Consider the following 144,179-nt stretch of genomic DNA (forward strand, 5'->3'; position numbering starts at 1 on the left):
CTGGTTGTTACAGCTGTATTAGTACAGCTGTATAGGGCCAGCGCTGCAGAGTGGCCACACTTACAGCAACCAGCGCTGCAAGTGGTGTTAGATGTGGCCACACTGCAGCGCTGTTGGGCGGCTTCAAGGGAGGTTCGGGGAACGCGAGAGCAAACCGCGGCGAAGCTGGTCTCCTTTCCCGGTTTGCTATCGCGTTCCCCGAACCACCCTGCAAACCGCAGGGAAGGAGACCTGCTTGCTCGGGGTTCGGGGAACGCGAGAGCAAACCGGGGAAGGAGACCAGCTTCACCGCGGTTTGCTCTCGCGTTCCCGGAACCACCCAGCAAACTGCGGGGAAGGAGACCTGCTTGCTCGGGGGTTCGGGGAACGCGAGAGCAAACCGGGAAAGGAGACCAGCTTCGCCGCGGTTTGCTCTCGCGTTCCCCGAACCCCCGAGCAAGCAGGTCTTCTTCCCTGCGGTTTGCAGGGTGGTTCGGAGAACGCGAGAGCAAACCGCGGCGAAGCTGGTCTCCTTTGCCGGTTTGCTCTCGCGTTCCGGAACCACCCTGCAAACCGCAGGGAAGGAGACCTGCTTGCTCGGGGGTTCGGGGAACGAGAGAGCAAACCGGGGAAGGAGACCAGCTTCGCTGCGGTTTGCTCTCGCGTTTCCCGGAACCACCCTGCAAACGGCAGGGAAGGAGACCTGCTTGTTCGGGGAACGCGAGAGCAAACCGCGGCGAAGCTGGTCTCCTTTCCCGGTTTGCTCTCGCGTTCCCGGAACCACCCAGCAAACCGCAGGGAAGGAGACCTGCTTGCTCGGGGTTCGGGGAACGCGAGAGCAAACCGGGGAAGGAGACCAGCTTGATTACCAGAGGCTTCCTCAGGTATGCTGGGATACCTGCTTATTCCACGGAGGTCAAGAAAAGCGCTGGTAAGTGTCTATATTTGATTACCAGCGCTGGATCACCAGCGCTGGATCCTCTACACCCGAGACAAAACGGGAGTACGGCCAGCGCTGCAAACAGGGAGTTGCAGCGCTGGTGGTGCCCTGCAGATGTGTACACCTCCTAAGTTGCAGCGCTGTAACTCCCTCACCAGCGCTGCAACTTTCTGATGTAGACAAGCCCAAAGTGTCCCATGTATGCAAGGCATGAAATGCAGCCACATAAAGGAGAAAAATGACACTGGCGAGACACCACTAAGACTTAGATGTGGTGATGCCTGTTCATTATTTTTCTATTGAATCACGATATATCTTGCCAATGATTTCTCAAAATTACCATAATGTACCTGTCTCTTAGGGCATGGCTACACTTGCAGATGTAGAGCGCTGTGAGTTAAACCCGCCTTCAGAGAGCACAGTAGGGAAAGCGCTGCAGTCTGTCCACACTGACAGCTGCTTGCGCACTGGCGTGACCACATTTGCAGCACTTGCAGCGGCATTGGGAGCAGTGCATTATGGGCAGCTATCCCAGCATGCAAGTGACTTTCAAATGGGGGGGGGTGGGGTGGAGTGTGACAGGGAGTGTGTTGTGTGTATCTGGGGGGAGAGTGAGTGGGTTTTGGGGGGCCTGAGAACATGTCAGCATGCTGTCTTGTAAGTTCAGACAGCAAAAGACTTCCCACTACCCTCCGCCTCTCTCTCACACACACAGCATTCCCAGCTGTCAGAAACAGAGCTTTCAAACTGCATATCCGCATTCCTACAGTGACTCAAAACAATGACAAGAGTGGCAGCTTAAGGGGACTATGGGATGTTTCTGGAGGCTGATCAGAGCGCAGTATGTAACACCTCATCCACACTGGCACCATGGAGCTCCAGCAGGGACGCAGCAAACATTATTCCACTCACTGAGGTGGAGTACCAGCAGTGCTGGAGCCGCGGAGTCAGAGCGCTCTACGTGCCTTGCCAGTGTGGACGAGTAGTGAGCTAGGACGCCTGGGGCTCCTTTATTGCGCTGTAAGTCACAAGTTCACCCTGACCCCGATATAACGCTGTCCTTGGGAGCCAGAAAATCTTACCACATTATAGGTGACACTGTGTTATATCGAACTTGCTTTGATCTACCAGAGCATGCAGCCTCATCCCCCCCGGAGCACTGCTTTACGGCGTTATATCTGAATTTGTGTTATATCAGTTCGCGTTATATCAGGGTAGAGGTGTGTAGCCAAACCCTTAGCCTATCACTTTCTCCATGTCTAAAGTACAAAGATAAAGTATTTCACTCTATTTCCAGCCCAGCCCAACACTTATAATTTATTTGCCAAGCAGCAATACCTTGATACAACAAATACTTGCACACATGCTTATCTTTGCTACCACAAATAGTTCCATTGATATTCACAGCAGTAAAGTGAAGCGTACATAAAAGTGTTTGCAGGATCTGCCACACAACAGTGTGCTCGCTGCTTGAATTGTATTGCTATCGTATAATAAATACTAAACCTTTTTGGGGGGGTGAATGTATAGGTAGCAATGTAGCATGTATGTTGTGCGGAGAGCTGCATATACAGCCCACAATGATAAGGTTGAGAACTACTGGTCTAAATCAATTTGGTCATCACTGTTATATTCTTTCTTTCTTGGTCTAAATCAGTTTGGTCATCACTGCCACATTCTTTCTTTCTTGCTAGCAATCTAGCCTGGCACCCTCTCTCCTTCCCTGCTGCTCCATTCTTGCTCAACTACCTGCTTCTAGTTCTTTCACCACTTCCCCTTCCACTCAGGCAGAGGGTGTGGCTAGGATGAGAATGCTCCACACAATGTCTTCTACTCTCTTCTGTTTGCTCCCTTAGACTCCACTTGCTGGTCAAAACTGGAATCTGAACGATTTTCCACACACAGCTAAATGTCAGTATGAACATATTTTTCCCCCAGTTTGAAAGAATTTAACAGCATGCATGTTTATACCCTCCCAATTATATTTTCTTTCCCTGCTCATTTGTAAGAGGTCAGTACTGACAACATTCAGCTGCTTTATGGGGAGATTCAGGTCAAACTATATAAACTTTTTTTAAAATGTTGCAGTTTGGCACTTTAATAAATCAGTGTGCTTATGTGATGAGTGATTGTTTACTGTTTATGCCTATCAGCATGGAAACCGGCAGGTTTTGCTCACAGTCTCTGAAGTAGTGGAGGACACAGTTTATCCTCATTTAGACTTTCAGTTAAACTGTGGTCAGTGCCCGCTTAGCTGATATACCGAAATAATTTTGCTTGGCACAGACAAGGCCTAAGTGAGTCAGCTGCCATTCACAACATGGCTGTATATGGAGAGTAATTCTGCAACCCAGCTATAACTTGAACTTTGGCCTTTAATATTTACGAGCAAGCTGCCTCTGTATTCTGGGAATCTCCTTCAAAAACTGTAGTTGTGATCTGAATGAGAAATCATTCTTTTAAAAATATCAATAATTTCTTTGCCCCATTTTAAGTGTTAACTTAGTACAACTTCCTGCATTCTAAAGAAATTTGCCGGATGGTGGTGAATAAAGATAAGGTTAATCCTATATAGTTAAACTTATTCAAGGAGACAACCTGGAGATTGCCATGGAAACAGATCATGCAGCCTTAATGCTACTTTTAAATATTATACATCCCTGAACTGCAATGTAGTTTGTAAAGTTATTCCATGCATACAAGCATAGTGCTGTAGACAGATTTACAGGGTACATAGAGATCAACATACATGGCAATCTGCCCATCCCAAGGAAATAACAGCTCAGGGGAAAAACTACTTAGGAAGCTCAGCTTTTAGTAAACCTCCTTAGGGGAAGGGTTTACAGCCATACAGATGGGGGAGGGGATTTCCCCCTCTGATTGTGGAGATGCCTTGAGATCCACTAGGAAATCCAGTTCCACCAATATAGATTCCTTGAGGAGATAACTAGATTTGCTTCCCAGTCCATGATTACACGCTACACCTTTTGGGTTGGTTGGATGGTGAAGGGAGCAGGAATAGATAGCAGCTGTGGATAGAGAGCTAACAGCATTATTTTCCCATGGAAAATCTGCTTCAAATGATGTGTATTTTCCAGGGGATAATACTGCAGTGAACAGCTCCTTCATAGCTCTGCTTCTTCTCCACAGCAATCTGTCTTCTGAGGTATAACTCACTGGTTTTTTTCTGAGGTATAGCTCAGTGGTTTGAGCATTGGCCTGCTAAACCCAGGGTTGTGAGTTCAATCCTTAAGGGGGGGGCACTTAGAGATCTGGGGCAAAAATCAGTATTTGGTCCTCCTAGTGAAGGCAGGGCGCTGGACTCAATAACCTTTGGTGCCTTCCAGTTCTAGAAGATAGATATATCTCCAATTATTATAACCCTGGGAAGCTGCTGTATGAACATACTCAGTGTTAGCTTTCCATTTAAGTCAGATCTTGTTTAATGCATAGTCTAATATTGTCCCTTGGGATAAGCATGTGCTGTGCTTTCAACTGTCCCATGCACATGTCCACTCAGAATTGCCAACATCAAGAGATCAAAAATCATGAGTCAGAATCTCCCTCTTCCCCCCCCCCCCAAAAAAAAAAAAACCTCATGATTTTTAGGCCAATGACTATATTGTGTGGTTTTTTTGGTCTGTCCTTTGATTTGTGAACTCCCCCATATGTGCAAGTGTGAGAGAATTAGTGTTGCCCACTCTCTCAAATGTACTGAGGAAAGTGATGATGGTCCCTGTTGCATGAACTCTCGCATCCTGCCCAGCATTTAATCCTGTCCCACAGACTCCACACATCTGTCCCCACCATAAGTTCAGTTCCTGTCAGTTCATACCCCCACCCCATTGCCCCCCCACACCCTTAGTTCAGCCCCCATCCCACTTAGTTTAGTCCCCACCAACCCTGCTCAGTTTAATCCCCTCCATCAACCCTCACCCCCCTTAATTCAGACCCACCCAGCTCCATCAGTCCACTCCCAGTTCAGCCTTCCTACCCCACCTGATTTCTGCTCCTTGGGTTTTTCACCTCCTATCCCAAGGCTGGGGGGAGGGGCAGCTGCAGCTGAGTCCCCTCTCCCCTTTTCCAAGCTTGGGGGAGCAGCTCCAGGGGCTCTTCACCCCCTCTCTGTCCCTTTCCAGGCTGGGTGATGCAGGGGGAGGAGCAGAGGCATCATCCTACAAGTGTTTCTCACAGGTGGAGAGTGGGGAGCAGAGTTGTGCTGAACTCTTTGCTTCCTCCTGCCCTTTCTCCTCTTGTGAGAAAAACAAACAGAGAGGAGAGACTCTGACGGCTTCTGGCTGGGATGAACTTCAAAAGGGGGCTGAAGCTTCTCATGTCATTGTGAGATGAGCTCCCGCACACTCCAAAATCCCATCACTTGTGGGGGAAAAATCACAAGAGTTGGCAATACCCCCCACTAGAGATAAGAGTGAGAATTTACTGTTTAGTTGTTGCATCGCTGGGCTCTGTTCATGCATCAGTTTAGATTCCCATTAGGTCATTTCAAGCACCATAGTTTGTTTGCTTTGTTTTGTTTTTTGTTTTTGGACAATTCCTAGTTTGCTTTAACAGAAGTCAGAAGGTAACATGATCTAATATGAACAGACGTTTTGTTTAAATATTGTATTCATTTTTATTATTTTTAAACCATTATTAAATCAGGTTGGAAAGAACTGCTTACGGTTCTTTTTTACCAGGCTCTCATAGTGCTAGTGTCACAAATGACATTTTTCAACAAGATGGCTGACCAATAACCCTTTCCATCAAGATGGAAAAATTAGGTTCCAAAATGCCTATTGCTGAGTTTTCATTTGTTTGTTTGTTTTAAACCCATGCATTTAATAGGTTATTCTTATGGACAAATGCTTCTTATCTGTGAACTCTCATACTCCTGGTCTCCACAGATGGAAGACTGTTTTTCTTTAAAGGAAGAATGAACCTGAATTTATGCCCCATATGTGGCCAACAGTCACTGGGCATTTTTATAAGGGGAAAACACTATTACTTTTGAAGCCAATATTACCCCGGGGGACTTCGCAAATGTATAAAATGAATTATTGCTATTTTGAAACACACTCTCTCTCTCTCTCTCCTCAGTTAATTTTTACAATAAGCAGAGTTACTTCCTATATATACAGTAATAGGCTATATTTCACAGTAATAAACCAGCAGATATTTAGAGAGACTGCTGTACACAAATTATTGGCTCGATTCTGCAAGCATTTATGCATGAGAATACCTTTACTCACACTAGGATTACCAGATAGCAACTGAAAAAAAGGACAGGGGGTGGGAGGCAATAGGCACCTGTATAAGAAAAAGTCACCAAAAAAACTGGAGTGTCCCTTTAAAAACGGGACATCTGGTCACCCCAATTCACACTGAGAAATCTTACTGAAGTTAATAAAACAACTCCATGTTAGTAAGGCTACTCACATGAATAAGTATTTGCAGATTTGGGGCCTAAGTAATCAGCGGTGCACTGTTTGGTATTAGTTGTCAATAGCTGGCTGCCTGCACAGCATACTATTCTTCAAATGCTTATTTCCTTTTGTCAGGACTTCCCATAATCTATTATAAACAACTTCGTAAAAGGAGGCATTATAAGCTGTCACATTTCATTTGTTTTTTTAAGTTGTTAGCCAAGAAACAGGATAACAGAAACAGGGGAATCAGAAGAACATCACATATCCTGATTAGTGAGGGAATGTGCGGGTTCAGAAGGAAGGAGCAGAAATGATTTTTTTTAAGATAGTGTTTTATCATTAAAGCGTAATTATAAATGTTAACAGTTTAACTATTAGAACAATTTATGTAGGGTGTGATAAATTCTCCATTGCTTGTAGTCTTTAAATCAAGACAGTTGTCTTTCTAAAATACATCCTATAATTCAAACAGAAGTAATGGGTTTGATGTAGAAGCTATCAGCTGAGATTCATAGGCCCAGTGGCAGATTAACACACGAACACATGGGGCCCATGCTCAGGGCCCCCCACTGGAGCACTGGAAACCATGTAGAAGTGAGAGGGCTATGGTGCCAGAATTGGGGCCCTTCCCTCTGCTTCTCCTCCTCCCCAGAAGCTGGAGCCAGGCTATGGTAAAAGCCGCCCAGGGCTGCTGTGGGGAGCACCATGGCAGCTCTTACTATGGCCCACCTCCAGCTTGGCCAGGGGCAGGCCTCAGGGAAGAAGAGGACAGGGATCATGACACCATGGTGATGGTGGGCTAAGTCCCTCATTAGTCCCCTACCTGGAAGCGGCTGGTGCCATTAGCAAAAGCTGTATTTCATGGCAGGGGAGCTGATAAGGCGATCAGCTCCTCCACCATGAAGTGCAGACTCTGACACCGTCACTCTACACCTGCCTGAGGCTACTACGTTTATGTTAAAAAGTGGGAGGGCCGTGACCCCCTGATTTCCCACTCCCTCCAGTTCCAGAGGTTCAAATATTCTTTGTACCCAGGGCCCCAATAAATCTTAATCCTCTCTGCATAGGTCTCTGTTATGCAGCCAGATGACAACAATGGACCCTTCTGACCTTAAAATCTATTAATCAGAAAGTTCCAGAGAATGTAATAGAGACTAAAACTTTCTATAGGTTTTGTTTTAAACTATCCAATAAATGTAATGGAAAACTGTATTACAGACTGTAGATTTTAGAGTACTGTCTACAGTACTTCATTATGTTTCTATGTAGCCCACTTTAATTTATTTGTCTCATTAGAGTTGGTAAGGCAACCCCCATCTTTTCATGTTCTCTGTGTGTGTGTGTATATATATCTTCCTACTATATGTTCCACTCCATGCATCTGATGAAGTGGGTTTTAGCCCACGAAAGCTTATGCCCAGATAAATTTGTTAGTGTCTAAGGTGCCACAAGTACTCCTCGTTCTTTTTGCTGATAAAGACTAACATGGCTACCACTCTGAAACCTACTACAAGAAGTGTACCCACCTCCAGTCTGATCCCTTTGCTTATGTGCTCCTTTCTCTGATCCTCTGTCTTTGTCTATTTAGTTTGCAGCAGGGCAGGGACCATATTTTCACATGTCTGTAAAACATCCATCACACTAATAAACAGCTGGTAAAAAAAAATCAATTTTTTTCTCACAACAAATTTTGGAATTTTTCAACCAGCTCTAAAAACAAATAATAATTAATAATACAATTTCAACTGGGGAAAACAGCATGTTACCTTAGAAACAGTTAAATTTGAAAATAATTTGTTTTAGAACTTGCTGAATCCAAATACTGCTTCCTTATATATTCTTTGGAGTGGAAAAATAAAGTTGCAGGAAAAATGTATGAGGATTAATTTTAGAGAGACACATATTCAATAATTTTTAAATATTAGCCATTCATTTACTACACTTGCAAAGTCTCTAATGTTAAAGGTGAATTAAAAAAGATTAGTATTTTCCTCTCTTGTATATATTCAGGGACTGTGCTAATATTGTCAATCGAATTTTGGGTCAAAATGCAGATGCTGACTTCCATTAAACTTAAGGAAAAACAGCCCCTCTCTTGTTCAGGACAACAGCAGTAACTATATTCACAGATGAAAAAGCATTTATCATTGTGAATAACCTGTGAAATACAAGGCTTTGAAAAACAGTATGTTATTACCATTTCTGAGTCTGGTTCTGAGGCAGCCATCTTGCTGGAAAGGGATGTCAGACATCTTGTTGAAAAAATACAACAGTTTTGTTTTTCCATGCTATATAGAATGAATAAGGTAGTCAGTGTCACTCAGACCTAAAATAAATAGTGTTTCATATTTAACTAGTCTCAGATTCAACTGTACATTTTACAGCTTGATTTCTGCTATTCCCTGTTTCTGTCTGCATGATATACAAAATGAAGTGTGGCAGCTAATACTGTCTTTATAGAGTTATTCACGGTATGGTAAAAGATAATTGGAATGCAAGGAGCAAACTGATATTTTAATAATTATATGATAGCAGGTGTTAAACTTTAACAATACTACTACAGAGTACATTGCTGATAACATAATTTGTACATTTTCTCTAAATGTCTGTATAGTATTATGAGAAATATGCCCTACTGTATGCAGTATAGTAGCAGGTAACTACATTTGCTTAGGGAAAAATGATAAAACTCTCAGTTGTGGTTACTGGAAGCAGCCACCTACTGCTGATAATATATAGGACTAGCATCAATACTGAACATTTTTTTCTCTAAAAGGTACTTGTAACCAGCAGTCACACAGATCTGTAGTATATCACTGTGTGCATGCCATAGAATATGATTTCCATTAGAGGATATTTCTTATGTTGAATGTAGTGTTTGTTCTTCAGCAGTATTTTATTAACACTCTGCTTGAAGTCAATATCTATGGCCTAGTTTACACTTAAAACTCAATTTAATGTTATACTAACTAGAGTCCATCCTGCTCTGACTGAACTCTGTGGGAGTTTTGACATTGACTTCAGTCATAGAAGGATCAGGCCTAGTGTCTACTTATAGAGCTGCTGCATCCATGGAAAAACTGCTGCTTCTTTAAAAACAGGTTTTCATATACAAAAGTAAAAATCATCTCCTTCTCAATTGTGTCTAAACTATCTGATCCTCATAAGGGTGATTAGAGCCCTGTGACATTGCACTCCATATGTTATATGGAAATAAGCTTATGAGTGTGACTGATGTAACTGGAATATGCTTTATGCAAAAGGTCTCTTGTAAGGTATCATAACAAAGGTTATAAACTACTGAATATATTCTTCCTGTTTGTATGCATGTATCATTCTTGTATCTGAAGCTAGAAATATGAAGTATAACTCTGAGATCCTATTGTAATTATGTAAAGTATAGACCATTAATGGTGGTTTAGCATCTTGATGGCTCCCATTGACTAGGACAATTGGTTGTAAATAGTTTATTTACTTTCAAATCTTCCTGTATACCTGTGGGCCAACCCAGGAAGAATGGAGACTATGGGTCTTACATAACATGTGACTATGTGACATGATACTGGAATCCATCTTAATCCTTGTACTTTTCCATTGATGAGGCAGGGGTAGGGAGAACCACAGACAAAAGAGTCCCACCTTGTGCCAAAGCTATAAAAGGGGGTGGAGCAGGACAAAAGAGGCTGCCAGTCCTGAGGAAACCCGTGCTTACCACCAGAGATGTCTGCTGGCTCTAACAAAGACCGTACCAGGCGAAAGGATTGGACCCAGACTAGGAAGGCATCTAGCCTGTGAAAGGTTTCAGCATGGTAGCCATGTTAGTCTGTATCAGCAAAAAAGTTAGTATCAGACAGCACATCCCTTGGCCCGCGCTGCTTCCTGCAGCCCCCATTGGCCTGGAGCGGCGAACCGCGGCCAGTGGGAGCTGTGATTGGTCAAACCTGCAGACGCGGCAGGTAAATAAACCATCCTGGCGCACCAGGGGCTTTCCCTGAACAAGCGGCGGTCCTAGTTTGAGAACCACTGATATAGAGGGCGAACAATTTACAAATTTACCCTGTATAAGCATTATACAAAGTAAAACAGATTTATTTGGGGTTTGGATCCTATTGGTGTCTGGGTGCTGGAGACAGGTAATTTGCAGAGCTGTTTTTAGTTAAAGTCTGCAGCTTTGGGGGCGTGGTTCAGACCTGGGTCTATGTTGCAGCAGGCTAGTGTGTCTGGCTCAACAAGGCAGGGTTCTGGAGTCCCAAACGGGCAGGGAAAGCGGGCTCAGAGATAATTTCACCACATCAGGTGAGAGTCCCAAGGGGATCTTTGTGACCAAATCCATCACAAGCCCCTAAAAGGGGCTCGACTCAGCACACAGAAAGTGACAATCCCCTCAACCAAAGAGAGGGGCCACAACAAACAAAACCCCCACAACAACCACCAGGATCAGTTAAACAAGGGTGTGTGGGAGGAAGGGATGACAATAATAGTAAAAGAATGGGAGTGTGGTTACAGGGTCAAAATTCACATGTCCATAAGGTTCTATGGTTGCTGAGCACTACTGCATTGACCTGCCACATGCAACAGTGCCAGGGCCAGCTCTAGCCATTTTGCCGCCCCAAGCACAGTGGCATGCTGCGGGGGGCGCTCTGCTGCTCGCCAGTCCTGTGGCTCTGGTGGATCTCCCACAGACGTGGCTGTGGAGGGTCCGCTGGTCCCGCGGCTCCGGTGGACCTCCTGCAGGCGTGCCTGCGGATGCTCCACCAGAGCCACGGGACCAGCGGACCCTCCACAGGCACGCCTCCGGGAGGTCCATTGGAGCTGCCTGCTGCCCTCCCAGCAACCGGCAGAGCGCCCCCCGCGGCATGCCGCCTCAAGCCCGCACTTGGCGTGCTAGGGCCTGGAGCCGGCCCTGAACAGTGCAGATTTTATACTCCAATTGTTCCTCAATAGCAGGAAAAAATTGGAAATATTACAACTACCACCTTGAATTCTCTACCAGGTTTCCTTCCAGACTGAGGGATCTAAGCTGCTTACTTTGCCTCCTTTTTGCCAAAGAATACATTTCCTTCTAACACCACACAATAACACTAATCATATGGAGTCATTAGAGATGGATTAGATTACAAACAGGTAGCAGCCCATTCCCATGGCAGGCATCCATATCCACTTACTCTAAGGTTACTGTTATTATGCTATCACCTGCCTGAATCGCCTCCTAACCTGCATCCTTGTTTCTTTCCCTCTTCCCTCCACAAACGCACAACTAAAACTACAGCTCCCAGCTTGCAGCGCTCGCCTTTCATTTCCGAGCTGCCCTTGAGTTCCCGACTTGCAATGCGACACTGGGATCCCTAGTCCAATGGCAGCAGCAGGGGGCGGGACTATGCAAATATTGCCGGCGGTCGGTCACCCCACAGGCGGCGCTTCTGTTTCCGTGTTGAGGCGCAGCAGGATTCAGGGACATGGCCAGGCCGGGAACCTGCCGTTACCCTTAGCGTCACCTCAGCCGCCGGCGAGAGAGAGAAGATGGCGTCCATGTTACTGAGGAGCTGCAGCCGGCGGGTCTCCTGCCTGCCCAGGCCGCTGCGCAGGGAGCCCAAGTGGGGTAAGGCTCGGCTCGGGGCCGGGCAGGCGCAGCAGCGCTGGGCGCCGGATCTGGGGGACCCGAGCCGCCGGCTCCCGAGTCCCCGGCCTAGGCCCTGGCGGCCTCCCTACAGTGCGCCCGCACTTCCAGCGCAGAGGGACGGGGTGAGGGGGGCGCGGGGCCTGGGGGAGCCGGCTACGGGCCTGACGGTTCAGGGGGCAGTGACTGGGAGGCGGGCGGGGGAGCGTGCGCGGTGCGAGGCCGCCTCCTTGCCCGGCTTCCAGAGATCACCGGGTGTCAGAGCAACCTTGAGCTCACGTGGGCGAGGCGTGTTGGGGGCCCGCGCTTGGTGATCTCATCCTGCCGCCTTCATCTCTAGCGCCGGAGAGCCCATGTCAGTGGCCCGGGGAGGCGTCTTCCCTCCACGCGTCTCCTGTGCCCGTGGCTCCTTTATTTCTGTTAGCTCAAGCCTTGGGCTATGATGTAGAAGTAATTTGTTGGCGGTGCTCCTGGGCTGGCAAGTCATCGGTGCTTTGCTTTATCTTGTGGCTGGAACCTCCCAGAAGTTTTTTCCTGTGTATAAACTATGTAGTTCATGCTCTACATTGTCATCAGCTTTATTTGGCCTTTGAGTTAAGGTGTCATTGGCTTTAGTTTTCCAAGTGTTCTTTTTTCAAATAAAGTGGGTTATCTATCTAAGCTACACATCCCAAGAGTAAATAAAAACCTAACTGACTTCTTGCAAGTGGCTAATCAATCTTGAAATTGAGTGCAATGAAATCTGATGTGCTTAATTTGTTCTAAGAATTTGGCAACAGACTGAGGTTTCCCAAATGAGGAATCCACATTTTTGTAAAATAGTAAATAACTTGTGACAGGTTAGTTTAGGAGTGGGCAAACTTTTTGGCCTGAGGGCTACATATGGATGTAAAAATTGTACGGCAGGCTATGAATGCTCACAGAATTGGTGGTTGGGTGCAGGAGGGGGTGAGGGCTCTGGCTGGGTGTGCGGGCTCTGGGGTGGGGCTAGAAATGAGAAGTTCAGGGTGTGGGAGGGAGCTCCAGGCTGGGGTGTTGGGGTGTGGTGAAGGCTCCAGCTGGGTGTATGGACTCTGGAGATGAGCGCTTTGGGGTGCAGAAGGGTGGTCCGGGCTGGGTGGGGGCTCTGGGCTGAGGCAGGGAGTTGGGGCAGGGGACTCGGGTGCAGGCTCCAGGCGACACTTACTTCAAGCAGCTGCTGGAAGCAGCAGCATGTCCCCCCTATGCGGAGACAAGGCCCCAGGCACCACCCCCGCAGCTCCCAGAAACAATGGCATGCCTACCCTGTGGCTCCTACGTGGAGGCGCAGCACCGGTCCCTGCAGCACCCATTGGCTGTGGGTCCCAGCCAATGGGAGCTGCGAGGAATGGCACTTGGGGTGGGGGTAGCATGTAGAGTAGAGCTCCCTGGTTGCCCCTACATGTAGGAGCTGGAGGTCGGACATGCCACTGCTTCCGGGAGCAATGTGGCAAGCCTCTGACCCCACTCCCCAGCTGCAGCGCCAGAGTGGGGCAAGCCTCTGATTCTGCTCCCCGGTGGGAGCTCGAGGGCCGGACTAAAATGCTTGACGGGTCAGATGCGGCCCATAGTTTGCCCACCCGTGGGTTAGTTGCTTTTAACTTCAAAAAAAAGATTTGGTTTTAGTATTTATGAAAGGGGTTAGGTTGATCGCTGTGGAAGCTTCAGTATTCTAGCCACAGGACATATAACAGCAGTTCAAACTTTCTTGCAGTGCTTTACCAATTACCTTCAACCTTGAGTTGGAGGAATCAGTCACTGTGAATGAAGGTTAAATGGCTTTGCCAGTTCAATTCATGATCATTGCTGAAGTTGCCAGTAAAGTTTCCACTTGTGATGGATGCTTTCTGTAATGTGGCATACTGGCCAACAACAGCCATGTAATATATTGATCTCGTATAGTTACTGGTCTTTGCTCAGATATTGAAGTAAAGGACGTGATATAAAAACTAAGATAGATTTGGGCTGAATTTGAATTTGTTGACGTGGACCAAAGGTTGAATTTTATTACCATTACTTTGTGCCATCCAGTCCTTCTGCCAACAGCATTCTAAATCTTCAGAATATAGGGAATATGTTTAATCTATACCCTAAATTACAAAAGGGTAAATGGGCATACTGCTAGCATTTATGGCATAACAATATTTTCTCACAGTGGTAACTGGTTAGAATATTTCATGGTGGATGAGTTTTGATGTAAAAATTGCTTTAATAACACAGTTTGGCATAATTAAAAACTCTTCAAGTTTTCTATAGGTACCATGTACACTGATAGATTAAGGCCAAGAAGAGGCCATTGTGATCATCTAGTCTGACCTCCTATATAATAACACAGTCCATAGAAGTTCCTCAAAATAAATCCTAGAGCAGATCTTTTAGAGAAACATCCAGTCTTGGTTTAAAATTCATAGTAGATTCTCCATCACTAACAGCCTTGTTAAATTGTTCCAATGGTTAATTACTCTCACTGTTAAAAAAAAAATAAAAAAAAATTACATCTTACTTCCAGTATGACTGTCTCGCTTCAGCTTCCAGCCTTTGGGTCTTGTTATACCTTACTCTGCTTGTTTGAAGAACCCATTAGTAAATATTTATCCCCCATGTAGATTATTATAGGCTGTAATCAAGTCACTCCTTTATCTTCTCTTTGTTAAGCTTGAGCTGCCTGAGTTTATCACTGTAAAACAGGTGTGCTAATCCTTAATCATTTTCATGGCTCTTCTCTGAACACTCTCTAATATATCAACCTCTTTCTTGAGTTGTAGGCACCAGCCTTGGACATACTATTATGACATCAGTGCCAATCAGAGGTAAAATAACCTGCCTACTCCTACTCAATATTCCCCTGTTTATGCATGGAAGGATCTCATTGGCCACAGCATCACATTGTGAGCTCCTGGTCAGCTAATTATCCACCAGGCTCCCCAAATCTTTTTCAGAGTCACTGCTTTCCAGTGTAGAGTCCCTCATCTGCATTCGTTGTTCCTAGATGTATACATTTCCATTTAGCTGTATTGAAATGCATTTTGTTTGTTTATACCTAGTTTACGAAGTGATCCACATCACTCTGAATCAATGACCTGTCCTCTTTATTTACCATTCGCTCATTTTTTGTGCCATCTGCAAGCTTTCAGTGGTGATTTTATATTCTAGGTCATGTTGTTAAATAGCATGTGGCCACAAACTGATCCCTGCCGGTTTTCACTGGAAACACACTCACTTGATGATGATTCCATGTTCACAGTTACATTTTGAGGCCTGTTAGTTAGCCAGTTTTTAATCCATCTAATGTATGCCATGTTAATTTTATATTCTAGTTTTTTAATCAAAATGTGTGATGCCAAGTCAAATGCCTTAGAGAAGCCTATAAGTATATTTATATCAGCACTGTTCCCTTTGTCAACCAAAATTGTAAACTCATTTAAAAAAATTAGTTTGACAGGGTCTGTTTTCCATAAACGCATGTTGAATTGCACTAATTACATTACCCTCCTTTAGTTCTTTATTAATCAAGTCCTGTATCAGCATCCTGGGATTGATGTCAGGCTGACAAGCCTATAATTACCCAGGTCATCCTGTTTATCCTTTTTCAAAACTGGCAGAGCATTCATTTTCTTCTAGTCTTCCCAAGTGCTCCAAGACTTATTCAGAATCCATGTTAATGGTTCAGCAAGCTCCTCTGCCAGGTCTTTTAAAACTCTTAGCTGAAAGTTATCTGGACCAGCTGATTTAAAAGGGGAACAGAGACGCAGGCAGGCTTTGCGGCGTCAGAGCTGGGAAGAGGGATACGGGGTAAACGCTCTACAGCGTCAGAGCTGGGAACGGAACACTGGGGAACAGGCTTTTTCGGCATATAGAGATAAGCCTGACTGGTGCGAAGGGCTTCAGAATATGCTTGCTTGGAAACTAACCCCGATAAACATTGCATTGTCTGCACTTCGGACTTCTGGTCTTTTGCTGCTTACTTTCTGCGTGACAAGAACCAGGGAAGTGGGAAGGTGGAGGGAAAGCCCTCTAACACTGAGCTACTGGAGTTGATCAGTGTTTGGGGAGAGGAGGCTGTGCAGGGACCCAGGATGCTCCACAAAAAGTAATTGGCAAGTGTAGATAGTTTTTGCACAAAAAAGGGACTTTCCCTCTTTAAATGGCAAGTGTAGACATTGCCTAAGCCTTATTAAAGTCAAGATATTACCACATCTACCCCCTGCCACCATCCACAAGGCTGTTACCCTGTCAAAGAAAGCTATTAGGTTGGTTTGACATGATTTGTTCTTGACAAATCCATGCTGTTACTTATCACCTTATCTTTTAGGTGTTTGCAAATTGATTGCTTAATTGTTTGTTCCATTATGTCTCTGGGTACTGATGTTAAGCTGTCTAGTTTATAATTCCTCGATTTGCCCTTATTTTCCTTTTTATATATTGGCACTATATTTGCCCTTTTGCAGTCCTCTGGAATCTCTCCTGTCATCCATGACTTTTCTAAGATAATTGCTAATGGCTCAGTTATCTTCTCAGTCAGCTTCTTGAGTGTTCTAGGATGTATTTCGTCAGACCCTGGTAACTTGAAGACCTCTAAGTTGTCTAAGTAATTTTTAACTACTACTTTCCCTATTTTAGCCTCTCTTTCTTTTATTTGGTTATATATTCATTTTTTACAGCTGCCTTCACTTGCTCTTTAAACCAGCACACCCTTCTTCCTCGATTGTGGGGTTATAGCTTCTTGGGTATCTAGTAAGTTATTAAATGATTCTCAATTATCAGTCTCGGTTTTCTGACCAAGTTCTTCCTCCCTGCTGATTTGTCTTATTATTGTTTCATGTGCTCTTTCAGCTGGAACGTACCTCTGTTGTTAACCCATTGTTTCATGACAGAAATCCAATTTAATCTTAGTTCATCTTGTTCATTCAGCAAGTAAGTAATTTAAAGAACAGGAGTACTTGTGGCACCTTAGAGACTAACAGACTAACACGGCTGCTGCTCTGAAACCTGTCATTAAGTAGTTTAAGTACTTCTTAGAATCTCAAGTATTCTTCTAGTAAAGATCAAGCCTTTAAGCACCACAGGCTTACACTTTTGGAGTTACTTTTTTCATGAGAGACATCTTTCACTTGAATTTTAAAAACAAAGACATAGTATGTAAGTTTTTCTGTATCTGAAGCCTTTTTTAGGGTGTATAAATTTTTAAAAGTAATCCTATCATTCTTGTTACTGGTTTTACAGTAGGGGAAATTTGTTTGTCTACAGCTCTTATCCAAGTGGATGCTTTTCTTGCTTCCTAAACAGGTAATCCTGGTTAAGGTTTCCTAAGGGGGCAGTGCCAAGTACTTTAAGATGCAGATATTCTCTTTGCAAATATCCCCATTAAAAATCATTCATATAAGTATAATGCCCTGGCAACAAAGATCACGAACCTTCTTTTTCCCTTTCTGTTGGCCTAGAGCTGGCTAGTTCTCATGCATTGCACATTGCTTCAGGGCTAAAGTTGCACATCAGAAGGGACTCTTCAGATCTAGACATACTTCTAAAAGTTAAAATGAAGAAAAATTAATAGTTTTGTAAAACCTTTAAACCTACATTTTTGGCCTAAAGTGCTGTACCTGACAACGTTCATTTCTAAAGTAACAATTGGCCTTTTAAAATAATTTAGTTCATTATTAACGTTATGGGTGAATTGTCTTCTTAAATTTCAATCTGTTTGTGAATTATTTGTATTTTTTTTTCTTTTTCAGGTAACTTGGGAGACCGTACTTGTCTCACTTGTGTGTCTCTAAGGTTGATAAGCCATACGTAAGTAAGCGTAAACATGACACAATTATTTTTCTAGTCTTTTAAAACTCTGCCAAACTATCCTAAAAGCTTTAATACATCATAACGGAACATAGTTACCAGTCTTCTGGAAAAGACACAAAATTACTAGCCACAACCCATATTATAGAGCCACAAACCAAGGCCCAAGAGTAGTACCTTAGTCATATGCCTATTATGTCCCTTTTGGGAGTAGGAATATGTGACGCGTTTTGTTTTTCACCCAATCTATCCTCCTAGTCTTATGCCAATGCAGTAAACAAACACTGCTTTTGTGAAAGCAGTAAAAAGTGAATGCATTTCTGATGATCAAATGCAAGTGATGCCACTGGAAGTGGAAACTCTCCTTCATAACACTGCTGGTCCAAACTCTACTATCGCATACACATATGTAAATGTTGGTCTCAATCCTTTTTGAGCAGTAGTTGATAGGGCCCTACCAAATTCACAGCCCTGAAAAATGCGTCACGGACCATGAAATCTGGTCTTTTGTGTGCTGTTACCCTATACTATGCAGATTTAATGGGGGAGACCAGCATTTTTCAAATTGGTGGCCCTGATCCAAAAGGGAGTTGCGGGGGGTGTTACAAGGTTATTTTAGGGAGCTTGTGATAGTGCAGAAGTAAGGGTGGCAATATCTTCAGAGCTGGGTGGCCGGACAGTGGCAGGTGCTGACTGATGGCCAAGTTCTGCAGGCAGCAGCACAGAAGAAAGGGTGGCAATGCCATACCATGCCATCCTTACTTCTGCGCTGCTTCTGGTGACAGTTCTGCCTTCAGAGCTGGGTTCCTGGTCAGCAGCTGCCAATCTCCAACTGCGCTGCCTCCAGAGCTGGGCTGCCACCAGCAGCAGCAGCATAGAAGTAAAGGTAGCAGTACTGCAACCCCCTTCTCTCCCCCCCCCCCCCCCAAACTCCTTTTTGGGTCAGAATCCCTACTCCTACAACACTGTGAAATTTCAGATTTAAATAGCTGAAACCATGATTTTTAAAATTCTGTGACCTTGAAATTGACCAAAATGGACTGTGAATTTGGTAGGGCCCTATTGATAGGGGGCAGGCACAGTTCACTTTAGCTCCACATTCAATAGGCCAAGGCTGTATGTACCCTGTGTTATGGTCCTGGCTGAATCCTTCAAGCGAGTGGTTGTTATTGCAGTCAACCTTTGGGTCCTGTGCACTTCCCAGGCCTCCTGGGTCTGGGCAGAATCCAGTCACTGTTCATAACTTGGGGCTTCTAAGGCACACTCCTTGGTGAAGACCTCCGTCTTGCACCCTTCTGATGTGGGACTCCATGAGCCAACTGCCTTAGGCTCAGAAACCAATGCTGAGTCCTCCCAAATCTCCCCAGTCACTTAGAGGCTCCCCAAAGTTCCACCTCTCTGATTTATAGTTTAACCCCTCAGGGACCATGTGATATGTAATGCAAGGAACACAGGCTTTGCACAGGAGTTTCTTGGCCACAATAACTTTTGCTCTTAGTGCATATAAGAGTTACATATCATTAGGAAAAACAACAAAGCCTATACAGTGTGTCCCCTAAGTCTGTGCACACCCCTTCCTGTGAGTCCTAAGCCTCTGAAAATGTTGGATGGGTGGGCCCTCTCCTGTAGTCCTTTTGTTGTCCGGGAATTGTCAGCTAGTGAGAGTGAAGGAGGCTAGAGCCATCCTTTCCCTTAGATAAGATATCTGCCCCTTCTGTCAAGTAACCAACCAGTCAGCTGCAGAACTCCAAACAGGTGGTTGGCTTGGAAATTCCAGGCCCCTGGATCCAAACTGGGAAAATCCAGTTCACTCCAGCCCACTCCTTTCTGTAGTAAAGCCATTGTCCTGGGGTAGACCCCTTTAATTGGAACACAGTCACAGTGGATGTATCTTGTGTTCTGGGAGGTATAAAGCATTAAAATAAGCTGCCCTGGGTCGTCCTTGACACCTTTAGGAAGTTATAGTTACCTGCTCAAAATGTAGGTCATATTCTTCAGGAAGGTGGCTATCAGTGGAAGGTCACACATTTTATATTTACACACACACACACCCACCCTTCAGTTCCTCTCTATCCAGCTGCTCAAGCTGTCATAAAGCCAGGGTCTTCCTGTCTCTAGCATTTAGGTAAATAATTGTAACCAGCTCATAAGTAATTTTATTAGGTGTATTATACTCAAGTTTTACTTTTATATGGGGTTTTTTGGGTGTTGCCCAAGATGGTAGATTTGTATAGGAAAAGATTTGAAGGATTCCGAAAAAAATACTTTGCCAAAGGCTGTGATACCTACAACACCTCTCCCCAAAAGGACCAGAAGGATGAAAAGACTTGACTCTTGTAATGCACAAGTTTAGGAGAGCTTCTCCTGTTTAAAAATAAAATTACTCTTCCCAATCATGAGTAAGGCTGCGAGTCTGTCACGGAGGTTGCAGAAGTCATGGATTCTGTGACTTTCTGTGACCTCCATGATTTCGGCAGCAGCCAGTGTGGCTGATTCCTGGGCAGCTAGCCTTGGGGACCACTGGAGCACCAGCGGCCCCAGAGGCAGTCAGCCACTGCCACCAGAGCAGGGGCCAGTTGTCAGCCCCGGCAGCCCCCCAGAGCGGAACCATAGGATCAGCTAAGGTTTAGTCAGGGGTATTAGAGTAAAAGTCATGGACAGGTCACTGGCCATGAATTTTTGTTTAGCGTCTGTGATCTGTCTATCACTTCTAATAAAAGTACTCTTGACTAAATCTTAACCTTAATCATGAGTAGCGTTGGCACAAAGTCTTCCTCAATGCTGAAATCAGATGGCAAATACCAGACTGAAGGGGGTTATCTTGTAAATGGTGGCCCTTAAGGAAGTATTCAACTGCATTCCACCAATTCACAAAATCAGTCTTTTGGATGATGCCAGTGCTTGATATCACAGAGAGAAAGTGGTATTCTGTCAAGGATTGCATCAACAAACCTAGACAGGACGCTAACTTTAGGGTGGCGACTTGATTGGTTGACCAACATTTCCACAAATCTCACCCTTTGAAGGGTTTTGTGGAGTGTCTGTTGGGGGGTCTTAGAAGAGTCACTGGTGTGAACTCTGACCATCTGCATGATCAGTTGGACACGGTCAGGTGAAATTTTCTGCATTGTAGTTGCTCCGAAGCTCTGGCACAATATGGATGCATCCTATATATTATAGAAGCTAGAGTTCTGAATAAACCTATATCATAGACTCTAGGACTGGAAGGGACCTCGAGAGGTCATCGAGTCCAGTCCCCTGCCCTCATGGCAGGACCAAATACTGTCTAGACCATCCCTAAAAGACATTTATCTAACCTACTCTTAAATATCTCCAGAGATGGAGATTCCACAGCTTCCCTAGGCAATCTATTCCAGTGTTTAACTACCCTGACAGTTAGGAACTTTTTCCTAATGTCCAACCTAAATCTCCCTTGCTGCAGTTTAAGCCCATTGCTGCTGCTTCTATCATTGGAGGCTAAGGTGAACAAGTTTTCTCCCTCCTCCTGATGACACCCTTTTAGATACCTGAAAACTGCTATCATGTCCCCTCTCAGTCTTCTCTTTTCCAAACTAAACAAACCCAATTGTTTCAGCCTTCCTTCATAGGTCATGTTCTCAAGACCTTTAATCATTCTTGTTGCTCTTCTCTGGACCCTCTCCAATTTCTACACATCTTTCTTGAAATGCGGTGCCCAGAACTGGTCACAATACTCCAGTTGAGGCCTAACCAGCGCAGAGTAAAGCGGAAGAATGACTTCTCGTGTCTTGTTTACAACACACCTGTTAATACATCCCAGAATCACGTTTGCTTTTTTTGCAACAGTATCACACTGTTGACTCATATTAAGCTTGTGGTCCACTATGACCCCTAGATCTTTCTGCCATACTCCTTCCTAGACATCACTGAATCTGTGGGGTTCATAGTTCCTGCTGGTCAGTGGGAGGTGGTCATGAGAAACTTGCTAGCCGTGGGGCTGTGAAACCATGTCCTGAAAGAGAAAAAGGAGTTTATTTACAAACAGTAGTTCTTGGGGGGTAGGGGGGGTATTTTTATTTTTTTTTTTTTTTTAAATTGTATTGTCTCTGCAGTGCCTCTCTGATCCTTTCTTCTCCCAACTAAATAGAGTTTCCACAAAGAGAGGCGAGTCGGGTATTATAAGTTTGGCTTTTTGGATGTAGGGCTTGAAGGAAACACATGCACCTCCTAACTTCCAAGTGTTCTACAAATGTAGTCCTAACATTTAATTTCCCATTGTATGGGAGTCTTTTCCATACCTCTATTTTCTTTGTCCTTTTCTGGACCACATGTATTTCTGCTATACTTTTTTGAGATATGGTACCCAAAATTTAACACTGTAACCCTCACCTTAAATACTATCTAGATAATGGTGTTTTAATTTGCTCATTTTTTGACCACTCCTGGGCACTGATAAGATATCTCCATTAACTGTCCAAAATAATACTGATGTCTGAGTGCTTAATTTAGAATCTGTCAAATGTCGATTAATAGAGCAAATGTTCCTTTAAATGTGTATTATCTTGCACTTTTCTACTTCAAATGTCATCTTCTATCATGTTGCCCAGTTTTTTTAGGTCCTTTCTTAACGTGATTAAATTTAGTCATCAGCATATTTTACTTGCTTGGCTTTTTTCTCTTCCTATACTAGACCATAAATACATACATTAACATCAGACATAGTACAGATCCTTTGGACAACTCACTATAAGCCAGCTTCCACGTAGAAATTAGACCACTTCGTTTTACTCTTTTCCTATATCAACAAATGTATAATCTGTGTTAGAACTACTCCTGGGGGAATTCTGCACCCAAAAATTAAAAATTCTGAGCATAATATTTGAAACTCATATGCAGAATTTTAAATAATTTTGGTAATATATTTCAAAATACCTGTCAACAAGTATGTCTGTAACAATACACACACATAAAAAAATTCCCACAGGAGTAGAGAGTTAAAGAAACCCCTATGACAACCCAGTTCCTGTTTCTCTGTTATGCTTTTGTTGGGTGCCCCAGTCTGGGTGTGTCACACATGCCAGCTGGGCACACTTTGGAGGAAGACTCTGCCCCTCCAGTCTCAGACACCTGGGGGGTAGGGGGTACAGGTGTCTGGGCTGGGGGTGGGGAAGTGTCCTGCACCTGGGCTCTGGTGGGGTGAGGGTGCCAGCAGCAGCCCCTAGTGATGGCAGGCATCTTCGCAGCACCAGTTCTGCAGCGAAAAATGAAATTTTGCACAGAACATTAATTCTGCACAAATTCTGCATTGTGCAGCGGCACAGAATTCCCCCGGGAGTGTAGACCATATCATTTTATTGCTGTTTAGTTTCTATCCCTCATTAGACCCAAATTTATCTTTTCTGTACAGGAACTTTCAGTTACAAAGAATAGTACCAAAAGGTTACCATTAAACTCTTCTTCCCACCTCCCACTTCAAAACAAATCTGCAAATGTAGCCTGTGCATTATAATTAAAAGTAACTGAAATCTATGGAAAGTTTGAAGGGTTTGTTTTGTTACTGAGATCGTTAAGGACAAAAGTATGGTTTGACACAAGTCTTAAAGGACCCATTTTAAAAACTAACTGATGAACTAATAGATTTAATTGTAAATTTTCGAGAAAGCTCGTTCTATATTCGGAGTAAGTGGTGTTATCTTTGGGAGGATATTATTCTTCATGAGTAACGAAGTGGCTGAATCGCTGCTTTAAGTGCAAAACTCAGCTCAGCCTTAACTGTAGAAAACTGCAAATAACACTTCCATAATATAATATTAATTAAATCGTAGTGTAGGACCGTGGCTATACTAAGCAATTTTGAAAACATTTTCATATGTTAATAATGGGCAGGGGTAGGCTTGAATAAGTTTTTTGGAGAATACCATATCCTAGGCACCTTCACAGCATATTTTTGTTATGACCTGCTATCTTGAGCTATGATGGTTATCAACCAGGGCTTCCCAGAGGATTCAGGGGGTCTGGGGCAAAGCGGGGGAGCTGCTGCGCTTGTACTCACCCAGCGGTGGTCCGGGTCTTCGGCAGCAGGGAGCCCTTTAGTCGCTCTACGTCTTCGGCAGCACTGAAGGCCCTCTCTCCCCCCTTCCCTCCCCCCCGCCACTGAAATGCTGCTGAAGACCCGGACTGCTGCTGGGCCAGGGCTTGCAGGGCCTGGGGCAAATTGCCCCACTTCCCTCCCGCCCCCGAGTGGCCCTGTTTTCAGCTGCCTTTTGGGGATTCCATCATCAACTATAGTTCATAACATATCAAGTTAAAGTACAGTTCTACACTTAACAAAAAACACGGCTGGGATCCCAGTTCATGTCTCATTGATTAATATCAAATTTGCTTGCTTTATAAGTAGAAAGAAAAGTTCTTTCTAGCTGCCAGCCCTGAAAATTTAAGCTGGGAAAAATAAAAGCTATTTCAGTCCTATAATTTAGCAGGAGTGACTTCATGCTTGAATTTCAGTTAATACAGAATTAACGCAGTTAAATTAATTGTTACATTTAATACTTCAGTTCTAGATGGTAAGAAAAATGCTAAAGTACAAACCTGATTGCATTTAGGGAGTGGTTCTAATTTTGTACATGTAATGAGCACTTTTGGAGCAATGCCTTTATGTTCATTTTCAGAATACATTTAATTCCCCTTTTAGAAAGGGATCAAAAGGGGTTAATGAAATAGGAGTCTGTTGTCCTATACAGACCATTGATAAGATTGAGTTTGCAGTTTCAGCAGACCAAGTATCTGCTGGAGAAAGAAGGTTAGAGGTAAAGAGATGATAAAGGGGTAAACTTTTTAAGTAGGTTTGTCTGATACTGATTTCCATTCTCCCCCTTAATCCTAGCTGCTTGTACTTTGTGTTCCTTCCACATAGTATAGGCGATCTGAAATGCTTTAGATAAGTTACTTCTCACTGATTTCTAGTTTTACTTCTGCACTTAGCTTTCTAAATGGAGAGCACTTCTGGTCACTATTTTTCTCTTTTTTTTGAAATTTTGAAACAACAGTTTTTTTTCCTCCCTTGAAAGCAGTTTACAGGAAAAGAACTTGTTTGTAAGTTATGACGTTGTGTATATAATCACTGTTTTCAAGTGATAGTGACTTATACCTTTTGATCTTCATAATTGTGATTTTTAAACATATAGTAGAACTTTCTCCTTTGGCACATATTGTTGGATCTCTTAAATGCCTTTTTTCTTTCTTTCTTAAAGGAATGTACGCTTCAAATATTGCACTATTGTCCACTCAGTTTACATTTACTCCAAGAAAGAGCAGTACAGTTGTTGGACTAAAGGATCTGAACAAATGTACTTCAAAGTTGTGAGCTCCCCTGGCTCATGGACTCAGCTTGCAAGTTTGGGCATTTTGGGGCCCCAATACCTTCCAGTACGATGGTGGCATTCTTCACATCCACGTAATGATGACTCCGTGGTGGAAAAGTCACTGAAGTCTTTAAAGGATAAAAACAAGAAGATGGAAGAAGGAGGCCCTGTATATAGTCCAACAGTAGAGGTTGTTAAAAAATCTCTTGGACAGAAGATTGTGGATGAGGTGAAGCACTATTATCATGGCTTTCGATTGTTATGGATTGACACAAAAATTGCTGCAAGAATGCTCTGGCGAATACTTCATGGCAACGTTTTGTCTCGCCGGGAAAGGAGACAGGTAATGAGTGCATGTAGTCTGTTCTATATACTATTGAGTGATTAGACTCCTTGCCTTGGTTCCCTGTCTTTTTTTTTTTTTGTATTTAGAATCAATAAGGTTACCTCTAGCATCCCTAGTTAAGGGAACTTTTACCCAGTATCTGATGCAGCCAATTGAAAAAAAAAAAGACTTTATGTGATATGAATAACGCTCACAGTATCTATATTTATGTGTCTATTACTTTACTTTATTTTAGTGACTCTCCCAAACATAGGACTGGCCTTCACTATGGAGCTAACTCAGCACAGCTGCAGTTGATGCAGTGGCATTGATTTAGTGGGTCTAGTGAAGACACGCCCAACTGATGGGAAAATGCTCTCCCATCAATTTCTGTACTCCGCCTCTCACTGAGGCAGAGTAGCAGTGTGGGTGGGAGAGTGTCTCCCGTTGACATAACATAATGTGGACCCCATGGTAAGTAGATCTAAGTTGCGTCTAATTGTTATGCTGTTCACGTAACTCAGATTGCGTAGTTTAAATCAACTAGCAGCTGTAGTGTAGACAAGCCCTTACTTTTGATCATAGTTTTGTGACTTAGGATCAGAGACCAAGCTATAGACACTTCAGAGTTATGACTGTTAATTAGGCAAAATAATTGTATTTGTGCTTTCTTATTGTTCCATTAAATAATTGGACAGTCACCCACATTTAATGCATTGTTTTGAGATTAAAACTAAATGATAATTTTACATTTTTTCCACAGCAGCATGTCTGCTGTTTATCAATTTGCCACAACATGAACACTATCAACATTTAGTGATTTATTTTTCTATTGAATATCCCTTTTTGCGAAACCTATTTATTGAAGATTATAACGAAATAGTGACAAGATCACCTATACAAAGGAACAATGTAGGGGAAAAGTACTGTATCGTATACAAAAAATGAACATGCATACAGATGCTGCAGCTGTTCTATTCAATAGATGGTTGTTTGTTTGTTTGTTTTTTTTTTTTACACCAATTTTTTTAATGCACTTATGCAACATGCAGTAAACATTTCTTCTGACAAATGGGACATCTTTTACTAGTCAACTGTCAAAATATAATTTTTCAGGTTTTTTATGTACAAAAAATAATTATGCAATACTGTGGACCAATTGCTTACCAGAAATCATGTTTGAAAGTTTTATTTGAGCTATTATAGTAGATGCTCTGAGTGTAAAATGGAAAAATGAATATTTTATTTGTGTACAAACAAATTAGACTAATTTTGAAAACACTTGGAACCACTTGTGTGAGCTATGATTCAAACCAGAATAAATCTTAACTCAATTTAGAGGTTGATGTTAAGAATGTTTCCCATTGTGCTTGGATTTGAAGGCATGTTCTCAACTCTGAATTTAAACCAGGCTTGTAGCTTTGATTTATTTTCTTAAAACTATTTTTAGTACAAGGACTGAAAATGGACAGGTTCTTCTAAAAGGAGATGATTTAACTAAATTGTAGTTGTTATATTGTGTGACCGAGGACATAAAGTAGTACATTCTCAGACACACAGAATGTAGAAAAATTTTGTCAAATAATGCATTGAATGTCCTTAGATGATCTTGTTTTGGTTTTCTTCAAAGTAAAAAGTGCATTAAGTTTAAAAAAAAATCGAAGCTGTCTCTTTATAACAATAGAGCGTCTACAAGAGGGCAGTGTTTATACTGTATCGGACACGGGAGGCAGGTAGACTGAGAGCGTATTTGGTACATTGTCCTTTTAAATATTTTGTCAGCTCAATGAAGCAGCTAAGTAGTCTTGACATCGTGTGTTTCAACTCAAGAAATATCTGAAATTTATTTTTTAGGCTGTTGGCACATATAGGTAAGTCATGTATTGGATATGTGTTAGAAATCCAAGAGGAATTATTTCTTTTCAGTTTTTGGCTTTACATGTACAAATCTATGAAGGTTTATAGGTGTTAAATTGGAATATCTTTATGTGAGATGTTTTCAAGAACTTGTGAAAGTTTCTCAAAGGAAAACTGATCCTATTTGTAAGGATCATGTGTTCAGTGAGAGGCAGTAGTGGTTTTGTGAATTACTGGTTGACAATGAGGTATTTCTTTAGTTTTAAAAAGTTTCCCATAAAACCCTGAACTAAAGATTTATGTATTACATTGACCAAGGGTCTTCAACTTGTACTAAAAGAATATTTAAAAAGTCTTTAAGCTGCTGAACTCATCCCTTTAAGTTTTGCCTGCTTTAGGCACAAAAAACTGGTAAGATTACTACAACCAGAAAAGATTAGAAAAGAAAAATCTTTCAGTTCATTTAATTCCAGTATAATAATACCTATCTCTTATACAGTGCTTTTCATCCATAGATCTGAAAGCACTTTCCAAAGGAATTCAGTATAATTATCCCCACTTTACAGATGGGGAAACTCAAAAGGGGAGGTGACTTGCCCAAGGTCACCCAGAAACCTGGGTCAGAAACAGAGATGGAACCCGAGTCTCCTGAGTCCTAGTCTACTGCCCTGTCCGCTAGGCCACATTGTGAACGTTCTGTCATTATCTCCTTTCCATAGTCTAGTTAGTCAGTTTTGTCGATTTGTATGTGAGCCTTTCCTACAACAAGAGTGAAAAGCTTTTTTTAAAATAGGAAAGTGTAAATAATAAAAATTGGTAGGCAGAAAGGGGCTGCAGCTCTGGGTACCTCTGATATCTACTACTTTAACTCATTTTTTGAAATCAACTAGATTGAGGAGATGATGCCTCTGAAGTTTTGTAATTTAAACGGTTACCTAGTTTGCATGATTTACCACACTGTTGAATTGCATACAAATTTTTCTTAGAGAATTAAGGGCACAACTCTGAAGCTTCTCGGTACTTCTTAAGGTTAGGCCCTTAAATGCCTACTAGAGTGAAATTCACTTTAGTGCAGAGTGCCTGCACAAATGGTGGGTCCAAGCTCCAATTATGCAGCACCTTTTAAGGGACCTTCTGCAAGGTTGTAAGTTTCATCCAGTAATGAATTACACAACTTGCTTTGAAGCAGAAATTTATTTTATACTTTAACTGTAATTTTCTATTAGTATTTCAGAAATGTTTAAATGAGGGGATGGATGGTCTACAGAGAAAAGCATTAATCACTTGTGATGCTAAATCTTCAAAGAAAATAAATCATACATTTTAATTGAAAGCGCGTTTTGAAAACTTCCAGGCTATCATTTTAATTTGAACACTGCTTTTATTTTCATATAAATAAATTGGATTTCAATTTATGTTGGTGCTTCTGAATCTTTAGAGAGATGTTTTCCCCCAAAACAAGTAGGAGAATATATGAGGAGGGCTTGCATGGAGGTAAAAATAGAGAATTATCTTGGTAGCTGGAGTTATGTTTGAGAAAGAGATGCCACAAAAAACAACATTGAAGAACAAAGGTATTAAAAATATACAAATTGCTGAATTTGGTACCATAATTACATGAAATTATGGACCTGCACATTGTATATTGATTGTCTAGGTTATAGAATCCGTCTTTTCAGACCTCAGGCTGACCCCAAAACATCTGTTATAACACTTTGTTGCCCAGTAATGGTCCAAGTAGGTGTTAAGCAAAAATAATTGCACATTCTGGTTGGTGGGTTATAGTGTTTTGTATGTAATTAGTCATTATGTACCATCTTCCTCGTGATTTCCCCCCGCTCCCCCGTGGAACTAAATTTTTTTTTTTTTAAAGAAATTTATTTTATGTCACTTGGCTGCCACAGAGATAGGCTGGGGTGTCCTTTTTTCTTTTTAGCAGTTGGCAAACAATTGCAATCTGCTTTCATTGTCTTTTTCCTCTTTCCCTTTCCCTTTGCAAGTGTGCGCATGCCATTACTTCCTACAGCTCTCATTTTCTTATCTCACCAAGAGTAGCAAAGGTGAAGCGCCTCTAGAAAAGTTGTTCACACAAGTTCTTCTTCGAGTGATTGCTCATATCCATTCCAGTTAGGTGTGCGCGCCGCGCGTGCACATTCGTCGGAAAACTTTTACCCTAGCAACTTGGTGGGCCGGCAGGTCGCCCCCTGGAGTGGCGCCATCATGGCGCTTGATATATACCCCTGCCGGCCCACCCGCTCCTCAGTTCCTTCTTACCGCCCGTGTCGGTCGTTGGAACAGTGGAGCGCGGCTTAGCTGACCTCCACTTCCCTAGCTACTCGTAGTTCTCGTATATAGTTATGCAGTTATAATCCTTTTATATATATATATTTGTATAGTTATACGTTTTTTCTCTGCTAACATAGTTAGTTTAGTAATTGTTAGCAGGGTTCAGGAAGTAGCCCCTTCCATGAACCCGGTGCCGGAGCTCATGCACGGCTCACCGGGTTTTAAAATGGGCTCGGCCTGCCAGAAGCCGATGCCGAAGGGAGATCCACACGACTCCTGTTTGAAGTGCCTCAGGGAATTGCACTTGACAGCTAAGTGCCCCATTTGCAAGGCTTTTAAGCCGAGAACAAAAAGGAGCGGGACTTTCACTTACCCCTCCACCTTCGGCGCCAAGCGATGATCAAGCGGCTGGCAGAAGCGCCTCCTCGGCACCGGACCCCGCCGGTACTACCAAGGCCTTTCGGCACCGGCCGTCGCCGGCACCGAAGTCGACTCGGCACCGCTCCCTTCCTCCGAGGTCGAGAGAGCCTACAATTCCTGCTGGTGCCTGACGGCTCCCCGGCACGCGCCGTGGTTGAGCCCCCTGCTCCTGCTGCTTCCGTGCCACCTGCATCGCAGCCAGAGAGCTCGCCTAAGTCGGATTGCCCGGCACCGACACCTGCAGAGGCACCGATGACATCGGCACCGTCGATTCCAGTCCCCCAGGGCAATTGAATCCGGTGCCTGACAGCTCCCCGGCACGCGCCGTGGTAGAGCTTCTGCTCCTGCTGCTTCCGTGCCAACTGCACCGCAGCCAGAGAGCTCGTCTAAGTCGGATCGCCCGGCACCGACACCTGCTGAGGCACCGACGACGTCGGCACCGTCGATCCCGGTCCCACAAGGGCCGTAGAATCCGGTGCCTGACGGCTCCCCGGCACGCGCCGTGGTTGAGCCACTGCTCCTGCTGCTTCCGTGCCAACAGCACCGCAGCCAGAGAGCTCGTCTAGGTCGGATCGCCTGGCACCAACACCTGCTGCAGCACCGACGACGTCGGCACCGTCAATCCCGGTCCCACAAGGGCCGTAGAATCCGGTGCCTGACGGCTCCCCGGCACGCGCCGTGGTTGAGCTTATTGCTCCTGCTGCTTCCGTGCCGACGGCACCGCAGCCGGACAGCTCATCTAACTCTGATCGCCCGGCACCGACGCCTACCGAAGCTCTGACGACCTCGGTACCGTCGATCCCGGTCCCACGAGGGCCATCGAATCCGGTGCCTGACAGCTACCCAGTATGCACTGTGGTTGAGCCTGCTGTTCCCTCCACGCTGGAGACGTTACCAACGGCGAGGGATCTCATTGCCATGACAGAGTCGATGCTGCCTGACCCCGGCACCGCCGGTGCGGGTGATACAGTCTCTTCATGTGACCGTCCTCTGTCAACACAGCAGAGCGGCACCATTCATGATCACGGTCCCGCAGACACTCCAGATCCTGTCGGCACGCCCGACACCACTTGCAGTCCCGGTGCTGTTTTCCTCATCGGTACTGGTCGCACTCGCTGCACCGGTCGGTATCCCGTTCGCCGACCTGCTATCGGCACCGTTCCGACTCCTGGGTCCGCGACAGGTACCTTGACTCCTGTAGCCTTTCCCCGAGCCTCGAGATCTCGGTCGACCTCCAGGCACCATTCTGGTTGTGGGTCTGGATCTCGTTCCAGGTACCGTTACGCCTCCCGGTGCCGGTTCCCGGTGCCGAGTTGGGCAAGGTCCGATAGAGTCAGAGACTCTGCCTGTGCCTTCTTTTAGTACCTCCATGGCCATCCGGACACGCATCTGTGTCATCCCACATGCGCAGATCTTATGCTCAGGACCACGATTCTGATATGATGGCCAGCGGGCGCCAGCCCCGAAACCGAAAGAGGCTTGGCAAATGAACCTGTTTGGCCGCCAGGTGTACTCTGCAGAGGCCCTGCAGCTCTGGGTAGCAAAGCAACAAGGCTTGCTTAGCTGCGATAATTATAGCACCTGGGTGGAGGTAGTTTAGTTTATGGAGTTTCTCCCTCAAAACTCCCGCCAAGAGTTCGCTGCCGTCTTGGAGGACGGGGGAAAAAAGGTACCCAGAGCGTCCCTCCAGGCCTCGTTGGACGCAGCAGACTCTGCAGCCAGGACTCTGGCCTTTGGTGTCGCCATGAGGTGCATCTCATGGCTTAAGGTTTCAAACCTCCGGCCGGAGCTGCAGTAGGCCATTCAGGATTTACCCTTTGTTGGCAAGCGGCAAGGACAGCCCCAGGCTGCCAAGCCTGATGGTCAATAGGGTCCTAATGCGCTCTCTCAGCATGCATATGCCAGCGACCAAACGCAGGCCTTTCTGTCCCCAGCCGCCATACTCTGTGCCTAGCCAGAGACAGGACTTTGGCAAACGGCGAGGCCAAGGTGGTCGCAGACGAACGTCAGGACCCCTAAAGAGCCAAGGTCAAGGTCCCTCGCAATTACCACTGGGACCAAAGACAAACCTTCCAGGGTGCGCCTGAGGGCGGTGTACCAGTCACAGGCTGGGATCCCAATCCCGCTTTCTCCTGGCGTGGCCCCAGTTAATTTCAGATCGCTGGATCCTGCGCACAGTGGAGCATAGGTACCACCTCTAATTTGTTCCAGCCCGGTCCCCCTTCAGGGACCCCGCTCACGAGCAATTCCTCGTACAAGAGGTGCAGACGCCGATGGACGAAAGGGGCAAGGGGCTTTACTCCCGTTATGCCCTAGTCCCCCACTCGAACGCAGGTCTCAGACCTTCCTAGTTCTGCACGGACTCAACCGGTTTAGGATAAGGTTGAAGTTCCGCACGGTATCCCTGGGAACCATTATTCCATCCTTGCCTCCTGGGGGCTACTATGCCGCCCTGGATATGAAGGACGCGTACTTTCGCAACGCCATCTTCCCTCCGCGCAGGAGATACCTCCGCTTTCTAGCCAACTGTCAGTACTTCTGGTTTACGGCCATAGTCGCCGCCTACCTTCGCTGTTGTCGGATATGCGTTTTTCCGTATCTGGACGATTCGCTTATCCGAGGAGACTCTGAGACACAAACCACTCAGCGCGTGGGCATCGTCACGGTCTTATTCACAGGTCAAGGCCTGATGATTACTATAGAGCAATCCACTCTGGTTCCCACGCAGAGGTTGGACTTCCTAGGAGCGATCCTGGTCTCCTACCTAGCCGGAGCCTGCTTATCGCAACTGCGGTTTTAGGTGATGGCAACAATCATCTCAGGTCTGCAGGCTTTCCCAACGACCTCGGCTCATACTTGTCTCAGTCTCCTGGGTCCATGGTTGCCCGCAAGTTTGTAACCAAACACGCCAAGCTCCGCCTCCGTCCTCTCCAAGTCCGGCTCACCTCGGCGTACCACCCGGACAGGGAGCCAATGGTCATGGTAGTCACCGTTCCCTCGAGCACCTTAGGCTCCCTAGAGTGGTGACTAACCCACTCCCTGGTGTGGGCAGGGATGCGGTTTCATCCGCCCCAGCCCTCACTGCCCCTGACGACGGACGCGTCATCTCTCTGCTCAAGTGCTCATGGTCACTCTGAGCTTAAGGCCTTTGGCCTTCTCGGGAACTGGCATTCCACATCAATGCCCCAAAAATGAGAGTAGTCCGCCTGGCGTGCCAGGGGTTCCAGCGGCAGCTGCGAGGCCGTTGTATCTCGGTGTTTACAGCCAACACAGCGGCCATGTGCTTCATAAATATCCAGGGAGGGACATGGTCCCCCCCCCCTTTTTTTTTGTCAGGAGGCCATCCATTTCCGGAACTTTTGCATGGCCCACTCGATGGAGCTGGTGACGTCCTTTCTCCCAGGCGTTTGGAACGTCTTGGCGCTTTCACTCAGCAGGTCTTTCCTGTCTTACGAGTGATCACTCTGCCCCATGTGAGGCGCTCTGCTCTCCAGAAGCGGAGATGTTTCCTCACATAGACCTGTTCGCTCACCGCGAGAGCAGAAAATGCCAGATGTTCTGCTCCTTCCAAGGTCTCTCTTCGGGATCGATCTTGGACGCATTCCTGATGCCGTGGAAAGGCCAACTCCATTATGCCTTCCCACTGTTCCCACTGGTTCATTAGGTCCTGCTCAAACTCCGCAGGGGCAGAGCGCGCATCATCATGATCACTCCAGAGTGGTCCAGGCAGCACTGATATACCACGTTGCTCGGCCTGTCAATAACAGACCCAATTACCCTGCCACCCCGCCCAGACCTCATCACTCAGGGCAACGACAGGCTTCGTCACTCGGACCTGCAGCCTCTCCGCCTCACGGTGTGGCTGCTGCGTAACTGAGCCGGGGTGACAGGAAGCCTTCCACCTGGTCAACGTACCGGGCCAGGTGGAAGCGTTTCTTCTACAGCTGCAATACGCTCGATCTTGCTCCTGCTGAGGTCTCGATCCCCTCTGTTTGGCCTGCCTCCGGCCTTCAGCGGCAGGACCTGGCGGTATCATCGCTGAGGATACACTCAGCAGCCATCTCTACCTTCCAGCCAGGCTAAGGTGGACGTTCCGTGTTCTCACGCTCTAAGGGTTCGAGATCCCTCAAGGGCTTGGAGAGCTTGCACCTTCGGGTGCGCCGCCCAGCCCCGACCTATGACCTCAACCTAGTTTTAACCAGACTTATGTCTCCCCCAGTCGAGCCGTTCACGACTGGCCCTCTGATATGCCTGTCTTGGACGACAACTTTCCTCGTAGCTGTTACATCAGCCAGACGAGTTTCCGAGCTCAGAGCTCTTACGGGGGTTCCACCGTACACTAGATTTCACAAAGACAAGGTGCAGTTATGACCGCACCCGGCTTTCCTCCCTAAGGTGGCTTCGGCCTTTCATGTTACCCACAGCTCAACGCAATGGGCACAACCATTGCACTCCTTGGACATCTGTGGAGTGCTCGCATTTATATTGCGCTGCCAGAACCATTTCGTAAGGTGGCCCAGCTCTGTCTCGGTAGCGGGCCAAAGGGAGGGCTTGCTTGTTTTCCTCTCAGAGGATCTCATCTCGGGTGATGGCAGACTTCCACACTTGTTATGATTTGGCTCATATTTCCCCAAGCCACATCATCGTGCAGTTTACCAGGGCTCAGGCTTCATCTGCCGCCTTGCTGGCTCGTGTTCCTACACATGAGATCTGTCGCGCAGCTCCATTGGTCCTCGATCCATACCTTTGCTTCGCAGTATGCCCTGGTTCCACAGACAAGAGATGCTGTAGCCCCTGGCTCAGCAGTTTTCATTCTGCCACATTTCACTCCGACCCCACCGCCTACGTAAGGCTTGGGATTCACCTAACTGGAATGGATATGAGCAATCACTCGAAGAAGAAAAGACGGTTACTCACCTTTGTAACTGTTGTTCTTCGAGATGTGTTGCTCATATCCATTCCACACCCGCCCTCCTTCCCCACTGTCGGAGTAGCCGGCAAGAAGGAACTGAGGAGCGGGTGGGCCGGCAGGGGTATATATCAAGCGCCATGATGGCGCCACTCCAGGGGGCGACCTGCCGGCCCACCGAGTTGCTAGGGTAAAAGTTTTCCGACGAATGTGCACGCGCGGCGCGCACACCTAACTGGAATGGATATGAGCAACACATCTCGAAGAACAACAGTTACAAAGGTGAGTAACCGTCTTTTTTTTTTTTTTGTATTTATTGCTATACAAAGAAAAAGCAGATTAAAATGTTGGTACTGATTTTGATTAATGTGATACATTGATGTTTTAACTAAGATTGCAAAATAGAGGTATTACATTTATTAAAAACCATGACACTCTAGCACTTAGTCCAAAAAGTGGAAGAACTCTAGAAATAGGTCTTCCTAACTTTATACTGGTTCTCACATTGGTGGCTTATGGCTAGCATTGTATAAAAATAATGAACAGCGGAGGAGTGTATTACTCCTGAAGGAGAACTTGGAATGCTCTGCTATCAGGATAGCAGTATATTTTAGTCTTTTTTTAAAAAAAAAAAAAAATCAAATGAAATAAAACTGTCTTGATAGTGGCTTTCAATTCCTGGAAAAAGGAAACCCTTCAGTAAGAAAATTAAAAGCCTTTTTAAAAATTCAATATAGTAAGACTGTTGGGGAAGAAAGTAGGGCTTCAGTTACTTTCACATGCAAAGGTTGAAAAGCTGTAAAAACAAAATTAACTGTTTGAAAACTGGCATAATTAAAAGACCCCAGTTGAGTGATACAGACATATTCTTTAGCATGCCCAGAGTAAGCTGCCTAAAGTTACTGATTAACTTCTACTAATTTTCCCTTTATCAGCCTGCATTGACAGAGTTAGTGAGTGGAACACTTCTTATAGCAGTTTAGTTGACAGCAAATAGTTGAGGGGTTTTTGGGCAAAGGAGGGAGGCAGAGGGGGGCTTGAGAAAATACTAATAAGGAGTCTTGGGGGGGGAAAAATTAGTTTATTCTTAAAGCAAGAATAAAACACAGCTGGCGATATTCAGAGTCTTCTTTGTCTAAACTGCACACACTATCATGACCACATTGCACGTTTGGTAATCTTGTGCAAAATATGAAAATATGCTCATTTTCACATGTAGCTGCTGTAATTAAATGCTTTTTTGTAGCTAGTTTTTAAAAAAATCAGTAGAGCCCTGCAAATCTGCAGATATCCACTTAATATCTGCGGACCATGTTTGGATCATAGATCAGATGCGGGGATACACATTTTGTATCCACTCAGAGCTCTAAAAATCAGGCTCTTGATGAGTATACTAAGATGTTTTAAATCCATGGTATAATCCATCTTTGCTAGATTAATAAAAATAAATTCTATATTGTGATAGTTTGCATATGCATAATGTTGCTTCACACACACTGTTTCTATCTGTATATCTAAAACTTCACAAAGTTGGGTATTGTCATTACCTCTGTTTCACAGATACTGAGTGACAAAAGTTGTAACTTCAGTTAACATGGCAGAGCTAGAACTCAGCGGTCTTAAATTCTGTATCCTATTCACAGGATCACACTGCTTCTAACATGTTAAAATGTGCAAACCGGGACAGAAAGCTGGAAGCACTGCTGTTGAAAGACTGGTCTTGTCTTTAGGTAGCTTGTACAGGATCTGACTGAGGATATGTTGTTCCTAAGTGCTGTTGTCTAGCAGTGATTGAACTGTGCAGCTTGCCATGGGTTGGTGATCTGCTGCATTGCCAGGTTTTTTCCTTGTCTAAGCTTTCATTTAAAGCAGGGGTCGGCAGCCTTTCAGAAGTGGTGTGCCAAGTCTTCATTTATTCACTGTATTTTAAGGTTTTGCGTGTCAGTAATACATTTTAACATTTTTAGAAGGTCTCGTTCTGTAAGTCTGTAATATGTAACTAAACAATTGTATGTAAAATAACTAAGTTTTTAAAAATGTTTAAGAAGCTTCATTTTAAAATTAAATTAAAATGCAGAGCCCCCCAACTGGTGACCAGGACCCGGGCAGTGTGAGCGCCATTAGGCGGCACGCGTGCCATAGGTTACCTACTCCTGATCTAAAGTGTGCTTCTCTAACTTAAAAGGCCTTGTTTCACACAGTTTTTTTTTTGTACTGTTGTAAGTTTGTAGTTTATTCCTGGGGGAACTGTACCAAAAAAAAAATGCTGTGCACAGTATTTTAAAATTCTGCATATTTTCTGTCAAAATAAGGCAAGATAATCCAGCTGGTTTAAATAAATTACCAAAATAATTAAAACTACGATACAATGGATGGAGAATGGGAGCGGGGAGCATTGGAGGAAATCACCAATCCCCCTCCAATAGTAATGTAGCTAGTATTGACCCTTTACTTCTAGTTATTAGTCAACAAGTATATGCAGCCATATGGTCAGTGTTACATCATAGGCAATTGAAGAGCAAGTGAGGGCTGGGGACTCACTCGTAACTTATACTGAATACTGGCCATCTCCAAAAAGGTCAGTAGCAAACAGTTCATGGAGCACATCTTGATAGGAAATTTTTTTTCATTCCAAAAATTTAGACCAGTTCTAATCACTAAAATACCATAAGCATTTATAAGGTTATACTGTCCTTTACAAGAAGACTCCTTTACACCACTCTGACAATGTAAAGGAGCCTTAAAATGTTTACACCTGTTTTATACTCGTTGGGGAATTCATGAAGAACAGTGGAACAATTCACCAAGCAGGCAGGCTGCTACATTCTGCTCTGCCTAAGGGAACAGAGCCTGTCCCACACTACCTCTTCAGAAACACCCCAAAGCCCTTCCCCTCCACACTGAGTGTGCTGCAATAGCAAGCGAGAGGCTCTGTGTGTGTGTGTGTGTGTGTGTGTCTGTCTGTCTGTCTCTCTCTCTCACACATGACTCCCCAACCCCCCCCTCCCCTCCCCAGTACTGATTTACGTTTCTACCAGCTGCTCTGGCTGCCCAAACTGACCAGGGAGGGAGGTGCATGACCGTTCTTGTGGCTTCCCTTTGCTTCCCCTTCGGAAGTCCTTTTTCTGCAGGGAAGCAAAGAAATCTGCGGGGGGCCACAAATTCTGTGCATGTGCAGTGACGCAGAATTCCCCCAGGAGGAGTTGGATAGCAACACTGGTGTAAAAACCTTCAGTGTAGAAAAGGCTTGATTTACAAAAAGGCACTTATTGCAGTTTTAAAATACAACTTTGTTTTTTCATTATATGGAGCTAGAGACAATGAAGGAATGTCAACTAGAAATAGGCTTTTTGTTACATTAGATGGTTAGATTACCGCATTTCAGCAAAATAGTTAATTTCTGGATGACCAGTTATCATAAGATTAGAACCAAAGGACAATCAACTCTTTTCACATCCTTTCTTTAAAACTTATTCAACCCCTTTAATGCATTTATCTTAATCTAGTGTGATTGTGAATAATATAAAATTTCAGTATCAGAGGGTAGCCGTGTTAGTCTGGATCTGTTCAGGTTGGTCAAACAGGTTTCAAAATCCTCGCTGCTAGATCATACAAAACTCACTGTTGGATTTATTTTTTTTTTTTTTAAAGTAAACATTTTTTGAAACCTTAAATCTCTTGATAGTCTCTGGTGAAATCTTATCTTCACACCAACTGACAAATGAGTTATATTTCTGCCTCCCCTTTCCTTCCTCTCTGGAAGCAATTATGAACAGATATCCAAGTAACCTGACCACATTAAGAGCAATAGTAACACGGCTTGGGAAATCAAACTATTGCTTGTGTAAAACCAAAAAAATCACTGTCAAAATCCTGCTTTTGTAGAGGCTAGTGAACTTAATCGTGTGGAGATCAGTTGGGCCAAACCACAGTATAACTGGCACAAGTTCTGCTGTGTGGGAGAAGCAGAGAAGCTGTACAGCGATTGTAGTGCTGGGTGTCATGAAACCAAGCTCTCTGGTGCTGCTCTTTGCAGAGAGTGTAGATTGGGGGCAGAGCCATTGAGTCTCCAGCCATGTATGTATTAGTGGCATGAATCTGCTGGCCAGAAACATTGTTGGGTTGGAGAGAGAGTAAATGGTGGTGGCTATAGCTGTGTGTAGGTTACAGGAGGGGCTACAGAGTGGCTGTAAGGGGTTCTTGTGTTCTGATGCCACATACACTTCTACCTCGATATAACACTGTCCTTGGGAGCCAAAAAATCTTATGTTATAGGTGAAACCGTGTTATATCTAACTTGATTTGATCTGCCAGAGCACGCAGCCCCGCTTCCCCGAAGCGCTGATTTACCGTGTTATATCGGGTGACGTTATATTGGGGTAGAGGTGTAGTTAGAAAGGTTGTAATTCTCCATCATTATACTTGGACTTATGATAGGAAATTTTGGATTTCACCTTAAACAAACATAGATTCATCCGACGAAGAGGATATTTGCCCACGAAAGCTCATGCTCCAATACGTCTGTTAGTCTATATGGTGCCACAGGACTCTTTGCGGCTTTTACAGATCCAGACTAACACAGCTATCCCTCTGATACTGTATTTGTATATGTACATAGAGATTTTAATGATTTATAAGCATAAATTTTGAGTTTTGCGTTCTTTTTAAGAGAATGAAGGAAATAATTCCATATGTACCTTATCTGAATTTCAGTTCTCTCTAATGTTTTCATTTACTTACACGGAACTTTTAAATCTCTGCAGTGTTCATTAACTTTCCATTTTTGGAATGAATAAGTCTCTTTTGAGCCTGCAAACAGTGGATCAAAACTTTCAAATTTGGATGTTTAAAATTTTTTGGCTCCTGAATAAAAATAGCCTAACTTGTAAGTGTTGCTGAGCACATGCTGCTTCCAAAAGGATCTTACAGTTGAAATTTCAGTCAGGTCTAGGAGAACTTTTGCAAGTATAGTATAATGGTATACTACACCAGCAAAGCACTCCTAGTGTGGATGCAGATTATACCAGCAAAACTGCACTGTAGCTCTTTAGCTTGTTCCAAGACACCCTACTCCTCCATCCCCAGCGAAACAGCTGGTGTAGGTTTTCCTAGTATCTGCATTGGGGACTTTTGCTAGCACAGCTATTCTGGTCAGAGATCATACCTTGTCACGCTGACCAGCATAGCTGTAGTTATCAGTGAAGTCCGTGGTGTAGAGCTGGCCTTTGATCTTTAATTGTAGATTTAGAAACTGACCTACATTGCCAAGTACCTGGATTGCTTGCATCGGCGGTAGTCCGTTATTTGTCACCAAGGTATATATTTCTTGTTCAAGGTCTAGTTAAATTCCAGAGTCCAGAGAAACATTTTTCACACTGCAGTAACAATAATAAGTAAATACAAAGATTTTGCAGATCCTGGTGGTCCAGATTTGGCCTGCGGTCCACCTACTGACTACCCTTGGCTTACGTGATAAAACAGGTACAAGCCTATCAACATAAGGGCCAAAGCAAAAGCTTTCACTCGCTAATGTAATTTAAATTAACAAGTATGCAACTAGTGCTCAAAGGACTTGTATGTGTGTATGTACATATACTATGTAATGCTCTGAAAGTAATAAGTTGGGGGGTCATACTCTTTTCGGGTAGTTCAAGATTCGGGCATGAAGGCATCTGCCTGATCTGGAGGATTACACTTCATTTCCTTCCGCTCCAGAAAAGCTGTGATTTTGTTTAGAACAGTTGTGCACATTACAATTAAATTAAATATATATCAAAATTATTACGAGATGAGGAAAAACAACTTCATTTGCTCTTGGTTATTTAGTCTCCAGTACATCATACGTCTAAGCAGAGGAGCAGGAACAGAAATAGAAATGAATAAAAAGGGAAGTTTAAGCTGCTTTGAGGACCAACAATCACCATCTCCTATGTTTAGGTGCTTTCTAGGGTTTAAGTGAGAGATTTAACAATCCTGTTGAGACACAGTGAGACTCATTATGTGCTTTGGAAATACTTTCACCCATTTTCAGTCTTGTGGAAACACTGGCACTGAACTCAAGTGTGTGGTAACTTTCAGAAAAAAAAGAAACCTTTTATTATGATTGCATTTATATAGATATTTAAGTCAAGCACGTTAGTCTAAATGTCTTAACCATTCAGCAGCTGACAGAAGGGCATTGAGCATGTCCATTGATCAAAGAGTGTCACTTATTTGCAACACATCTGATGCCACTGTGTTGAAGCATTTGAGCTTTGCCCACAGGTGCCATACTGTTGGATCTATCCAAAGATAGGCATTGGCTATGCTGGGAGCGTGTTCTTGGATCTAGTATGCAATCTGGAGGTGACACTGAGGTTGTTTTTAAAGGAATTGTTCAAACAGGGTGCCTTGAAATAAGACAATATACAGAAATAAGACAATAAACAGATCTTTAAACTGGAGTAGCTGTAGCTTGTCTTGCACCTTAAGGCTTGTTGTCTGATGTCAGGGCAATGTTGGACAGGACTGGCAGCTAGGTCAAGTTGGTTGCTCTCATGGTACCAGTTATTTCACATAGTTAGAGCCCTGCGCAATTAAAATATTTGTATCCGTTCCACGATCCGCAAAATGGTCTGCAAATATCTGCATCTGCTGATATAAAGTGGATATTGGTGGATTTGCAGGGCTCAACACTAGCTCCACAGGTCACCGTGCATCGCACACAAAAATCTCCGCCCCACACCCCGCCCACGTGCTACAGAGACCTCCTGCTCTGCCATATCTCCATTCTCGCTCCGGGGAAGGAGGCTACAATCCTGGGCCCTTGTGTGCAGCACCGCCCTCCAAGTGGGGAACTCAAACACACCTGCACAGCCGCCACAGCTCTAATGCAGACAGCAGCAACAGCTAGGCTCCTCTCAGTGCTCGTTGTTGCCGCCCACTAGTTAAAGTACAACGCCACTTGGTACAAAGGCCCTTCATTCACTATGGAGGAGCAAACTGTTGTATTCCTTTCTGGGAGTTGTAGTTTGCCTCCTCTGTCTGAGCAAGCTGGGGAGTACAATTCCCAGAATCCCAGGCAGCCTATTGCCATATATTGCAGCCCACTGCTGCGTGAATAAAGAGCTGAGCTGGAGCCTGAGGGCTGGGTGATAGCCGCTCTGTTTGGGTGAGTGTGTGCTGCAGTCAGAACTCTGTCCCGCTCCTCCATCTCACATCTGCTCACCTCCTGGGCCCCACACCTTCTGCTGTTGGGGCCAGAGCATTTGCCTTGCCCCCGTTCTGTCGGTTACAGCCTCACCCTGATTTCTGTGGGGAGATCGCTAGAACCTTGTGCGGGTCGTGATTTGGAGCAACTCAACTCATCATATCCTTTAATTCCTGAGAATTGGAAATATCTTCATAGAACACATGTATTTGCTGGTTTAAATTGTAATATAGATGTCTATATTAAGCATTGTTTTGTTTTTAATGTTGCTGTGTAAAATTTTTGTTCTTGTCTATTAATGCCTCTCATTTTTCTTCCAGTTCCTTCGGATATGTGCTGATCTCTTTCGCCTGGTTCCTTTCCTAGTCTTCGTCGTTGTTCCGTTCATGGAGTTTCTGCTTCCAGTAGCCCTTAAGCTGTTCCCTAGTATGCTTCCTTCAACATTTGAGACAAAATCTAAGAAGGTAACCACAGCGTAGATTTTCAATCAGTCAAATATTTAACAAGAACTAAACTATACTTGAAATTTTAACTTGCTCCTTGTTGCAACTTCATAAGCAAAAGCCATGTTTTGTTTCTTGATAGCAGGGTGCTATCGTTTTCCTAGGTTACAAATTGCTAACTGTTTAACAAAACAGTTTTTAATAGTTTATTCCTATTTAACCTGGCTGGGATATTGTTAGCCAGAATCATACTTTTAAAGTTCTAACATAGTTCTAGTGAAAGTGTGCTCAGTGCCTTAGGCATTGGATTCGGTTTTAACAATTTACAAAACTTTTTGTTATGTCAGAAGCTGATAAAATCGTATTCATAGACAACCCTGTTTAAAGATGTAGGTAAGCTTAAGAGTAAATATCAGTAATATAAGGGTGAAAATTCTTATGTTTTTTTAATAACTATCCACTTAAAAGCCAGGAAATCAAAATTAAAATTTAACTTGTAAGAAAATGCAGCCTTGAACTGTATTGAAATTAATGGTTAAAGGCCACCTCCTCTTCTGCATACCTCCACGATGGTGAAGGAAAGATGTGGATCTTTCCTTTTTTTTCAGGATGTAGGAGAAAAATCGTTTTTTAATGGAAAGAGTTGCAACACTAAGGAGTGGTGGCTCTTACCTAAGTATCATATGCAGAGGAGAGTAGGTTGGCTTGTTCCACTGAATAAACCCTCACTTTATTAAATTCAGACTGAATTATGCACATAACTTACATAGCACTAACATGACATAAAATTGAGAGATTTTAAGGCCAGAAAGAGATCTTTGTGGTCTAGTCTGACCTCCTGCATAATCCAGGTCATAGACTTCCCTGAACTAATTCCTGTTTCAGGCCTAACATCTGTAGTTAAACTAAAGTATATCTTTTAAAAACATCCAATCTTGATTTAAAAATGTCCAATGATTGAGAATCCACCCCTCCATAGGTTGTTCCAGTGGTTAATTAACCTCACTATTAAAAAAATAAAATGCCTTTTATTTCTAGCTGGAATGTTTAGCTTCAGTTTCTAGCCGGTGGCTCTTGCTCTACCTTTTTCTGCTAGGCGGAAGACCCCTCTATCAGATTCCTGTTCTCTATGTAGGTACTTACACATTATGATGAAGTCACTTCTTAACCATCTCTTTGATACGCTAAATAAATTGAGCATTGTAAGTCTCTTAAATGGGTATTCCAATTATCATTCACATTTTTCTGTTCAAATTTTCTCCCAGTTGATCTGACTCATAATTTTCAGCTTTGTGAAATTGTTGCTTTGAAAGTGACAAGTATACATTTTACTAGTTGGGACTTCACTTTTGTTATGTGCAAACAAAATAATCAAGTCAGGAGCACTTTTTTTGCTAAACAACCACTAACTTTTTTAATTCTGTGACCAATTCATCTTTATCTGCCAAGATGAGGGCTAATATAAAATTCAGATTTCTCTGTGTTGGATGCAACCCTCTGTGAGTCATCTATAACTTTTAGAAATGTCAAGAACATTTTAGTATTGGCAGCCTGAGATGTCCAGTTTGTCATTCAGATAAAAGATCCCCCGGATAACGTAAATACTTAAGGAGCTGGTCATCCTATTCGCTCTTGTAATTTGGTGGTCTGTGGCAGACACCAACTAGTACTCCATCTTTTGATTGTCTGTTAGATCATCAATCCATAGAATTCAAGATAATTTACTTCCTAGTTAGTGACTCAGAAACAGGTAATGCCATTTTTGACTGTGCCACTCTTCCCCACTCCCTTTTGTCTAGTCAGTCCTTTGTAAACAGGTTATAGATGGAAAATAAATGGCAACTGATCAAATGCTGTGATGTAATGACATCTAACATACTCTGGTATTGGAAAAACCTCTGGAGCCTCATACAGAGAAAGGTTTACAAGTAGAGGGAAGGGAATCTCGGTGGGTATAATTCTGGAAAGGACATCTTAAAGCAAACATGCTCTTGTATTTTTATAGGAGGAGAGATTGAAGAAAGAATTGAGAGTGAAACTTGAAGTGGCAAAATTTCTTCAAGACACTATTGAGGAGATGGCCTTAAAAAATAAAGCTGCCAAAGGAAATGTTACTAAAGATTTTTCTACCTTCTTTCAAAAGGTAAAAATATAACCTTATACTCTGTTCACATAAAAATATCAAGATATTTACCTTTTTATCTTACTAAGCAATAGACAGTGGTGAAGAAGAAAACTAAGCTTGTGGCATAATCTGCTGCTGCTTATACCATGGTCACCTATCTTTACTCTTTATGTTGGGCTTAAGTGAATAGCGTGTGACGTATGCTGAACAAAAGGTGCACATAAGATTTGCTCTTTTAATTACAATTTATTGTGCTGAGATCTAACTTTGGTATTCTAGGTGGCACTTGCACTTTATCCAATGCATTTCCATCTTAATTCTCAAAAACATCTCCTCTACCTTATGGTTTATTCCCTGTGTTAATGAAACTGATTCTAATGTTGAATGCATAGTAGCTTCCATATTGCTATACACAGTAGCTAGCACTGGAACGTGGAATATGAAAAGTGAGAGAACAATGTAAATTCTGTTCTAGTCAACTGGCTAGAAATTACATAATTGTAGCCAGATAGACTTGTAAAGTTTGAGGTAGCAGAGAAATCAGTGCAGACCTACTTAGTTGTAGTCAACTCTAGAAAAGGTTTGCCAGTATAGCTATATGCTGGCGTAAGTGCTTTTGCTAGTATAGCTTATGCTGATTCCCTGAATGAAATAAGCTATACTAGCAAAAGCATTTTTATTTTTATTTTTATTTTTATTTTATTTTTTTTGCCAGCATAACTGCCTACTTGGGGTCTTGCTGTGTAGAAAATACACCGGATTGGCAGGTAGTGGTCGATCTATCGGGGATCAATTTGTCACATTTAATGTAGACGCGATAAATTGATCCCCGATCGTTCAGCTGTTGACTCCTGTACTCCACCGCCGCAAGAGGCGGAAGCGGAGTCGACAGGGGAGCGGTGGCAGTCGACCCCGCACCGTGAGGATGTGAGGTAAGTTGACCTAAGGTACGTCAACTTCAGCTACGCTATTCTTGTAGCTGAAGTTGCGTATCTTAGGTCGATTCTTCCCTCGCTTCCCCTCCCCAGTATAGACCAGGCATTTGTGTTTTACACTATAAAACTACTGTACAAGCACTATCATTGCAACACCCATGAGTTAAGGAAGAATTCCTGCTTTGCACATCAGGGTGCAGGAGGGATACAAGACTCAGAAAGATTAAGTGACTTGTTAAGGCCCTGCAAAAGATTGAGTGCAGAGCTGCAATTAGAACTCTGGAGTTACTGGTTTCCATCTCCAAGCTCTGTGTGCTAAACTGCACTGCCTCTGTGATTTAAGGAAACACATGCACTTTTATCTAACAGATCTTATCATTTTTCATGTACATTATTGATTTGTAGGAGGATTAATGCGGGGAAGGGAAGCATTATTTGACAGTATTATTAAAGTAATTTAATGAGGTGCTAGTAAAAGATAAATGCATAGCAAAGATATTTTAGATTGGTTCTATAAATTTTAAACTTTTCTCTTCCTGTTGGTATTCCAATTAAAATTAATAACACAATATCTTGCACATATACACACCTCTGTACTAATGGAACACTCAGGTTGTGATGGGAAGCAGAGGTGCGGCACTTGCATTTTTAAGGATAAAACATGCTATATATCTTTTGGCACTACTTGGTTCGTTTATGATGTGCCACATCATTCTAAAGGGACATTGTCTGATCAAATTTGCCTCGGAATTTAAAGCTTTATAATACCTAATGTCAATAGAAATGTTTCTTTGTTTTTAAAAAAAGGGGCAGGAACTGTCTTGGATTATCATTCCCCTTAATGTTTGCAACCTGCAAGAGGCTTCCAGGGACACTGATTAGAAATGGAGTATAAACAAAAGCGAAAGTGACTTTTTTCCGTTATCCTATCTCAGAGAAATGCAAAAATTAAACCAACAAGCAAACCTATACTTAAAATTATTTTGGTTCTAATGCTCTATGTAGCCTAGGATGTTTCATCAGTTCCTTTCACCTAGGAATGTTTTGGGCCCTGGCTGAAAGTGAAAGACTAAACCTGTAGGTGTGAAAGATAGGGGGTGAAGGGGAGCTCCTACCAGTGAAGTCTAGGGGCTGCATTCTGAGAAACTTCAGCTCCTCTGTCATGTTAACTTTGGTTGAGGGTATATGTACATGCAGCAATTTCTTCTGGGATTCTGTCCCTAGACCTTGCTTGGGTGCTCTGTCGTCCACAGCCTCTGGAATGAAGGTTTATGTTAAATTTGTAGATCCTTTAGCTGCAAGGAGGGAGGAGCTTTGCCTTTTTTCCTTGTCTTTCTCAACCACAGCCTCTTGACTGCTGCAAGGGTGAAAGTCTGATAGTCTTTGCTTCTGCCAGAGCATTCTGACTGTCATAGAGTGGGGTGAGAGATCAGGAAGGAAAAAAATTAGAGGACAGAACAGAAGGGCTGCTACTTCTTTGAGTAGTATCCCTATGGGCGCTCCACTGTAGGTGCGCAGTGCCTTCTGCGCCTGGGATCGGAGATCTTCCCTAGCAGTGCTCATTAGGCTCCACATGTGCTCCTCCCTGTCTTAATCCATGGGTGGCATCTATGGGTATGTCTACACTACGGGATTATTCTGATTTTATATAAACTGATTTTGTAAAACAGATATATAAAATCCAGTGCACGTGGCCACACTAAGCACATTAATTCGGTGGTGTGCGTCCATGTACCCAGGCTAGCGTCGATTTCCGGAGCGTTGCACTGTGAGTAGCTATCCCGTAACTATCCCATAGTTCCCACAGTCTCCTCCGCCCATTGGAGTTCTGGGTTGAGATCCCAATGCATAATGGTGCAAAAACAGTGTCGCAGGTGATTCTGGGTAAATGTCGTCACTCATTCCTTCCTCCGTGAAAGCAACGGCAGACAATCATTTTGCGCCCTTTTTCCCCTGGATTGCCCTGACAGACGCCATAGCATGGCAACCATGGAGCCCGTTTTGCGTTTGTCACTGTCACCATATGTGTACTGGATGCCGCTGACAGTGCTACACAGCAGCATTCATTTGCTATTGCAAGGTAGCAGAGACGGTTACTAGTCGTTCTGTACCGTCTGCTGTGCCGTAGTAAATTGGCGATGAGATGACGGTTATCAGTCGTTCTGTACAATCTGCTGCTGTCATGGGTGCTCCTGGCTGGCCTTAGCTGAGGTCGGTCGGGGGCGCAAAGACAAAAATGGGAATGACTCCCTGAGTCAATCCCTCCTTTATGGTTTATCTAAAAATAGTCGGTCCTGCCTAGAATATGGGGCAAGTGTACTAAAGAACCAGTGTATCAGAGAACCAGAGAGCACAGTTGCTCCGTGTCAGATCCCGCAGAAATGATGAGCTGCATGCCATTCACGGGGGTGTCCCTGCAACAACCCCACCCGTTGATTCCCTTCTCCCCCGACCTTTCTGGGCTACCGTGGCAGTGTCCCCCGTTTGTGTGATGAAGTAATAAAGAATGCAGGAATAAGAAACACTGACTTTAGTGAGATAAAATGAGGGAGAGCCAGTCTCCAGCTGCTATGATAGTCCAGGCAGGACATTAAACGGTGCGGGGAAGAGGAGCCCAGGATCCCGCTGCTATGATAGTCCATGCAGTACAGAATCTTTTCTTTAGACATGAAAGTGGGGGGTGGGGGCTGATGGAACTCAGCCCCCAGTTGCTATGATGAGGACGGTTACCAGCCGTTCTGTACCATCTACTGGGAATCATTCCTATTTTTACCCAGGCGCCCCCGGCCGACCTCACCTGAGGCAAGCCAGGAGCACTCACGGGCTGATGATGACCATGGATAGCAGTCATTTTGTACCGTCTGCCACCGGGGAGGGGAGGGGAGAGGATGCTGCTGTTCATTGCCGCAGCACTGCGTCTACCAGCAGCATGCAGTAGACATAGGGTGACATATAAAAAAGTCAAGAAAGGATTTTTTTTTCCCTTTTCTTTCACGGGGGGGGGAAGGGGGGGTAAATTGATGACATATACCCTGAACCACCCTGGACAATGTATTTGACCCTACAGGCATTGGGAGCTCAGCCAAGAAGTGCAAACGCTTTTCGGAGACTGCGGGGACTGTGGGATAGCTGGAGTCCTCAGTCCCCCCTCCCTCCCTCCATGAGCATCCATTTGATCCTTTGGCTTTCCGTTACGCTTGTCACACAGCACTATGCTGTGGCCTCTGTCTATCATAGCCTGGAGATTTTTTTCAAATGCTTTCTCATTTCGTCTTCTGTAACGGAGCTGTGATAGAACAGATTTGTCTCCCCATACAGTGATCAGATCCAGTATCTCCCATACGGCCCATGCTGGAGCTCTTTTTGGATTTGGGACTGCATGGCCACCCGTGCTGATCAGAGCTCCAGGCTGGGCAAACAGGAAACGAAATTCAAAAGTTCGCAGGGCTTTTCCTGTTTACCTGGCCGGTGCATTCAAGTTCAGATTGCTGTCCAGAGCAGTCACAATGGTGCACTGTGGGATACCGCCCAGAGGCCAATACCATCGATTTGCGCCCACACTAACCCTAATCCAATATGGTAATACCAATTTCAGCGCTTCTCCTCTCATCGAGGAGGAGTACAGAAACCGGTTTAAAGAGCCGTTTATATTGATATAAAGGGCCTCGTTGTGTGGACGGGTGCAGGGTTAAATCGATTTAACGCTGCTAAAATCAGTTTAAACGCGTAGTGTAGACCAGGCGTATATATGTTCTGTCCGGTCCAACCACCTTTGGTCTGGGACAGAATCCAGAGCAGAGCCCTTCCACCTCAACCTTCAGAGACTCTCTCCTTAACTTACCTTACATTAGTAGTGATTAACCATTTTCTGTTAATTCCCCCTGCACCTCCCCCAATAAAATCTTTTAATTTACTCCGCCCTTCCCATTACCTTATGCTTTCCCTGTTTCCTATCCTCCCCAATTGGGAGCTCTCCCCCTCAGGACTATGCTGGGATCCCCCAGGTACAGGAGGTGCCTCTCTTGTCAAGAGGCCTTTCCCAAGAGTGACAGTGACTCACAGTGTATCTGCTGCCTCAGTGAGGTCCACATCACACAGAAGTGCACCCACTGCACCAGCTTGACCACTTGGGCCTAGAAGGACTATGAACTCAGACTAAATATTCTCCTCATGCAGAATTCTCTATGGCCAGCTTCGGACCCTCACCCTGATGCCTTTCTGGCATCGCTCTTACCCTTGACTTAGTCATCATCAGACCCCTGCTTGCCATGGCCATCGAAGACAGGAAAACATTCTTAACAGGAAGAAACAGACAACTACATCGCCTGTTGAGGAACCACCTCTGAGAAGCCATTCCTTTTCAAGGACAGTAGCCTCAACATCATCAGGGGTGAGACTTAGCTTCCATGACCATCTAGGCACCTCTGGCATTGGAGCTAAACAGAAGTCCAAGGACCCTAATTGGGCAGCACCACAGGCAGACACCCTGTCTCTCAGGACTGAGCAGCACAGTGCAAGAGTTTCCGGAATGGTACCGAGTGCCTCATCCAAGACAACTTCAGGTGTTTTGTCCCTGGCAACTGTTTTGGTACTGACCAAATCCTCCACACCGGGCAAGATCTTGGCACCAAATAAGCCATCTACACCATCTATTGGCCGCTCGAGGGAATGCACTCTGCCCTCAGCACCAATAGCTCCTTCACTTTCCAAACAACCACCGGTGCTGATGATGCTTCTGTCTGCTCCACAGCTGTTCAGATATCCAATGGACCTGGTCATCTTTGATATGCCTGAGTCTCTACTTTTCTGTAGAGAGCTCTCTACAGCCCATGATCTTCCCTGTAGTCACAACACTACTCCACTTCACCACTGAGAGAGAGGATGGTGCAGTTCCCAGCAAGGAAGAGGAGGAAGAGAATGAAGAGTACTCTGTTCTACCCACATATCCAGAACACACACACAGACAATTGGCTGCTCGTTTGTGTTATCTGGAACCTAGAACCGAACCAAGACCCTGGTACGGATGCCCGTAGATGCAACCTACGTGCCAGTTCTTTCACATTGGCTCTACTGGGACCCAGGGGCTATGTACAGGGCACAGCCAAACTGCCCAAAGAGCAGAGCCAGAAACATGCATGATCGCCATCCTCATCCATCTCTCAACCACTTGATGTTAACTCAGTAATGATGTAAGAACAGCAGAAGGAAGCTCCGCTTCTCCTCCTCTTCCCTGATGAGGCCATCATGCCACCACCTCCTATGTCTGCAGACAATTTCCGACACTTTCAAGAACTATTCCACAGAATCACAGCATCTCTCTCGATCCTGCTGGAGAAGTCAAAGAGCAACAACACAAGGTGCTCAATATCCTACATGCCTCCACATGGACAAAGATAGTCCTCCCTATTAATGAGGCCCTATTGAGTACTACCAAGGTGCTCTGGCAGACCCCAACATCCATCCCGCCAACCGCAGGCGAATTGACAAAAAATGCTATGTTCCCACTAAGGATTTTAAAATTTCTTTTTTCCCATCCTACTCCAAACTCCCTGGTCATCAATGCAGTACATCAGAAGGGACACCAATACCACCCCTGGGACTGGAAGCGAGTAGACTTGTTCGGTCACAAGTATATTATTCTGCGGCACTCCAGTTCCATATCTCCAATTATGAGGCTCTTATGGCCAAATACAATCATATGAACTACAGTAGAACCTCAGAGTTACGAACACCTTGGGAATGGAGGTTGTCCGTAACACTGAAATGTTCATAACTCTGAACAAAGCATAGTTCAGGCTCCAGATCCAGCAGCTGACACGCCAGGCCAGGCTTCAGCAGCAGCTGAGCTCCCTCCTCAGCTCTGGAAGTTTCCTTCCAGGCAGCTTCTTTCCTTGTCTTGGACTGAGTTTGCAAGCTTGTCCCACGACCAGCTAGGGTGGGGTGAAAGTGGCACAGACCCCAGTACTGCTCCTGCTCTGCTGGCTCTGGCTGCTTTGGGCTGGCAGCTCCAGCATCTTCCACTTTTAGCTAAAAGTGGCTACTCCACATATGGGGGTGCGGTGGGGACAGGCAGCCCAGATGTGCCTACCTTTAAGATGCAATGCAGGCACAGTACAGTATTTGCTCTTTTATATATATATATTTGATCCCTGCTGCTGCCTGATTGGTTATTTCCAGTTTCACGTGGTGTCTGGTTGACCGATCAGTCCGTAACTCTAGTGTTTGTATCTTTTGAGGTTCTACTGTATTCTAAAATACAGGAATTCTGTCAACATTTGCCAGATCAGATGAAAAGAAGGAGCAGTTCCAGGCACTTGTGTCTGAAGGACACCTTCTCACCTATATAGCGCTACAAGCCTCCCTGGATTCCGCAGACACGGCTGCCTACTCCATTTGCAACAGCCGTGGTAATGAGACAAGAATCATGGCTTCACCTGTCCGGATTCCCTAAAGAGGTGCAGACCATAGTTGAGGATCTACCCTTTGAGAGTTCCAAACTACACCGCTACCTTGATATAACGCCACCCGATATAACAAACATTTGGATATAACATGGTAAAGAAGTGCTGCGGGGTGGCGGGGCTGTGCACTCTGGTGGATCAAAGCAAGTTCAGTATAACACGGTTTCATCTATAACGTGGTAAGATTTTTTTGGCTCCCAAGAACAGTGTTATATCAAGGTAGAGGGAGGTGTATTTGCTGAGCGTACTGATGAATCCCTACATTCTCCAAAGGATTCTAGAGTGACTCCACTCTCTCGGCACATATACATCAGTGCCGATGAGACATCGGGGAAATATCGGCATACCCCAAGATCCCAACCTCCACCTTTCACTCCTCATTGTCAGTATGACACACAACAAAGATGGCAGAGATCCCCTCCAAAGTGCAGACAAACGCTGCTTCAGGGGGCTACTTCTCATGCATCTTCATCTAAACAACAATTTTGAAGGTTTGATTGAGGCCCCAAGAAGCCTCCCCCCCCCTTCCAGTTGCTGCAACCATCTTTAACACCTTGCTGGTTTGGCCATCGTTTAGCCCTCTTTTATCCATCATGGCGGCAAACTATCAACAAAGAAATAATCAACAAAGGATACTCCATTTCATTCCTGTACCTCCCTGTCAGCCCTCTCCAAGTCGCTCTTCAGGGACCCTACTCACAAACGCCTTCTGTGAGAAGAAATGAATCACCTTCTGCAACTGGGAGCCATAGAACTGGTCCCATCCCAACATAGAGAGAGGTTTTTATTCCCACTATTTTCTGATCTAACAGAAATTCAGCAGGTGGGGACCAATCTAGACTTACGAAACCTCAACAGGTTTATCAAACTGCAATGCTTTAAAATGATCACACTATCAATCATTATCCCAGTGCTGGAACAGGGGTACTGGTTCTCGGTCCTCAACATCCAAGATGCATCTTTTCACAGCACTATATACCCTGCTCACAGACAATTCCTCAGATTCATCCTGGGTACCCATCATTACCAATACAGGGTACTACCCTTTGAACTCTCTACAGCCCCTCGAATATTCTCCAGAGTCCTTGTGGCAGCCTACTTATGCGAACAAGGCATCGCAATATTCCTATACTTGGACTACTGTCTCCTCAAGGAAGGCTCAAGAACTCCCTTGCAGTTCACGCCATATAAAAGTTGATGCATCTTTTCCTGAACATCGGCCTTCAAGTAAACATATAAAAATTGACACTCACTGGTACAACATCTGGAGTTTATTGGGGAGCATCTGAATGTGATACAGGCCAGAGCCTGCCTTCCAGCTCACGGATTTTCTACAACAGTCAACTTTGCAGCCACTGTGAGAACCAGGATGTACTTCCAACTACTTGATCATATGGTAGCAGCCACGTTTGTGGCCATGTTGCACACACACTGTCTGCAGGCATGACTGTGTGTGGTGTATCTACCTCACAGAAATGGTCTTCACAAACTCTTATCCATGCCTCTCAAGATCAAGGACTCACTGCACTGGTGGACACAACCCCAAAATGTCTGTATGGGGTCCCTTTTCTCCAATCAGCACAGTCCCTGACTCTAACAACCAGCGCCTCCCTAAGTGGTTGGGGAGCATGCCTTAAGACAAACACAATGCAGGGAATGTAGTCTCCCACAGAATCCTCCATGCACATCAACCTTTTTAGAACTGCGAGTGGTTCGCAATGGGTGCCAACATTTCCTACCCCAGATTAGACATCGGACCATAAAAGTAATGACCAACAATATCGCCTGCATGTTCTACATCAACAGACAAGGTGGAATATGATCCCACTCCCTATGCTTGGAAGCACTGAAATAGTGGAACTGGTGTATTCAATAGGACATCAAAATTTCGGCCGCATATCTTCCTGGACACCAGAACACCATGGCGGACTCCCCTAGCAGACGATTCTCCCCAGACCACGAGTGGGAACTAGAGATGAGTCCTTCAGCACATATACAGCCGCTGGGGATTTCCCCACATAAATATATTTTTGCCACAGCAGAGAATGCCAAATGCTCACAAGTCTTCTCATGAGTGGGTCTAGGTCATGGGTCTCTGGAAGATGCTTTTCTTATTATATGGGATGCTCCACTATTGTTCAAGGTACTTCATAAAGTACAGGTGGAATGAGCCAGACTCATCCTCGTAGTCCCAACATGGCCACGACGAATTTGGTATTCTTAACTCCTGTAAATGACAGTATGTTCTCCGAGTACCCTGCAATTGATTCCGTACCTCTTCTCTCAGGATGCGGGCCGAATCATCCTTTTATCTGAAGGCATGGCTCCTTCCTGGTTTTGGGATTCAGAAATGACCTGTTGAGAGGCAGCAAAAGAGGTTCTCTTAAATAGCGGAAGTGGCATAACTTGCCGTACTTACTTCCAAAAATGGGAAAAATTGAGATCCTAGTACACAGCCAATCATGTCTCAGCAATGAACACCCTCTTAGCACTCATTCTAGATTAGAGGCCTGACCTTTTTAAGCTCTAGACTGTCTTCAAGCTCTGTTCGTACACACTTCTCTGCCATCCCAGCATTCCAGCCCAAAATAGATGGCTGTTCCATATTCATCCATCTGCTTGTGAAGAGAGTCCTTTAAAGGCCTTTTGCACTTTTACCCTCATGTACAGGATCCCAACCTCACCTTGCGCTGTCTCACTAGACCACTGTTTGAGGCCATGAAAACAGTATTTCTCATAGTATTTCTGCCTGACAAGTAGGAGAAATAGGGGCTCTCATGGCATACCCCCCCATACACATTTTTTCATAAGAACAAGGTCACATTATGCATCCATCCAAAGCTCTTACCCAAGGTGCTGTCCTCGTTCCATTTGAATCAACCTAGCCACCTTCCCTGCTTCTTCCCAAAGCCACATACCAACCAACATGAAGCGACACTACACACCTTGGACATTAGGTGAGCATTAGCAGCAGAGGTACTGGAATTTTGTCTGCAGATACAGGAAGAATACCACTGCATTGCTTCATAGTGAGAAGGTTAATGTTGCGACCGAAAAAGCTAGTAGCAATTTAAAATATGGTTAACTTATTGAGAAGTTGATGACATAGGTCCCCATATTCACTAAGGATATTTTCTTACTTTCCTGTGATGATGGGTAAGAGAATTTTTCAAGGTTTGCCGTGTGTGTGTGTGCGCGTGCGCGCGTACACACGTGTTGTCACAACTACAATTTAATCATTTGCAATATGAGACAAACTTTATATCACATTCACTTTCCTTACATCATACAGTGCAGATACCAGAATAATAAAAGTCTAGTCTGCTTCCCTTTTTCTTCTTTTTTTATTTTTTAATCCAGATATTTTAGGTGCTTCGTTAGTGATATACTTATCTTTCTCAGTGCCACTGATTAAAGCCCTACATGAGGTGGGGTTTGGGAGTTCCTAAATCTTTTAATGCATTTGTGAACTGAGAAAGCTAGTTCTGCACCCTCAATAGATTTTGGAAGCATCAGGCTATAGTTTTTTTTTCTTTGCCTGTGACAGATATGATAATCATAAAAACTGGTGAAATTCAAACTAAAACAGAAGAGAAAATACTCCTGTTTATAAAGGTCCCTTTTTGCAGGCTACTGTAGTGGATCAGTGTTCCTAATTTCTTCTGAAGCTAATGTAGCAGAGCAGAAGGGCACTCTTAAATTGTAAAATGCATCTTCTTTTACCTCCCTCTCTCCAATTTGTAGCCTCTTCAACGTAGGGACACTCGAGGTTGATGCAGTCATAGCCTTTCTTACCTCCCAAATTTCTGTGTTCTCTGGTTAATAAAAGTTCATCTGATGATAGTTTTCCAATCAGCCTCTCAGAGAATGAACACATTCCCAGATTTCCAGCTGGATGATCCAGTGACAAAACTTCATAGTGCAGGTTTTGTTTAGGTGTCTGAATATACATGAGATGCTAGCTCAAATAATAGTCGTCAGGCAGAGTAGAATTCCCAATACTCTAAGTCAGGAGTGGGCAAACTATGGCCTGTGGGCCACATCCAGCCTGCAGGACCGTCCTGCCCTGCCCCCAAGTTCCTGGCCCAGGAGGCTAGCTCCTGGCCCCTCCCCAGCAGCCTCAGCTCACTCACTCTGCCGCCAGCGCAATGCTCTGGGTGGCAGGGCTGTGAGCTCCTGGGACAGTGCAGCTGCAGAGCCCAGCCTGACCCGGTACTCTGTGCTGCATAGTGGCAGCAGCAGCGACAGCAGCAGAGTGGCCTGACTCCAGCCGGGCGGTGCGGCTGTAGCGTCGCCAGCCACCGATGCTCCAGGCAGCGTGGTAAGGGGGCAGAGAGGGTTTGGGGTGGTGGTCAGGGGGTGGGGAAACGGGGTTGAATGGGGGCAGGGGTCCCAGGGGACAGTCAGGAAGGAGCGGGCTTGGATGGGGCAGTAGGGGGCAGTCAGGAAGGGGTTCAGGGGACAGGGAGAAGGGGTGGTTGGACAAGGAGAAGGGGCAGGGATCCTGGGGGGCCGTCAGGAATGAGAGGAGGGGTTGAATGGGGCGGTAGGGGTCTGGGGGCAGTCGGGACAGGGAGTAGGGGTATGTGTGGATGGGGTAGCAGTCCCAGGGGGCCATTAGGGAATAGGGGGGCAAAGTTGGATGGGGCAGGAGTTCGAGGGGGGTGTAGATAGGAGGTGGGGGCTGGCCCTCCATACAATTTACAAAAGCTGATGCAGTCCTCGGGACAAAAAGTTTTCCCGCCCCTGCTCTAAGTCAAGCTTGTACAGCTAATTTCAGGCTTACCAGCTTTTAATGTCTAAGAGAAATTTAAAAATCAGTGTCAGAAAAAAATACATTTCAGAAGCCTCTAAAGATTTAGCTATTTTTGTTCAGACTTAATTAAGTACTCTGATGGAATGCTCTAAATAAAATGGAATCATTAACCCGTAAGGTTCTTTGAATTTCATATCACTGGTAGTGCATTAAACAATAGATGTATAACTTTTAAATTTTAAAAAAAGTGCAACTTGTATGAAGATGAATCTTCCAGCCATGGCATGTTGTGATCTTGGAGCAAGTTTGAAAAAAAAAAAAAAAGAGAAGTTCTCTTGTTTCTCTGAATAACTAACTATTCCAGTTTCCAAAGTAATGACTTTCAGCTGCCAATAGGCATTATAGTATATAGTTGTAAGTGTGATGTTAATCATTTAATAGACAGTGCATTTTCATCCAGAAGGATTCCAAGTGGTTTTCAAATTACTGTTAGTACACAGGAATAATGTCACTTGGAAGTACAGACTCTTCCGCTGTAGAACATGGTAACAGTGTATAGCAATATTACAGACTAGGTAAGGACAGGAAGTGAAATGTAATATATCCATTTGCAACTGTAAGAAGAATTTTAGATTAATTTACCGAAATTAGCATTTGACAAGGATACCAGCGAGCAGAAAATGCTGTTGTCTCTTTAATAATCACAGCTGAGGATTTCTGTTGTACCTCCAACAGCTCAGCACTCCTTAGCATTCTTTTATATTAGCTGCATACCTAATGGAAGAGAGAAGCTGTTATCACCACTTCCTGTAGCACAGGGTTTTTCTCAAAGATGTCATGTTCAAGTCCTGATTAGGCTTGGATCTGTTTAGGTCACCACTCAAGTTGATATAGCTACAGTAAAACTAGTAAATATGCTTATGTATTCCTAGATAATCAGTGCAGTACTGTATCAGAACACTGATTTATTTGTATACCAACCCATTCAGATTACACAATGCAGACTGTTCTGTTGACAACCTTTTATTTGCTGTGAAAGACAAAAGACCCTGTGTCTGAATACACACTAATTACACTAATGTGAAAACATTATGAATAATCGGAATTGGAACAAAATTTTTAGTTAAGAACTGTACAGTACTTATTGCTAAAAGCTATATTTATCCATTAAACTTGTTTTGAGATAATTTTTTTTGCATTTTCTTAGATCCGAGAGACTGGTGAAAGACCTAGTAATGAGGAGATCTTACGGTTCTCTAAACTGTTTGAAGATGAGCTTACGCTGGACAATCTTACTAGGCCTCAGCTGGTGGCTCTGTGTAAACTGTTGGAACTTCAGTCAATCGGGACAAATAACTTTCTGCGCTTCCAGCTGATCATGAGGTTGAGGTCCATGAAAGCAGATGACAAAGTAAGTCATTTTAGTCATGCTTTGATTTAAAAAAAATAAGCTTTTTTTTATTTTTTTATTTATTTATCTATTCCAATGCTATAATTAAGCTTGGCAGAATTTGATTTTTATATTTATATTTTTGATGGATATTATCAATTTTATTTTAAAGCTTTTTAAATTTTTTTGTAGATCTAAAATTTCACAGTTATGGGAAATTATAGGAGAGGAAGACAGTCATTATTTAATGACTTTTGAGATTCAAAAAGTAATAACTTTTATAATCGTTAACATAAAAGTCAACATCATGTCAAAACATACATAGTAAATATCCTTAATGAAACTTTAATAAGTTGTAAGCAGTATATTTCTTTCTTTGCCTATCAGTACATTAAAAAAATTATTATTGATGGAAATATTGGTTTGTGTGTGTGGTGAAATCGACGTTTACCAACGTTTGTGGATAAAAATCTAATCTTACCAAGTGTTGCTGAAATATGCAAATGTTTTGTTTCTAAGCATCTACTTATTTTTGTCTCAAAGTTTTATTAATGCTAATTGTATACTTCAGCAAAAAGAATGAAGCCTTAAAATTAGGTGAGCTTCCTCAATTTAGGAAAGAACTGCTGGCCCTTTAAAAATAAGGCAAAAAAAGTATAGCACTGGGGCTGGAAACATTTGGTTAGTGCGCTAACCTTAAATTTTTTGATGTGGTCACAGAAAGATGGGCTTGATGATTTTGTTGTGTCTTTTGCTGGTCATTTGCACTCATCGTCCTCACTACACACTTTACCATGACTGGCAGTCTCTCTGTTCAGGAGGGCTAGAACTGAAATGTTTCATGTTAATTATGAATATATTAGGTCTGATTCATTGACACAACTGTTTTGGAGAAGCTTGCATAGTGTATGCCTGCACAAACAATGTTGTTAATTGAACAATTTTCATAAGTGCCAAAATCCAGTAGCTTTGGTTTGTTCTGAAAAGCCACTCTTGTTTTGAAGGAAAACTTACATTTCAATTATGGAAATTTTGGGAAGGCAAGTCCTGCTTTATGAAGGACTTCTAGAGACAGATAAATATTAGGCAGTGAAAAATAGTACAGTTTTCTGATTAATAAATTCACTGATACAGGGCAGTACAGTTCTGAATCATCTCCTATAACTACGGCTCATTAACCTACCTCTCCAGTTCTTAAAATCTGTCCAATAGGGATCCATGGAGGCAAGGGGTAAGCATGGATTTGATAGAACTACCCATCTGGAAAGTTCAGTTATATGTAAATTAACACTAGATTATTTCCTTTACATTCACAATACCATTTTAATATTTTGATTTATGTACATTCCCCCATTGATCTGTGCTTGTAACTACCATTCATGACAACAGGAATAGCTCAGTTAGAATGAAAGGGAAAATATTTTTGTTTAAGTGTAAACTTCATGTCATAGAAGTGATTTAAAATATTAGCAAGAAAACTCCAAAAGCCACTGTAGTTCTGGAACTTTTAAAATAATTAATTCTGCTTGAAACGTGCAACATTTATGTTGTTGTCTATCTCTTGTTCCAAACATTGCGGCTCTCTATTTTTTATCATCACAGCAGCCCCTAGTGGTCATTCTAAACATCTATGTGCTTATTGTTTTCCTGTTAACATTTTTACATGTTCATTACATGTGAGGTGTTTATTTTACATCTTGTATAGCTGATTGCAGAGGAAGGAGTTGACAGTCTGACTGTTAAAGAACTGCAGGCAGCATGTAGAGCAAGAGGTATGAGAGCTCTTGGCGTAACAGAAGAACGACTAAAGGAACAACTTAAACAGGTACATGTACTGAAGTGATCTTACTGGACTTGTTTAATCATAAAATAGTAATACTATTCTGTGTAGGCATATTATATAAATGAGCAATATGGGTATTGGCCTTTACTGAACCTGTTACTATTTTCTGAGGTATAAAGTTTATATACATTAATCAGACTCAAATTATAGAGCTTTCATATATTGTGACTTGGGTCTAAGACAAATAGTTCTAAAGTTGATGTATACCTGATCCACCTTTTGTCGCTTTTTGATCCTGTGTGTACCTTTTTGTTTAAGAGAACGCAGCTCTGGCATTTATTGTACATAGCTGCTTTCATCTTAAGATCTCAGTTCTGTTTGGAATACATTAGTAACATTAGTAAAAATTTAAAATATAATTTACACTTTTTTGTGTGTGTTATTTTATACTGTATCTAGAAAATAAGTGGTAACTTTCAATTTGCTGTGGAATTCCTATTTTTCTGTGTGATTAAAATGTAACTATATACCTATATCTGTTGAATTACAGTGGCTAGAGCTGCACCTGGACCAACAAATCCCCACTTCATTGCTTATTTTATCCAGAGCCATGTATCTTCCAGATACACTTTCACCAGCTGATCAGCTCAAAACAACACTCCAGACACTACCAGAGAGTGTGGTATGTATTACTTTATATAACCAGTACACTATTTTTCAACAAAAACTAGTTTTTCTGAAAACTGGCATTCTGTGAGTATATTTAAGTACTGATCATATTATTAGTGTTAGCTTTGTATTGTCCCTGTGTAAAAAGTGTAGCCACTGTGACGTACTTAGATGAACAATGTATTAGTTTGCTTACCTGGATGACTGGCTGATCAAAAACAGCTACAGCATTTGAAAATTTTGTATGCACTACTGGAGGTCGGAGTGACTAGGCAGCAGTTGGAAGACTTTTATTATGCATAGTGCTGTGGAAGGCCTAACTGTCCTTAACTGGAAGCTCTGAGGCACCTTGAAAGTACACAGAAAAAGGTGGCATGTACTGAAGGGCTGACCAAAGAATAACCCTCAAGACAAATGTATCCTACTGCACATTCATCTTTAATCCACAGACATGGCAGGCAAAAAACCATGGGTCTAAGCTTGCAGTACTACATTGTAGTATAAGGTAAAGAACATAGTGAGCAAAATAAAGATCTTAAGGTATGTAGCCTTTGCAGGCTCCACTGCCGTGTTAAAGATGGTTACAGTGAGGGTGGCTGCAGTCTGAGTTATGCAGATTGTGACCCTCTGACTCCTGCAAGCTTCTGTGCAACACACAGTTGGGCAAAGTATAAATTTCTCTGTCTGCAAATTCAAGTTTCTCTGCTGGTCACCAGTTGAAAATAAATAAGAGGCAGCCTGGCTGTCTCCTCTTTCTTCTTCCATTAAGAGCAACGTATTGGGTGAGCCAAACTGAAATATCTCTGATGTCCAAAGTCCTGGAGTAAGCAGGAGAAACTAAAATTTGACTGTTCTACTGCTTTGTAGAGCGGGAGGGAGTCTGGCCAACTCTTTATTAGTGAAGCATTTTAAGAGCATGCTGTATCTGAAATCTTACATGAAAAATTAGTCATGGGAGATCAGCATGATTCTCAAAACACACTAATTTCTCTTTGGAATCATCATTACTTGGCTCAGTTATAATTAAGCTTTCTGACAAGTATCTTGGGAGTAGCTTTTTCTCACAGACTTCTTAAGACACAAAGTTTTACTCTTCACCAGATTTGGAGAATAAAGTAACCTTATCCCAAATCCCTGAAAGTTGTGTTTTGGTTTCATTTTAATTATCTTCTCAGTATTTTCTCTTGCTCTATACTCCTCATGGTGACCGTTTGTTCCATAAACAAGACCTTAAAAGTCCCCAGGCTTTGAGATAGGTATTTACTAACATCTGATCTACACTACCAAGTTGTGTTGACCTAGGTCCTGTTATGAACTTAGTTTTGCATATATCCACACCTGAATTTGTCTCCCACTGCCATAGGCACCCCATTACATTGACACAATAATATCGCCTCCCCAAATGACATAGGACCAAAGTCAACCTACTTTGTCACTATAGTGCTAGTGTAGACCTGTGTAAACCTTAACAATCCTTCATCAGCTGTTCTACAGTGTCCCTGTCCCCACTATAGTAATTGCTCCAGTCACAATTTTGAATTCAGTTGCCTGGGGGGGTCACAGATATTGAAAGCCATATCTGTCTCATCCTGTCTCTTTCAGTAGAAGAGTTCTCATTTGAAAGTACAGGCTGTCCTTGACTTAACCACGTTCACCTTAAGGTGAATGGCACTTGCGACATTTCTGAATTGACGTCCTGATTCGACTTACCACCATTGGTTTTGACTTTACGACGCTCAGTCCCGCAATAGAGTGGATTGCGGTTCCAAGTTACAACATTTCAACTTGCGACGCAATTTTCAGGAACCAATTGTTTCATAAGTCTGAGGACTGCCTGTAATATTAAAGCCATTTCATTTCCAGGGTATGCTGACAGTGGTAGCTATCATTCTGTCAGCTGACTATTACATCTTTAAGGCAGCCATATCTTTCCAAACACAATTACCTAAACACTGCATAGTTCTTGTACAGATTCACATTCATCTACCTGTCTTCCCTGATTGATAGTTTAATTTTTATAAAATTAACCTATTAAAGGTTTTAAGTCAATTGGTAAAGAATGATACAGTATTTATTTAAAGACTACGTATTTCTTTTTAACAGACTTATCGGTGCTGTTTCAACGATGTGATTACAGAAATATTTGTTCAGTTGCAGCTTTTACTTCTTTGGTCCCACTGTTTTAGCAATGCTAATCTTAACCATCGGTGTGTCCCACAACCATCTTTGTGTTGCTTCTGCACTGTCCCCTGCGCATGGAACTGCCTTCCTCCTAGGGTGACCAGATAAGAGGGAGAAAACATCGGGACACAATGGGCGGAGCAGCGAGGGTGAGGGGGCGAAGCAGAGTGCTGCTGGCAGAATGAAATATCAGGACAAATTGCATCCGAACCAAAGATCAGTCGGGATGCGGAACAAACACCTAAATATCGGGATGGTCCCGATTTTACCAGGATGTCCTTTCAATCCCTTCTAAAAGACTCCTTTGTTCCATACCACCACAAGGAATAGGCAAAATTTCAGACGGATAGGGGCGAGGGGCAAACCAGTGTAGTTAATAGTCAAAATTAGCTTTAATTTATACTCCTATTGTGTCTATTCAGAGTGTAATCCCTCTTCCTCACCCTTCTGATGTTGCTTTTGACTTAGATTGTAAGTTCTTCAGTGCAGGGACTGCATCTTCCTGTGTGTATGGTCTACCATGTTGTGGGAGGTTACTGGGATAAAAGTTAACCTAAAAATATGCTCTGCCAAACATGTCTGTTTTGAGGGAGTGGGTTTTCAAAACTTGTTTACAATTTTGTTCTGAAAAAGTTTCATATAGGGGACTGGAGAAAGGAATGACTTGCACAATGAGAATGAAAAGCTTTAACAATATCAAAGCAGAAAGGCTCTTTAGGTTTCTCAAAATAAACAGAATTCTCTCTGTGGACTGCACTAGTAGTATATTTTTTTTTTATTTGTTTGACAGTGTGTTCACTGAACTGTTAAGACCTCTGAGCTACATAATTCAAAATGTAGAAGTTTGTTCATGTGTCATCCTTCCAATCTGTTTAGGCCAAAGAGGCTCAAGTTAAAGCAGCAGAAGTCGAGGGCGAAAAAGTAGATAATAAAGCTAAGCTGGAAGCAACCCTTCAGGAAGAAGCAGCCATTAGAAAAGAAAATCAAGAAAAAGAGATGGAAAGAATGTCTGAAGCTGCTGAGAAAGCCAAAGAAATCCTTCAGGTTGCAGCAAGGGTAAGTGCAACTTCCAGCTGTTGAGAAATTTCTTTTGGGATTTACAGTGCATCTATTCTGGGTTTTATCTGTAATCAAAAAGTCGTCAAAATGCACATTTGAAAGATGTGGGGCATCTTTGGGAGGCAGAGGGAAAAGAAATATAGAGAACAATCCTGCAATTCAGGGGATTGACTAGATGACCTAAAATGTCATTTCGATCTGTTATGTTTGGTTCTGTTACTCAGGCCACATCCACACTACAGAGTAAAATCGAAATTAATAAAATCGATTTTATAAAACAGGTTTTATAAAATCGATTTTACGTGTCCACACTAGGGCACATTACTTCGGTGGTGTGCGTCCATGGTCCCAGGCTACCATCGATTTCCGGAGCGGTGCACTCTGGATAGCTCAGTAAAAGAATGGGACCAATAACTTCGATTTCCATCCACACTAACCCTAAATCGATATAGTAATATCGATTTTAGGATTACTCCTCTCGTTGAGCAGGAGTACAGAAATTGATTTTAAGACCCCTTAAAATCGATTTAAAGTGCCTTGTAGTGTGGACGGGTACAGCGTTAAATCGATTTAACGCTGTTTAAATCGATTTAACGCTGTAGTGTGGACCAGGCCTTAGAGGCAACAGGAGATATTTTTGTTTCTTTAAAGAGTTTCCAAATTTTTCTACCTAAAATATTCTTTGCAATTGGATTTGCTAATATTTAACATTAAAAAATTTGAATATACTTGATATAACACTGTTTGGCCTACTTGTCTATGGAAACTGAATGTTATTGTTGAATCAAGCCATATCTTAAGTATAATTTTATTAATATTTTCATGAAATGGGCTTAGACATTGTAACTGAAGTTGGTCAATTTGTAACTGGCAGAGATGTTCATACTGCTTTTGTAGTGTCTTGGAACCTGTATCTAATTGAGCAGATGATTGTGAAAACAGAGAAACATGATGCTGTTTTGTATTAATGAATGTCTTTTTGAATGTGGTTTTGAAATTCAGAAAGAGATGGAGTCTGCAGTGGATCTTGAAGCAGCTGCTGTACATGTAAAGAAAAGCCAGATAGCAGTGGATACAGAACATGAACTGGCTAGTGTGGATTTGACACTGCATTCAGAGACTTTGAAAGATACAGCACCGGTGTTAGAAGGCATTAAGGTAAATTTTGGTATTAAAGGCCGGTTTTAAACACAATGTTTGAAAAGTATAAGCTGATCCAGTATAAAAATACCACTGTCTTTAGAGGCAACTGAATTTCCTCAACACAGTTCAGTGTTTGAGGAAAATCTTAGCAGACTTGCTTATTTTAGCTGTCTTACCTCCTGAAGAGAAATCCATCTAGCCCCAAACCCTTAGATTGCCTGCATGCAAGGCCTAGGACAAAGAGAACTGCTAAGCCTGTCCACAATCTTAAAACATTTCTGTTTTGTGCAGCTGATATACCTAGTTCTGAGGTTGTTTGCAGTGGCTTTAGGAGTTTTAGACCACTGCACTTCCATTTTTACTGCTTATTGTTTATATAATACCATTGGGCAGGAGTGTATGTATGGCAGTTTACAAAACAAGATAAAAATGGGTTTCTTTCTTGAAGAACATAGTCAGAAGATGGAAGGCCTAACTTCTAGAATTAGGATGGTTGTTTAGGAGACGTCTTTGTTACAGTGATGTATGTATATCTTGAGGAACTCAATTATGTTTTTGGTGTTTTTTCTGTGTAGAGTGAGTAGCTGAGAGCAAGAATATGGCCCCTTGTCTCTATCATGGTGTAATTATTCTAATATTTTGTGCTGGAATCTTTTACATGTACAGCAAACTCATTAATACAGGAATTATCTGTGAGCTAAGTTTTGACCCAGTCAGGTTTCCTTACAGCCTGCAGGAAGAATAGAGCACTTTAAAATGTTACTAGCTTTACACAGCTGCCAAACAGTGTTGTAAGCTAAAAGGAAGAATACTGGAATCATTATAAACTCACTTCTGCTTTCAGTGGGGCAAGCAGCTTCTGTTGGCAGGATTCAGTGTGATTATTGAACTTACCACTTTTCATTTAGGTGATGGTCTAGTGATTTAGGGAGCTTGTCCAAATCAACTCCTATTGAAATTCACCCAAGACTTATTTGAATTTGCCAGAATCTTTTTGAAGTGTCCCTCTCTCCGCTCTTAAATCTTGGTCTCTAGCTTAGCTTCTTCTAAATTGCTACTTTGGACTCCATTTGTGGATCCCTTAATTTTAAAAATGTCCCTGGAGAACTGAATGTGAGGTGTGTGTGGTGTGTGTCCAACATTGTTTGACCATACTTGGTATTTTCCCATTTTTATAAGCTTTTCCTTTTTACTTTAACAGCTCAGTTTTCCAAAGAGATGAGTCTCATCATTGCATCCCTTGACAAAGAATCAATTATAGCAAAATCTTTTAACTTGAGTAAGTGTGCACTCCTGATGCTACTTGTGATCAGTTCGCCTGGTTGTGTCAAAGGAATTGTCAAGGTGAAGGGAAAAGATTCTCAGGATGTCCATTTTATTGTTTAGCTACTTAACACAGGATTTGAATAGCTGAAGTGTAGTGATATAAAATGACGGATGTGGGAGTTAGATGATGGTTGGTTCACTGTCCCCAAACATGCACAGGCCACAAGCATAGGTAGAAGTGATTTGCTGGATCTTGGGCTTAATATACATATATTATGTTAAGAGAAGAATTTTACAAGCTTCTGAAAACCCAAACTGTTTCGTGGACAGAACTGAATTCATAAAGAGGAAAATAGGACCTTCTCCATCATGAATAACAATGCTATATGTTGTTTATTACATTTATTATAATCTGAAATTATTGGAAATATACTACAGAGGGGTTTTTGTGGACCCCATCAGTGTCACCTGTACTGTGATCTTGAAAACCGACATGCTAGGACACTGATTCAGCTAGACTAGACTAATCTCACTATCCTAGAACAAAATGGCGAACACGGCACTTTCATTTCAGAGAACTCTCTAAAAAGATTACATTCTAGGTTTTGGGGGTTATAATAGTTATTTATAATTTTTTTTAAAGGAGTTGTAGGGAAAATGGCACCCAGAACAGACACATGACTAGTTTATCCTTTTTTTATCTTGTTCAGTGTTTGTCAGATTTGCCCTGTAGAAAATCTTGTTTGAAAATGTGACATTGCTCTTTGCTTCATTCTATAAACTTTTTCCCTAAAAGCAATACAAATGTCACTTTCTAGACTATATATTCTCTATAGTTTATACTCTTACTCTTCCTGTCCCCCTCCAATACTTGTTGTTCTTTTGAGGAATTCTTCATGAGCAGTTCTCTGAATAATGTTTTACATTTTTTAGCTTGTCTGATGATTAACATTTTGAGAACTAAATTATTCACAGTAGTAGGTTTTTGTGCATGTTTGTGTGCTTTTTGTAATTCAGTTTAGACTAGCATAGAGCATCTGCTTCATATATTATTTGCATTAAATTAGTGTTCATTCAAACAACTTACATTACTAGTTACTGTTTTTTTCCATGCTGCAAAGTTTGAAAAGTGGCAGTGGTACCTATGTATTAAGGTTAGGAACATGCTTTACATTTCTAATGTTCAAAATTTAATAGTTTGTGTGTTGCTGTAGAAAATCAAATATTTTATGATGCTCAGTTTGGGTTTTCTACTGTTTGTGGAAGTGTTTTCTGGAGTAAAATGTATATGGGCTTTTCCCACTTAGTCACGCACCTTAAATTTAACTTATATTTGAATTTCTCTTAGTTCTTTTTTGTTAATTATTGTAAAATTTACTGTTGTTCAGGAGATGTGGTGATCAGATTTCTCTGAACACTAGTGCTCCTACAGATCAGCATCACTGCTAACTTTAAATTAATATTTTAAATATCAAATTGCATTGTTAGGTAATCATCACTGCCTTAGTTAAATGAAAATAAGTAAGATTGTTGGAGTTATCCTGCTATTAATACGAAGAAATTATATAGTCAGTTAAAAGGTACTGATTCAACCTCATCTGGAATACTCTGAACAATACTGCTTACTATACCATAGAAGGTCACTGTGACCTTGGAAAGGGGTGATACTGGGCAACTAATATAATGCCCGGTTCCAACAATCTCGTCTGTGATATGAAGAAGAGGGAAGCAAATTTAATTGGGTTTTGTTTCCTTAGAAGAGGCTTCAAGGTAACCCATATATTTAAAATGATACCCTTTTTTCCCACGTGTGAAGAGTTTAAATGCTCTGAGATATCTTTCTGAAATGGAAGCAAAGAAGAAATTGTGCAAAAATATTACATGTAAGTATCAGTAAATATGTGGCAGAAACGAATTATCTGTCCAAGGGAGACCAAGATTTGTTTCTGGAGTGGGAAAAGATCGTGAAGATGATAATGAAAATAATTTGAGAACTAAATCTGGTGTAGAGACCCAAAAAGAGTTGGCACATTTGGTCAGAGCCCTTTCCAGACAATTTTTTGGTAGGGGGAAAAAAGTAGTGTGATAGATACATTCTGAAACAACTTAATGGCTTCTTTTAAGCTGACTGCTTTAACCTATAAAATAGAACATATATGGATGAGTTTGTGCTAATCAACTGTCTTTTTGTCTTAGGTCTGAAACTTTTTTTTTTAATGATGTTATAAATTTTAGAAACTACATTGAATGTGTAGGGAGATTGATGGTACCTATAAATTAAGAGTCTGACATGAAGAAGGTTCTCACTGTTCGTGAACTGATCTCTGGTTATTTGTTTTGTGTGTGTGTGTGTGTGAGAGACACTCTTTGATGTGATTCATGCGGTAAATGAGGTGTAAAATCAGTTACACAAGCATTGAAAACCTGGTGCTGGTTGATGTCTAAACAACGTGAATGTACACTGGCATACTTGATTTGTGGAATACTGAAAGTTTTCAATACCTTGTGCAAACATGACTTTTCCAAAATAAACACACACAGTTAATAAAGAAGCATATTTCACTGTCAGAAATGGAATAAGATGTTAAATGGACCAGTAAAAGAGACTTTGATATATTAATGGATGATGGCTGGCTTTTTGTTTTTCTTTTTTCTTTAAGTACTGTTTGTTAAGTTGGGTATTGCAGCTATGGTGATCTGACAAAAAAGCAAAGCTTCTAGCCTGATCTTCTTGAAGATTTTGTGGAGAAAATGTCAATTCCTCATGCCACTGTTCAGCAAATATATTCACCAAGAAGGGTCAGAGTTATCATTTAATTATTGGAAGAGTACATTATGATCTGTGTTCAGTGTTCATTTATCAGTGAACTGGGAAAGGATAGGTGATGAAGTGGAACAGGCAATTAGAGCTAAATGTCACAAATAGCATTTTACAGTCTGTGCTACATTTGTAGGCTAAAATGTATTTATACAGGGTTTTTTTTGTTATGGATTAATGCAAATATGTTTGCTTATGTCTTTGTCTTTATTTTAATGTCCTGGCTCCAGCTAAAGAGATTTCTAGCCTTTCTAATTCTAGCCTTTCTAATTCTGTTTGTTTGTGAAGAGCCATTTTTTGAGTCTAGCTTCTGGTGTTCTCGTTTTGGGATAGTTGAAAACTAAGTTTTTTTACTTTTGAGTATTATGTGTTTTAAAAGACACCAGTTTATAAGTCAGACAACTGTCTTGAAATATGTTACCTGCTAATTTTACAAGTATTACCAAAGATTACTATAAATTTAACTTTTTTTCAATTGATATCTGCATTTCTGAACTTTTCATACAGTCAGTTTCATTATTTCTTTTGTCAGTCATTTCCTCTGATTTTGTTCTTTCACACAACAACAGGTAGTGGAGAAATACTTCTTTTAAACGGCAGGGAAATATGGCTGTGAAAATCACAGAAATTGCCAGAGGGGTGAAGAGACAATTATAGTAACAAAAACTATCTTTAATTCACTTTTCAAAAACATCCATGCACCAATCTCAAAATATCAAGCCACCTTCTCTGAAACCTAAAAGAATACAAACTCGCACTGAATCAATTATTTTTCCTGGAAGAAACCACAAATGTGTCCTATGCTCATTTGGATATTTCACTTTTTAGGGTGAGGAAATAACCAAGGAGGAGATTGACATGCTGAGTGATGCTTGCACCAAACTGAAGGAAAAGAAGAAATTGTTAACAAAAGAAAAGGAGGAGCTTGAGGAGCTAAAGGATGATGTTCAGGAATATAGTGAGGTAAAGAATGGGGTGGAGAAGGACTGTTTATATGATTGCTCTGTCCATACATATTCTTAGAAAAACTAACCTTAAACGATTATAATTTGTTTTGTGTGCTGACATAACCCAAATTGGAAATCGTTGGAGAGGCCTACTTGCTCAGTTATTGTGTGGTATGTTGTCATGCAGGACTGTCAGATCCTCAGCTTGAGTAAGTTGTTAAAGTTCAGCTGAAGTCATTGGAATGATGATAGTTTACATCAGCTGAGGATCTGGCCTCTGGTCTTTACTCCATGCTCACTGGGCTGACTGTGCTGGAGAGGCAGTATGATATGGGAGGGGAATGGAGTGTCTCTTAGAATCAATAGGGAACAATTTCTCCAATCTGTAAAGTGGTGGTGGTGCTATCTGAAAGAAGTCTTGATCCAGTTGTACGACACTGGAAGGATGTGAGGCTGAAATCCTAGGATGGATGAAAAGGCTTTTAATTGGGAGGAGGGGAACGGCTGAGGATTTAGGACTATGTAAGAGACATGTAGAACTAGCCACAACATTAATTTAATGTCTAAAATTAACCTTCATTTTTAGCCTCTAAATTTCACTGTTCCCATGTGTCTGACAACAGCAATAACTGCTTCCTCTCCTGCTGCAACCTTTTTGATTTGCATATGACTCCTGCTTTTCTGTTAGACATTGCTATAATTATTGTTGCAAATTTATCTTCTCATGAATGCTTTTTGCTTGAACATCTCCTCTAGGATTTGCAAGAGATTAAGGAGCTATCTAAAACAGGACAAGAGGATGTAGTGGAAGAGTCTAAAGCAAGCAAGCAGTTGACCAAAAGGGTGAACCGAATGATTGGACGAATTGGCAAAATTATTAATGAATTAGAGACAGACCAAAAGGTGGTGGATGGACAGTTGGACAGTGGTGCTAGTCCACCTATTGGGTAAGTGAGTGATGGCACCACACTTCCTTTTCAAAACACTCATTCACCGCCATCAGTCTGCATGGTAGTGACTGCAAAAATGACATTGTCCGCTTCAATCTCAGTGTCTCAGTGATCTCCATCTCAAATCTGGTTAATACCCAATAAAAAGATGGGTTGATCCCCAAACTCCCAGTCCTGCAAATTTAGTCTGAGCTTTGAGAGTCAGGATGGGTTCTTTGGGACCTTGCCTTCCTGTGCTTGACACTAGTAGTAAAGGTTCTGCAGGCCTTAGTTACATTTGAGCAGAATACACAACATTTTTATCTTGGCACACTTTCTGATTTCCAAATAAATTCCATAAAGGTTTGTTTATGCAGTGTAGCAGGGCAGCGACTCTCCCGGCGGCACCTCCTGCTAGTCGTCCAGGGAATTAGTTCGCCAGCCTCCAGAGCGCCCTCTGCAGGCCGGTGTCTCGCCTTGCCACTGGCCCCATGTCGCTCCTGGACCCCAGTGTCCTTTCTCTCAGGGTTCTGCCCCCTGCACTACCCCACAGTCTCACTGGGTCTCCCCTCTCTGGGGAACCCTCCACCCCCCTATCCCAACGTCGTCTCAGTCGGGCTACTGCTCATCACTATCTAGCCCCCACTCACTGGGGTGGACTGCAGTATAATTGCCACTTGTCATCAGCAAGGAGGGTTTGGACCTGCTGCCTTTGCCTACTCTTGGGCTACTCTCTACAACCCCAGTACCTTTTCTGGCCTTTAGCAAGGCTTGCAGCCTGGGGGTTTTCCAGGCTGGAGCTCCCAGCTCCTCTAGCCTTCTCTGAACCCTGCTCAGCTACTAGTAGCCAGGCCCTTCCCTCTCAACAGCTAGAGAAAGACATACCTAGCGCCAGCCTAGCAGCCCCTTTATAGGGCCAGCTGTGGCCTGATTTGGGGCGTGGCCCCAGCTGAGGCTTCTTTCCCAGTCAGCCTAGGTTTTTCTCTCAGCCCCAGCCCTCTCCAAGACTTGCTTTTACCCCTCTGGGCAGGAGCGGGGTGACCACCTCGCTACATGCAGGTATGCTACAAAATTCAAACCTCATGCAGTTCTGATTTCAGTGGGAGTCTTGCTTCCTGCCCCTCCCCCACCTTCAAAACTAAGGAACATCACAGCTCTCTCAGATTACTATTGCAGCCCGGCTGCAAAATCAAAATTGGGGCCTCATTCTGCTGCTTGGTGTAGAAATATAAAAGAGAGAGTCTGTGCCCTCAAACAGTTTATAGCCTAAATAGGGATGAGTATTCCCCTTTTTATTAAGTCTTCACTCAATTCCTAGCTTAATGTAAATTATTTCAAGTTCTATTGTAAAGATTAAGACAAACATGATTAAAGGTAGTTGTAGGGGAAAACCAGCTGGTGACCAGTCTTAGCTGACAAAGTATGGCCTATATATTTTAATCAGGGCTTGCTGTGTAATTGTACACTTCTGTAAAACCATTCATTATATGCAAAGGTTTCTTATCTTGAAGGAATGTAGGAAATCAGTGAATAGTTTGCCAAACTTTGTGGTTCATCTAATATTTCTTATAAAAATGTGTAGTCTAAACAATTAAACTGTTTTTACTATATAGTCAGCATTGTTACAGGAGCGCAGAAGCCCCATTGTGCTAGTTTTTGTTAGACATATTGCTTGGAATTATTACCCATTATCGGCTTGATCCAGATTCAGCTGAAATGGATGGAAGATCACTGTTGACTTCAGTGGGAATTGGATCGGGGCCCTATGTGTAAAGGATTCTTTTGCATGTTCTTGGAATATTTGTATATCTTTTCTTAACCTGATATTTTGAATGGTTGCTCTTCAGCACTCCCCTTGCTGGTTGGTTTACAAGAAGCGAGTGTTGGCTCCATTGGGAAAAGGCTTCCTACACTGGATGTGAGATAATAGAATGATAGCCATCAATAAAAAGGAGCGAATATTGGCTCAGATGGGATGAAATTTCTATGTGTTGACATGAATTGTATTGACAGTACTTAACAGGCTTGGCAGGAGGCAAGAATGGTCCTTGAGGTATTTCTGAACCTGGTAAACCTACAAGATTCTTGCTCCTTTGTCAGTGGAAATTAAGTGATTACTTGGATAAGTGTTGGAGCACTGTATATATGCTCTTTGTGTGTAGAAGTGTAAATGGGTTTACCGTCATTTATGACCATTACCATGGGCAATTACCACTGTGTATTTGAGTTTTAATGTAAGCTCGGTAACCCAGTATATCTTTAAACTTCCAAGCGAGACCCCCCCCTACTCATGCCTTAATTTATGCAGTGTATAAGTGTATATTTTTCCTTACTGTTGGTCAGGCTTTTGAATAGTCAGTCTCCCTTTTTCTGGCTCTTGGGTTAATATTCTGTTTTGTCTTAGCTGAATTTCCAAGTTATTGGAAGGAAATGTTTGGTTACTTATGGGTTTTATGCCTCACATAATGATTGCCAGATGCATCAGTTTTCCTTAAGCCACTTTTAAACACGATGAAGCTTTATACATGGATAAATGTTTGTGGCCTCCCGTTCCTTTCAATTCAAGTGACTTTTACCATTTGAGTCTGTTCACTGCAATGACCTCCATAGCCTCAGGATTGTCATGGCATCAGCAAAAGTCCAGGAATTTTTAAGGATGGTCCAGAGAAACATCCTCCCCCTTCTGAAAAATCAGTCTGTGGCCACAAACCTGACGTTAGGGATATGGAGTTAAAACCATACTAATAAATAACCCTTATTAAAAGGATTGTTGGTTTTATCATCTTCTGTATCTCTGTGTGACCTGGGTTGGAAGGTGTAAACTAGGGCTGTCAATTAATCACAGTTAATTCATGCGATTTAACTAAAAAAAAAATCACGATTAATAATAGTTTTAATCACACTGTTAAACAATAGAATACCAATTTAAATTTATTAAATATTTTTGGATGTTTTTCTATATTTTCAAATGTGGTGATTTCAATTACAACACAGAATACTAAGTGTACAGTGCTCACATTATTTTTGCTTACAAATACTTGCATTGTAAAAATGAGAAACAAAAGAAACAGTATTTTTTCAATTCACCTCATACAAGTACTGTAGTGAAATCTCTTTATTGTGAAAGTATAACTTACAAATGTAGATATTTTGTTTTGTTTGTTACATAACTGCATTCAAAAACAAAACACTGCAAAACTTTAGAACCTACAAGTCCACTCAGTCCTACTTCTTGTTCAGCCAATCGCTAAGACAAACAAGTTTGTTTACATTTACGGGAGATAATGCTGCCCACTTCTTATTTACAGTGTCACCAGAAAGTTAGAACAGGCGTTCACATGGGAATTTGGTAGCCGGCATTGCAAGGTATTTATGTGGCAGATATGCTAGACATTCATATGTCCCTTCATGCTTCAGCCACCATTTCAGAGGACGTGCTTCCATGCTGATGATGCTCGTTAAAAAAATAATACGTTTATTAAATTTCTGACTGACCTCCTTGAGGGAGAATTGTATGTCTCTTGACTCTGTTTTACATGCAATCTGCCATATATTTCATGTTATAGCAGTCTCGGATGATGACTCAGCACATGTTGTTCATTTTAAGAAAACTTTTGCTGCAGATTTGACAAAACACAAAGAAGATACCAGTGTGAGATTTCTAAAGATAACTACAGCACCTGACCCAAGGATTTTAAGAATCTGAAGTGCCTTCCAAAATCTGAGAGGGAAGATGCATGAAGCATGCTTCACAAGTCTTAAAAGAGCAACACTCCGATGCAGAAACTACAAAACCCGAACTACCAAAAAAGAAAATGCTCCTCCTGCTGGTGGCATCTGACTCAGATGATGAAAATACATACGTCGGTCCACACTGCTTTGGATTGTTATTGAGCAGAACCCGTCATTAGCATGGATGACCTCTGGAATGGTGGTTGAAGCATGAAGGGACACATGAATCTTTAGTGCATCTGGCATGTAAATACCTTGCAATGCCAGCTACAACAGTGTCATGTGAATGCCTGTTCTCACTTTCAGGTGACACTGTGAACAAGAAGCGGGCAGCATTATCGCCTGCAAATGTAAACAAACTTGTTTGTCTGGGCAATTGGCTGAAAAAGAAACAGGACTGAATGGACTTGCAGGCTCTACAGTTTACCATTTTTTTTATTTTTGAATGCAAGTTTTTTTTTGTACATAATTCTACGTTTGTAAGTTCAACATCCATGATAAAGAGATTGCACTATAGTACTTGTATTAGGTGAATTGAAAAATACTATTTCTTTTGTTTTTACAGTACAAAAATAAAATATAAAGTGAGCACTGTACACTTTGTATTCTGTGTTTTAATTGAAATCAATATATTTGAAAATGTAGAAAACATCCAAAATATTTATATAAATGGTATATACTATTATTGTTTAACAGTGCGGTTAATTGTGCAATTTTTTTAATCATGCGATTAATTTTTTTAATTGTTTGACAGCCCTAGTGTAGTCCACTTCATGAGGGCAAGCAGAGGCTTTAACCTACAAAGAGTAGATATCAAAGCAACATGTTGCCACTAGGCAGACTTCAGAAGCAGTGAGACAGTTTCTGAAATCTGCTTAGGAGTAGTATGGAGTTCAGTCTTTACATTTTGTGGAAGGGTTTGTTCCTTCCATGTGTGAGGAAATTAAATCCAACAGGGCATGTATGTGTATGCTGTTTCAAGAACAGATTCCTCAATTCTTGTCTTCCCAGGATTTGTTCAAGTGGGTTCTCTTGCATGCTTTCCGCTCTCTGTTTTCTGTAGACCAACCTCTTTAGTCCAGCAGGATGGCTGAGGCAGGGTAGTGTCCCCTGTATGAATAGGACAAAGGTCTTTAGGTGCTGAGGAGCACACAAACTTTACCAAATTATATTTCAGTTATCAGTGGCTTCTTGTATTTGTAGAAATCATAAGAGTGAGTATGTCTGGAGGATAAAGACCTACCTAAAGAACTCATAAGTGATAAATAATTCACTTTTGCTTTGTTGTTTTCAGTTCTTGATCAGGCTATAAACCTTTTGTTCAATATAAAATACCATTACATGTCTTTAATATCCTTTTCTCTTCCTTCTTTACTTCTTTGTAGTAACTGTTTGCTGTATACAGATTGTGTTTCCCCTTTAGGGAGAATCTCATCAGTATCAACGAGCTTATTAGTGTGATGAAACAAATCCAGAAGTTTCCAGAGAACAAACTGAATAGGATTGCTGAGGCATTAGATGAAAACCAGGATGGCAAGATTGATATAGATGATGTTGCCAAGGTGAGTCTGCAGAGCAGTTTAATAAAATAAAACAGGTATTACACACTTACAGAAATGCCGAGTTAGGCTACATTTTGCAATTTTCACTTAATTTCATATTGTTTTCTTTGCCCAAATCTTTATTTTGATTTAGAATATCTGACTGATAGATCAGTCTTTTATGTTTTGTGTTTTTAATACATACTACCCATTGCTAAATTAATGGAGACTTTTTACCACTAGTTTGGGGGATGTATTCATGATTTGCTCCCATATCCAACATTCACCTCTTCATCCCTAAACCAAAAGGTTCTCTTTCCTAGTAAAAACCACATCTGTAGCTCTTACCCTTCCCTCCACAGATGAGCATATAATCTGGGATGCCTTTTGGTGGCACTCCCCATCTATCCTACTATCCAGCCAACTGGACAGCTTGGTTTTTTTGTGTTTTTTTTTTTTTTAATTAAAGCCTTATGCTAGATATTTATAAATTAACTAACTGAGTTTATGCACCATGCTTTTGCATATGAAAATGCGGTTTAAAATAGTATTTGAGGAAGCAATTGGGAGAGGGGGCAGAATTTGTTCCCTTCTCTGAAGAAAAGTGCAGTGGGATTTTTAATGACTACAAACAGTAAGACTGATATTAGCCAAAATTCTTCCCTAATGTATCTAGAATACTAAACCATACAAACATGTAAGAGAGATGTTTCATTGTGCTCTGCATTCTTAAGCCTAAAGTACACCAGGCCATCAGTCGTCCTGAGAAGGGAGCTGTTGGTCTCTGAAGCTCCTCTGCTGTTGAGCTACATAATCTCATCAGTTTTGAAGCTTTAATTCTGTGGAGTTTAGGAGTTGTGTAGTAACAGAATTTCAGGGACCCCGATAATCTAAACACCCTCCTCCCCCCCCCCCCCCCCCCCGTTTTCTTTTAGATGTGGATCATGCCTGCTTCCTGGTTAGTGCACTTTGGATATTCTGGGTTGCACTGTAAATACTATCCATTTCCTCTCCTTCTAGCTGTCATGTTCCATTTTTTTTCTCCCTTCCCACAGTTTTCCAGGCTCTCCCCTGCTGTTCTCTTTTGTTACTTCAGTGAAGTGGAAGCAGCTCTGGGGATGTACTGAAACCCATGTTAAACTTTTAGATTGGTTAATTTGAAAGTCATTTTTCTCCTTTACACAAGTGACAATAACAGTGAATAGAGTAAGAGCAGACTGGAAAATACAATATTTGTCCTACTGAATCACATTTTTTCATTTTTTCCTCTTTAGTAAAAGGCCTTGTATTTTATTATTATTTTTTTTTAATTCCTTCACGGTGGCTCTGAGCTGTTATTGCATTGAGCTATATTTATCAAGTCAAATAAAACTAAAAGCTGAATCCTTTCCTGATGTAATTCCATTTCCTTCACAGACTTTGGTAGTTATAGAAGAGATGAAGTTGTCCTTAAATCTCTGGACTAAAATAATCATTATGGAGTTTTATAGTATTTTATACAAGGATAATTAACTTTCTTCCTTTGTCTTCAAAAAGATTGAAACTCCTTTTATTTTTTTTAATTGAATTTGGTTTTTTGCTCTGCATTTGGTTTGCCCGGGCTTTAGGATTGTATGTTTATTAATAGTGTTTATCTATGATAATAGCGATTTTTTTTTAATATGTCGAATTTTATTTTTTTAAAATCTACTTCAGAAAAACTACAGATCCTAGAATGAGCTATTTTTCTGTTCGTTTTTTTTTTTTTAAATCAAACTAGTGAGTTTTTTAAAGTGCTGTTGTCACATTATTTTCCTCATGCTTTCAGGTGATTAAAACTTTTTTAATTAGTAATTTATTTTAAAACCTAATATTCTTTTAAACTTGGTAATGCTCTTTGATTTTACTCAAGAGGAAGATGTTAAGTGTCTTAAAACACATTTGTGACAGATATGTTAGTATCTGAGACACCATCATTATTTGAGTCTGTTTGAGACAACTGTATTTTAGCTGTTGGTAAATGTTGATTTTACAGTGGTGATCACTCTCAACTCATGTAAGATACAACCTGTTTTTAAATTTTGGTAAAAGCCTTTCCCATAAAGCAGAGGTATTAAACTCATTTAGCAGACAAAAGCTGAATTTAACTTATGGTCTGTGGGCCAGGGTATAAATGTAGGAGTATGTATTATCTTCAGTCCACGGCAGATTTCCCACTTTCCTTCATTTGGTGGTTTGCACTAAGAACAAGTGCAGAAAGTGGCCTTTTTGTACTAATGAATATTGCATCTGCTTTATCACTGCATTACAGGTTCACACCAGTTTGATTCCACTGGTTTACAGCTAATAACACAATTGTAAATCAGGTCCTTAGTTATGAACATTTTGTATTATTTGCTTAATACTTTTTTTTTTTGTTGCATCGAGCATCATTCAGTGTGTGTGGGGGGCAGGGGGGGAAATGTCAGCTTTAGAGAAACCAGTGTTTCTGCTTTTTGTTTCTCTTCCTGCCCCTTCCTCCTGTTCTTCTATCTTAATTTCCTTTTCTCCAGCAACTTTCAGTTCCCACTTCCCTGTGTCCTTCAGTTCCAGCCACTAAAATGAACAGCAGTAAAATATTTCATGCAGATTTTAAATGTTGTCATTATTGGAATTTGAGCTAATATCTCAATAAGATAACGGGTGACGGAAGATTTCAAACCTGAATCATCTTTTTAGGCTGTCTGTAGCCTAAGGAAGACACCATTGCATGAGATTTACACTCAGTTCATGTTTGGAAGGCTTTCTTCACAATCAGGAAGGCCTACTAATATTTTAAAAAAAGGAAAATTCAGAATATGTATGTCATGTGTCCTGGCCACATAGTTATACAAAGCAGCCTAGATGCTTGACACCGCTGCTCAAAGGGTCAGATTCACTCTAGGTTTACATAATGTAGAGAGGGCAATCAGTTGTAGCTTAAACACCTGAGGGACAAGCTTTTGTGACTCTTGCCCTTAATGTTTGCATGCATGTCCATAGCAAAAAGAACTTGATGAGGACAGTTCATTAGGAACTGAGCTTAAATCTTCAGCCACTTTAAATGTGTCATCAAAAAGCCACAGGATTTTAATAATTTTTAAAAATATTGCGAAACTGGATTATAGTATATGATCACACACAACCAACAGAATAATGGGGGAGGGATAGCTCAGTGATTTGAGCATTGGCCTGCTAAACCCAGGGTTGTGAGTTCAGTCCTTGAGGAGGCTACTTAAAGATCTGGGGCAAAATCAGTACTTGGTCCTGCTCGTGAAGGCAGGGGGCTGGACTCAATGACCTTTCAGGATCCCTTCCAGTTCTGCAAGATAGGTATATCTCTGTATATTAACTCTATTTTGCTTAGACCTATGAGAGAGAGCTATTTCTCTCCTAATTAGATTAAGGGTGTCAGAATACTTTACCTATGTGAAAATTAATGTTTTTGTGCATTTCCTTATTTAGGTGGTAGAATTAATTGACAAAGAAGACATTGATATCTCAACAAGTCAAGTTGCTGAGATTATGGCACTGCTTCAAAAAGAAGAGAAACTGGAAGAAAAAGAGAAGGTGAAAGAAAAGGTTGAGAAGGAAGCTGTGGAAGTGAAGAATTAATCTTCAGAATCTGAAGTAAAGTCCAGTGTAACCAATACAGCTTACCTTCCTGTGTACTAAAGCGTGCGTGTATGTGTGTGTGTGTGTGTGTGTATATAGCTATCTATCTCAGCTGAGCTTCTGTGATGATGAAAAATGTTAGCACTTTATGTGCTAAATGAGTTTGCCAGTGGCAAATCAAAGATATGTTTTGTGGAATATGGAATCAAATAATTTCTATTATCAAGCAAGTGATTTTTACCATCATTCATGCAGATGAAAACAATATGATTCTTTAAGAACGTGTTCTTTGCTGTGGAATCACATATTTGCAGTCATCACTATGGTGTAGAGAATCACTAAACTTGCTAGTTTCCAAAACATTAGTATAAATAGTATATCTATCATGGAATAATGTGTGTGAATGTCATTTATTTCCTTGCATCATGTAAACATCTGATCAGCAACCGTTAAACAAGGTCCAACATTGTTGTTCTGCTTCCTCCTTGAGCTTTTTGCATAGTTTCTTATAAATTTTTCCTTTCTTCAAAATATTTCATTATCCCTTGAAACACTACTGAAGGGGCTGTGGCATCAATAATAAGTGTTTAGATTATTTAATTTTTTCTGAGCTTCATATCCACTAAACTGTTGCTTTGCTAATACAGAATGTCACATACTCTGATCTCATGTGTTAAATCAACTGTTTTATCTGTCACTTTTTTATGAAGGGAAAATTCAGTGGAACTGAAACCTCCAATGAAGAATGATTTTTATGGGTGCCTTAAGCTTATTGTGATTGAAAAGTGGGAGTGGTTACTTCTAAGACAGTTCTCATAATTCCATATGAATTATTAAAGTATTGGGGAAATAGAAACCTTTAACATACTTCCAAAATGTGTTCTGACACATAAGTGGGAGAGTGCATATTGAAATAGCTAAAGTAATTAGAAGGGGAAAATGTCAATGCTGGTATTTTTACATATATTTTTAAAACTTGCAGTTATAAAAAAATGTTTGTTCTTATCTACCTGAATCCTGTATACAACATAATAGGCGTTTTTACCTCTGGATTTTTCATCTCAGGTATGAAATCACTAACCACGTGACAGTCAGAAAACGTTAGTAAATCTGTTCATCTCATGGCCTTGCTTACTGCAGTGTTACCAAATATCTGGTATAAACAACGTTTTAAGTACATGGTTTGCTTTCTGGTTAACTGGTTCTTTTATTTAGTTTCTTCTCTAATTAAGTAATAAATTAAATATTAGCAACTAATGGATCTGGATTTACTATACCATGTCTTTTTTTTTTTAATGAAGATGTAAAACACAAATACTGACAATTTTAGTATATTAATTTATTTTCTGAGCAGTCTGAATTTCCCCTTGTTTCTTAAATTTCAGATTTCATTTGCCAATGAATACTAATATTATGACTTTCACCAGTATTCTTTTCATTTTGCATCCAGTAGTTCATAGTCTCAAATTTTTGTAATTATCAGATTAATGCATGTTAAACATGCTGTAGAATGCTGTACATGGAAGAGAATGGAGTCTATACGTTTTTTGCTATAGTAAAAATTGTGTACTGTCTCAAAAGTTCTGACTCCCAAACACATTTCATTGTAATTCTTTGGGTTTTTTTGTGTTAAATCTGAATTAGAATGACAAAAATGTTTATAGAGAGATGGGACTGATATGGCTACAACTACACTGAAAACCAAAATGTTAATAGAAATTCCGTCAAGTTAGTGGAACAACATATAGTTTGGGCATTCTCATGGCTTGCATGGTGGACCATTATATTTATTGAATTGTTTCTTGTACATTTTTGCTATGGTAATATACAGTTTGTTAGCTAATTTTAGAAGCAGAGTAAAAATGTTCAGTTCACAACAGTAGAACATTTTACAGTTTGTAAATTATACAGTTTGTAAAGAAAGATACCTACAATGGGTAATGTGACTGATCCTCCTGAGAAGCACTATAATTGCACCTTACTGAGTAAACTGATTTCCACCTGTGGACAGGTTGAAATTACAAAGTAATATGATCTTTGCGATTCTTTTACTGTATTTTTTAAATGGATGGGCATATCTGCTTTCCTGAAAGTAAGGGTAAGGTATAGATTCTGGCATGAAGTCAGTTTCAAGATGTGTATTTATAATTTGACTATAACCTGTAAGGCTAAAACTTGCCCAGTATTTCATACCGTGGGCTGTATTTGTCAAGGCATTGAGACACATTTGTCCCTGGTAAGTTTTGTTGTGTCTTTTGTTGATTTGAAATATTAGGTAGAGTGAACAAGAAAGGAGATCTAAAGTAGTGATGGATGTTTTTTAAACACCATCCTTATTAAATTCATTCTGATACATTTATGGCTAAAAGTTTTTGCTCTTGGACTCACCTGAAAAATGATATATTGAGATACTTGAATTAGTTAATTTAAAAGCACTGCTTTCAATAACCAGCGTTAGTTTCCCCTGTCATCTAAAGAGTTTTAAATAAATCATGTATAAATCAGCAATAGCTAAATGTGTTAATTTATTTTGAAAAATATTGCAAATCCAAGATATGTGGCCTAGAATTCATAATAGCACACGTTATCTGCCATTTTATATAGTAAGTGGGCAAACCCATGACTAGCTAGACTTATTGCATGTTCTGTGGGTCTCAAAAATATTTGGCAGGCTTCTGTTAATCACCAAGGGCCCCAAATCCAAAACCCTTCCTTGAGTAGTTTTATGGAAGTTTTTAAAACTGCACAGGTTAATGGGCGTGAGGGTTTGGCAGTATTTGGGCTTCAAATCAAGAGCTTTACTGCTTTTTATCTAGACCAAAAGAATAAATAAATCTAAGTTAAAATGCTTCAGGAGGGATTGATGGTTTTCAGATGTACAGTAGCCGATCATAGGACTTACTCATAGAACTATTTTAATCAGTAGGTCTAAATATTTTAAATAAAAATTTAAATAGTTTGTTTAAATTTATTGAAAGGTTGTATGATATTTGAATGAGCTTATGAGTTACACAAGCTGATTCTTCAGAATTATAGTTAGGCAAGCAATAACATTGTTATCACATTGTTTCAAGTTCAGGTAAAGATCTGATATGATAAACAATTTAGGGAAAAAATTACATATGAATCTTTATTACTTGTGGCTTACCAAAAAAATTCCAGTTTGGCAACAGAGTTACTGAAATAGAGCAAAGTAGTGTGTCCCTTTACCTTCTGCCTATGACATAATTAGCTACTTTTGTAACTTAGTCATATTTCATCAATTAAACAGTTCTTTCCAGCTCATGTTTTTTCAAATGCCCACTTTCACTCAGCTCTTCATCAGCAATTACATGCTGTTGTTGTGCTGTATAAGTAAATCTGTCTGCCAGCTAGGTACCAGAAGGTTAATTTTATGGAGCACTTGTCATCTTTAAAAGATACTAATATTAACTGTTTTTCTGTTTGAGTGCCACATCCAAATTTTAGTGAAGGTAATGGGAGTTTTTCCATTGAGTTCAGTGGGAATTGGATCAGACCTGAAAAAGGCAGGTTTTTTTTTGTTTTACCTCATTTGTTTTGATGTGTACATTACACCCTACCAAAATGCAATAAAGAAATTCATAAAGCTCTATAAACTTGAACTAATATCTTAAAAAAGGATTTGGGGGGAAAAAAAAAAACCAAGATCTTAAATGCTAACAGGATACATGAATAACCTTCATTTACAGACCAGTGGTCTGAAAGCTTTTTGTTTCCCAAGACCTGAGTTTGAGATTCGTTGTTTTTCATGTAAGAATAAATGACGACATCACTAATTCCTGAAGTGTGCAGGAAGCTGCATTCATGTAGGAGAAACACAGAACATTAAACTTGGGTCTTGACATATAAATGCTTTTCAAATATCTTTGCTCAGAATGTATAGCTAGGGCCTTCCATCCTGCAAAGAGAAATGTGCGGGCAGACCCATGCCTCAGTACAGAGCTGTGCTGATTTCATTGGGGCTGTGTGCAGGATCTCTTTGCCTTAAATGGTAGACTTTGTGAAAGGGACTGGCTCTTCTGATTTATGCAGTTTGGAATACTGCATGTAATTTATATATATCTAAACATATGTGCTGCTAGTGGCTTAAGCTTTTAGATATTTTAGTATGTATTTTTAAAGCATTTGTTTACTTTGAACTTGAGATTTATTTCAAATTATTCAGTATATTTTTAATTTTAAAGAAGTCCATAGTTAATTCTACTTTTTGAGATTTGTTGTTACAGTTTAAGGAGTTCAGCCCATGTTATAACACTGTCTAAAAGGTTACTTGCTATCTGTGCTCTGAGCGTACTGGTCCTAAACTTGCCACAGTACAATATAAAGGTTTTTGGGGGAAGTTTATTAAAATGTGTAATGTCTTCAGTTTTAATAAACTTGTAATATTTTTACACCAGAGATGTTTTTTCTTTTTATATGACTTGACTCTGATTTATTGTTGCTTAGATGACTTACCAGCCACAGGTCTAATAAATGGCGGATCCAAGATTACAAATACAGGATGAAAGAGGGCAGATAAAGTACTAAGGTCTAAAATACTGGGTTTTTCGAGTGCTTGCTCATGTCCATTCCATATTAGGTGTGTGCGCTCTGCATGCACTGCTGCCGGAGATTTTTTTCCCCTGGTGGTATCCGTAAGGCCGGCTCGAGCATCTGTTGGAGGCCCACGCTCATGCGCCGGTATAAGGGGCACTGCTGGCCCTGCACCTATCCAGTTCCCTCTTACTCCCATAACAGTTGCTGGAACAGTCTTCTCTCTTGCTTTAGCAAGTCCTCTCTACCAGTGGGTGTTTGGTGGTGTGGTGGGTTTTGTTTGTTTGTTTGGTTTTGGTTTTGGTTTTCTTTTGTTACGTTGTTGTAAATAGTTGTTAGTCCCCTTAAGGGATGTTGTTCCCAAGACAGAACATGCCCAGTCCCCAGGTTTCAAGCCATGTGCTGCATGCACTAAACCCATGCCCATGAGTAATCCCCACTCCAGCTGTTTAAAAGTGCCTGGGAGAGTCTCATGTGAAAGATAAGTGTAGGGTCTGTCAGAGTTTCAGATCCTGCACTCAAAAAGACAGGGGTATCAGGTTGAAAGCCCTGCTTGTGGAAGACCTGCTTACACCGGCCTCTGAGCTAAGTCAATTGGACTCTGTGTCGAGCAGAGGGACCCTCTTGGCACTGATGTACATCTCCGGTACTGGGAAAGTGGAGCAGGAAGTGTGCCAAAAGAGGGTACTCCTCCGTGACCCAAGGAGAACCTGGGAAGTGAGATGCGACCTGCTTCAGGCCACTCACCATCCACTTACAGCTGTATGGTTATGGAGGCTACACTGCCCATGTTATCCATTCCTACCAGGGACATACCCCATACTCCTGGGACTAGCAGAGGCACAGCACACCTGAGGAACCTTCCATGCGGAAGCCTTTCAGGCTGCCAGGGATCTAATGGCCTTACCGGTTTCTCCCACTCCGAAGGACCGTCAGCCTGCCATTGAGGAGCCACTTAAGACAGGTGCATCGTGGGGGAAGCCTGTGCTGGCCCCCGATGGTGGTCCCCAGCCCATCACTGATCTCATTTCCCAGCAGGTCGCTGGCATCAAGATGCTGGTCTCCAGCAGGCTGTCACCAGTTGCCATTGCCTAGATGCCAGTTGCCCCAGTAAAGGTGCCAATTGCCTGACCCCAGGCATTGGTCACCAGAGATCCGACACCGGTCTCTGGCTAGTTGGCACTGGTCGTCTGAGGTCCAGCACTGGACACAGGAGTCCTGGCACCAGACACCAGCGACCCATAGTCATTCATCAGTACTGAGTCCTCGCCCTTCCGGTCTTTGTATGAGGAATCCTTGACTGACTCAGAGAGGGAGTCAGCACCCTCATGGAAGAGGCACCATCACCCAGCACACGAGGCCGATGTCAGTGCCGGTCCATTGACGGGCCCATGGCCTCCAGGGCAGTGGCCAGTCCAGTGGCAGTACTAGAATCCCGGCGGTACTGGGACAGTTTTCACACATCTCATCTGTGGTGACCTCTGAGCAATGGGCTACAACCCTGTCTCGGTACCAGAATCAGACTATGGTACCGAAACCCCCACGGCAGCCACAGTTGAGAGGGACCCAGGGGAGGCTGAAGACCTGGCCCCTTCTCCTCCATGCTTCCTGATGACCTTTGAGCCCACCAGGGGCTCCTCAAGAGGATGGCTGCCAACCTGGGCCTGGAAGGCAGAAGAGCTCAGTCAACAGACCCCATTTTTTATGTTCTGGTGTCTACAACTCCTGCCAAGATGGTGCTGCCTATGGATCAGGGGTACTTAATCTGGTAAAGGTGCTTTGGCAGACTCCCTCATCTCTTCCCCTAACATCTACAAGGACAGAAAAGAATTATTACGTGCCGGCAAAACGGTTTGAATACATGTACTCCCTCCCACCCACCCACGGGCTCTCTGGTGGTCGCCACGGCCAATGAGGGAGATAGGCAGGGCCAGGCCAGGCCAGTGCTACCCCAAAAAATAAAGAGGCAAAGCACTTAGACCTTTTTGGTAGAAAGGTTTATTCTACTGTAAGCCTCCAACTCCACATCACGAACCAGCAGGTACTGCTGGGCGATATGATTTTGGTGTTGGGACTCCTTGGCCCGATTTAAAGACTCCCTGGCCCAAGACATGTGGCAGGAATTCTCAACCATCTTGGAAAGAAAGATGGTGGCCAGAACCTCCCTCCAAGCTGCCTTAGATGCAGCAGACTCGGCAGCCAAGTTGATGGCGTTGGCAGTCACTATGAGGCGCGGTTCATGGCTACAGTCTTTGGGGCTGTTGCAGGAGGTGCAGCAGTTGGAGCAGGACCTTCCATTAAAAGGGTCCTCACTGTTCTCGGACCAGATGGATGTAAAGCTGCATGGCCTTAAAGACTCCAGAGCTATGTTGTAGTCCCTGGGCCTCTGTACACTGGCAGCCTTGAGAAAACACCTCAGGCCTCAACGCCAGTTTCAGGAGAGCTGTGCTGCAATCCGTGCACCAGTGAATTCCTAGACCACCGCGAAGGACGCTGCTTGCGAGTCACCTAAAATGGAATGGACATGAGCAAGCAGTCAAAAAACAACTACCTATCTTTCATAACTGTTTTTTGAGATGTGTTGCTCATGTCTATTCCAAGACCCGCCCTTCTGTCCCACCGTCAGAGTTGACAGCAAGAAGGAACTAGAGGGGCACAGGGCCGGCAGCGCCCCTTTATACTGGCACATGAGTGCGGGCCTCCAGAGAGTGCTAGAACCGGTCCTACAGATACTACTGGGAGGGGAAAATCTCCAGCAACAGTGCAGATGGCGTGCGCACACCCAACATGGAATGGACATGAGCAACACGTCTTGAAGAACATCAGTTACAAAAGATAGGTAACTGGTTTTTCCTTACTCGTGCAAAAGTCCCATGGATTTTGAGGGGGACTAATTGCCTAGGTAAGGTGAGCAGGATTTAGCCATTCTTTTCTAGCTCCACTATTCAGTAGTTAAAAGCTAAATGACTGTCACCAAACACTGATGACTTGACTGTCAAAAATTGTTCCAAACTGAAATGAATCTCCTTGGCAATGTTAGGCGGGCAGGAAGTATTATTTGAAAAAAAGAGAGAGAGAAGAGAGAGCAGTAATATGAAATATTGTGTGTAATCTCTTTAATACTATGAGTGTAATAATGACTTAGCATGGCAAACTTGTGAAGTCTATAGTATATCCAATAAATAACAGAATAAATGCTTTTTTTGTATGAAAGAGCTGTTATGATTTATTGTCAATTTACCAACTCTTCTGGTAGTTTGCAAACATTGAGGCGGGGGAGGGCAGTTAGAGCCCCAATTCAGAATGGTACTTAAGTACATCCTTAATTTTAAGCATATTAGTAGCCTCATTCAAATCAGTGGGACTTCTTGTATTCCTCTTAACGTTTGTTATTTGTATTGAAGTAGCACATCGGACCTCCAGTAATGCACCAGGCCCCCATTCTGCTAGGCATCACTGAATACAACAGAGAGATGGACCTTGCCCTAAAGATCTTACAATGTAAAAGTGCCTTGCTGAATTGGGGCCTAAGTGTCAAAGTATTGCAACAGATGACAGATAAGAGTCTCCAGACAGCAGATAGTTTTAAAATACCTAAATACATAAGATGAGGTGGGTTAAGGATTAACTTTTATCTTTAATGAAACAGTTCTTAAGCCAAATTATCAGTTACACCTTTGGCTTTTTTTGTAACGTTTCATTTAATTATAATTTAGTTTGTGGAGGAGGACTTAATTATAACAATGATAGGTGTTTTTAATACCTTCAAAATACATTGAACTCTGGATCCATCAGTGTCTTTACTGAAAGATATGCACTCATCTGTAGTAAATACAACTTAAATGAGATAGTACTTTGTATTTAAAACAAATCTCATTTACAGATATAAGAGAAATGTAAAGTGTTTTCTGGATACACCTTGATGTATGGAAAAACACAAAGGGATGTAATTGGCCTAATTTTTGTGTGTGCATTCTGTTAGCTCACTTGTGTATATAGCTGGAAGGTAATGCTGGTTCTGGAGTCTCCTGTTAGTTTTTATTGGAGGGAATTTTTTATATTGTGTGTTAATATACAATAGTGAAACACAAACTAGCTTCAGTAGTCAAAAGTAACTCTTTGTGAAGATCCCACTGCAATTTTACTTCAGGAAGTAAGTTCCTTCTTCCATATAGTCACAATAAGACTGGGCCCAGCTTAACATTGACTAATGATTATGGACTTCACATAGACAAAGTGCTGAAAACCCTCAAGGAACCAGGAGGCATTGATTAGAAAGGATTTAATAGTCCCTAAGTGATCTCAGATGGTGTCTCAAGTCTAATGCTACCGTGTAAAGGCATGTTACTGAGAAGTCAAAGTGAAACTTACTTCTATTACTTAATCAAATATATTTGGATGAGGGAGGGGAAGAGGTGGTGGTGTTTTTCATACCTCTCCAGGATATATCACCTGATTAAATGTGGAAACTTCAACATTTCAAAGTCTGAGCTGAAAAGCAGCACAGACTTTCTCTGCCTCAACTGGCTGCAAATACTCAGTTCTTATTTCGATATTGAAGTACCAGCAAAACATTTGAAAAGATTGTTCTCAAGGGTTGACTTAACTCCTCACAGAAGGTCTTCTCAAGTCAGAGATTTTGAGGGATGGTCCTGACTAAGCAACAGTCTGAAAATCTGAGTAATAAAAATTAGGACATCTCTTTGAATGCTGCCACGCTGGATTAAGACAAAAGAGAAAAACCACACAGATTGTACCAACCTGAGCAAGTGACCTTACATCTTGATTGCTGGGAGCCTTTACTAAGATACAAGTCAACAATTCATGAAGGGGTTTGGTCAGCCAATATACATGAAGAGAAGTACTAGATGGGTCTAAATCAGTTTTGCCTCTTCCCCTCTCTTGCATAGCAGAAATCTTTTGTGCCAGCAAGAAGAGAGAAATCAATACTTGAAAACCACGGTAGATTTGGTGCATGTAAACTTTTACATGATAATTAGTCACAGAAGAATTTTGACCTGTGAAGGATATTTAAACTTCAGAGAAATCTTTATATCAGGAATACGCAAAAATGAATATAGAGTACACGAGGATTAGAAACCTACTACAAACATCCTCCTACTCCTTTCAGTTTAGAAAAACATAAAAAAAAACTGAGATCACTCTCACACGTGTGTGATATATAGTGTATAGGAAGTGTAAATCAGGATTTCCTAACCATAGAAATCATTAAGTACTGTTCCTTGTCCTTTGTATCTCAGTAGCAACTAGAGGCCCCAGCCAAAATCACTGAAATGTTGTACGAGGCACCATACAGACAGATGGAATATCTTCTTTGGAGAATCTTTAATTCAAGTAGACAAGACAAAGGAAGTATCCCAGTTTTACAGATGGGGAGCTGAGGTGCAGAGAAATAAAGTCAATTTCTTGACTTGTGAGCACCAGTCCTGGACACAGTATTCCAGCAGCAGTTGCACTAGTGCCAAATACTGTATTCTCTTTATTTACCACTCCACCTATTTGTGTCATCTGCAAACTTTATCAGTGGTGATTTTATGTTTTCTCCCAGACATTGATGATGATGTTAAATGGCATAGGGTCAAGAACTGATTCTTGTGGGTCCGCTCTGGAAACGCAACTGCTTGTCGATGATTCCTTGTTTACCATTACATTTTGAGACCTATCAATTAGCTGGTTTTTAATCCATTTAATGTGTGCCATGTTCATTTAAAAATTGATCTAGTAATATTTTAAATCAAAATTCACATGGTACCAAGTCAAATGCCTTAAATAATTCTAAGTATATTGTGTCAACACTACTACCTTTATCAACCAAACTAAATCTCATCAAAAAAGGTATCAAGTAATTATATTAGCTGCCTACATAGATATAGATAACTGGATAGCAACATAGTATGGAGGAGGATGTTTACACTTGCTGTTGAAACAAACAACTATGTTCCATTTTCGTACCCCCCAATGACATTTGAAAATAGTAAAGAAAATATCCCACAAAAGGATTGTGTTCAGCTGCAAAAATACATCTGTATCTGAATGTACATTGCAGGGGCAGTTCAGACTGGCCTCTGAAATACTTCATTCCTAACCTCGCTCCAACGTGATGTAATTCTGTCTGTCCAATGTAATGGAAGGGAGTCATGGTTCATAGCTGAATATAGAGCTCAAGAGCTCCTGGCTCCCAGTTGTATGCTTAGATCACTGTACTACACCCAAAACAAAGGTAAGGCACAGTGAAATATTAGGAGGGAATCTGTTCTTTGTCCTAGACAGTAGAGATTTCCTCTTTTTGGAGAAAGGGAGAATTTTTCTAAGATCCCTATTTTATTTTTTTGGGGTTGGTTTTTTTTTGCTCTCCTTGTTTTGATACTTCTTCCCACTATCCTCAAAGGCTGAATGGGCTGGATGCTCTTGCCTGCAGAATGTTTCAGTGCTTCTCTGTGCACTAGCCAAAGAGGGAGAGGCACACTGCTGCCTTGGAACCAGTTTCTGCCTCTGGGCATGAACTCTAAGTACATCCACACTAGAAACTCGACAGTGGTTCATCCACAGTGTGCAGGTGTGCCACTGTAGTGTAGAAACATACTACAGCTATAGAAGGGGGTTCTTCCTTTGCTGTAGTAAATCCACCTCTCTGGGAGGTGATAGAAGAATATTTTCGTTGACCTAACGCTGTCTATGCTGGGACTTAGGTTGGCTTCACTATGTATTTCAGGGGCATATACTAGCCTGGAGAGCCTGGAATTCAGGACCTTTGCTTGATCACGCTTGTATTGTCCGTAAATAGCCAGGGAGCAAGATAATTCCCTTTACTTTCTTACTGATCAGAATTTGTTGGTAGTGGGTCTGTGTGCTACTTGCCCTTTTTGTCCTGACTTAGTTACCAGCTCCAATCCCACCAGCAAAGATTGTGTTGCAGTAAATCCCTTAAGGAGTGGTTTCCTCAGAACCTCATCAAAACTACATTCCATTTCATGCCAGGTCTCAACATGCTGACTTCACAGTGCTTTCAAGGCTGACTCCGTTGGGGTTGTAAGATGCACAGCTCTATTGAAGTTGGATCCTGGCCTGGGAAGTTAACGATGAGCACTCATCCTAAACTCTAGCGCCAGTAGGTTGAACAGAACCCCAGAACATATTCTGTTTCAAAGATTGGGCACAGCAGCTGTTGGACACATGCCCAAGAAGCCTAAAGAAATCAGAGTTTTTTGCACTTTTGATGTAAGGAAACAAGGAAGGGGTTCTGTGTTATAATTGATGTAAGTGGTGGGGTCCAATATCAAAGGTCAGCATAATTCAGTGTCTGCCACTGGGCAAATACCTAGTGACATTTGTTACACAAATCAAGAATTTGAATGGGATTATTCTTACTATTTATGAGTAAAACTTTCAGAAGTGCTAAATGACTTAGGCCATGGCTACACTTACAGTTCTGCAGCACTGGTAGTTACAGCTGTGTTCGTACAGCTGTGTAGGGCCAGCGCTGCAGTGTGATCACACTGACAGCTACCAGCACTGCAGTGTGGCCACATTTGCAGCACTTGCAGCGCTGTTGGGAGTGGTGCATTGTGGGCAGCTATCCCACAGAGCACCTCGTTCCATTTTGGCGCTGTGGCTTGTGGAAAGGGGAAGGAAGTGTGCAGGTCTTTCTGCATCCTGTTCCAACGCCCCGTGGTGCTTTGCTACACATTCCAAGCAGTTTGGCGGCATTGTGAGTCTGCAGCGCGATTTCAGAGATTTCTGTTACAAATGGAGCCTGAGCTGCTGAGGACCTTGCTGATGAATGTTGCCAGCACATCACGCATGGCAGTGGAGCTATTCCTTCAGCTGCAAAGTGACAGTGAGGAGTCAGATGATGATGATATTGATTCGCCTGACGCTCAAGACACTCAATTGCTTGTGGCAGTAACAGACGTGCTCAGCACCGTGGAAAGGCGCCTTTGGGCTCGGGAAACCAGCACTGAGTGGTGGGATCACATCGTTCTGCAAGCCTGGGATGACGAGCAGTGGCTGCAGAACTTTCGGATGAGAAAAGCCACTTTCATGGGACTGTGTGCTGAGCTCGCCCCTACCCTGCGGCGCAGGGACAGGAGATTGAGAGCTGCCCTGCCAGTGGAGAAGCGGGTGGCTATTGCAATCTGGAAGCTGGCAACTCCAGACAGCTACCGATCGGTGGCGAACCAGTTTGGAGTGGGAAAGTCCACCGTTGGAATGGTGCTGATGCAAGTTTGCACAGCCATTAATCGCACCCTGCTAAGAAGAACCGTGACTCTGGGGAACGTGCAGGACATTGTGGATGGCTTTGCACAAATGGGTTTCCCTAACTGTGGAGGGGCAATAGATGGGACACACATTCCTATTCTGTCACCACCCCACCTGGCATCAGAGTACGTTAATCGCAAGGGGTTTTTCTCCGTGGTTCTCCAAGTGCTTATGGATCACCGTGGGCGTTTCACTGACATTTACTCAGGATGGCCTGGAAAGGTGCATGATGCACGCATCTTTCGGAACAGTGCCCTGTTCAGGAAGCTGATGGCCGGGACTTTTTTCCCAGACCGCAAGATCACAGTAGGGGATGTCGAAATGCCCATTGTGATCCTTGGAGACCCCGCTTACCCGTTAATGCCTTGGCTCATGAAACCGTATACAGGGAAGCTTGACAGGAGCAAGGACCGGTTCAACTACAGGCTGAGCCGGTGCAGAATGACTGTGGAGTGTGCTTTTGGCCATTTGAAAGCCCGCTGGAGGTGTCTTTATGGGAAGCTAGATTTGGGGGAAAGCAGCATCTCCGCTGTAATATCCGCATGCTGTATCCTCCATAATATTTGTGAAGGGAAGGGTGAAAGATTCAGTGAGGAATGGACCTCCGAGGTTCGACACCTAGAGGCTGAATTTGCACAGCCAGAGAGCAGGGCTACTAGAGAGGCCCAGGAAAGGGCTTCAAGGATTAGGGATGCCTTAAGGGAGCAATTTGATGCTGAGAGCCAACAGTAATGTTTGGTGCCTTTGCTGTGCTCCTTTCTACCTTGGGGTACAGTATTTACCACATTCTGCAATAATAAAAAGTATTTTAAAAGCCATAAAATCCTTTATTCAAAGTACAGTACATAAAAGGCCGGGGGGGTTAGGTTATGGACTGTACATTCAGAGGTTTGAATATGTCCTGTTTGGATTGCTGTTCAATGTCTGCTGCACTTCAGGATTACTATGCTGCAGAGTAATGGGGGTGGAGTGCACAGGGTAAGGATTGTAGTTATCAGGGCTGGTAGGTGATCGTACAGGTGTTTGGGGCAGCTGAGGGTAATAAGAAACTGGCTGCTGGAGAAAGGTGTTTTGTGCAAATACTGGAGAACAAGAAAGAGAGCTTTGGGAGGGTTGTGGGTTACCACAGTACAGATCTGCCTGCATGGCTACGAGAAACTCGATAAGCCTCCTGGCTCGCCAAACTGACTCTTTCATGTGCTTTGAGGTTTTTTTGGTAGCCAATTCCTTTCTCCTGCTTTGTGTTTGCCTCCACTCATACATTTTCTCTCTCCATTCCTGCGTCTTCCTACTTTCTCTGTTGCAGTGATTCATAACTGCTTTGATCAATTCTTCTTTTGATTTTCGCGGATTTTTTTCTCAAGTTCTGCAACCGCCATGAGGCTGGTGATCCGGCTGCATTAGTCAAGGTCACTAAAAAAAACATAGATAGAAACATGTAATACACAGAGGCTACATTGTTTATTATCACACAGTGAAGGAGTTTGTAGACTTTTTGTAGCATCATTCCCACATACCTAACATAACACAGAGAGGCCAGGGAAGCGAAGGCATGGCGAGCAATGAGGTGAGTGTTTCTGCCCCGACTTCACCTCGGAGGGGGAACTAACTGATGGCTCACTGGGGTTTATCTGCACTGGGTAGAGGAGGTAGCTGGTGGCCTGCACAGGGGACAGTAGGGAACATGAAGCTGGCGAGCTGGGGGGGGGGGAGGGAATGCGGAACTGCCGGCCTGCTGGTGGGGGGGGGGAACGCACCGCTGTGCTGGCGACCTGCTGGAAGGGCGGTGGGGAGACCGGAACGCACCGCTGTGCTGGCTACCTGCTGGCAGGGGGGTGGGGAGACTGGAACGCACCGCGGTGCTGGCGACCTGCTGGAAGGGGGTGGGGAGACTGGAACGCAACGCGGTGCTCGCGACCTGCTGGCGGGGGGAGGGGGAGACCGTGAACCTGGCGCCCTGCACTCAAGTATCCCTAAATTCTCAACAGGGTTTCCTACTGCCAGATATATCACTGCTGCGTGTTACCTGGGAAGAGAGGGAGGGTCTTCTACAGCAATGTGGCTTCCACCCTGGCCCCTATGCAGCTTGCCTGTGTGCAGCCATGGTCCCCCCCACCCCTCGCTGCACAGTGGATCAGATGAGTTAGCCTGACCGGGACAAGGACCACGGTGGCTCTCCCTATAAACTTGCGAAAGCACACTGCCCACGCTCTGGCTGCAACTTTTCAAGAGATTACCGAGGCCGATTACAGAGATGTGAGTGATAGAGCAAATCAATGGGCTATTCCACGTTTAGGTATGCATGCAGGCAGCCATAACCCAAACCCTCCTCTCCCAAAACATAAAAATCTGCTTACCCCGAGCACGCTCCTCTGCTGCTTCTTCACCAGCAACTTCCCGCTGCTGCGACTGGCTAGCCTCCTCCTGGCTTGAGAAGAGCTCCTGGCTGCATGCCTCCTGGGACTCCAGGGTGTCTCCCTCCACCCCAGTAGCCTCACTCTCGGCTTCCTCTACACCCTCCCCCACTTCTCCCTGCTCTGAACTCTCCATTGTGCTCCTAGGATTGGCAGTGGGGTCACACCCAATATGGCATCCAGCTCCTTGTAAAAACGGCAGGTTGTGGGGGCAGCTCCTGAGCGGCGATTTCCCTCACGGGCTTTGCAGTAAGCACTGCGCAGCTCCTTAATTTTTACCCTGCACTGCAACGCGTCCCGTTCATGGCCCCTTAGCAGCAAGGACTTTGATATCTCCCCATAGGTATCATAATTTCTCCGGCTGGAGCGCAGGCATGGTCGCTGATTGATTGCACTCCACACCTGGCTGAGCAAACAGGAAAGGGATTTTTAAAATTCCCGGGGTATTTAAAGGTGGGGTCAGCTGAGCCCAGGGCAGTGGAGTGTGCAGGATTACCAGAGAGGCTTAAAAGGTATGCTGGGATACCTCCTTATACCCGGAGGTCAATAAAAGCGCTGGTGGGGTCCACACTTGCTGACCAGCGCTGGATCACCAGCGCTGGAATCGCTACACCCGAGGCTCGACTGGGTGTACAGCCAGCGCTGCAACCAGGGAGTTGCACGCTGGCCGTGCTTTGCAAGTGTGGCCACATCCTAAGTTGCAGCGCTGTAACCCCCTCACCAGCGCTGCAACTCTCTAGCGTAGCCATGGCCTTAGGCTTCTAACTCCTAAAGGCCTAAGTCCCATAGCTTCCTACATGCTTAAATTCCATTGACTTTCACTGAGATGTTGACTCCTAAGTCACTTAGGTGCTTTTGAAATTGTTATCCCAAATTTTGTAACTCCAATAGGAGTGTTTTTGAAGGCCAGGATTTTTTAAAGAGTCCCTAGTGACATGGTGCTTAATTTTGGGTGCTTAACTTGAGACATTTTAAAGGCGCCTGACATTTTTTTCCAGCACGTGCAGAGGACCCATTCTGAAAATCCGACCCTTTAACATGTCTCAATTTTGGTACCCAAAATTGGTGGTCAGTTTTAAAAATCATGACCTAAATCTCTTATCAAGGATTGCTAGAGCTTTGACTGAATGCTCTGCAATGGGAACTTTTTTTTTATTTTGGCATGAAATCTAAATAAATAATCTCAGCACTTCCCCTCCATTAATTCTCAAACCTCCCTGTGAGCTAAGCAAGTATAGTCCCCATTGTATAGATGGGGAACTGATGCACAGAGGTTGAATGGTCCATGGTCAGAAGGAATCAGTGGCAGAGACCGGAGAGCTGGGCTTTGTCCTTGAGTCCTAAGTCAGTGGCTTTACCACATGACCATCTTTCTTCCCCTAATTTGACTTTATATTGCATAGTACTGTAATCAAAGTACTATGCTGGTTTGTTTTGTATGTACAAAGAGAACTCTATTGAGGGAGGTAAATGAATGCAGCCTGTTTTATCAGAAGCTTGACCTGTTCCCATTGCAGTCAATAATGAAAGTTCCTTTGACTTCAGTAGAGTAGGATCAAGCCCTTAAAGCCTTTTTAAAGCAATCAATTAACAGAGCTTTCCCCCGTTGGCAGGTGAGAGTCATTATCTGCCTTTTACAGAAGAATAAGCTAAGGTGAAGTGACACATCCTGGCTTACACAGTGAGTCTGAGCAGAGCCAGGAATGGAACTCACTCCCCTGCCCTAAATGCTGGGCCACATGAAAATGAAGCACCGCCAGTGCTGTATAAATCCATCCATGCAAGGGTGCATGTTTTGCTGTCAGCTCTTAAGCAGAACTCATTCTTGTCAAGAGGGAATCTGCTTAAAAACCCATGACCAGGTGTGACCCAAGAATGTTCAGAAAAATCGCTCTTTGTCTAGATTTAAAATATAGATTCTGTGTCCCGTCCTCAACCTATGCGTACTACCCACTAGTGAGTGTGTGAAGTCAGATAAAACATGTATTTTCACTAGATGGCGCTCCATGACCACTTAGTGTCTGCCTATTTGTGCTCTAGTGCCTGGAGTGTAATGCAAATGAAGTGTAAGTGGGCATAACATCACATTACTCCACTGAAAATAGACTCTCGGAACAGTCACTGCAAAGAATAAAGACATCAAGAAGTTAAATGTGCTCAAAGCGCAAAAGCCCTAGGCTGCTACTACACTTTGATATTTACTCCCCTCCTGCTATTTCTTCCTCCACATCACCAGAAATCTGATCCTTCTGACCTAACTGCCCACCTACTTGCCCAGGCCCTTCTCAGTGCTTGCCTTCATCATTGCTACCTCATGCTCTCTAAACATCCCCTTTACTTGTATTTGCCATCCTTCAGTCTACCTAAAACACAGCTGCTGAAGTCATCTTCCCCACCTGCCCAGTTGGAGTATGTTCCCCTCATTTGATGCCACCCCATCTTCCCTTCACCACACATATCCAGTCCAAACATGTAGCTTTGTGTTCAGTGTCCCATGCCTCCCTGGCTCCTCTCATGTTTCCCATCTCCCTTTCTGTTCCATCAAGGATGCTACTGGCTCAATGTCCCATTGGTGTCCTCCTCCTCCCATTTCGATAACTCTTTTTCCATATTTCCCCCTGTGTGTAGAACTCCCTCCCATTCCCTGCTCACCAACATGATTCTTCCTAAGATGTACTTACTTCCATAGTGCCTGTGAGAAGTGTTCACTTACTGTTTAATGTAGCTATCAAGAGCTATACTAGGCCTACACAACATGCAGCCCACGTGGGCTCACTGTGCAGCCCGCGGGGGGGGGGTGAGTAGGTGGGCTCACTGCGGCCCCCGGGGGGTGAGTAGGCAAGCGGCAGGTGAGGGAGGGGGGCTGAAGAGGTGGGCAGGCAGTGGTGGAGGGCTGAGGAGGTGAGCGAGGAGTCAGTGGCTGACCTGTTCTACTGATCTGGTCTGGCTCCCATTCCCTCTCCAAGGGTTGCAGCTGTCTGGAGGTGCCTGCCTTCTATGCCTTCCTCATTCACACCTCATTCATTCAACAGAGCAATTGATTACAAAGTTAGGGGAAGATCTTATTCTACTTCTAGCAAACAGACATTTTTCTTTTATCTTAATTATACTACCTTAGGGGCCCGCTATAACATATTACCAAGGTTCAATACTGCTGTTTCGGTGGGGCAGCACTGGGGAAGGAGGGTTTGTTTCCACGGGGCAGGTCATGCTGTGGGGGAGTATTTTGGGGGGCTGGCCAGTGCTGGGGGGGTTTGGCCCTCAGCTATTTTCTTTGCAGTAATATGGCCATCACCACTTTCCAATTGTGCAGGCCTGAGCTACACTATCCCATCTGACCTTAGTGGGGTAACCCAGCTTCACTTTAAGCTCCTCCCTTTTGTTTGTCACATCTTATATACTCTTCAGAGCAGGGTTCATGGCCAAGATTTTCCAAAGTGACTAGTGATTTTTGGATGCCTCAATTTTAGGCACCCAGTTTGACCCACTTTAAAGGGTTCTGATTTTCAGTGGGTGGGTGCTCAGCCCTTTCTGAAAAAATCAGGCCCCCGTAAGGTTGATTAAATTAGATACTCACAAATTATTAAACACTTATGAAAATTTTAGGCCATGTCTTTCCAGTCTCGGCAGTGCCTGCCACACGATTGCGTGCAAATAATACTTGAGCTGACTGCTCAGCCCTGCATAAATTGGAAGTAGTGATGCTGAAAAGGCAGAAACGTTCAATAGATATTTCTGTTCTGCATTTGGAACGAAGCAGGGTGCTGTATCCTCCTCCCATGTGGATGGAATAGAAAGTTTTGCCATTCGTAACACAGGAGAATGTGAGGCAGCATCTGCTTAAATTAAATATTTTCAGATCAACAGGCCTGGAGAACTTACACAGAAGAGTCATAAAGGAGCTAGCTGAGGAACTCTCTAAACCACTGTTAGTTGTAGCAAATCTGGGAAAACTTTGGAAATTCCAAAGGATTGGCGGACTGCCAGTGTAGTTCCCATATTTTAAAATTATAAAAAGGATGGCCCTGGGAATTATCAGCCTCTTAGCCTGATGTTGATTATGGGCAAAATAAAGGTACAGTTAATTTTTTAGCCAGAAAGGCTAAAAATATAGTTAATGCCGCTCAGCATAGTTTCACGGTAGGTAGGTCTCGTCAAACAATCCTGTTTTTTTTTTTTTAAACGATTATTTCACTGATTGCTAAAGCCAACTATGTACATTAGTATATTTGGATTTCTCCAAGGCATTTGACATAGTACCACAGGACATTTTGATTTAAAAACTTGCATTACATAGAATTAACAAGGCACATATTAGATGGATTAAAAACTGGCTCACTGACAGATCTCAACATGTAGTTATTTATGGGGAGATAGAAATTAGTGGGGCTGTTTCTGATGGGATCCCAATCCAGTGTTTAACATTTTTATCAATGATGATATAAAATCTTTGCTGGTAAAGGTTGCTGATGAGCTTGATTGGCAGGGCAGTAAATAAGGAGAAGAGTAGTTTCCTGTTAGAGTGATCTGGATCACCTGGTTAAATAGTCACAGTCCAACAAAATGCATTTTAATACAGCCAATGCAAGGTAAAACACCTGGAAACCAAGAATGCAGGCTATATCAACAGGATGGGAGACTGCCTTGGAAAACCAGTGACTTATAGAAGGACTCAGGTCTTTATAGGTAACTCTCTCAGCGCGGTGCTGTGGCAAAAAAGACTGATGTAATCCTTGGTTGTACTGAAAGTACAGAGTGATCTTGCTTCTGCACACAGCATTGTTAAGACCATTGCTAGAATGCTGGGTCCCATTCTGGTGTCCACACTTCCAAAAGGGTGTAGAAATACTGGAGAGAGTGTGAAGAAGAGTGAGAAAAATCATCCAGGGGTTGGAAAACAAGCCTAGTGATGTGAAACTTAAGGAGCTAAACGTAGTCACCTTCTCAAAGAGAAAAGTGAGAGGTGACTTGATCACTGGGTATTGGTACTTACACATAGGGTGTTGGAACAGGGAGGATCAAGGGCCAATGGCCCTCCCATGTTTGAAAGTGGCCTGGCCCATCCACTTTTTGCCATGGGTTTGGTCCCCTGCCTCTCCTCTTCCCCCTGAAGCCCCAGCCCCCCTAGCCAGGCCATAAGCTGGAGCCTAGACCAGGTAAGAGTGGCCCTGGGAGCCCAGGTAGCTGTGGACCCTTCACCTGCCCTGGGTCAGGAGTTCTGAGGGTGTGGACACAGGCTGGGGGCTGCTCTCAGGCCACCCCACCTAAAGTGGAAGGGCCCAGGCTGCCTTGCTATGGCTTCTGGCTTGGCCAGGGAGTAGGGCCTCATGCCTGCCATCCCTCCCCCCGCCCCGCCCCGCCCCGCCCCGCCTCTTTTGGGAAGAAGCCATTGCCCCTGCTTACACATTGAAAACCTGTCATATTGGGGGCTGTAGTAAGTCTGATTGGCCCTTTAAGGGGAGTTGGCCTCAGCCTTGCCTGTGAGGTGGTAGCTATCCCCCAGCTGATCCTGATCCAGTGGCTCAATTATCATTAGTGACTTTGGCTGTGTATCCAGAGAGAGTGTCAGTGTGTGAGTGAGGGAATGCGGGATGGAGTTAATCCCTGAACAATCTTTGGAAAAGGGCTAAGGCCTTGTGAGGCATTCCTGTGGGTTGATTGGTTGTCTATGGGAGGAACAAGGAGTTAAGAGGCTTGAGACCAGGAGGAGAGGCTGTACTAGCTATAGGCTACTGGGAAACAGCCCAAGGGCTTAGAGGTTGGAGGTGGCTGAGGGAAGCAGCAGCAGCAGCAGCAGCAGCATCATGTGCAGAGGAGCAGATCTACCTGCTTAAGACGGGCTCCCTGGGCTGGAATCCAGAGCAGAGGGTTGCTCTGGGTTCCCCTACCAGCCCCAAGGAAGGGTTGTAAAAGCCCTAATACAAGGACTGTAGAACTCAGGGTTGGGTTGAGGGTAGCCTGATAGGGTGAAAGGATCTCTTGTTGGGGTATTTGGACCGTTACTCCAAGTGGGGTCTGGACTAGATGTGACAGCCAAAGGGCTGGGCCATGGAAGGTGCAGACTCCAGAAGGATGGACAAAGGGGGGCACTAGAGGAGAAGAAGCCCTGACCTGATGCCAGAGGATGTTGTGGCAGCGAGTGGAACTGCTTACAGGGGCTTTTCAGTCTTGCTGACAAAGGCCTTGGCTACACTGACGCTTTACAGCTCTGCAACTTTCTCGCTCAGGGGCGTGGAAAAAAACACACCCCTGAGCGCAGCAAGTTACAGCGCTGCAAAGCGCCAGTGTAAACACTGCCCCAGTGCTGGGAGTGTGGCTCCCAGTGCTGCAAGCTAATCCCCACAGGGAAGTGGAGTACCTGCGGCACTGGGAGAGCTCTCTCCCAGCGCTGCTGCTGCGACCACACTCGCACTTCAAAGCGCTGCCTCGGGAGCGCTCCCGTGTCAGCACTTTGGAGTTTTGAGTGTAGCCAAGTCCAAAGTCGTAACAAGATCCAATGGCTGAAAGTTGATGTTAGACAAACTCAGCTTTGAACTAGGATGCAGTTTCCTAGCGGTACAGGTAACTATACATTGGAACAGTTTACCAAGGAGGTTGTGGGATTGACTGTTGCTTGGTATCTTTAAAAGTGAGATTAGATGTCTTTCTATAAGATATACCTTAATCTAGCTTCTGGGAGATATTCTACAGCCTTCGTATATATGGTGTGATCTGTCTGGATGGTTGGAGTTTGGGAATTTCTGTGTTCATTCCTTTCCCTCCCAGATTGTGGCAAGAACAGGAAGCTCGGCATTGCTATCAACATGCTCCTAAGGCTTGCAGCTCTGCATTAAGGCAATGACTATAATCAAATCTCATACTTCAGGGCTCGCCTGCAGGAGTCCCCACCACCACTGACCAGATGTATTCTGGCTTTTGTATATATTTTTTCCATCCATGATTGGCCAGAGTTGGAAATGAGGCACTGGACAGGGTGGACCAGTACTCTGAGGTGGCACAGAGAATCCTTTGTCTTAGATGTGCAGCTCGCATGCTTGGGATCTAATGGATTGCCAGATATGGGGTGGCACAGGAATTTTTCCCCAGGTTGGTTTGGCTGGGGTTTTGTGGGAGGAACGTGGGTTACCCTAGTATGGAGTATAGATTGCCTGTTAGTATCATGTGGGCATATCCCACCTAATCATTTCCCTGCCATCACGGGAGTCTCTGGCATTGGTGGCACATTGGTTACTCTAGTTCTTTTCCTGTGGCACACAGTTCTGTCTCTTAAGAACTGAAATACTTTAGTCTAACCCAAGCTATTGGGCACTACACAGGGGTTACTGGGTGAAATCATGTCCTGATAGACAGGTGGTCAGACTAGGTGATCTAGTGGTCCCTTCTGGCCTTTGAAACTCTATATCTTCCTCTGTTTATATACAGTCCTAACCTTAGGGCGTTTACAAATGTATCACTCATTTAGGACTGGATCCTCAAAGGATCTGAATTTCAATGAGAGTTCGGACCCTAAATAACTCTGAGGGATCAGAGCCTGACTACTCAGTATAGTGTTCATCACTGTACTTCTCTTGGCAGGATTTTCAGGATTGGACCCTTAATCTGACACGAGGGGTCCAGTCAAACATATAATTCACTGGACCTTTAAGTGAGTCATGTATATTTTTAAAATTTAGTCTGGTGGTGGTGGCGAAAGGGCTTGCAGAGGAAGTATGTTACGGAAGGATTTAAATGACAAGAGGGAGGTCACTTGGCTAAAACAAAGTGTAGAGTAATAAACCTACCATGCCCAATCTCAAAGGCTATTTAGGGGCAAAGCCAATTTAACTACTGCTATGGAATTGGTGACAACTTAAGCTGTTGTTGTATAGCAAACAGCCACTACCAAGTACCATTGAGGAAGGCTTTAAAAAAAATTAATAGACTGTTGGGTCAAATGCGAAGGTGCTAAACTAGTTGATTAGAAATATAGAATTGAACCACACGTCAAAAAAGTAATTCTTCCCTTGGGAAGACTTAATCAAGTCCAAACTGAATGTTTTCTGACCGATGACCAAGTACAAATTTATTTTTAAGTGCTGTAATTGACTCTGTTCTCATTACTTTTGGGGGGGCAGTTCACTTTTCTTTTTTTTTTTTTTTTTCAAACAATTATGCTCATTCTATAACTGATAGAATAATGAAACTCATATCAGAATGAAAGCATTATGAATTGACAACATTATGTGACGCTGTACATATTGGTCCTATGTAGGGTGACCAGATGTCCTGATTTTATAGGGATTGTCCTAATATTCGGGGCTTTTTCTTATATAGGTGTCTATTATTCCCCATCCCCTCTCTCAATTTTTCACACTTGCTATCTGGTCACCCTAGTCTTGTGAGTTATAAATGACCTTTCTTATTAAGGGATTTTATTTAAACTACTTGGGTGGCAGGAAACAGTGGTTCTTGAACTTATAAGAATATTCTTAGATGACTTTTGTTTTCTATACTTAAATTTTGTAATGGTAGAAAGTAGCATTTTGCAATACTTTGTACTATATATTTGGAATTGTTATTTGCTATACAAAGATGTTGATGTAGTATTGCTGTGTGGCAGTAGGCCTTGATCCAAATCCCAGTGAAGTCAGTGGGAATCTTTCTGTTGATGTATGTGGGCTTTACAATAGGCTCATAAACTGCTGCCACGTTCCACTCCAGAGGCGGGTGCAGTTCAGTGATGGGGGAAGTGATCTTTACATAGATTGTATGGCCTTTGGGCTAAGAAATGCTATAAAACTGCACATGCCTGCAGTTGGTCGCGATTTGTATTGCAGTAGTGCTTAAGGGCCCCAGCCATGGGATTGGCCCCATTGGGCTAGTCCTGGTATAAACACTGAACACACACGTGGTGCCTGCCCTGAAGTGCTTACAATCTAAGAGAAAAGATGATGGGTGGATGCAGTAAACAGACAAGGGAGCTTGATGTAACAATGAGACAATACTTCTCACCATGAGACTCCATCATCACAGCATACCAGCTGACTAACCTTTGTTGTATAATATCATGTGTTTCCCTGGATGCTGCCATCTCCTTCCTGTCATCTGCTCATGCTCCAGTAAGCTAAAACTGCTGTTTCTTTGCCCTTTAGCAGCGTAGTGCCCCCACTCCACAAATTAGCAGCAGCATGAAAGGGTCTGCCCAACCCTGGTTTGAGGGTGATCAGTGTGGGGAGCTGGCCCTAGAGCTCAGGGGAGGAAATCCCACCACAAATCCCTGCTGCCAGCCTGCTCCCCATTGCAGGGGAAGGATGCTACTCTGACCAGAAGCTCAGATCTGCCCAGATGGGGATGGGAATGATTCTGACCCAATCAGCGTATGTAGGGTGTGGCTGGAGAGGGAAGGCAGGTGTACTCAGGCCTTACTGCTGTAGTAGCTGCTGCCACTGAAGGTAGCGGGCTCAACAACAGCCTTAACACAGGGCCAAGGGACTGTCCTGGGGACTCCTGTCAGGGGCATAGCTCTGGCCAGGCTGAAGGAGGAATCCAGATTCTGCACAGGAGTCCTGACCTTCCTGGTGACGGCAGATGGCAGATGATTCAGTAGAGGCTGGGACTTGCTGGGGCAGTGTGAGCAGAGATGGGAACTAGTGGCCTGTGTATGGGACAGAAGGTGCTCTTGGTTGGATTGGAGGGTGTAACCTGCGTATCTAGGTGGTGGTTGTGCTATTGCGGGAGAGAGAGGAAGTTGTGTGACAGCCCAATGATCCCTTGTACTAACTGAGGGTACGTCTTCCCCCAGATAAGTACTGGTTTATATCCGCGTGCAGTTTCTACTTTGGGAGTAAATTCCTGCCTCCTCAACAGCTGTAATGGGGGAAATGAAGGGTTTGGGCCTAGAGAGAGATGAATGTGATTCGCTCAGGCAGGTGGTTTGGGATCCACTTAATGGGATGTTTACACTACAGAAGTAAGAGAGAGCAGAGGCAGGCTTGGAATTCAACATACCAGGTGGAGAACTCTGATCTCAAGGGAACAATCCGTGGTTAATTTTTATGTTCTTCCCTATTTGTGTAGCTGCTATTCTAGGTTCACAAACACATTCCCTCATTAATATGGACACTGATATAGAATGGAGTGACTACAACTGGTGGTAAATCTACCGCATGGGCTCATGTAATTAATTATGCTGTCCATATCCAAACTCCTCAGGCTTCTAGTCCATGAAGGCCTTGATTATGGAGTGTTACTTTGGGTATATCTGCCAAACTTTAGAATACAGAGTCTCTGAATTACATCACAGTTCATTCTCAGTTGCTCATTTACAGAATAAGCTTCTGGAATGTATATGTAAAATGCAGTGAAGGAAATGGAAATGAAGGGTGACTAACCACTGGGGCAGAGTACCAAGGGAAGTAGTAGATTCTCCATCTTTTGATGTCTTCAGATCAAGACTAGCTGCCTTTCTGGAAGTTTATGCTTTAGCCAGACACAAGCTAATAGGTTCAGTACAGGGCTAACTGGGTGAAATTTAATGGCCTGTGATCTGTACATCAGACTAGATGAGCGGACTCCTCCTCCTGGCTCTAAACTCTCTGAATCTGAGAATTATCTTACATGTGTATAAAAAATTTCTCTCTGTAATGTCACAAAGAGCTGCACAACTGTCACAAACTTGTGTACAATCTCCACTTAGAGTTCACTTCATCTACCATTGAACTGCTGCTCCCTCTGGGGGTTAAACATAATAGCTGTTTTGCAGCACATAGACCTTGGCTACACTGGTGCTTTACAATACTGCAACTTTCTCGCTCAGGGGTAAATAATAATTGGAGATATACCTGTCATAATGTAATTCTCAATTCTGGACCTTAGCGTCCAAAATATGGGTTAGCATGAAATTCCCTAAGCTTAATTACCAGCTTAGATTTGCTAGGCTGCCACCAGTCAGGACTTATTTAGAGCGCCTGATAAACTCTGGTCTCCCCAAACCCTTCCCTGGGGACCCCCAAGACTCAGATTCCCTGAGTCTCACAACAAAGGGGAATAAACCATTTCCCTTCCCCCCTCCTTTCTTCCTCCCAGCTTTTTCCAGCCCTGGGAACACTAGGAGATCGCCTGATTCAACGCCTTGAATCACCACTCCCCCCTCCCTTCTTCCCCGGAGAGAGATACACAGATAAATGCTGAGAGCAGGTTTCCCTTCCCTCCTCCCCGCTCCTTTCTCCCACCAATTCCCTGGTGAGTGCAGACTCCCTTCTCGAGTTTTACAAAAGATAACCAGAAAAATCAATTAGATTTTAAGAAAGAGGAAACTTTAATAAAAGAAGAAAAACATAAAACTTGTCTCTGCACTTAGATGGTAAAAAGTTACAGGGTCCTTCAGCTTATAAACAATAGAAGGAAACTTTCTCCAGCATAAACACAATTTAAGCTACTTCCAGCAAGTACACATATGCAAATGAAAAAGAAAACAAATTAAAAGACTATGACCGCGTTTTCTACTTACAATTCTGAACAGATAAGAGACTGTAGCAGGGAGATTGGCAGAAACCTGGTTACACCTCTAGCCCCGTCCAGGACTCAGAGAGAACAAAGCCAAACCCAAAACCCACAAACAAAGGCTTCCCTCCCTGAGAGATTTGAAAGTAGCTTGTCTTCTGGTCAGGTGTTTGGGGTCCCTGTTTGTTAACCCTTAACTATCTGTTTATGACAATACCAATCTCCTAGAACTGGAAGAGACCTTGAAAGGTCATTGAGTCCAGCCTGCTGCCTTCACTAGCAGGATCAAGTACTGATTTTTGCCCCAGATCCCTAAGTGGCCCCCTTGATGACTGAACTCACAACCCTGGTTTTAGCAGGCCAATGCTCAAACCACTGAGCTATCCCTCCCCCTGAGCACAGCAAGTTACAGCACTGCAAAGTGCCAGTGTAAACAGTGCCCCAGCGCTGGGAGCTGCAAGCTAATCCCCACGGGGAGGTGGAGTACCTGCAGCGCTGGGAGAGCTCTCTCCCAGCGCTGGCGCCGTGACCACACTTGCACTTCAAAGCGCTGCCACGAGAGCACTGTACAGCTGCAAGTGTAGTCATACCCACTCATAGTAACATTAGCCGTCACCACAGGTAGGAACCAAAAAGTACCTTTTTTAAATTGAAACTGCAAAGGAAACTTGGGTGGACAAAGCCAGGGTCCTGCTCAAACTACAACCTGAGTAAATATCTCTACTCTTAATATTTATTACTTGTGTTACGTTCATGCCCAGAGGTCCCAGCCAACCAAGGTTGAAGCCTATACACAGACAAAGTGGAGAAAGATATAACAGGACTTTCCATCTTACTCAGGTCTCTGTGAGGCAAACGGAGAGGCAGTGACTTGCCTAAGGTCACAGAGGAAGTCTGGGGCAAGGCCAGGCACTGAAACCAGCCCCCGAAGTCCCAATCCTGCACCGTAACCACTTCCCCCTCCACTTGAGCAAGGTGTTAAATTCTCACAGGAGATCAACACCACCATTTTACATCATCTCCTTCCCCAGCAAAACAGGCTAGAACACTCGTTCATTTATGGCTTGGAGGGAATAGTGCCACTGCCTCAGTCACTTGACAACGTTTCCTATAGCATGCAGTGGGAGACCCCTAAGGAACATCTAGGTACTGAAGGAAATGAGTGCGGGTGATCAGTAGTAAACCAATGCCCCAGACTAATATTACAGGATAGGGTGGTGCTGCAAATACCATCTTTTGGTCATTAATTTTGTGGCCCATTCTGCAAGATTAGAGGAATTAAAGCACCAGTGTTTTGGCCAAGGTCTAACTTTGGTAGTTGCATTCTGCTGACCTGATTATTCTGCCCTTTAACTGAATATAGTAGTCTTCCCTTTCTCTCACTAGCTGTCTTGTGTAGAGTTGCTGTGTGCTGTTAGAAAGCTGCTGTCTCACCCTAGAGACAGCCGCATTTATGTGGAGGAGGAAATGATCCATCTATATAGCTTGTGTGTATCAGTTTAAGCTTGTAAATCACTTTGGAATCCTTGGGATGAAAGGCACTATAAAAATGGAAGTTGTTTGTTGTTATGATTGCTAAAATAAAACTTTAAAAACCCTTAATATAGAGTTCACTGAAAGGTTTACAGTTTGGGGTGTTTTATGAGGGGAGGAAATTTCTTTCCAGGAACCAAGTAAGAGTAAGTCATCTCCCTGTAGGAAAATGCAGAAGGAGAGTTCAAATGTATTACAGACCTAGTGCAGATATATAATTATTTCCTTTTTAAAATAAATTGCTTCTTAGTATCAGATGGGGGAGGGAAAAAACCTCTCCTAGACTGTCAGCCAGAATGGCATTCTCTTTCTCTTGGGGAAACCACTAAAAAAGATGTAATCTCGTGGCTGGGCCCCAGATAGAATTTGAACGTCCCGCTTTTCTATGAATAATGCATAAGCATTATGCTTTTCAAATGCCAAGCCCAGGAGGAAGTAATCTCTCCTTCCTAAACTGAAAAGTAACATTGCGGATTAAAATCCCAGAGTTCCAAGGGACACAAGCTTAAGAGATACTCTAAGGATCTGCTTTCCAGGTGTTAGCAGTGTACCAGCTGGCACTGCACCTGGTTAAAACTGAGTGAATAAGCTGCAGCAAAGAACAGATTTGATTAATTTAGCCTCTTGTTCTGGGAATTGTCCTTGTCCAGTCTTTTTTTTCCCTTCAACTAACTTGCTGGTTATTTTTTTGTGACTGATTCTTGGCCTCTAGACTGTTTGTGAGTAGCCTGTTGTGAGTACTTGCTATCTGAAATTTGACCTAAGTCATAGGATTGGTTCTGTTTCTTTGGGGAGTGAAGGGGAGAGGGATGTAATGCTAAATCTCTGGCTACGTCTTCACTACCAGCCGTATCGGCGGGTAGCAATCGATTTCTCAGGGATCGATATGTAACCCTTCTGCCCCTCTGAGTTGGCAGCAACAAGGGCTGGGTTCAGTATCCAGGGGTTCCGTTTCAGTAACACAATGCATAACCGGCTCGAGCCCCCACTCAGTGACCTGGGACACTCACATACCACACCCCCCTGGGCGCCTCTAGGAGGCAATACTTCCCCTCTCGCAAGCACGGAGTCTGAGTGTAGCAAAATCTTTTTAATAAAGGAAGGAATCAATGCGGCATCCCATTGGAGAAACACCACAAACAGGGTTATAACACAAACCATAAACAAAAACCCACCTCCAAGTACGTTTGGCACTGTCCTTTTTCCCCTTAGGGTTTTAAGTCCAATCACCCCAAAGTCGAACAACCCAAAAGTCTCTGGTCAATGCCACCCCAGAGTTCGAGAGTTTATCTGTAGAGGTCCCTCCCCCCAGCCTGGGTAGAAAGGGGCACCTTACGTGGTCCGGGGCCAACTGCCCTGCCTCTCTGTGGGTTCTGCTTCTGCCTTCTCCACGAACTGCTCCGCTTTACCAGCTGCTCCACTCTGCTCCTCCAGCCGTCCTCAGAAACTGCTCCGCACCAGCAGCTGCTCTGCTCCATGAGCTGCTCTGCAAACTGCTCGGCTCCGCTCGCTCTGTGGGCCGCTCCACCCGTCCCACAGCTACTCCGCTCTGCCAGCCACTCTGCTGCCACCAGCTGTCCCGTGGTCCGCTCCAGCCGTCCCCGCAACTGCTCCACTCCACCAGCTGCTCTGTTCCACAGTATAACTTCAGGCTCCCCCACTAGTTAGCACAGTACTCAGTGCTCTCAGCTCAGTTATTTCAGCTCTTTAGTGATTTCAACTCTTAGTGATCTCAGCTCTTAGTGGGGGAGCCCCAGTGCTAGTGCACCATTAGCCCAAAGTAACCTGTATTTAGATTCTTGAGGGAATAAAAAAAAAATCACCTCTGACATTCCACAGTGGAGAGAGGAGGGGGTGGAACTGGTGCTTCTGGCTCCACAAGGAGACTGCACCACCAGGCACAGATACCTGTCCCCAGCCTCTCTCAATTCACTGGGTTTTGGAACCCATGTCCCTTGTCTAGCAAGTACCACCCAACTGAGGGTGAGTCATTTGTCACCAAGCAGTCCCACAGCTCAGCAGTCTGGGATAGGGTAGGCGTGCCTATGCAAATACACTCTCTGACATTCTTTCCACCAGATGTCAGGGTAGAGCTTATCCTGACTCTGCTTACAGATATATAGTGTCTCATCTAGACGCGATATATCGATCCCCGGACAAGCTCCTATCGATCCCAGAACTCCACCAACTCAAATGGCAGTAGCGGAGTCGACATGGGGAGCCGCGGACATCGATCCCGCTCCATGAGGACGGTAGGTAATTCGATCTAAGATATTTCGACTTCAGCTACGTTATTCACGTAGCTGAAGTTGCGTATCTTAGATCGATTTCCCGCCATAGTGTAGACCAGCCCTGTCAGTCTACATTAGGAGCATTTACTGGTATAGCTATCCCTGAAAAACCCTGTAGTGTAGACGTGGCTATATATCACTATAAAAGTGCTTATACCTGTGTATCTTATTCTGGTTCCCACAACCCCAGTACAAGTACAGTTATAGTTGTATCCACACTAGGTCTTTTTACTGGCATAGCTAAGTAAGAGTCACCACCCCCAAATCAACATAGATATGTTGACCAGGCCTTAAGATCAGGCTCCTGGGGCAAATACTTGTACTCTCTGTTCACCCTGAATACAGAGATTGATTCAATACAGCTCCCAGCAAATGATGTCAGTCTATCTGTGATACATGTATGTCCCATCCCCTTGCTATGTGAGCACCTTACACTTATTTAATGTATCTATCCTCACAGCGCCTCGGTGAGGTAACAAAGTGCTATCTCCATTTTGCAAGAGCTGAGGCCTGCTCTAAGCTTTTATAGGCAGAACAATGTCAGTTAGGGGTATGATATTTTGTCACCTTCTTTTTAACCTGCTTAGCTATGCTAGTAAAAGCCATAGTGTGCATGCAGGTAGAACTGTGTTTATACAGTTACAGCAGTGAACCATGGTATAGGCTAGCAATGCAGGTATGTAACCTGAGTTCAGGATAGGTTTGTGTAGCCTGCAGTGCTGTGGCTGCACTGCTGGTTTTAGCCATGCTATCTGGTATGGGTATGCCTACCGGAACTGCAATTTGAACCTCTGATAGCAGTGTAAACATACATTCTGACTCTAAGAGCATTAGTCAGAAGTTACGGAGAAACCTCACTACTTCTCCCTGTGAGACGTGGCTGTCTCAACCTTTGGAAGGCTTTTGTTTCAACAAATGGACTTACGTGATGCAAAGGAGGACTAAAGCTGGAGCTGGCTGACAATTGTCTTTTCCACAGGAAACTTTCTGAAAAACTTCCCATTTCCCCCTATATTTCCTCCCAAAATTATTCCTCCACCTCCTACCCACTTGAAGTAAACTAAAAGCTTTAAACAAACATCAAAAACTTTTACCAAAAAATGTTTTTTGGTTTATAAAAACCTCTCAACTGTAACAGTAAATCTGAACCAGAGTGAAAATGTTCAGTTAATTTTTTTTTTAAAGCCATTTTCAGGAAGAATCTTTTCAACCAGCCCTACTCACATTGTAGTTCACTGAAATAAAAGGCAAAATTCCCATGGACATAAATGGGACCAGGAATTGGTGGCTGAGCAATTTTCAGCTGCGATAAGGTTAGCAGACCTACTGGATTGGCTAACCTGATGGACCAAGAGTGGCCTGATTTAAGAATGTGTCTACATGGAGAAACAGACTGGATTAGCTATCCTGGAATAGCTTCCTGCTATGGACACTCTATTCCTGAATCAAAGTGACTTTGCTCAAGAATAATGCCCCTCTTTGGAAGTGCCTGAATATTTCCAGAATAAAGTGACTTTTTGTTTTGGAATAGAGTTCCAACACAAGGCACGATCCTGGAACAAAAGATGTCCACTGTCTGTAATGGGCCACTCTCTTACCACTTCAAAAGTTATTTTTTCTCCCTTGGTATCCTGCTGTTAATTGATTTATCTCGTTAGACTGACCTCACACTTGGTAAAGCAACCCCCATCCTTTCATGTATTTATACCTGCTGCTGTATTTTTCACTTCATGAATCCAGTGAAGTGGGTTCTAGCCCACGAAAGCTTATGCCTAAATAAATTTGTTAGTCTCTAAAGTGCCACAAGGACGCCTCGTTGTTTTATCCTGGAATAGGCACTATGGAATAACTTCTCCTGCAACTGCTATTTCAGTCAAGTCTTAAAACTCTTGTGCTGGCACATGTGGAGACACACCCAGCCAATGCAGCCACTGGCACTATCAAGTGGTTTTCTGTGCTAGTATGTGGCCATGATCCAATAATGCTATTATTGGGCTTGTGTTTGAGTGAGACAGAATGGGAATCACCCCAGGGCCTCTCTTAACATTACTGCCTTCTAGAGTTCTCCTTTCCATTGTGTCCACCCTCTTGGATTATTTCCTCCAAGTATATTAGGTTGCATTTTTTCCCAAGATGAATCTTATTTTTTTTTTTACCAATGTTTCTAATCTCTTCAAATCCTTTGGGATTATTTTCTGTTGCAGCTGGTATCTGCAACTCCGTTCTCTTTAGCCTCCTCTGTGAATTTCATTAAAGCTGGCAGCAAAGAGTCCTGTGGCACCTTATAGACTAACAGACGTTTTGGAGCATGAGCTTTCGTGGGTGAATTTCGTATTCACCCACAAAAGCTCATGCTCCAAAACGTCTGTTAGTTTATTAGGTGCCACAGGATTCTTTGCTGCTTTTACAGATCCAGACTAACACGGCTACCCCTCTGATAATTAAAGCTGGCTTTGCTCCCTCTTCCAGATCACCAATGAAGAAGTTAAATAAAAGCAGACTGAATCCAGATCCTTGCGGTACCCCACTAGGCACTTTCCTCAGTGAGACACATTACCATTTAGCTTTACCCTGTCTTCAGGGACAATTTTCAATCTGCCTAACAGTGTTTTCCTACCCAAACCAAACTGAATTATTTTTGAGCATAAGATTTCAGGAGACAGTATCAAATCCTTTATTAAGTTCCAAATCTATTACAGCTGCTGTATATGCCACTTGCCCCACAGTTTTGTAATTCTGTCATCCCACTCCCATCCCCGCCCCAAACTGTCTAGTTTGTCTGGCAGGATTTGTTCTCTACAAAATTGTGCTACTTACTAGTAATGTAGGAATGCCATGCTGGATCGGACTAGTGGTCCAACTAGTCTAATAGTTTGACAGTCTCCAGTACCAAATATTTCAGAGGAAGGTGCAAGAAACCTGGCAGTGATGAAATAACCTGCTTAGAGGGACAGCTTCTTCCTAGCTCCCTCCCCGCCCCTCCCCCTTGGCTTACATCCTGAAGCAGGAAGGTTTATACCCCTTCTGAAACACTGGGCATAACATTTTCAAAGTGACTTAGGGGCCTACATCACTTAACCACTTCTGGAAATGTTGCCTTTGATTTTTATTTTTTCCTTCCCCAGTCCTTACTAGTTCTGGATGTTCTCATTACTGACATAAATGTCTAATTCTTTTAACCTCAATGATGTTCTGTGGCAATGAGTTACGCACACTAAATGTTGTGGATTTCTTTTATTAGTTTTAAATGTATTTGTGATAGGGGTGTCCATCCCCCACAAAGCCTGAGCAGGTTAAAAAGGATCAATTAACCTTCTAGGCTGCAGCTGGAGGAGAGTCTGGGCTGCTAGATCTAACTGATGGTGCCCAGCTGGGCAGAGGCAGGCTATGCTTGTATTAAGCTAGCAAGGTGAGTGCAAGAGGGGGCTGTAGGTAGAAGCTCAGCAGTCACTCCCTGGAGAGAAGTAGGGGTTTAGATAGGGATAAGGAGGCATTCGGGAGTATGTCCTGGGTTACAAGAGTCTGGAAAGAAGCTGAGAGGAGTGAAGTAGCTTCTGAGAGTGGAGGAGGCTCTAGCTGGTAAAATTAGCAGTGTTCCAGGAGATAGATATGTGAGGTAGGAAGGAGTCCAAGGAAAAAGCAACATGGTATGAGATTGAGTGGGCTGTGGTTGCTAGGCATAGGGTCCCTGGGCTGGAACTCAGAGTAGTGGGTGGGCCAGGGTTCCCCTGCCAGTCACTGGGAAAGTGGCACTGGACCTGGACTTGGATCAGACAACTGCCTGTTACAACATATGGACACCTTGCCCAGGTGACTCTGAATTCCTGGGAGGGGAGGACCAAACAGCAACCTGGCTGGAGTCATGAAGAGGGAACAGCCTGAGTCCCAGAGTGAGAGAGGGGCCACAGGGCGAGGAACCAGCAGAAGGGGGTGCCAGACCAGGCAAGAGCTAATCCTCAGGCCCCAGTGGTGAGTGAAACTGGTCAATGTTGCTTTTCAGTTTCATTGAATGCGATGTTGTTCCAGGTTCTGCTACCTTCTATCTGCCAAGTGATGTATTCATTGTTTTACTAGGCCACATAAAGATGGGAAACTATTGTTTTTACATCTGTAATTTTCCAGTCTCCTAGTGTGTTGAGTTCATGGATTTTTTTTAAAAGTGGTACAGTGTTTGTTAGCTAATTCCCTTAATAACCTGGGGAAATATAATCTGAACAACTTCAGAAAAGGGGAAATTCCTTTTTCTTACCTAAGCCAAATTTTCCTTTTGATTTTTATTTTTTCCTTCCCCAATCCTTACTAATTCTGGATGTTCTCATTATCTTCATCAATGTCTGATCCTTTTAACCTCAATGATAATCTGTGGCAATGAGTTACACAAACTAAATGTGCACTTTGTGGAAAATGTAGATTTCTTTTATTAGTTTTAAATGTATTTGTGACAGGGGTGTCCAACCCCCACAAAGCATGAGTAGGTTCTAAAGGATCAATTAACCTTCTAGGCTGCAGCTGGAGGAGAGTCAGAGCTGATAGATCTAATTGATGGCTGGCTGGCTGCATTGTCCTTCCCTGCTAAAATGAAGGGTGGTCTTAGAGTGAAAAAATACAGTCCAGGGAACCCCAGATACTGTGGTGCTATTGGAGTGATCAGCAAGTCACTGCTAGCTCACCTGCACAGATTAACTTGCAGGATTGGGGCCTATGTGACGTGCACACAGCCAGGGGTTGATAACTGACACACAGGAAGGGGTAGGAAAGGGAGACGTAAAGGTTAAAACAAGTAAATGTGAGTCCTATCAGAGAGTAAAAGAATCTTATGGAAAAAGCCTCAGTTCATCAAGCTGCTTAAGCACATGCATAACTCTAAGCAGGTGAGGAGTCTTACTCCAGTGCTTAGCTACTCATTGTTCAACTGCCTTCCTGAATCAGGTCTACAATGAGGATGGCCTTTCAGAATAAAGGACATCAGAGAAACTGACAACTTAAGCTCTTACAAGTTTAGTTTTCTCTATCATAGGAACATGCAACACAGAGGAGATATTTCCACCTAGTGTTTCCGGCTAAGTTGCAGTAAAAATGTAATGAAAGCCAGGAGTGCTCTTCATACTCCTGTTGGGAAATTATGCATTTGCTATGATTTCTGCAGAGCTGTGCCAATCCCTGGGTAAATACTTCAGCCTCCCACAACGTGCATTGCTGATCTCAGGTTTTTCCCATATAGCCTGTATCAAAATATGGAAGAAAAAAAAATCAAAGATAAGCCCATAGAAGCCAACACATCTTGCAAAAATTCCCAGAAATTGCATTTATTCTTCTATCTTCCCAACCCTTAACATCTCACTTAAACTTGTTTGGTTGCTCACATCTTTTCTTAAATGTTTTTTTACCCTCTTTTAATTGCTGTCAGATACAGCCAGCAACCAAAACTTCATGGAACTCAACTTTTTACAATAGAACTCCTGTTTGTAAGTCGGCTTCCCACCACCAGTCCATAGTTCTAAAAGTAACTGATTGCTACTCATTAGCATGCATATATATTTTCTAATAAAGAGTAGTTTTATGCCATTTTCAAGACATTCAAGTATATGATCTCTTTGGGTCTATAGAATGCATTTTTAAAGACTCTTGCAATTCTTTTATACAAAGGTATTAATATATTTGAATAGTGTGGGAGACAGGGAAGGTCTTATGCTTAAGGCTTAGAATGGGGATTCTAGCTCTGGCACTAATTTGCTGTGTGACTTTAGACAAGTCATTTAATTCAATGGGCCTTATGTGCTTAACTCTTGAGCTCCTTTGAAAATTCCAACCTTAACCTGTCTCGCTTTTCCTAACTGTGAAATTTGGATAATTCATATAAAGTAAATTAAATTTTAGAACCACATCATCAACTGGTGTAAACCAGCATAGCTCCACTGAGTCTGTCAAATTGCACCGTCTGAGGATCTGTCCCACAAGTAATTGTGAGACCCTGCTGGTACCTCTTGTTCTTCCTCTGCTCATTGCCTCCCTATTGTGTTACACCCACGTACAGTGTCGCATCTAAAATTACACTGTTACCTCTTGGTGGCAGGGTCCTTGTCCTTGTATTTGTACTGCAGAATATCTGGCATGCTGGTGTGTGCTGTAAAGAGAATTAATAGTGCAAAATGAAAGCAACAGTTCAGTTTCAGGTTCACTCCCTCTCCTTTTGCCTCCGTTCAAATTCTAGTTCAAAACAGTTGCCCCACATGCATCTGAGGAAGTGGGTATTCACCCACGAAAGCTCATGCTCCAAAACGTCTGTTAGTCTATAAGGTGCCACAGGATTCTTTGCTGCTTTTACAGATCCAAACTAACACGGCTACCCCTCTGATACTTGCCCCACATAGTTAATGCTCAACACAGAAGTTCATGATTTCTGCTGATTCCAGATTTAATAAATTATGCAGTGCATTAATGTGGAAAAGTACTTACTGTTGTTTTTTATTTGGTTGGCATTACCCCTTGTATTTAGGGTTTAAATTTGACTGCTTTATCCACTCTATTTAAAATAGAGCATGCATGTTCTGGATATGTTCCTAAAACAGTAAATCTGGTTGGTTTTTTAGAACTACAGAGCGAAGATTTTAATGGATTTTTATATATATTTTCCTCTTTGTTGCCCTTACTTTAGTATTTTTACTAACTGGAGTGAATAGTATTTCTGTTTTGGCTCTCTGTTTTACCAACAATTTGTATGACCAACTTCTGTGAGTACAATCTCATGAGATACTTGATCAATGCTTTTTTAAATCAAGTTTGCCTGGCATAAGTGGCTGCTTGGAAAATCTGCTTCCATTATCCTGTAGATTAGGGTTTCTTGAGTGCTTTCATACTGTAGACTAAACCACAATAGAGAGAACATTTTTGCACATTGTGTCTTTCCATTGCCTGGACCATCTCTTCCCCCCGTCCCACCCTTTGAACCCCTCATCCCTAGCTCTGAATCTTCTTCAACTGGGTCGCCAGGAAAAAGGTTTGAAAACCACTGCTGGAAGGCATTCGAGTTCTGGTACCTCACAACATCTTGATTTAAAAATCTTGAACACTATAAAAGGATTTAAAGCTGGCTAGCTGATATATCTCAAAATGTAATTGCTATTAGGGAATCGTCACTTAGTGAGTTAATTTCTAGTGAGGTCCTGCAGGGATGGATTCTTGGTCCTACGCTATTTATTTTGTTTTCTTCCAGGTCATAGATAAAAATATTAATCACCAATAAAGTTTTTGAATGATACGAATTGAGGGAGTGGTGAATAATAAAGAGAACAGGTCACTGCTTTACCAAGTGACTCAAGTTGCTCTGAACTGGTGCAGGTAAGCAATATGTATATGTTAGATGTATACATGCAGGCCATACTTATTGGATAATCAGCTGAATATAAGCTACCAGTGTGGTGGTGATCTATCTTTCTATATGAAAGTACAACACCTAGCACAATTGGTTTGTCTGGGGTGGGGTCTCTAAGCTTTGCTGTAATACAGATAAGAATGGCTGGGCAACCGTTGCTCTATATAGTTGTCCCCCACCCCCAACCACAACCTTAGTATTTGTTCCATTATTTTACTAATGACTGAAGTTGTTACCTTACGATATTTCCAAGATCATTCTTCTTTCCTTGGTTAAAAATTGAAACCAGGTGTGCCTTTCTAACTTGCTCGGTTCTCCCCAGCTTTTCAAAAAAATTCTTGCTGCTTCAATACGTGTTTTGCTTAATCCTCTAAATTCAACAAATCTAGTCTCTCAATTGTTTTTAAAATTAAATCTACCTATTAAGTGAATTTAAAAAAAAAAAAAAAGGAATGGTGTGGAAAAAGAACTGTGAAGTTGCCCAGATGCTATGGCGGTGTGTACCCTTGAAATGTCTCTAAATAAAATTAATGAAGATTGAATTGCCTGGTTTCCTTTTCATACTACCGCTGAGTTTGTCCTTAACTCACCTGTTATATCCAGTAAGATTTAGAAACAATATATAACATGAAGTACAGTCTGTCCTCCAGCACTTAACTGCACAAGTGATGTTCTAAATGAAATAACGTTAAACTTCCTTGTTGGTTTATATCCCAACTTCAGTGTTTCATAGTTTCTTGTTTGTGCAACAGACACTCTTGTCCCCACACACAAGTGTTTGCAGTAAAAGGTCATGAATAATTTTATTGGGTTTGCAATACATGATAGCCCTCAATACATCCACTCCTACAACAATGCACACATTATTAGAGGAAACTTTATTTTCAGAGGGCATTTATACTCTTGAAATCTGTCTGAAAGGTCATCCTAACTCAAAATTTACATTCAATAAAGGGTATTATCTTCATGGAAAACTGGTATTTGGAATAATCATTTAAAGATAGTCTTCTAAAGGTGGGAAGTGGGGAGGAAACAGTCTGTATCTTATCTTTCCACTGAAGAAATGAAGGAAAAAAGTTAAAGGAAACGCCTATGGTGTGAACAAGCACTCTTATTGTCACTGAAACTATTAACAAAATTAACATTTCCACATTTTTGCCATTTGATCTGAAAGTTGGAGTTGAAGCCACAAAGCTGTATTCTCTACTCAGTGAAAACTGGCTTTACTTCCAGGTGGGAAATGCGAGGCCTAGACCATTGTGCTGAAATTCATGGGAACAGTCTTGATTTTCATAGTTACACAAAGTGGTTATAGGCTCATGTTCATTTCAGACAATACTAGGTCTCTTTTATAATAAAGAATGGCATTACTGATATCTGGAAATGTATCTGAACAAGAAATTATTTAAAATACTCAAACTTTCCCCAGACTTGGATCCTGACCTGAATTTTTATATTTTGGGCTTGTATCTAGTGGTGGTGCAACATCGTCATGAATTGACTTCACGTTGCAATGTGATGATAGTGTTAAACCATCATGGTAGAATTGCTGACCTGCAGAGCAAGAAGTTGGGGGTAAGGAGGCTAGAAGACCTTTGGTTGGAAGTTTAAAGCTCATTGAGAATTCAATATATGGGAACTAGCAGTTGTAGAAAAAATCTTCTTCCAAGAAGACCATTGCCACAAACTGCTACTGGGCAACTTAGTAGCCTGTTGAGATTTGGAGATTCATAAGAGAAAAGATAGGACTCAGTTTTGACCAAACACCCATAGAGAGGGTGCTAGATTAGGGGTCTATCAATTCCAGTATTCTATCACTAGCAGTGGTTAGTACCAGATGATGGAAGGAGAGGTGGGACACCGTGCCCCCTAGCACACTTGTGGAATTAGCAAGCTATCCAGGAATTTTCTTCTTAACTCCAAGCAGCCTGTGGTTGGCTTAGGCCCTGAAATCTTTGTCTCTTATATATTTATCCTGGCTGGTATAACTGCAGCTGCCCTTATTATTCAGAAAGAGGTCAAGTTCTTGTCTTGACATTCATGAAATATCAAAACAATCACTGCATTTTTTTGCCATAAAAAGCTGGTGAAGATAGTAAAATTTTGTTGTCAGCTGGTAGATTCTTCTCAGCAGAGCTGAGAACATCAATTTTGGCATGTAAATACTTGCATACAAACTATTTTCTGGCAGCCCTACTGAAAATTTCTGTTGAAAGCTGGCTTTCAGTGGAGAATCTGTGTTTTTGACTAAATGAAAACTTTCCCAGAAAATGTCTGCTTCCAGTGGAAACTCTTGACTTTTTGTATCAAACTCCCCTAAACAACTCCATTTTTTTCACCTAAAAGTTAAAATTTTCTGAGGGCAAACCTTTTCCAGCCACCTTTACTTTATACTTTTACTCCCAGTCTTAATATATTCGTTGAAAGATTCTTCTGATCAAAAATCAGAACAAAACTGGAATTTAATTACCGTTGTTCATTACTCCTTGGGCCAAGAGTGAGCTGGACCCATCTCAAAGCCAAAAAAAGATACAGGACCTAACATTTTCATGTGGTTGCACAGAATGTATGTCTGTGTAACGGAATCAGTGGAGTGACACGGGGAGAAGAATAAAGAATTGGCTTATAATTCCTGCCCCAGTGTTTACAATTAAAACTCTGTTACAAGCAATTATAAACAAGCTTAACTTTGTGCACACAAGTCAATTAAACTACCACTGTGCTTGAACTGAAATTCAAATTTTTTTGAGGGATCAGGGCATAAGAGTTTGATCCTGCAAGCACTTACTACTCTTTCATAGAATCTGATCTTGCAAATACTTTACTAGCAAGCATCAGCTCACAGCTTCATCCACGACACAGGTGAGGGTTATGACCAAATGTGGGAGAAGGAGGGGAGGGGTTATAATAATACTGCTGAGTAACTCAGAGTACAGCTGAGTTAATGAATTTTGTTTAATTTTACCCTGATGCAAATTAAAACAATGACATTATAAATGAGACTGAAAACCATGCTATCAGTATCTCTATTCTATACTCCTTTTTGAGTCAGATATTTTGGATACTAGAGGAGGCACCTATGCCAAGGTTTCAGCGAGACTGGTAGGAAATGATCTTAATGACTGAACGGAGCCATGAGAAGAGAAGACATGGAAACAATTGAGATGTGCTCCATTTTTAACTCCAGCTGCGGGCAGGTGCATGCCGAACTCCTCTCTCCAGAAAGCTGGACCCTGAAGTTCAGAGGTTTAGTTTGCAGGCTCATTGATAGCTGCTACGCTCATCAAGCTGAGCACGCCTACCATGCATACCAGCAAGCCTGCAATTCAAAGTGCTTCCAGCACAGGTGTGAATGCAGCTGCTTCAGCTACAAGGTGACTACTACCAGGAGATGGGTGCATCAGAATCTCGGTGCACGTGAGCCGGGAATAGTGAGAGAAAACAGAGACATGAATCTGAGTTGCCGGGAAGGAAAGCAGCGGTGAAAATAGGGGCTAAGCCCAACAACTTTTATTTGCAAAGTATTCATTTCTGCACAATCCTATAACAGAGGCATTTAGTGCACAACCCTGTCAGTAGATAAATATCCAAATACCTTTACCAGCTGCCTCACAGGACAAAGAGCTCTTTCTGCTGCAGGAAGGGCTGGGTGAAGATCTGGGGCCTCGGTTGGGCAGGAGCTCAGACTAGATGAATGCACTAGTCAACAGATTTTTAATATCAGGATTTGTTGTTGCATCACTAAACACAACTCCCCAAACTGTCTCCCTCACAGTGCGAGCTCATGCCAGTTGCAGACTTTTAATGGGGCTTACATTGGTGGGAGATTGTCCCAACAGCCTGTGCTTCTTGCTACATGGCTGTCGGTCTGATTTCTTTTCACCAGCATTGTCGTCTTGTGTTTACTCGCTTCTCTCCTAGGGGCTGAAGGTGTGGCCAGGCACAAACATAAGTGAAGACAGTCTAGACATTAATAAGGTCACCTAGTGACTCAAAGGCATAGCTGCATCTCAGTGATTACATCGAGATGATTGACCCTGATCCTCTCTGGTGTAAATAAGCATAGCTCCATTAACATCAGTGAGTTCTTGCTGGCAGTGGATGAGAGAGATTCATTGATACCGATGTCTGTTTACACCAGCTGAGTATCTGACCTATGTTATTCCCTTCCTGTTCACCTCTTTCTCATGGGTGAGATTTTTAAGAGGGATTTTAATGGAGCAAGAGCAGCTTGGCTTCTAGTCCAAAGCCTGCTGAGCAATGGAGAGTCCATTTTTAGTTCAATGGATGCTGGGTGGGGCACTTTGCGAACGGGTTTGGCCAGGCCATTCCAGGTATAAGAGGCAACCTGGCAGAAGGCTTGTTACGCCCCTTGTACTGCTCTACCTGAGTCTCCCTGCCTTAGGGTTTACGCTCAGCTAGTGTTTGTAGAACTGTAGCTTGTGGCTGCTTCTTAGCCAGGTTACCCTTCTGTGCCTCTCTGCGTTTTCTTTTGATGGGATGTCAAGCCCGCCAGCCTCTTTGCATTTCCATTTAAATGAAATATTCAGTGTGTTGTGGGGATAGCAGTGGGAGTGCTGGGGAATAAGAGCTTCCAAAGAGACTGTGGAGGGATAGAAAGGTTTCCAGTGATACTCCAGCATGGCAGCCCTGTGGCAGAACAGCTGTTCCCAATGTGCAGCTCTATTAGCACCTTGGAAACAGAGTTAATTAGGGTTTTATGAACTCCTGCCAACTTGCTCATTGGTCACTTTAATGAAGTGTCCCAAACTGAATGCTGTTCTCCACCAGCATCATACTGGGCCCACGTAGTTGTCCGGTGCTACAGAGAGATGTCATAGGAAGAATCTTCAAGTCACACATCGCGCCACCCCATATAGGTGTGCTCTCTGCTTGGCCTCTCCACACCCTTCTCTTGCCTATGTATTTGGCTGCCGGGTGAGTCTCCTGCTGTAGGGCTGGAGCTGGATTTGCCATGGAGTGAGGGCTTATTCCATGATCTGATGCTCCTGCATATTTTTTGTTTCCACTTCCTTCTCCTTGGCTCAGAGTTATGCTGACTTTAAAAACTGCATTACGTTTTCCCTTTGCTGCCAAGATCTGTTACACACACATCTGCAAACTGCATGGGATGCAAGACTGCGAATCAGGCCGCCCACTGATATGGAGAAGAGTGTGTAACTCTGTGTTTATACTCAGTGTGGTCCATCCCCACATAAGTTGCACGAAGTATCCTTATTTTAGTGGGAGCTGGCTTGTCTTCAGCAGTTGCCATCTTGGTTGGCACCATGGAGTAAACGGGGGACCCTGAGACAGGAAGCAGCCCTAGCTGTTTTGCTCACGAGCACAAAAACTGTTTTTGCCCACCATTGCCCCTCCCAGCAGCTGGACACAAACCCCAAAGTCTCCCTCCCCCACCCAAAACCACAGCTGCCCAATCAGTAGAGAAGGGTAAAAATAGCTGAGTAGAGGGAATCTGAGTAGAGGGAAAAAAAGCATCCTCTGGAAGTTGCTGATCAGGGTGAGTCCCCTACTTGCTTGCCCCTAGAACTGGCCCAGTCTTCAGAAACGAGAGCAGGAGTGCTTGCAGCTTCAGCTAAAGAGGCACCTCTCCTATAGACAGATGTAACAGACCCTCATTCTCTGCGAATTGGGCAAAGGTGGGATAATGGGATTCACTCACTGCAGGAGCTCCACTTCTGTGTGGCCAGACATGGTATAGTAGCTATCCTCCCCCATGGCATTCCCTGCAGACAGTCACTCCGTCACTGTGGTGGTCTCTGTCCCTGCAGCTTGGCCCTCTGGCCAGATTATGCATTAGTTCACCCCTTCCAGGGTATCTGAATCCAATGACCTTATTCCAGGTAATGACCTTACTCTAGGTTTCCATCTGTCTTTGGGCTCTGTGGTCCTTACACCCCTTATCTCAGCGGGATTCACACCACTTTTCTTAATGGCTGGTAGGAGAAACCAGACCCTCCCTCTACTCCAGGTTCCAGTCCAGAGACCCTGTAGCTGGCAGCCAAGGTCTGCTCCCTCAGGCTCCTTGCTGCCTGTCTGGACTGCTTCCTGCCCCTTCTATCTTCCAGAGCAACTGCAAATTTTCTACCTGCAGCCCTTTTCTGGCACAAACTTCCTGGCTTTATAATCACAACCCAGCCCCTCCCCAGCTGGGCTTCATCATCAGTTAAGCCTGACTGTTTACTCTCACTCTCTCTAAGTGCTGCCAGGTATGTTAATCAGCCTCTCAGGCCCACATTAGGGCCTGTGTTAGGTACACATCCCATCACAGGAAGACATGTAACATTTGTGTACGTTAGATGGCTGTAGTTAAATCTATATATTTACTCTGGTGTTTAACTTGGGCAGCTCTATTTTTGGTTAGAGCTAAATTCAATTCATGGCAGTGTGGACGTGTTCCATTTCTGATTATAGCTAGACTGGTGCAAGTTGTCCTCCCGCTGCTATTCCTCACTGCATTGGCTGCTGTGGAATTGACTTACTTTTCTGCACTTGCTGCTCAGGATTCACCCCAGGTTTAGGTCCCTCTTTTGAGCCTACCTGCCTGGACCTGATTGGAGGCTGCTGCCTCTCTTGGGCTGTGGGACAAGCAGCGTGTGTGTGCGCAATCCCAACCCTGGAGTACATGGCAGAATGCAAAAGTCCACAAATGCTTGTCAGCTCAAAATGTATCAATGGGCTAGTCCAGGGGTTCTCAACCTATTTTATGCAGCCCACAATGTATTATTTGGGCCACAGGTAAAGACCCACAACGTGCCCCCCCCAACCTCTTCCCCACAGACACCTCCCACCCAAAGACACTTCACTGCCTCCCACCCAAAGACCCCTCCACAGAGTGGGGCCAGAAGCGGAGCCAACCCACTGGGCCCGCTGCCAACCCCTGACCCTGCAGGGCTGGGTGGCAGCCCTGGACCCCAGACCCCTGTCATGCTGGACAGCTGGGCAGCCAGGAACCTGGACTCTGCCGTGTGGCCCAGGGGCCTTTAGTACACAGCTAGTCCGCAAACCACTGCACTAGTCTAAAGATGTGAAAGGGTGCCAGAGTAAGAGAAAAGAGCTCAGGGAGATGCACTGGCCTGGGGAGGACAATAAGACCATCTCTGATCGAGCTCCTCAGACCTATCACTACCACAGACGATTCTCAGCCGCTATTGAAAAGCCAGCCTTTGTGAGGGTCACTTAGGCTTCTGAACTGCAAAATCCAATCAGTCTGATCAGTTAAGCTTGTGAAGCAGGTTACTTCTCATAAATAAGCCAATGCTGTGAGAATAGCGGGGAAGAGTCAGGTCCCTTGGTTTTTGCAGACCCAATAAGGTGCCTCAGATATGGATGTAAGTGCCTAACATGAGGAACTCATGTTGCAAATGCAGACTTTCATGAAGTTCTGATTTGAGGCTCATTGAGTTGGCAGTTTGCTAAGACCATTTCCCCCCTCTCATGTGACTGATGTCGATTCTGGGTCTATGTTTATGAAGTGCCTCATTTAAGGTTTGCATTAAAGGACACTTTCCCCAGCTCTAAATGTAAGAGACACCAAGACCTTTGTCAGATATTACTCATGTAATTAGCCAAAACTTCTCAGGCAGCAGTGGTAACAGTTGCCATGTAGTAAAAATAATCTATAAATAATTTTTTTTGTTTCTCTAAATTTATTGCAAATATTACAGGTCCAGACTGTAGCTTAGTGTAAATCTAGCTTGTGTTCTGTTTTCATAAGGTCAGTCTCACTCTGTAGATAGACTTAACTTGACTGACTAATGACAGAGAGACTTTTCTAGGGCTCTTGTATCATTCATCATTACATGTCACTTTCTTAAATCACTAATTAAACCAATAACATTCTGAATAACTGGGAAGTATTTTCATGACTGAAATCAAACACGCCCACATGCTTTAACAATCTGCAATAAAAATGTTTGTCATTGGTTTTGCTAGGGGTATAACTCACAAGTTTTAATCTGAAAGGACTCTTTAGAACTAAGGAAACTGATAGGAAAACTTGCTGTTTTATTAGCTTAGAAGGAATGAAAGGTAGTTTGCTGTACTGCATTATATATATCCTTTCCAAAATGTTACTATAAATAATAGGAAAAGCCTTTTGTGTTTGCTTCTATTGTAACTTGCAGGATGTGTGGTCAACAGAATGTCAATAGGGTTTTGAAACCCAAAGCCTTTATGCTTCTATATCTTGGTATCTTTTGTAAGCGTAGTTAGCTATTGATTTATCTTCTTTCACTGGATATATTATGTTCAAAATTGTTTTCTGTATTCTAAAGTGGAAGAGGGGATAAAAGCCAGGAACTGTGGGAAAAGAGAACTGTGTTTTGAGCACTCTGCTTGTCTTGTAAAGACACAAGTGTAGCTGCCTGTGTGTGCCCATTTGTGATGTAACAAATCTATAGCTCCATACAGACCATCACTGTTGAAACTGCGTGTCTGCTGCCTGATAGATTCAAGACCCTTGGTTCCAAAGATCAGGCCCTTGCTGAGATAAAGAAGAATCTCCATTAGCAGTAGTATGAGGGTTTATACATGTTCATTTTTAAAAATTTTGCTGTGGATAGACAGTTCTTACCTTGAGCATTAGGTACAGTAATTACAAGTAACACAATGGCTTTTAAAAGCGCACCCATAGCTTCAGTAAAGCAACCCAGGCATGGCCGTGGAGTATAGTTATGGGATTCCATCTTTGTACATAGTCCAGTAGTGTAATCAAGGGTAAACATGAATGAACAAAGTTTATTCACTTCAGTTAAGGAATATGGATGTTATGTGAGTTTACCCATTTTTTTTTTAAACCACTGGTTTGGCCACGATGCAATACCAACTATAGACCCTAGGGGAAACCTAGCTTGGTAGAGCAGGTTGAGGCTCTAAGTGGGTTAATAGAATGAATTGTCTTAAAAATCCTCCCAAAAAACAAAGCCCAAAACAACCACTCCTTATTTTCTCTTTTTCTAATTTTCAGAAGGCCAATTTTCTTGAAGCATCAACACCCTTCCCTCAGGCGGGGAGATGGGTGTGTTTGCTATAGTATCTCATGATGTAGGATTTCTTTATTTCAACCTACTGCTGTTTCTAGAACTTAAATTAGTTTGATTCAGGTGTGCAATATTCCAAAGGCTAGCATCCTGAGCCACTGCTCAGCCTCATGTGTTGGCCAATGGAAAGAGAAAAGATGGTCATTCTGCTCCGAAAACCACATCATGGGTTTCCTAGCTGCAGTGCAGATCACTTATATTGAAAACTCTGCACCAGATTCCTTGCTACAGGTCCCAGGGATGCCAGAGTCAGAATTAGAATATTTGTAAACTTTTGGGGGCAGAAGACATGTGTTTGTACAACTACTACCATAATAGGCCACCAGTCCTGGTTTTGGGATCTGTGTGCTACATGAATGTAATGATTAAATACTACTCTACCCTAGTTCCTGCTACGATCTCAGTCTCTGCCCACAGGCCCTAAATACTTGGAAGTTTCTGGTCAATGTTTCAAGAGTAAACTGATCCTATGTAATGGCATCAAAATGTTTTCGCTTGGCTTCAGAACCTTACTGCAACTAGCAGGAGGAGTTCATACCTCTCTTTGGTTCTGGGCCACATTCGCCCGTCTTTTGGAGTCAGTGGTGATGCTTCCAGGATGAAATGGTCCCAGGGGCTCTGCCTGTAAACACACTCATGCAACATATATAGAACGCTGTCTCTGGAGCCAGCAGACTTAAACAGCTATGGGGCCTTTTCCTCCAGTGAAGCTTCTATTGTGCATATAGCAGTAAAGCCACCCCAAAAAGGACAGTGTTGGTTCAATCCTACCTGTGCGCTGTTGTGCATAGCACACCACATCTCTGTAGCAGGTCGTCACTCCCTCAAAACTTTAAGCAAAAGCACTATAAACAATCTCATAATGTGCTGCCCAAGCAAATGTAAAGCATAGCTGAAGGGATGCATTACTTTCTATGCCAAAAGTTACATTATATAAACATAATTAAAGGAGTGGCTTTGTTTTGAATCTGTCATTCTAACCAATTAAGATGTCAGATAACTTAGCATTACATGATATTTACACTATTATCTAATATGTTTTAGTGAGAGAGGTACAAGTTAAATTATTTTTCAAGGTGATAAGTAATTTCTGGTCCAATGTATTATAGTTTTTATTATGGAGAAGCTGTTAATTAAAGGACCTGTTCATTAGTCTCACTATAAAACTGGTTTCGGATCTCTTTTTTCCAAATGTATGTTAAGTGTGGTTCCCAAAACTGCACAGAAAAGACACCGGGGTGGGTATATGGTGTGATTATGGTGGTGCTGATCTGGGCATGGTGTCTGGGAAAGGGGGTGCTGAAAGACTGGCATCCTTGTCTGGGCAGAATTAAGGTGGCAGCCATAGAATCATAGAAACATAGGGCTGGAAGGGACCCACAGGAGGTTCTCTAGTCCAGTCCCTTATGTTGAGACAAGACCAAGTATATCTAGACCAGTGGATCTTAACCTTTACTGCAGCCTGCACCCTTTGGTTCTCAAAATATGTTCTTGCCCCCCCTTACTAAAAAATCAAAATATTTACTCACACTCCTTACTAAAAATCATTGAAGTAGGTCAGATATATTTTGTTTGTACATTACAGTAATCGTTAAAAATGTATAATGTTAATAAATACAGAAGTTTGATGAAACAAAGTAGTTGTACTTTATGTGCCTGTGCTTAATTTGTGTTTTCGATGATTTGCCTTCTAAAAAATCTGGCATTTCTCGCACCCACAGAAAGGGCATCTCACACCGCCAGGGGGTGCATGCACCCCAGGTTAAGAACCACTGATCTAGACCATAGCTGATGGATGGTTGGTTGGTTGTTTTAACCTGCTCTTAAAAACCTCTAGTGACAGGGATTCCATGATCTCCCTTAGAATCCTATTCCAGTGCTTAACTAACCTTATAGTGTAGTAAGCTTTTCCTCATATCTAACCTAAATCTCCCTTGTTGCCGATTAAGCAGATGACGTCTTGTCTTGTCTTCAGTGGACACAAAGAACCATTTGTCACCATCCTCTTTCTAATGGCCTTGATGCATTTGAAGACTATTATCAGGCTCCTGCTCATTCGTCTGTCCTGAAGACTAAACATGCCCATTTTTTTTAACCTTTCTTCATAGGCCAGGTTTTCTAAAGCTTTTATTGTTTTTGTAGATCTCCTCTTAACTCTCTCCAGTTTGTTCATATCTTTCTTTAAGTGTGGTGCCCAGAACTGGAAACAGTTCTCCAGCTGAGGCATCACCAGTGCTCATTAGTGGGACAATTATCTCCTATGTCTTACATATGACACTTATATATGCCAGAATATTTGCTGTTTGTTTGCAACCGCATCACATTGACTTTTATTCAATTTGTGATCCATTGTGACCTCCAGATCATTTTCAGCAGTACCTACCACCTAGCCAGTTATTCCTCATTTTGTAGTTGTGAATTTGACTTTTCTTTCCTAAGTGCAAAATATTTCTTATCTTTATTGAATTTTTGATCTTGTTGATTTCAGATCAATTCTCCAATTTATCAGGATCATTTTGAATTCTAATCCCATCCTCCAAAGTGCTGGCAACCCCTCCTAGTTCGGTGTCATCTGCAGATTTAATACTCCCCACTTCACTATCCAAGTAATTAATGAAAATATGGAATTGTACAGGACCCCTTGCAGGACCCTACTAGATACCTCCTCACAGTTTGACAGTCAACCATTGATAAAGCCACACTCAAAGAGTAGTTAGTTTCAACCACGTATACACCTACTGTATAGTAACGTCATCTAGGTCTTATTTCACTAGTTCGCTTATTAGAATATCATGTGGGACTGTCATAAAGCATTCCTAAAATCAAGATATATCACATCTACTACTTCCTCTCTATCTATTAGGCCAGTAACCCTGTCAAGGAAGGACATTTGGTTAGTTTGGCATAATGTGTTCTTGACACATCCATGCTGGCTATTGCTTTACAGGTCTGTTGTACACTAGGTGTTTATAAACAGATTTATTGATAATTTATCTTTCTAGATAATGAAGTTAGGTTGACTGGTCAATAATTTTCTGGGACTTCCTTGTATCCTTTTTAAAGATAGGTACTATGGTTGCCCTTCTCCTATCCTCTGGGACTTAGCCAGATGCTAGGAATGGGCAACAGGGGATGGGATGGATGGATCACCTGTCCTCCCTGAGTTCTCGAAGATAATCGCTAACAGTCACGATTGCTTCAGCTAGTTCAAGTGAATTTCATCAGGCCCTGCTGACTTGAATACATTAAACTTATCTAAATAGTCTTTAACCTGCTATTTCCTTATCCTGGGTTGTGTTCCTTTCCCCCTGTTAATATTGATTGTGTTAGGTATCTGGTCACAATTAAACTTTTTTTAGTAAAGATTGAAACAAAATAGGCATTAAACACCTCAGCTTTCATTACTAGCGCTTCTTCCCTGTTAAGAACCAGACCTCCCTTTTCCTTAGTTTTGTCTCTTGCTCCCTAATGTATTTGTAGAGCTGCTTCTTCTTGACTTGCGCGTCCCTTGCTCTGTGTAATTCTTTTTGTGTCTGAGCCTTTCATTTACTTCTATTTCTACATGCCTGTGCTGTTCGCTGCCATGTGTATGGTGGCTGTACCCGTGACAAGTTCTGTTTGTTTTTGATAAACAAATTTTTTAAAGCCACTTTGATTGCATTTTTGATATGTTTGATTTTTAAAAAAAATTATAAAAAAATAATAGAGGCATGAAATTTTTCACAAGTTCATTTCAGGGAAGGACTTTTATTTAATGAACCAGCTGTAATAGTAACTTAGTAATTTGCATTTATATGTTGCACTTTATTGAAGATTTCAAAACACTTTACTAAGGTAGGTATTTTCTGCATTTTACAGATGGGAACTGAGGCATACATTGGTTAAGAGACTTACCTGGGCTTGCAGAGGGCTTGATCCTATGAGTGTGTAGTACCATAGGTAGTCCTAGTGATGTCAATAGGACAACTCTCTGTAGTACCCACTCTGCCTGGCAGTATGTATTTATACAATCGGGCAGAGGTGTCATTGGAACCCAAGCTACCTTATTTCCAGTCCTGTGCTACAACCGCTAAGTTAATGGAAGAATTCCAAACCCTACCAAGTGATAAAAGACAAATTTGTAGAAGGGGAAAAATATTTCAAGGCTTTTCTTAAAACAAGGATCACAACAGAGGGAGAGAGGTAGCGGGGTGTGTGTGTGTGTGTGTGTGTGTGTGTGTGTGTGTGCGCGCACGCACACACACACAAGTCTAACAGTGTCTTCCTAATTGTACATGGCATCAGATGCGCAGACTTCACTCAGATGTGAAATGAGTAAAGAACTAAAGATAAGCAGCTCCAGGTTTTATCTTAAGTCCTAGACTTAGATTTCAAATATCTGGGTGTGTTTCTGAATGAGCAGATGCAATTATCCTCTTGAAATCTTCTGTTCTCAGGATATGCTGTGTATAAAGTTACCTTTTCTTGGCTGCTAGGCTGATCCTTGAATAAATGCATTGAGCCATAACGTGCTGTTTGTTCGACTCTCCCGAACAGTGAGTACACACATGGAGTTCAGTTTCTGTCATGCATTCATCATTCATAGAGCATAAAGCTGCTTGTTTCATATTGAGACCTTGCTGCTGGATGTCAAGATGACCCAAGCATACTACAGGGAAGAAAAACGTGATGTGACAGCGTGGAGCAGAAATATATTCACGGGTTCTTCATTTCATATTAAATGCTGAAATCTTTCTCTCAAATTAATTTCACTGAGTTGGTTTTCAAATATAAACCATGGATTCAGAACCCCAAATTAGATCAGAGTTTGCAGATGAGCCCATTTCAACAGTGGCTTGAATCTGAATAGCAAACATCAGCCTTCCGGAATCTTGGGAAATCTTGAATCCAAACTTTGAAACCCCACGTTCGGACACGTGCTGTCCAGCTAATCTAGTTATTGGGCTCAGTGCAGGAAGTACTGGATGAAGTCTAGATAAACAGATTCCTAGATTGTAACTACAGTCTGTCTAAATCGAATCTAGGTATTTCTGCCAAACTCCATAACTGTGGTAGCTCCTGCCTGAGCTTGGGTTTTGGTTTGGACCCATCTTTCTCCAGAACGTTACTTTAATCACTCAAGGGAGTTTATTTCCATGCTTTCCTTCTTGCATGTATAGTGTGTAATTAAAATTACTCTGCCAAAGACAGAAATGCTTTGGGTTCTGGAAAACATTTTCTTCGTGTGTATGGAAGAAACTATTTTGCTTGGCTTTGCTTCTGAAATACATGGCACAACATGCATGAAATATTTGAGGCTGTTAGGAGAAATGAACTTTTTTTTTTTAAATTTGATTTACCTTTTGCCTGTAGACACCCACAGACTCCAGGCTTGTGAGTGAGCAAGGAAGAGGATTTGATTTACCAGAAGCCCCCAGAACCATTACAAGTAAACTCTTCTCATTTTTTAAAAAAACCCAAGACCTAAAACTAAGGAGAAATTTCTGTTGGAACTTTCCCCTAGTTTTAGAGGCATTAAACAATGTTCTATAGAAACCTCATAACCCTCAGGCACGACCATAGTAAACATTATTAATAGCCTTTGAAAAACCTACAGAGGAGATTCAGGCTTACTCTCCCATCTGAATGCAGAGAGGAAGTGGCATTAAGGGCCCAGTTGCTTTCTGGTGCAGGCTACTTACCTGGTCGGTTGCATCAGGATTTGGGGGCAGAGTAGCCTCTGTGGGGCTGCTACTCTCCCTCCAGGGGAGGCAGGTGGAGAATGAAGGGAGTCTTGACTCTTCCCATCACCTTTACTTCCCCCTTCCCAGCACATTGGGGCAATCTGAAATCCAAGGGGTAGAGCAAAAGGGACTAACTGCTGCCCAATCCTCCGTTCAGTCCCTGGCATAAATTAGACCAGCCTCTACTGGTAGCTGTGCTGCTGGTAACCATTAAGAGTCATTATGCAACCTGAAATCACCAAAATGTAGTTGAGTTCCAGGAATGCCTCTGATATGCCCCTTATTCTCATTCACAGAAAGGTGAAAAGGGGCTAAAGATCAGTGGTATTTTTTGTTTTTTTTCTGGCAACCCAGTTGAAGGAAATTGTTGATGCCCACGACCCAACGGAGTTGGGGATGAGGGGTTTGGGGTGCAGGAAGGGCCTCTAGGTTTGGGGGTCTCAGGGCTGTGGCAGAGGGTTGGAGTGCAGGAGGGGGTCAGGGCTCTGGGTTGGGGGTGCAGGCTTTGGGGTGGAGCTGGGGATGAGGGGTTTTGGGTGCAGGAAGGGGCTCTGGATTTGTGGGAGTTCAGGGTAGGGGTTTGGGGCATGGGACTAGGGTGCAGGCTTATCTTGGGCAGCTCCTGGTCAGCGGTGCAGCAGAGGTGAAGCAGGCTTCCTGCCTGTCCTGGCACTGCAGACTGCGCTGCGCCCCGGAAGCAGCCAGCCACAGGTCTTGCTCCTAGGCAAAGGTGCACAAGTGACTCCCTGTGGCTCTTGCCTGCAGGCACCGCTCCCCCAGCTCCCATTGGCCAGGAACTGGACCTACTACTGGCAGCTTCCGGGGTGCAACGTGGTGTCAGAGCAGATAGGGACTAGCCAACCTTAGTTCTGGGTCATGACCCACAGTTTGAAAACCACTGTCCTAGGGAATGTCTACACTGCAATTTTATAGCCCTGAGCCTGAGTCAGCAGACACGGGCCAGCTGCAGGTGTCCTATTGCAGTGTAGCCCTAACCCATGTGACCTGCAGAGCCAGTAGAACTTAGACAGCGGGACAGCAAGCTCCCCAACTCTACCCCACCAATGCGACTCAACACTGAGCTATTGGCAGGTTCGGTCACCATGCCTGCAGTCAGGCTTGACTGCTGAAATCGATAAGAAAGGTACCACTGAATATCAGAATTGGTTTTTTAGGATTCATAGATTAAGTTTAGAAGGGACCATTAGATCATCTAAATTGACTGCCTGTGTAACACAGATCAAAGAACCTTACTCATAGAATTATATAATATCAGGCTTGGAAGGGACCTTGGGAAGTCATCTAGTCCAACCCCCTGCTCCAAGCAGGACCAATCCCCAACTAAATCATCCCAGCAGGGCTTTGTCAAGCCTGACCTTAAAAACCTCTGAGGAAGGAGATTCCACCACCCTCCCTAGGTAACCCATTCCAGTGCTTCACCATCCTCTTAGTGAAAAAGTTTTTCCTAATATCCAACCTAAACCTCCCCCACTGTAACTTGAGACTATTACTCCTTTTTTCTGTCATCTGCCACCACTGAGAACAGCTGAGCTCCATCCTCTTTGGAACCCCCTTTCAGGTAGTTGAAAGCAGCTATCAAACCCCCCTCATTCTTCTCTTCTGCAGACAAAACAATCCCAGTTCCCTCAGCCTCTCCTCATAAGTCATGTGCTCCAGCCCCCTAATCATTTTTGTTGCCCTCTGCTGGACTCTTTACAATTTTTCCACATCCTTCTTGTAGTGTGGGGCCCAAAACTGGACACAGTACTCCAGATGAGGCCTCACCAATGTCGAATATAGGGGAATGATCACATCCCTCAACTTGCTGGCAATGCCCCTACTTATACAGCGCAAAATGCCGTTAGCCTTCTTGGCAACAAGGGCACACTGTCAACTCATATCCAGCTTCTTGTCCACTGTAACCCCTGTGTCCTTTTCTGCAGGACTGCTGCCTCACCATTTGGTTCCTAGTCTGTAGCAGTGCATGGCATTTTTCCATCCTAAGTGCAGGACTCTGCACTTTTCCTTGTTGAACCTCCATCAGATTTCTTTTGGTCCAATCCTCTAATTTGTTTAGGTTCCTCTGTATGCTATCCTTACCCTCCAGCGTTTCCCAGTTTCATGTCATCTGCAAACTTGCTGAGGGTGCAGTCCATGCAATCCTCCAGATCATTAATGAAGATACTGAACAAAACCGGCCCAGGACCGACCCTTGGGTCACTCAGCTTGATACCGGCTGCCAATTAGACATGGAACCATTGATCGCTACCTGTTGAGCCTAACAATCTAACCAGCTTTCTATCCACCTTATAGTCCATTCATCCAGCCCATACTTCTTTAACTTGCTGGCAACAATACTGTGGGAGACCGTATCAAAAGCTTTGTACAAGTCAAGGAATAACACATCCACTGCTTTCCCCTCATCTGCAGAGCCAGTTACCTCATCATAGAAGGAAATTAGGTTAGTCAGGCATGACTTGCTCTTGGTGAATCCATGCTGACTGTTTCTGATCACTTTCCTCTCCTGTAAGTGCTTCAGAATTGATTCCTTGAGGACCTGCTCCATGATTTTTCCAGGGACTAAGGTGAGGCTGACTGGCCTGTAAGTCCCCGGGTCCTCCTCCTTCCTTTTTTTAAAGATAGGCACTACATTAGCCTTTTTCCAGTCATCTGGGACCTCCCCCGATCACCATGAGTTTTCAAAGATACTGGCCAATGGCTCTGCAATCACATCCGCCAACTACTTTAGCACCCTTGGATGTAGCATATCCGGCCCCATGGACTTGTGCTAGTCCAGCTTTTCTAAATGCTCATTAATTTCTACATCAAGCCCATTATGTCTGTAGGAGCTATAGAATCTCTTAGGCAGCAAGTGATGAAGGAGCCACTGTGCCCCTACATCAGTTGCTCCAATGGCTAGTTACCCTTTGCTGTTAAAAATTTTGCACCTGAATTTATCTAGCTAGGGAAATAAACACCTGTCTGGTAGGAGCCAAAATGAGGCCACCAAACACCCATCAGATGATAATCCTTGACAGTTATAAGACATCTGGGCTGCATCAAATCAATGATCTAGACATATAAAATCCCTTTATTCCATTACCAATCCCCTGAGCTATCCAGTTCCCTAAATTCAACAGGCGTCATGAGCTGTTAGCTACTTGAATTTTCATAGTAACTGACAGGAAAACATTGCCTTTGAATAGATGATATGTTCTTCCCATTAGTCTCCATAAATAGAAACAGGTCTTATGTGTCACTGGCACTTATCATGTAGGAGTGGTTAACTGTGTTTAACTTGGCTGTAGTAGTGTCTCTCTAGGGCAGTCAGGCAAGCATTGACACTCTCTCTCAAATCCTATTGCAGAATTTGCTGAGCCCCAGAATGTTAGGAAGATTCAGAGGGAATCAGGGAAACAGTCCCAAAGGACTGATGACTTGGCACTGCCTGGTTAGGATGATTCAAATTATCCATTAAAAGGTGAGTGGTAGGAAAAGCAGCCATCTCTCATTCCTCCCGCAGAAGTGCAATTCATTCCCATTATCTAATGAGGGGCTGCATCTCAGATCAGCACACTGAAGCTGAAGGGTTCAGAGGAAGAGCTGCTCAAGGGAAATTCATCTCCACTCAGAAGGATTCAAGCTGGTCTCAATAACCTTAGCTGTAAGGAATGGTTAAGGAAGCTGGTTTTATTTTCAGTGGGCAAGAGGAGACTTCAAGAAGAAGGAACCCCCCCTTTCAAAACCATAAAAGGGATTGTGATACAGTAACTCCTCTCTTAATGTTGTAGTTATGTTCCTGAAAAATGTGACTTTAAGCAAAACAATGTTAAGCAAATCCAATTTCCCCATAAGAGTAATGTAAAGGGGAGGGGAGTTAGGTTCCAGGGAATTTTTCTTCACCAGACCAAAAAATAGATTTATCTCTCACACACTCACACACACACACACACACACACACACACACACACACACAGTATAAGTTTTAAACAAACAATTTAATACTGTACACAGTGACGATGACTGTGAAGCGTGGTTGAGATGGTGAAGTTAGAGGATGGGATATTTCCCAGGGAATTCCTTGCTGCTAAATGATGAACTAGTACAGCTGAGCCCTCAAGGGTTAACACATTGTTGTTAATGTAGCCTCACACTCTACAAGGAAGCACAAATGAAGGGAAGGAAGACAGCATGGCAGACAGAGAGAGACACTCTCTGTGTGTGTGTGTGTGTGTGTGTGTGTGTGTGTGTGTGTGAGAGAGAGAGATGTGCACTGCCCCTTTAAGTACACTGACTCCACTCTAAGTACATTGCCTTTTTAAGTAGATCAGGAAGTTGAGACAGCAGCTGTGGCCAGCAAGCTCCCTCTGTCATGAGCCCTGTCATGTCCCCCCACACACCCGCTCTATAGAGATGGGGTAAGCGGGGAGCAGAAGTAGAGGGGAGAGGGATACCCTGACTTTAGCCCCACCCCCACACAGCAAGCAGGAGGCTCCCCAGAGCCACTGCAAGGCAGAGGGCAGGAGCAGCGCGTGGCAGTGGGGGAAGGGACAGCTGAACTGCTGGCAACCGAGAGCCTGCTGGGTGGCTGCAGCACAGGGAACTTAAGGGAGCTGATAGTGGGGCTGCCGGTCCACCCTGGTTCCTAGCCCGCACCAGCTAGCTGCAGCGGGCTGCTCTTCCTGCAAGCAGTGGACAAGGCAGGTGGCTGCCAAACAATATTATAAGGAAGCATTGCACAACTTTAAATGAGCACATTCCCGAATTGATCAGCAATGTGACAACAGACCGACGTTAACATGGATGACTTTAAGGGAGGAGTTACTGTATGTAGTTCAAGGTAAAACAGAATGATGCATATTATCTCAAAGGCCTGATCCAACTCTCGCTGAAGTTCAGGAGTCTTTCTGTTGCCTTCAGTGGGAGCCGGGTTGGGCAGTAAGTGTGTATGTGTGTGTAAATGGTATGTTATGGTGACACTGCGAAAAATCAAACCAGCTGCTGTAGTTGTGGGAGTTGTTATAATTTCACGTGGTTTGGGGGTGTCCGCAAGGAAACACTGACTCAAGGGTTAGTCTGCCTGCCCACCCACTCAGTGTGGTGGTGTTGCTCTGGAGAAGATACTGTAGAGATGCTTAAAGGTTGAAGTTCAGCATGTTTCCAGGGATTTGTCTCATCTTTGGTGCCAGAGCTGATGCACCCAAGTGAAGGTGAGACATGCATATGGAGAGGATACCGTACCTCACATGATTAAACTGTATAATTAACTTGTTCACTCATCTCGTTTGGTTTCTTAAATCTCTGTCCCCACTGGCAGTAGACTCCATACCAGGGATGAACAAACTTTTTGGCCCGAGGGCCACATTGTGGTTGCAAAACTGTATGGAGGGCCAGGGGGAAGCTGTGCCTCCCCAAACAACCTGGCCCCCACCCCCTATCTGATCCCTCCCACATCCTGCATCCTCCCGGGACCCCTCACCCCTAACCACCCCTGAGACTCCCTCCCCTATCCAGACCCCCACTCCCAGTCCTCTGACTGCTCTGGCCCCTATCCACACCCCTGCCCCCGACAGGCCCCCTCCCCCCGGGACTGCTTATCTAACCCCCTGACCACCACCCCGAACCTCTGTCCCGTCCAACTGCCCCTGCTCCCTGTGCCCTGACTGCCTCCCAGGACCTCCTGCCCCTTATCTGGCCCCCTTACCGTGCCACTCAGAGCAGCATGTCTGGCAGCTGTGCCACCTGGCCAGAGCCAGATGCGCTGCTCAGCAGAAGCATGCAACCCCACTGCCCAGAGCGCTGCCTGTGTGGTGGCGTGGCTGCGTGGGAGGGGGAATAGCGGGGGAGGAGCCAGGAGCTCATGGGCTGGGCAGGAGGGTCAGTCGGGCAGAAGGGTCCCCCATAGTTTGCCCACCTCTGCTCTAGACACCAATGAAACCAGAGCCATTCACAAGATGTGAAATGCTGTTAACTATGATGCTCCCTTGAATGTCTACTGAATGAGCAGGGTAGCAACTGACTATGGACTACACCATGACTACAAGATTCTCCTCTTTTAAATTCCTCCTCAAACCATAATTTACCAGTTTCCACTGCCACTTGCTGCTCAGATAAAGGCCACTTCCACATCTAGTGAAGGGGGAAAAATGCTCTCTCTTGTGCACATCTTTCTGCTGGTTTAATGTTCCTTTCCTTAACCATCTTCCATGTTTTTTGTCCCACTGCATACTGTTGCTCTAGCTCCTCAGGGAGTAGCTTCTTATGTGTTTGAAAAACATGCATGCAGCACTATGTGAATAACAGACAAATTATTTGAGAATCTTATTTACCTGATATCAAGACACAAGGTAGGAATTGCTGCTAATAGAGTAGTTGCAATTTCCCTGATCCTTCAGTATTGGTCCTAGCTGCAACCTGGAAATGCAAAGTTAAGCAAAAATGAATCCAAACATTTCAGAATTGCCACATGGCTTAATTCTAATATTACTGGGCATTTATTTTATCCAGACCAGTTCTGCTTATTTTCATACTTCAGAATATCTGGGTGGGGACTTGGAAATCAAAGTTTATGAATCTGGCAAGAAGTAACGTGCCCGTAACATTTTAATCCTGAGTATTATCTTGTCCCAAAACTTCAGGGATGCTAGTACGCACACCCTGTGTTGCATATGGGTATAAAATTAACAACCAAAATTTCTGTTTTGTTTATGCTCGTATATGCCTGTCTTTTAAGCAATCACATTTTCCGCAGAAGAGGAACATGTTTAGATATCACTGGTTCTTGGGCATTCTGCGCTGCAGAATACTTTGTTCCTGAAGAAAAATAAGACAGATGCAAACAGCTAGTTAGCCTACAGATTTGCCTTTGAGTAAACTTTCAGGACACGCATTACAGCTGGTTTGCACACAGCTTAATCTGGTCATCCATATTCTTTAGAGGCTCGGGTTGAGTTTTCGTGAAATAGTCATAAGGATGTGCAAAAATTTGCAGAACTGAAAGGCAAGAGGTTCTAGTGAGCGGGTCCCTGGATTGGGAGTCAAATGTGGGTTCTGTACCTGGCTCTGTTACTGACTTGCTGTGTGAAGTGGACAAGCGGCTTCACCTCCATTTCGATCTGTCTATCTGTCTCTGTTCAGGTTGTAAGCTCTTTGGGATAAGGACTGTATCTCGCTATGTGTTTTGAAGAGTGCCTAGCATAATGGGAGATAGAGGCGCCTACTAAGACCAAAGTGTCTTTGTAATTCAATTAACCTCAAATTCTTATTTTTGCCTTTTGTAAAAAAATGTCCATTTTCACAACAGAATTTTGCTAAATTACAGTATAAGTGGATGATTATTGGTTCCGTGTTTCAAGAAAATATGGCTTTGGCACTAAAACCATATTCAAGTCACACTTTTGTTTACATTTAATCGGAAAATAGCAATTTTATTAAATGAAATGAAATTTGGAAGGTGGCATGGGGAGGTGGCCTACTGCCTGGAAATAAAGTAACAGGGTTTCATTCAATGCTGCAGTGGTGCCAAGTTTCATGATTTTATCGTAAATGCCATCCTATTTGATGGGTTTTTTTCTTTGAAGCCTTAGCTCTTGGAGTCATCTGATTACATGAGAATCTCAGCTTTCATTCTAAAAAGGTAAATTTTTTGCCTACAGTGTGGAGGAGAAAAGCTTGGAAGCATGGACGCCGAAGGCTCAGAAAACCAGAAGACACACAAAGAACCTGATGGTTGGTTAGTTTAAACTTGCACAATTTTTGGGGCCTGACTCCTGGTTTTTGAAAGCAGGGGCTTGGCAGTACTGACAGGGTGAATGGTGTATAGTTCATACCAGGGCTTAAATTCTCATAGTATTTCCTGGAGCCTTCGTGGAAGGCACCGGAGATCGGGGCTTCTACCCTTCAGGCTTAAACGTATTTACCAGAGCTCTGCTCCTGACCGCTCTAGCTGAATTTAAGCCCTGGTTCAGAAAGGTCTCAGGCTTGTCTGGGGAGCAACCCTGGGGGCTCTGCCCTTTGTGACCTCCTGCATGAGACGGCCACGGATTTAGAGAACTCAAGAGAAAACAAAGCAAGGCTCAGCTGTCACTGACTCCATGAGGGTGGACCCTTACACGAGTCCAGTGGGACAGACCCTTTCACCTCTGTCGTTGGCTTGGCAAGACTTAGGCCAGGGGCACACTTGTGGGCGACTCCTTCAAAAAAGGACCTACTGAAGACTAGCATGGAGGCAAGCCCGTTATGCAGCAAAAACAGCTTTCCTGGGGATGTACAGCACTTCCTGACTACAGAAGCAGCCCAGGATTCTCTCTCCAGCAGGAAATGAACTACACCCTAAGCCGTACGGCCAACCGCCAGAGACTGAAAATCATGTCAGACCCCCCAAAATCATGATTGGACCTATAACACACACACTTAAAAACTACAATAATTTCAGTCTCTCTTGATTTGTGAACTGCCACTGTCCATCTAGGGCAGGGGTCCCCAACTCAGTGCCTACAGGCACCATGGTGCCCGCAGGGGCATCTAAATGCACCTGCATCCTGGCCGGTGGTTAAGCATCTGCCAAAATGCTGTCGAATTTTGGTGGCGATGCCTCTGGATGATGCCGTTTGCCGCCGACAAGCGACTTCATCCAGAGGCATTTCGGCAGATGCTCAGTCACCGCCACGATCCTTCATCTGGCGCCTGCCAGACGAAAAGGTTGGGGACCACTGATCTAGGGTGACCAGATGTCCTGATTTTTTGGGTCTTTTTCTTATATAAGCTCCTATTACCTCCACCCCATCCCGATTTTTCACATTTGCTGTCTGGTCACCCTATATCCATCCCGGGGGTGTGGGTGACAATTGGTGTTGCTCGCTCTCCTGAATGTATTGGGTAAGATGACTGTGACCCCTGCTGAAGCAGCTCTCACTGCCACACCTGCCCAGCAATTTTGTCTCCACCCAGTGCCTACTCCCATCAGTTCAGTTCTTCCTCCCCCAGCCCTGATTGCAGCCCCCCTTAGCCCCACCTCTGCTTGTCCTGGGGTATTTTACCCCCTCTCCCAGGCTTGGGCTGCAGTTTGGTCCCCTATCCTTTTCCAGGCTGGGAGGGGGCAACTCCATGGGCTCATCACACACCCCTGGCTCCCTGCCCAGGTTGGATGCTGCTGTAAGGGAGGGGGAGGAGTACTGTCCTATACACATTGCTCGTGGGAGGGGAGGAATCACCCTGAGCCGTTGAGCTCTTAGCAGGGGAGGAGAATGAGGCAGCTACGAGAATAAGTTGGAGGTTCTCAGGGAAGGGGGAGAGCCTGAAGCAGCTGTGATTGGTTATTCTGCCCCATGAGGTGGGCAAATGGAGTGGACAGCCAGTGAGAAGGCTCAGATTCACCTCAGGAGTGGAGCGTCTCATGTCATTGCGAGAGTGGCTTGAGCCCTAGCTAAAGTCACATAGCTGGTGAAAAATCATGAGTTGACTGCACTACCTCTGATCATGACCAGCTTGCATTTGCCCAGGATACTACTTCCCTAACACTGGGGTCATCTTGGAAAAATTGCAACACCCAGTCATCTTACCATAGAGAATTATATGAAGACCTTAGAAACCCGAGCCAATATATGAATGAATCATATATGTACCACTTTTCATGGAGAAAACTTCAGGACAGTTGGAAATTCAGTGCGTACAGTAGACTCTAGTAATGACTAAAGTTGAATGTTACCTTTAGTTGACTTTATTTGATGCTTTTTACTTTTTCCTGCAAGGAAGTAAAGTTCCCTTGGCCTGTGACACAGATCAGCTTATTAATATTTAAACTCTCATGTGCTAGCTTGTTTCCTGAAATGGGGATCCTGAAATATAGGGGTTCTTCACAGTGTCCCAAAGCCCAAATATGACACACAGACCCGAAGGACAAAATTTCTCCCTCTTATCTTCACTGAATGATAGTATATTGAAGAAAAAAGCTAGGGGGCGGTATAAAACCTGATGCTTCAGGGACTAACCCAACTTCTGACTCACTGGGGGTGGGAAGACAAAATTAAAGGATTTCTTGCACTGTCCTCTGAGGCATTGGATACTGGCTGCTGCCCAAGACAAGAAACTGGACTAAATGGACCACAGGAACTGCTGTGTCTGGTTGGACCACTGTTTCTACTGCACATTGTACAATTATTGTGTGGGTGATGTAAATCCAGAGTAAGAGTTTAGCTTCTGCAGTGTGGATCAGAAAGCAAACTTTTGCCTAGAATGAGGGACTGAAGGAAAAGGATACAAACAGGGATATGATATGGGATCAATTTCTTAAGCAGAAATACTGTATTGTGTAGCCTCAATTTCTGAGTCAGCATTTCTGATGAAAATCACTTGAAAAATAAAACTGAATACTAGATTTGCATGAGGAAAATGTGGTTAGTTAACTAACGAAAGCCCTCAGTGTTATAAAAGGTTATTCATAGACTGTGTGTGAGTCCCACTCCCCATCAGATCAAGCGTAAGTAAATTATTAAAAAGGAAAGTCAGACTTGTCTCTGGTAGATCCTTAACAGTGTAAAGCTTTCCCACAAGGTCAAGAAACTTCTCTAATTCACTTCCTTTCTTGTGCTCCATGATGGTTGCTCATGTATAAATTAAAGACTAACGAGTAATGTCATCCCCAGGTTGGGTTTGGAGTCCCTGTTTTATTCATAGAGTTCAAATTTGGATGTGCAACAAATCTTTGGCAGTTATGGGGAATCATGGAGAGCAGCTGTCTTTGTGTAAATGCAGCAGAATCAGTTGTGTGAATAAATCAATACAGATTCCCAGGATTATTGTGATTACAACCTGTTTATATCCTATTACATAATGGGTTACAGAACCATACCGTTCTTCCTCTCTCTCCATTACATGAGCAGCTGTGGTCTGTCGGAAGTCTGAAATGTCTAACATTCCTAGGAAGAGCGCGAGAACATGACGTCTTGCATATAAAGAGTTGTTTTTCATGCCACATGAAGCCCAGTAAAGGTTTGATAGGAACATAGACACACTGCATGTACTGTGGTGTGTGGAGTGCTTTGCACACTCTGACTTTCCTGTTGTGTTAAAAATCTTTCACCGGGATTGGAAGGATGTGCTTTGCTCTCTGACTTAGTCTCAGAATTAGAAATGTAACTGCATAGCATGCTGCATAGACTGTTTGCTTTGGCCAACATTCCTGAGTCCCACTAAAACAATGTGTGCAAGTCCATAAGGACACCTTAAAGATTTATCTGACAATCATGGTGCCTCTAATCTCTCTTAAATCAGCCTTTCTTATGACTAAAAGTTGTGAACTTCGCCCAAAATTTGGGTAATGATTGAACAGAATGTTTATGATCAGACCACATTAGATCATTGCTGCTGATGTGCACAGCACTTATGGTTGGCAGCTTAGGTGTTTCACAGCCAGATGAGAAGATGAGCTCTCTGCCTTCCTGGGCTTGCATTCTGAGGCCTGCTCCTAACAACACTTAACTTCCAGGCAAAGCACTTTCTACTGTGGGCATCCCTATTCACTAGAATGAAACTACTCATGGTAGTTTGAAGGATGATGCTGCAGATAGATGGGATAGCACTATA

The 144,179-nt window shown here is 43.1% G+C and overlaps 1 protein-coding gene across 2 annotated transcripts; it reads left to right on the plus strand.

The window, feature by feature from the left end:
* Positions 1–11,715: 11,715 nt before the first annotated feature.
* On the plus strand, positions 11,716–84,303 carry LETM1 (leucine zipper and EF-hand containing transmembrane protein 1). 2 transcript variants are annotated; one of them, XM_050947582.1, is made up of 14 exons: positions 11,716–11,944; positions 17,713–17,770; positions 25,000–25,453; positions 42,417–42,560; positions 44,545–44,682; positions 58,024–58,227; positions 59,912–60,031; positions 60,540–60,671; positions 63,716–63,895; positions 64,901–65,056; positions 69,954–70,088; positions 70,829–71,019; positions 76,139–76,295; positions 79,737–84,303. In XM_050947582.1, the coding sequence occupies exons 1-14, from the start codon at positions 11,866–11,868 to the stop codon at positions 79,884–79,886; spliced, it is 2,298 nt and encodes a 765-aa protein (XP_050803539.1). In that variant the 5' UTR covers positions 11,716–11,865; the 3' UTR covers positions 79,887–84,303. The 2 variants fall into 2 exon arrangements, with proteins under 2 accessions (XP_050803539.1, XP_050803540.1); XM_050947583.1 differs by having other exon boundaries at positions 11,717–11,944; positions 76,157–76,295.
* The last annotated feature ends 59,876 nt before the right edge of the window (positions 84,304–144,179 follow it).

Source organism: Gopherus flavomarginatus, chromosome 3 (assembly GCF_025201925.1).
Source record: "Gopherus flavomarginatus isolate rGopFla2 chromosome 3, rGopFla2.mat.asm, whole genome shotgun sequence".
Taxonomy (NCBI): domain Eukaryota; kingdom Metazoa; phylum Chordata; order Testudines; family Testudinidae; genus Gopherus; species Gopherus flavomarginatus.

What these genes read in the sequence shown, in the direction of transcription:
- LETM1 (XM_050947582.1), top strand. Translation starts at nt 11,866, where the DNA reads ATGGCGTCCATGTTACTGAGGAGCTGCAGCCGGCGGGTCTCCTGCCTG. An exon ending in CCATGAAAGCAGATGACAAA is followed by an intron (nt 58,228 to 59,911) that starts GTAAGTCATTTT and finishes CATCTTGTATAG; the next exon opens with CTGATTGCAGAGGAAGGAGT. An exon ending in CGGTGTTAGAAGGCATTAAG is followed by an intron (nt 65,057 to 69,953) that starts GTAAATTTTGGT and finishes TTCACTTTTTAG; the next exon opens with GGTGAGGAAATAACCAAGGA.